This window comes from Phycodurus eques, chromosome 13 (genome assembly GCF_024500275.1).
Source record: "Phycodurus eques isolate BA_2022a chromosome 13, UOR_Pequ_1.1, whole genome shotgun sequence".
NCBI classification, from domain to species: domain Eukaryota; kingdom Metazoa; phylum Chordata; class Actinopteri; order Syngnathiformes; family Syngnathidae; genus Phycodurus; species Phycodurus eques.
Window position 1 is genome coordinate 1,882,928 of NC_084537.1, and position 132,744 is coordinate 2,015,671.

A 132,744-nucleotide genomic window follows, 5' to 3' on the forward strand; every position below is an offset into this window, starting at 1 on the left:
TCACATTTTACTATAACTCCAGCAGCAATCAAATCTTCAATTACTGGTTTGATGCCTTCATATGCATCCTGTTTCAATGGATATTGTCTCACACATAACCTGTATTCAGTTTTTTACCTAATTTGTACTGGTAAGGTTCCTTTTATGAACCCAACATCCGTAGATTCTTGAGACCATAACTTCTCTGAAACTTCCTTCAACAAATCTTCCTCATCCTCAGTGAACATTAAGTCTCATTTTTGCTGAGAATGTAGGTGTATCCCTTCTTGTGCCTGAATTGTCCAAAATAGTACCTTTCTTTCTATTCCTGTTGAGGCACTTATTTCTGTATTGGTTGAAAAGGTAACCCAATCAGTTGCTTTCTCACCTTGTTCAACTATTCTCCCCAAGTCTTTCCATTTTGTATGTCTATTTTTTGTACCAAAAGATGTGGGGTGGAGTCCACATTCTAAACAGTGCTTCCATCTTTTCATTTAATGTTACTCCTGCAACTGCTGTACTTTCTGTATCAGTGTATAAATAAGTCACAGTGACTCTGGCTGGTGTTATTTTTGCCAATTTTCTCTCATATTCCACATCTGGACCAGGTGTCCCTTTGTACCAGAGTGTAATATGCAAATCATTCTCTGACATTTTGTCTTGTAATTTGGAGATCACCTTTCTCCCTTCAGTCATTAATGCTGTTACTGTTTCTTTTATCTTTTATTATTTATTTATTTTCCAGCATGGAGGGCGTGATTTCCATACTCCTCCAAGGTGCCTGTAGGCAGGCCAATATAATGTTTGTTAACCCAGCTGCGAATTGCGTCTTTTAAACCTGCATGCAGAGCATTCTTCAACTGCTGTTGAAATGGCTCATTGACATCTCCATCCTCCTGCAGGCCACTGTGAGTCTTGAATACAGTTGTCATTCTTACTCTGTATTCCTCAAAAAGGCTCATCATCCTTTTGTTTGACTCTTGCTATTTCAGTGTAATTTGCTCTCTGTCTGAATTGCTGGGTTGCTCTGTTAATTAATCCTGTCCCAATTTGCGACTATCATGGGCTAAAATCCCATTTTCATCTCTTGGATTCCATGGTCCTCTAATATTATGCCAATCTGGACCCATGGATCCACATTTGTTGGACTTCTGCATCATTTAAATTATATGATCGCCTTAAATTTTCCATTTCCTCAACAAACTGGTTTATGTCTGCTTTATGTGGTGTCAGTCCTTCTAATGTGGAGGCGGTGGTAAATTAGGATAAAGGGGGGGGGGCAGTTACACCTCCCCCGTTGTTTTCACTTACTTTCCAACTCTCTCTTCTCCTCGACACTGACCCTGTTTGATCATCCTCCTTTCGATGGAACATTAATTGTTCTGTCTTTCTTTTCACATTCCTTTTCCTTTCTTATTTTGTCTACATTTTCTTTCCGTTCTCTGTCTCCCTCTTAAATTCTCTTTCAGTATTCTGTTTCCTCAAAATAATTTTCCTTCATTTTTTTTAAGGTTTTTCTTTTTTTTTCTTTTTTTTTATATAATTGATTCCTGCAACGCGGCTATTTTTTGTGTATTTAACCAACCATTAAAGCCGTGTTCAGTTATCCATATGTCTAAATATTAAATTTTATCAGGATCCTGTTTTTTCTTTTTCTTTTTAAATTTAATTTAATGACCTTCCAATCTTTACACTGCAGTGTATCCCTGAGTTTTATTTTACTACTTCCTTTCCCCATTTTAAAGAATTGGGTCCAGTTTGTCAATACCGAGGATGTTCTAAAAACTGGTTTCTTATCAGTAGGACATCAACTAAAATTTTCTGTTGTGGTAATTTTCACTTCAACCTTTTCAGGTGGATAATTCTTGCCCTTGCATCCACACCAGTCTGCTTTTTACAATCCCACTGTTTTATATGAGATAAATACCTAGTGGTATTTTATCTCCATTCATTCACTTCTCAGTCACACAAGCGCTTTATTACTGCGATTTTCACAGAATTTAAGTGTACACAGGACTCCGCCGTCCCTTTGCTACAGAATTTATCGGACTCCGCCGTCCCTCATTTACTAGTATTCACAGGGTTTTCCAACACACAATGACCTCCAGTCATTAACGCACAATGACATCCAGTCATTCACTTCCCCCCTTTAAGGAAGTTTAACTCACCACTTTGTCTTCCCTCCATCGGAATGCCGTCAACCGTCAGATCCCAGCTGGTGGGTCGAGCTCCAGTCCTGGAAAAGGATCTCAGACTCTCTCTAGGGAGCCTGCCGTGGCCATGGTCTTTCTGGAGTCCACCACACCCGCTGGAATCCTTAGGTATTTTGTCATCCGGCTCGAAGGACCAAGTTAATGTCCGGTTCAAACAACCTAGAACATTTAATAAACAATAAACAAGGAAGGAAGACAAGAGATGGTTTTTTATACTCGCGAGGAGAGCGATTAAGAGTTGTTCGCAGTTTACAAACTCCTACCACTCCGAACAAACTCTGTCGCTGCCTCTCTTTTTATTTTCTTAGGGCGGTTCCTAGTTACACAGCTGTTGCTGCTATAAAGTTGGGGGAGCACATAGCAGCAACGTGTGAACAGACTCACATGCAACTTCAATACACATAATACAATCAACATACTGCTAAATGCATGCTTTGGAAATACTATAAGAATAAATATGGGATAACAAATGTACTTTTATTGTAACAGATCCCCCTACCAAGAATAAAGAATTCTGGCTCCCACCGACTAGTCCTCTGGCTTTAAGAAAGACACCTGTCTCAACTTGTTACCTGTATAAAGACACCTGCCCACAGAATCAATCAGTCGGACACCAACCTCTCCATCATGGGCAAGACCAAAGAACTTTCCAAGGACATCAGGGAAAAGATTGTAGACCTGCAAAATAATTGAATGGGATACAAGACCATTGGCAAGAGGCTGAGAGAGGAGACAACTGTTGGTGCAAGAATTAGAAAACGGAAGAAAATAACCGTCAATCTCTCTCGGTCTGGGGATCCTCGCAAGATTTCACCTCGTAGTGTATCAATGATCATGAGAAAGGTTAAGCATCAGCCCAGAACTACATGGGAGGAGTTTGTTAATGATCTCAAGGATTTGATCATCACGGTTCACGTAGTCACACGTAAAGCAATACTGTACCCTCAGACTATAATCTCCGCGGTACGAGGCATCCTTTTCCGACCGTGAGTAGTTGCACGGATGCTCATGACAGACTGCGACCGCGGCAGATGAATTGGATAAAGTTATTCAAGATTCAGTCAACACATCGTGGCAGATGATTAACAAGAGCTAGCCAGCTACCGCTAACTAGCAGCTAAAATAACTAGCTGGCTTAGTCGAAGCAGATGTTGCCAGCCAATCTGGATTTACTTAAGCATTTTACGGCACAGAGTCCAGTGCAAAAACAACCACGATGCAGTGAGGGACCTTGGTTAAAGTAAGCCATTTTAAACTAAAAATTAAATTAAATTAAAACTGTAACCTTAAGACTTTGAGCTAATTAGATATAACCCACTAAAATAAGATGGAACAGCAAGTATTCCTGGGATAGTCCCACATCATAGGGTGTCAATGGTTTAGATTGCAGCAAAGTGTTCAAATTGTAGCGAAGTTCAAATCTTCCTCCCACATTCCAAAAACATGCATGCTAGGTTGATGGAAGACTCTAAATTGCCTGTAGGTGTGAATGTGAGTGCAGATGGCTCTCTCTTTATATGTGTCCTGGCGACCAGTTGAGGGTGTACCCCGCCTCTCGCCCAAAGACAGCTGCGAGAGGCTCCAGCACGGCCGCGACCCTAGTGAGGATAAGCGTTTCAGAAAATGGATGGATAAGTTTAAGTTTTATAAATATGTTTTCAGTTTACTACTTTATAAATTGTAATAACCTATCCCTCTGCGTAGCAATTAAGGAGAAAGAGAAGATAGACACATACTCCATAACACACATAATGGGCACCTTGCCACAATAATTCGAGATGCCATCCATCTATCCATCTTCTACCGCTTATCCGAGGTCGGGTCGCGGGTGCAGTAGCTTTAGCAGGGACGCCCAGACTTCCCATTCCCCAGCCACTTCATCCATCTCTACCGGGGGGATCCTGAGGCGTTCCCAGGCCAGTCTCTCCAGCGTGTCCTGGGTCGTCCCCGGGGTCTCCTCCCGGTGGGACGTGCCCGGAACACCTCACCAGGGAGGCGTCCGGGAGGCATCCGAATCAGATGCCCCAGCCACCTCATCTGGCTCCTCTCTATGTGAAGGAGCAACGGCTCTACTCTAAGATCATCCCGGATGACCGGGCTTCTCACCCTATCGCTAAGGGAGAGCCCGGACACCCTGAGGAGGAAACTCATTTCGGCCGCTTGTATCCGGGATCTCGTTCTTTCAGTCACGACCCACAGCTCATGACCATAGGTGAGGGTAGGAACGTAGATCGACCGGTAAATCGAGAGCTTCGCCTTTCCACCGAGGAGCCTTTTAACCACCTCGGTGACCTCAACCCCAGAGATAGGAGAGCCCGCCTCAGAGAACCCAGACTCTGCTCCCTCATGGGAAGGCGTGTCGGTGGAATTGAGGATGTCTTCGAAGTATTCTCCCCACCGGCTCACAACGTCCCGAGTCGAGGTCAGCAGTGCCCCATCCCCACTATACACAGTGTTGATGGTGCACTGCTTTCCCCTACTGAGACGTCGGATGGTGGACCAGAATTTTCTCGAAGCCGTCCGGAAGTCTTTCTCCATGGCCTCACCGAACTCCTCCCATGCCCGAGTTTTTGCTTCAGCGACCACCAAAGTTGCATTCCGCTTGGCCAGCCGGTACCCATCAGCTGCTTCAGGAGTCCCACAGGCCAAAAAGGCCCGATAAGACTCCTTCAGCTTGACGCCATCCCTCACCATTGGTGTCCACCAACGGGTTCGGGGATTGCCGCCACGACAGGCACCGACCACCTTACGGCCACAGCTCCGGTCGGCCGCCTCAGCAATGGAGGCGCGGAACATGGTCCACTCGGACTCGATGTCCCCCGCCTCCCCCGAAACATGAGCAAAGTTCTGTCAGAGGTGGGAGTTGAAACTCCTTCTGACAGGGGATTCCGCCAGTCGTTCCCAGCAGACCCTCACAATACGTTTGGGCCTGCCACGTCGGACCGGCATCTTCCCCCACCATCGGAGCCAACTCACCACCAGGTGGTGATCAGTTGACAGCTCCGCCCCTCTCTTTACCCGAGTGTCCAAGACATGCGGCCGCAAGTCCGATGACACGATCACAAAGTCGATCATTGAACTGCGACCGAGGGTGTCCTGGTGCCAAGTGCACATGTGGACACCCTTACCCCCTCCAAGGACTCCAAAAAGGGTGGGTACTCTGAACTGGTGTTTGGTGCATTGGCACAAACAACAGTCAGGACCCGTCCCCCCACCCGAAGGCGGAGGGAGGCTACCCTCTCGTCCACCGGGGTGAACCCCAACGTACAGGCGCTGAGCCGGGGAGCAAGAAGTATACCCACACCTGCTCGGCGCCTCTCACCATGGGCAACTCTAGAGTGGAAGAGAGTCCAACCCCTCTCGAGAGGACTGGTACCAGAGCCCAAGCTGTGCGTGGAGGCGAGTCTAGTCTAGTATCTAGTCGGAACTTCTCGACCTCCCACACCAGCTCGGGCTCCTTCCCTGCCAGAGAGGTAACATTCTCTAAAACATTCTAATATCCCTAGAGCCAGCTTCTGTAGCCGGGGATCGGATCGCCACGGTCCCCGCCTTCGGCCACCGCCGAGCTCGCACTGCACCAGACCCCTATGGCCCCTGCCACAGGTGGTGAGCCCATGGGAAGGGTGACCCACGTTACCCTTTCGGGCTGTGCCCGGCTGGGCCACCAGGTGCTCTCCTTCGAGCCCCAACTCCAGGCCTGGCTCCAGATGGTGGCCCCGGTGACCCGCGTCCGGGCAAGGGAAACCTGAGTCCATAATTTGTCTTCTTCATCAGGGGTCTTTGAGCCGTGCTTTGTCTGGTCTCTCACCTAGGACCTGTTTGCCATGGGTGACCCTGCCAGGGGCATAAAGCCCCCAGACAACTTAGCTCCTAGGATCCTTGGGACACACAAACCCCTCCACCACGATAAGGTGAAGGCTCAGGGAGGGTTTGGAATAATTGCAAAATACATTCCTTCAGGGAACACATAGATGAATTACTAGTCTGTTGTGCTCCGCTAATTATGAGGGGCCAGTCTAAAACAAATGTTTTTGTCCAGCTAGTACCACCCCTGGCCAGTTAAGAAGAATACATTCTATATAAACACATTAATATTTTTAACCATACAAAAGTAGTTAGTTATGAAACAACTGACAGTAGAAAGTGTACAAACCTGCTCTGTGTAACGCAACGCGTCCAGTCGTTGACGACGATGTCGCTCGCTCTCCTCATTCGTTCCGGGAAATTTCTCCAGGTACTCTGCTGTCGTTCTCGCACACATTTTCACACAATGATCCCAACACGTTCAAACTTAATCTCTGGTTAGCGATGTGTCGAGCACAAACGAGTCCCTTTGTTAGCGGCTGGGGAGCTAAACTAAGATAAGCTAACTAGGCCGGGAAGCGTTGACGCGCACCAAGACGAATTTATCCTGATACGAAGATTCAATAAATTATGTTTCTACTCCTTTAAAGTCTGTCAATCTGTCCGTTCAGAACTAAATCAATGTTATTGAGCAGAGCGCGTTTGTCTAAGCAAAAAAAAAAAAAAAAAAAAAAAAAAGGTGAATGGAAGTAGATTCGCCGTAACCGGAAGTTGTTGGCAACTTTTTAAATTCTAGCTCTTCATTGATAAATTGGTCATATACAGTAAACAGACAACAGTAAGTGTACAAAGAACAATATACAACACAATTAATAATAAGCAACAAAGGGGGGGAAAGTTAAATAATACATTATACAGTAAAAAACATGTATATTCAAGTAGTTACACACTCTAATTTACCTCAAGTATAAGTGTAGTATCATTCCAAGAACAATAAAAAGTTTTTTTTTTCCTTTGTTTTAATTGCTGAACTTATTTTTTAACGTATTTGTCATGAACGGAACAGAGGATAGGACCCAAACATGCACGACTCCAAAACAAATGGACAGTATCAAAAAAGAGGTTTAATATACGGGCATAGGTCGGTATACAGGCAGGCAATCCAAACAAGGGAACAATATCCAAAAACATGAGGCAAAAAGGCGAGGTCGATAATCGGAACAGGGTCTAGTCTTACTGTGAGTCTGTGACGTGGAAACAAGGAATATTGGAACGCGACGACAAGGTACAACGAACTGGCGACAAGAGAGAATGAGACACAAGGTTAAATGCAAGGGGTAATTAGGGTGAACGAGGCACAGGTGGTGAAGATGCTCTGAGGAGCAGGTTTGTGTGAAACAGGGGGAAGACAAAAACCGGAACACACACCCATGACAGTACCCCCCCCCCCCCCCCCTTAACGGCCGGCCCCAGATGCCCCTGGATGCGCAACGTGGAAGTCCCGAATGAGCGAGTCATCCATGATAAACACAGACGGCAACCCATGAACGTTCCTCAGGCCCGTAGCCCTCCCAGTCCACCAAATATTGAAACCCCCTCCCCCTACGACGAGACGACAACAGCCGCTTCACAGAGAAGACAGGGCCCCCATCCACAAACCGGGGGGGGGAGTAGGGGGCGAAATGCAAAATTGCGAAATGAATTGGCGACCCTATCAGACACCACATTCTTGGGGAAACCATGGAACTTGAATACTTAATTAATCCTCAACTCTGCAGTGTCTTTAGCTGAGGGGAGTTTTGGAAAGTGCAATGATGTGTGCCATCTTAGAGAACCTGTCAACAACTGTGCGAATGGTGGTATTGCCTTTAGAGGCCGGTAATCCTGTCACAAAGTCTACGGAAATGTCTGACCAAGGACGTTGTGGTATTGGCAGGGGTCGCAACTCCCCAGAAGGACGTTGACGAGAGGGCTTGTTAGCACCACATACCTGGCAAGCATTGACGTAATCGATAACATCCCTCTTAACATTAGGCCACCAAAAGCGCTGTTCGACCACTGATTGCGTTTTGGCAATGCCTGGGTGACATACAGTATGTTTGGTGTGAGCCCGGTGGATGACTCTTCCCCTTAAGGTCGGAACTACATAAAGCCTGTTTTCAGGGCAATCTTTCGGGCTAAGAGTGTCTTTCAGAGCCTCTTTAACCGCAGTTTCAACGTCCCAAACAAAACAGAAATGAAACATGACTTGGGCAAAATAGTCTTAGGGTCGGACAAAGAATTATCTTCGCAGAAAATACGTGACGAAGCATCTGCCTTACCATTTTTAGAACCAGCTTGGTAGGATAACATGAAATTAAATCTAGTGAAGAACAGAGCCCATCTAGCCTGCCTCGCATTTAATCTTTTAGCAGATTTAATATACTCAAGGTTCTTGTGATCTGTCCATACTAAAAACGGAGTCTGTGTACATCTTTGCGTGACGTGGGAGTAGGCCAATTAATAATGGCATCGACTTTGCAAGGGTCCATTTTGACTTCACCTTGAGCCAGGACAAAACCCAGAAAAGAAATGGATGCCTTGTGGAACTCACATTTCTCACCCTTGACATATAGTTGATTCTGCAGTAACTGCTGCAATACAGAGCGGACATGAATAATGTGAGTCTCCTCATCGGGGAGAAAATCAATATGTTGCAAATAGACAAAAACATACACATTCAACATGTCACGCAGGACATCATTGACAAGGTTTTGGAAAACAGCTGGAGCGTTAGTAAGTCCAAAAGGCATTACCAAATACTCATAATGTCCCGTTGGTGTGTTGAATGCTGTTTTCCATTCATCACCCTCCCTTATCCTGACTAGATGATACGCATTTCTTAAGTCTAGTTTGGTGAAAATCTTGGCTCCCTCCAGGAACTCAAAGGCGGTGGAGATGAGAGGAAGAGGGTACCTGTTTTTTACAGTTATCTCGTTGAGACCCCGGTAATCGATCCAGGGTCGCAGGGTCCTGTCCTTTTTGTCCACAAAGAAAAATCATGCTCCCGCAGGGGATGAAGATGGGCGAATGATCCCGGCTGCCAGTGATTCTTCCACGTACTCCTTTATGGCCTTGTATTCCGGCCCTGAAAGAGAGAACATCCTCCCCAGTGGAGGTGTGGTTCCAGGCAGCAAGTCAACTGCACAGTCATAAGGTCTGTGGGGTAGAAGGGATTTAGCTTTGGATTTGGAAAAAAGTTCTTTGATGTCATGGTAACAGGTGGGCACTTGAGACAAGTCAGGTTCAGAGTCAATAAATACAGATGTATGAATCTCTTGATCTGGTGAGCATAGTGTCACATTAGGAAGAACCTGGGTAGGGTCTTCCTTAATGAAATTTAGACTCACCGCTCCCGTACCCACCGGCAACTTTGACGTGACAGTTGCTCACGGAATGACCCAACTGCCCGCAGTAGAAGCACCGCCCTTCCATCAGCCGGCGTTGACGTTCCTCAGGGGAGAGACGGAACCTGCCCAGTTGCATGGTGATGCTCGCCAGTGGATTGAGATGGGCAGCAGGGGATCTGCCTTGGTTTGGCTGGTCATCAAGGCTAGTCCTCCAAGTGCGCGGTGACGCAGCCGTCCGCCGATCTCCATCCAGCTTGTGATCCAAAAGCCTCGTCGATTTTTACGGTGAGAGCGATGAGAGTCTCCAAGTCGGTCGGCAGGTCTAGCGGAACTAAATGATCCTTGACGGCGGGGGATAGTCCTTGAAAAAAGGCATCGAGTAGCACCCGATTATTCCACTAACTCTCAGCTGCTAGAATGCGAAACTCAATCGCGTAATCTGATACCCTCTGCTTGCCTTGTTGTAAGGTGACAATGGAGCTGCCTCACGATCTGTCTTTACGGAAAAAAAAACCACGAATGACACGCGGCGGAATTGCGGCTCCATTCAGCAGTAGCCCACGCCTCCGCACGACCAGTCAGGTGGGAAATGACGAAAGCAATTTTTGCCCGCACGGTGGGGAAGGCAGCTGCCTGCAGCTCAAAGTGGAGTTCGCACTGAGTGATGAACGGCTTAATCTCCAGAGAACCTCTCCGGTCGAGAGAGCTGTGGGCAGACAGCAGCGGAGGTGGCAGGTGGCTGCATGGTGACTGCTTCACATGGAAATGTTGGTACCGTGGCGGTATCAGGTGTTGTGCCAACTGGTTCCTTCTCTTGAATCATTTTCAGAGGAGTATCTGTAACATTTGCACAACCAACAATTGTCCCAGATGATCGCACTACTCGTCACTTTAAACCGCATACACTCCTTGAAGTCTCAGCGCCCTTTGCACAATGGTCAGTGCACCGGACTATTGCAATATTAGTCGTTCGAACTGCTCTAAGTGCTAGAGGACTCTGCATCTTTTTGCACAATTGTTTTTTGTCAATGTCTTCATGTCCCCAAAGTGTTCTGTAAATTGACTGTCTGTTGTACTAGAGCGGCTCCAACTACCGGAGACAAATTCCTTGTGTGTTTTGGACATACTTGGCAAATAAAGATGATTCTGATTCTGATAAGAAGTTCAAACTGCGAGGCCACCTGTCTCATCATATTGTCCTGATGCCTTGACAGTCCCTCTAGATGAAGGTGGAGGGCAGCAAGCTGCTCATCCTGCTTCGAGAGGCATTGACCCTGCGCTTGAAGGGCTTTGCGCACCGGGTCTGAGTCTGCTGGGTCCATGTTATGGCCAGTTCGTTCTGCCATGAATGGAACAGAGGATAGGACCCAAAAATGCACGACTCCAAAACAAATGGACAGTATAAAAAAAGAGAGGTTTAATATACGGGCATAGGTCGGTACACATGCAGGCAATCCAAACAAGGCAACAGTATCCAAAAACATGAGGCCAAAAGGTGAGGTCGATAATCGGAACAGGGTCTAGTCTTACTGTGAGTCTGTGACGTGGAAACAAGGAATGCTGGAACGCAACGACAAGGTACAACGAACTGGCGACGAGAGAGAATGAGACACGAGGTTAAATGCAAGGGGTAATTAGGGTGAACGAGGCACAGGTGGTGAAGATGCTCTCAGGAGCGGGTGTGTGTGAAACAGGGGGAAGACAAAAATCGGAACACACACCAATGACAGTATTTTGCCAAAAGAATGAGCAGGAGCATGTTTATTGTTATTTTATTGTACATTTTCTCTCAATCTTTGGATAATTGTGGGAGCTCAACAATGCACTTTCCCAACACAAACAGAAATCTTTACAAACATGATCTAGTTGATAAGGTATTTATTTACTTTTTTAAAACCTTTACTTAACCAGGTAAGGCAATTGAGAACAGTTTCTCATTTACAACACCAACAGTAAGGCAAAACAAGGTAAAATAAAAGCAAGTACAAAAAAAGTACAAATAAAACAAACTGTACTACGTGATGTACACAACATGTACACAAAACATAAAAACATGAAACATATAGTACGATAAAAAATAATCAGACATACTCTTCCTCTCCAATCAAAATACACCAGAGCTCCCTTCACATTGACACTTTGATTAGACTTGGATAGTTTCTCACCAGTCTGAGTTAAAATATTTTTTTTAACACAAACTGAGAAGGTAAAAGGTTTTGCATGAGCATAATTTGTCTTGTTAATTGTGTCTTTTCAGAGAATATTTGCACCCAAGCTGAACAAGCAAAATGTTTCTCCCCAGTGTGTATTTTTGTGTTGTTAAATGTGACTTTAGACAAATTCCTTGATCACAGTAGCAGACAAAAGGTTTCTCTCCCGTGTGTATTATTGTCTTGTTAAATCTGCCTTTTGAGATAATTTTATTTTATTTATTTTTTTTAACCACAAACTGAGCAGGCCTATGGCCCAGTACACACATAAAGATAATTGGGCTGTTTGGCCCCTGGCTGTTTTAAGCAAAGCAAAGCAAATTTATTTATATAGCACATATCATACACAAGGTAACGTAATGTGCTTTACATTTTTAAAAGCATTTAAACACAAAGGGGAAAAAAGCTTATCAACATTTAAAACAAAGAGAGAAAAAATAAAACTACAGTGCAAGAAATATTTAAAAGTGGAAATGGTCTCAAAAGCATGAGAAAAAAGAAGGGTTTTTAACCTGGACTTAAAAACATTCACATTGGGGCTGACGTCACTTCTGTTGGTAACTTATTCCATTTGTGTAATAGATAAATGCTGCTTCACCATGTTTCTTTGGACTCTGTGCTCCACTATTTGACCTGAGTCTGTCGATCTCAGAGTCCTACTGGGTGTATATAGTCCATTAGCATTTCTTTCATGTAGTAAGGACTTAAACTGTTTAGTGATTTATAGACCAGTAGCAGAATTTTAAAATCTATTCTAAAGCTGACTGGAAGTCAGTGTCAAGACTTTAGAATTGGAGTAATATGCTCTGACCTCTTTGTTCTGGTCAGAAACCGAGCTGCAGCATTCTGAATGAGCTGCAGCTGTTTAATGCTCTTTTTGGGGAGTCCAGTCAGAAGACCATTACAATACTTAAGTCTACTTGAGATAAAAGCATGGATGAGCTTCTCCTGGTCTGCTTGACACATGCAAGCCTTCACTCTGGATATGTTCTTCAGATGGTAGAAGGCAGTTTTTAGTAATTGATTTGATATGACTGTTGAAAGTCAGGTCGGAATCTATCAGAATGCCAAGGTTTCGGACTTGGTCTTTGGTTTTTAAAGAGAGTGACTCCAGGTATTTACTAACAGCAATCCTCTTTTCTTTATATCCCAAAAAATCTCAGTTTTATTGTGATTTAATTGAAGAAAAGTTTGGCTCTGTTTTAGACACCACCAACACCTCAATTGAACTGTAGTCACCTGGAGACACTGCTAGATATAACTGTGTGTCATCTGGATAGCTATGATAGTCAAAATTAAAGTTCTGAAGAATTTGAAGAAGACCCGTGGGTCAAATCCCACGGGTAGCATATGCAGGCTGAACAGGAGTGGGCCAAGAACTGACCCTTGAGGGACCCCATTGGTCATTGCCATTTGAAGAAATTGAACATTTCCAATGATTACAAAATAACTCCTTTCCTCTAGTTAGCACCTGAACCATTTAAGGACTATTCCATTTAGTCCTACCCACATTTCCAACCTGTTCAGCAGTATATTATGATCTACCGTATCAAAAGCCGCACTGAGGTACAACAAGACAACAACTGACACCTTTCCCGAGTCAGTATTCAACCTTATATCATTTAGCACTTTGATAAGAGCAGACTTTGTACTGTGATAAGTTCGGAAACCTGATTGAAATTTGTCATTAAGTCCATTTAAGTTCAAGAAATTGCTGAGTTGATTAAAAATAACTTTCTCAACAATCCTGGCTATGAAAGGCAGATTTGAGATGGGTCTATAGCTTGCCAACATGGAAGCTTCTTAAGAGATTTAGGAAATTCGCCTGACTGAGGTGAGGCAATTGATTATTTGCTGCAAATCAGCTAGCACAGACTTCGAAATAGCTTTGAAAAAGTCAGATGGTATTGAGTCAAGACAGCTCGTTGATGTTTTCACCTGCTGAACAGTTTTCGCTACAGTTTTTGGTCCACTGTATCAAATTCTGACATGGTAATAGAGTTTTTCCTGGGTGGCTTCAGATGTAGTATCATTTTATTATTTTGCCTATTTGTACTGATATTATAACCTGATGGATATTATTTTTTCACTAAAATAACAAGCAAATTCATTGCATTTATCTGCTGTTAGTAGTTCTGGAGCGATCTGATTCGGGGGGGAGGGAGGGGGGGGGGTTGTTAGCTTCTCAACCACAGCAAACAGAGTGCGAGTATTGTTGAAGTTCTTTCTGATGATTTCAGAAAAGTGTTGCTGTCTAGCCCTGACTAACTATTGGTTAAAATTACAAAGACTTTGTCTGTAGAGATCATACTCAATTTGGCGTTTAGTTTTTCTCCACTTACGTTCTGCTTTCCTACACTTTGATCTAGAGGTCTTTACCATCATTGTGCCCCTCCACGGTGTTCGAGGTCGCCTCAAGAATGTCTTAAGTTTTAATAGGAGCGACAGCATTTATTACATTTGAGATTTTCCAGGTGAAATTATCCACAAGTTCATCAACTGTCTCTTCATTCAAAGTTTGTGACAAAGCTATGGTCTCCATAAAGTTAGTGGCGGTACTCTCATTTATGTACCTTTTCTTAATAGACATCGAGGTTGTTTGAACTTTTGGAAGAATCTGTAATTCAAAGAATACACAAAAATAGTCAGAAAGAGCCATATCCTTCATGTGAATTAATAGAATTCCAACATCCTTAGAGATGACCAGGTCTAAGATGTGACCTTGAGTGTGGGTTGGACTCTTAATATGTTGAGAGAGGTCAAATGCGTTTTACCCCTTCCTGACCAAGGACGACAAATGCCAGACTAGTTTGTTTAATAGGAGTATCCTGTAAGATTATCCTGTGGTCTGGGTTGTGTTAAGAGTGAATTTGTTGCGATAGTTGGGTCCAAAACAGGTCGGGACGACGACCTCAAATAATGAACGTGTTTTAATATTGAAAACCAAAATTCTAACTTGAGCAAGACTTGAACAATTCCTGTGTGTACAAGGCCCAAGGCTTTTCTCCAGTGTGATTCTGGTGCGCCTTGTTTCAGAGAATATTTACCCCTAAACTAAGCAGGCAAAAGGTTTGTCTCCTGTGTGTTCAATTGTGTCGCTTGTTGAACTTATAAGAGAATCTTTTGCCACAAACTGGGCAGGTAAAAGACTTCTCTCCTGTCTGTGTATTCTTATGTGTTTTGTCAAAGTGCCTTTTTCAGTGAATCTTTTACCACAAACTGAACAGGCAAAAGGTTTCTCTCCAGTGTGTATTCTTTCATGTCTTAATAAACACATCTTTTGAGAGAATTCTTTACCACAAACTAAGCAGACAAAAGGTTTTACCCCAGTGTGTGTCTTTTTGTGCCTTGTTAAACTTGCTTTTACAGTGAAGCTTTTACCACAAATTGAGCAGACAAAAGGTTTCTCTCCAGTGTGTTTTCTTGTGTGATCTGTTAAACTTTTCTTTTCAGAGAAGCTTTCGCCACAAACTGAACAGGTAAAAGGTTTCTCCCCAGTGTGTGTTCTTGTGTGCACTGTCAATGCGCTTTTTTGTGTAAATCTTTTACTACAAACTAAGCAAGCAAAATGTTTCTCTCCGGTGTGCGTTTTTATGTGTGCTGTTAAATGTGTCTTAACAGTAAATCTTTTATCACAAATTAAGCAGGTAAAAGGTTTTTCTCCAGTGTGTGTTCTTGTGTGTACTGTCAAAGCACATTTTTCAGTGAATCTTTTGCCACAAACTGAGCAAGTAAAAGGCTTCTCCCCAGTGTGTGTTCTTGTGTGTACTGTCAAAGCACATTTTTGACTAAATCTCTTACCGCAAACTGAGCAGGCATAAGGTTTCTCACCAGTGTGTTCTGTTGTGTGCCTTATTAAAATTAACTTTTCAGAGAAACATTTACCACAAACTGAGCATGCAAAAGGCGTCTCACCAGTGTGTTTTCTAGTGTGGCTTGTTAAACTTATCTTATGTGAGAATCTTTTGCCACAAAATGCGCAGGCAAATGGTTTTTCTCCTGTGTGTGTTCTTGTGTGCTTTGTCAAAGTGCCTTTTTCAGTAAATCTTTTACCACAAACTGAGCAGGCAAAACGTTTCTCTCCAGTGTGTATTCTAATGTGAGCGTTCAGATTCCCCTTTAAACTAAATGTTTTCCCACACTGGGAACATTCCCAGGATTTGTTGTCAGTGTAAAATGTCATGTTGTCGTCGTCGTCATCATCGTCATCATCATCATCACTGTCAGGAGAGTGTGACGTTGTGTCGTCACTCTCTGATAGTGGAGCTAAGAGGCCGTTTGCTTGTGATCCTCCACAGTGGTCTCCAACTTCTGTTGTCATGTGTTGACTTGAGCTGTTGCTTGGAGTCGCCGCACCTCTGTTCTCCTCATGTTGACTTTTATCTTCTTCCTCTTCACCCTTCAAAAGAACAAAATCCGATGGAAACTTGGTGATATCCTCCTCCTCTTCCACTTTGATGTGGGGGGGTTGTGGCTCATCATCCTCTTCAATGTAGGGAGGCTCTGGCTCCTCTTCCTCTTTAATGCGAGGGGGCTCTTCCTCCTCCTCCTCCTCCTTGATGTGGGGGGACTCTGTCTCCTGTTGTCCAGGACACAGATATTTTGTCCTGAAGTCTGCAGGGCACAAGAAAGCAAAGACACTTAGTTTGGTAAAGTCAAATCTAATGGTGTGACTTTGATGTTGTGTATCGTTTCTGCAGTGGGGCCTGACTTACAAGTTTAATTCCATCTGTGACCAAGCCCATCAATCAAATTACTCATACAGTGGATACCCACTTGCAGGAGAGGGAGCGAGCCAGGCTATGATTAGCGAATTTCTGCAAAGTATTGACACCCCTCTAAAAGTGATATAATTTGTGATGACATTATAGTAACCTGTATTAATAGGGGGGCGCTGGCGAGTTGCACAAGGTAAATGGAGGCTGTTTTGGCTTGGAGAAGCTTTATTGACCAATCAAGGGAAAACACGTTAGGATGTTATTCAGCCAGATAACTCCAAGAAATACAGCCAACATAACCATAAGGTCATTGTTCATCATAAGGTCAGGGTTTCAGAAAATAAATATGCCCATATACAGTGGGTACGGGAAGTATTCTGACCCCCTTAAATTTTTCACTCTTTGTAGCCACTTGCTAAAATAATTGAAGTTCATTGTTTTCCTCAATGTACACATAGCACCACATATTGACTGAAAAAAAATTGAATTGGTGATTTTTTTTGCAGATTTATTAAAAAGAAAAACTGAAATATCACACAGCCATAAGTATTCAGACCCTTTGCTCAGTATTTAGTAGAAGTACCCTTTTGAGCTAATACAGCCATGAGTCTTTTTGGGAATGATGCAACAAGTTTTTCACACCTGGATTTGGGGATCCTCTGCCATTCCTCCTTGCAGATCCTCTCCAGTTCTGTCAGGTTTGATGGTGAACATTGGTGGACAGCATTTTTCAGATCTCTCCAGAGATGCTCAATTGGTTTAAATCAGTGCTCTGGCTGGGCCATTCAAGAGCAGTCACAGAGTTGTTCTGAAGCCACTCTTTTGTTATTTTAGCTGTGTGCTTTAGTTGATTGTCTTGTTGGAAGGTGAACCTTCAGCCCAGTCTGAGGTCCTGATCACTCTGGAGAAGGGTTTCTTCCAAGATATCCCTGGACTTGGCCGCATTCATCTTTCCTTCGAATGCAACCAGTCATCCTGTCCATGCAGCTGAAAAACACCCACACAGGATGATCCTGCAACCACCATGCTTCACTGTTGGTGAGTGCCTGGTTTTCTCCACACATACCACTTAGATTTAAGGCCAACTATTTATATCTTGGTCTCATCAGACCAGAAAATCTTATTTCTCACCATCTTGGAGTCCTTCAGGTGTTTTTTGTTTTAGCAAACTACTTCTCCTGGTGGAGGGCTGCAGTGATGGTTGACTTTCTAGAACTTTCTCTCATCTCCTGACTGCATCTCTGGAGCTCAGCCACAGTGCTCTCTGGGTTCTTCTTGACCTCTCTCACCAAGGGTCTTCTCATCCAGATTGCTCAGTTTGGCTGGACGGCCAGCTCTAGGAAGGGTTCTGGTCATCCCAAACGTCTTCCATTTAAGGATTAGTGAGGCCCCTGTGCTCTTAGGAACCTTAAGTGCAGCAGAATTGTTTTTGTAACCTTGGCCAGATCTGTGCCTTGCCACAATACTGTCTCTGAGCTCTTCAGGCAGTTCCTTTTGACCTCATTATTCTCATTTGCTCTGACATGCACTGTGAGCTGTAAGGTCTTATATAGACAGGTGTGTGGCTTTCCTTATTAAGTCCAATCAGTATAATCAAACACAGCTTGACTCCAATGAAGTTGTAGAACCATCTCAAGGATGATCAGAAGAAACACAACCCCTATTCCAATAAAATTGGGATGTTGTGTTAAACAAATAAAAACAGAATACAATGATTTGCAAATCATGTTCAACCTATATTTAATTGAATACACTACAAAGACAAGATATTTAATGTTCAAACTGATCAACTTTATTGTTTTTAGCAAATAATCATTAACTTAGAATTTTATGGCTGCAACAGTTCCAAAAAAGCTGGGTCAGGGTTATGTTTACCACTGTGTTACATCACCTTTTCTTTTAACAACATTCAATAAACATTTGGGAACTGAGGACACTAATTGTTGAAGCTTTGTAGGTGGAATTCTTTCCCTTTCTTGCTTGATGTACAGCTTCAGCTGTTCAACAGTACGGAGTCTCCATATTTTACGTTTCATAATCCGCCACACATTTTCAATGGGAATTTTCAATGTTCAACAGGTCTGGACTGCAGGGAGGCCAGTCTAGTACCCGCACTCTTTTATTACGAAGCCACGCTGTTGTAACACGTGCAAAAAAGCCCTTCCTGATGTTAAAATGTTAAAGTGAGCGTGCTCATACTATCGCGAATGAACGGTGTTAATGGTTTAGTTCCCCCACCCGCTTCGTAAATTCCTTCAATTTATCGTCCAGCCGCCGCTCTCTATAAGCAGTCAGGCTCACAGGCTTTTCCGGCTGCGGAGAGCAGCGCCATCGGGGAAGACGAGACCCAATGCTGCTTGGTGCGGAATTGAAGCATGCATATTTATTACCATGCCGTGCGTTTGAAGTGTTCATGGTCAATGTGTCATGAAATTCACATTAGTTCTCGCAGCTAGCTAGCTACCTTCTTCATCAATGCATGAGCCGCTAATCCCACTTTGGTTGTCATTCCGAGCAGTGGCACGGGCTCAAACCAGGGTTTAACTAGCTCGTCATTTGGGGGACCAGGGCACGGCTCCCCCATGTAATTTATGGGTGGAGTAGCCAAATATTGTACTCAAGTAAGAGTAGTGTTACTTTAGAATATTATGACAAGTAAAAAGTAGTCATCCAAATATTTACTTGAGTAAGACTAACCCTAACCACTAAAAGTAACTTCACACAACATCAGTGAATTTTGAGAACGAACGTAAGGGAACCAAACGCTATAAAATGTTGATTCCTTTACCTACCCACCTATGGACACAAGGTTAGCGTTTGTGACACTGTGACATTTTTGTGAATTTTGTCCCAATTCATTGTGATGTATAGTTGTTAGTTTGACCTTTGGTGAAGTTTTAGCTCAATGTTAAGCTTGTAATGTGACTGTTTGTACTTTTTTTCCAGTATGGTAATTATTTAATTTGTGTGTCTGTCGTTAGCTCTTACGTTGGTTTGAAGACTAAAATAAACACTAAAAAACATCAGTGCAAGAGTGCAACGCAGCGTTTAACTTGTTAGCTGCCTCAATGTTGGCATAGACGTATTTTATTGATTCACTCACCCAACTGACTTGACTGAAGTTCCGCGTGGTGTAGGCTGAGGCTTGGAGAGGGAGGGCGCACGTCAGACTTCAACACATTGTGAAAGCCTCCTTTGTACAGTGTAATCTTAATCCAAGTGTTGCACTGAAGTGACTGGTCATTTATTTTAACATGGTTAACACTTTAGTTCGCTGAATGCCGTTGGGCACAAGAACGCCTTCGTGGGCGTTCTTCTTTGTTGGTTTTCGCCACTTTCGGCAGACTGTAGGCATCAAAACTGGGAACCGAATTGTTTTAATTTGAACGATCCAGAATGTTAGTCACGGTTCCAATCGTTTCTCGGTTCTGTTTCATTAACTGCCAGCCGTTTCCTGAGCAGGGAATCCCTAGACTGCCAGGCATTTTAGAGCAATTTCACAAATTTTTCAAGCCCCACGGAATATTGTGTATGTATAAACACCAAAACGACCAAAAAAAAGCGGTCGAGAGCATCTTGCTATATGGCCCAGCATTTTCGCCGATAGCTTTGCAGGAAAGGTATCGCTCGGAGCGTCATCCTTTATTCCCCCGCATGATTAAGGCATCTTTCCTGTCGGTCGCAACAATATTTTTCTTGCCTTGGTGCAAAACATTTCCAGTACTGAAAGGTTTTTTTAATAGATTTGTTGTCTTCTTGCTTTTCCGCCATTATGCTTGCATCCTCTCATTGTCTTCTCAAGACGCCCCCTCCTCCTCCTTCCTCTTCTTCTATCTGAGGGAGGGATATTCACTACAAGGCATTGTTGCCCTCTACAGGGTGCCATTCCTCATTGCAGTTATCCACAGGCTTGACAATCACACAAACTGCACAAGACCCTCCCCCACCCATCCCTGTTAAAAAACGCCACTGAAGTCTTTAGACGGCATTGGCAGGGAATAGCTCAATTCTGAATGACGTCTTTGGACAGCATTGGCAGGGAATGAGTTAAACCGCTGTGGCCGACCTGTTCGATGTCTGTTGCTCAGTACACCAGTACTTTCTTTCTTTTTTTAGGACATTTCAAATTGTTGTATTGCCTATGCCCAATGTTTGTGCAATAGCTCTGATCTTCTCTCAGCTTCAAAATGGTTTGCTTTTCTCCTATAGACAGCTCTCTGGTCTTCATGTTTGCTTAACAGCAAATGCAGTTTTCAAAGGTGAAACCCAAAGCCCAAAACACGCATGATCTAATGTTAAAGCAATCAATCTAAAAGGCAACACCCGCGCAACTAGAAACATCCGTCACATGTTCGAATAATTTTGCTCACTTGAAAAGTGGGTGGGTTCAAACAAAAGGTACTCTGTCCTGAGTTGTTTAATCAGAATCAGAATCATCTTTATTTGCCAAGTATGTCCAAAACACACAAGGAATTTGTCTCCGGTAGTTGGAGCCGCTCTAGTACAACAGACATTCAATTTACAGAACACTTTGGAGACATAAAGACATTGACAAAAAACAATTGTGCAAAAAGATGCAGAATCCTCTAGCACTTAGAGCAGTTCGAATGACTAATATTGCAATAGTCCGGTGCAATGACCATTGTGCAAAGGGCGCTGAGACTTCAAGGAGTGTATGCGGTTTAAAATGACGTGTAGTGCGATAATCTGGGACATTGTTGGTTGTGCAAATGTTACAGATACTCCTCAATCAGTGTGCAAATGGCGCAGATGCTACTCTGGCATGAGTGGCCAGTATATGCAAATAGTGCAGCATGGAGAAACAACTACAGTGAGTGCACGAGTAATACATAATTGGCCCCACAGAAATGTGACAACGAACTCAAGTCAAAAAATTGCGATCTTATTGTAATGGAATTATAGGTTAGGTGTTTAAGAAGTTGATCGCAAGAGGGAAGAAGCTGTTGGAATGTCTAGTAGTTCTAGTTTGCATTGATCGGTAGCGCCTACCTGAGGGAAGGAGCTGGAAGAGCTGGTGACCGGGGTGCGGAGGGTCCGAGAGGATTTTGCACGCCCTTGTCTTAGTTCTGGCAGCGTGCAAGTCCTCAATGGTGGGTAGGGGGGTACCGACAATCCTTTCAGCAGTTTTGATTGTCCGTTGCAGTCGGAGTTTGTCCTTTTTTGTAGCAGCACCAAACCAGACTGTGATGGAAGAACACAGGACCGATTCGATGACCGCTGTGTAGAACTGTCTCAGCAGCTCCGGTGGCAGGCCGTGCTTTCTCAGAAGCCGCAGGAAGTACATCCTCTGCTGGGCCTTTTTGAGGACGGAGTTGATGTTGGTCGCCCACTTCAGGTCCTGAGAGATTGTAATTCCCAGGAACTTGAAGGTCTCGACGGTTGACACAAGGCAGATGGACAACGTGAGGGGCAGCTGTGGCGAAGGATGCCTCCTAAAGTCCACGATCATCTCTACAGTCTTGAGCGTGTTCAGCTCCAGGTTGTGTCGGCCGCACCACAACTCCAGCCGCTCCTCTTCCTGTCGATATGCAGACTCGTCACCGTCCTTGATGAGGCCGAAGACAGTGGTGTCATCTGCAAACTTCAGGAGTTTGACAGTCGGGTTTGCTGAGGTGCAGTTGTTCGTGTAGAGAGAGAAGACCAGCAGAGAGAGAACACAACCTTGGGGTGCCCCAGTGCTGATGCTGCGTGTGGATGAGGTGGCCTCCCCCAGCCTGACCTGCTGTGTCCTGCCCATCAGAAAGCTGTAAATCCACTGGCAGATGACAGGTGAGACGCTGAGCTGGAGAAGCTTGGTTGAAAGGAGTTCAGGGATGATGGTGTTTAACGCTGATCTGAAGTGCACGAACAGGATCCTCGCGTAGGTCCCTGCACTGTCGAGGTGTTCTAGGATGAAGTGCAGTCCCATGTTGACTGCATCATCCGCAGACCTGTTCGCTTGGTAGGCAAACTGCAGGGGGTCCAGCAGGGGACCTGTGACACTCTTGAGGTGGTCCAGCACGAGACGTTCAAAGGACTTCATGACCACAGATGTCAAAGCGACAGGCCTGTAGTCATTCAGACCAGAGATTGCAGGTTTCTTGGGGACTGGAATGATGGTGGAGCGTTTGAAACAGGATGGAACTTCACACATTTCCAAAGATCTGTTGAAGATCTGAGTGAAGACTGGAGCGAGCTGGTCCGCGCAGACTTTGAGGCAGGATGGGGACACATGGTCCGGGCCTGCCGCTTTGTTAATCTTCTGTTGTTTGAAGATGCGTCTCACATCCTGTTCATGGATGGTTAACGCAGAAGTCAGAGGTGTGGTTGTGGTCGCGGGTGCGGCCGGGTGGGTGTGTGGTGTGAAACTGTCCTTTTCAAATCTGCAGTAGAAGGTATTCAAGTCGTTGGCTAGTGTGCTATTGTTCTCAGCTTGGGGGGATCGTCGCATGTAATTAGTCAGCGATTGGAATGCATGCCAGACTGATTTAGAGTCGTTTGCGCTAAACTGTTTTTCCAACTTTGCTGCATAGATCCTCTTTGCAATGTTAATTTCTTTGGTAAGCTGGTTTCGAGTTCGATTATACAGGGCCCTGTCCCCGCTCTGATATGCGTTCTCCTTAGCTTGGCGAAGCTGCTTAAGTTTAGCAGTGAACCACGGCTTGTTGTTGTTGAATGTGCGAAATGATTTTGTTGGTAGACAAACCTCTTCACAGAAACTGATATAGGATGTGACAGTGTCCGTATATTCATCCAGGCTGCCAGCTGAATTTTCAAAGACACTCCAGTCTCTGCAGTCTAAACAGCTTTGAAGTTCCATCTTGGCTTCATTGGTCCACTTTTTGACTGTTTTCACTGTAGGCTTTGCACACACAGTTCTTGCCTGTACGTCGGTATTAAGTGAATTAAGCAGTGATCAGACGAGCCCAGGGCTACACGAGGTATAGCACGGTATGCGTTTTTTACCGTAGTGTAGCAGTGGTCTAAAGTATTATTTTCCCTGGTAGGACAGTCGATGTGCTGCTTGTATTTAGGGAGTTCGTGGTTGAGTTTAGCTTTGTTAAAGTCCCCGAGAATAATGAGGGGTGAGTCCGGGTGTTTTTTTTCAATTTCGTTGACTTGTTCGGCGAGCGTTAGCAATGCGGCGTTCGTGTTAGCTTGAGGCGTAATATAGACTCCAGCCAGTATGAACGATGCAAACTCACATGGCTAGTAGAATGGTTTACAGTTTAAGAATAGTGACTCCAAATGCGGGCTGCAGTGTGTGCTGAGCACCGTGACGTCCGTACACCATTTTTAGTTGATATGGAGGCATATCCCGCCACCCTTTGTTTTGATGTAAATACCATGAAATAAAAACTGGAATTCTGAACTTTTGTCTTATATTCATCTTTTGATCTGAAACCCAAATGTCTTCAGTATACAACAAAAACAAAAGAATTGACCTTGCCGTTCCAATACCTCTGGAGGGGACTGTAGCGGAGGTCCACCAAAATTGCGTTTTCTCATTGTTTTGCACAAGGTAATCCTTGTTCTTATCCGATTACTGTTGGGAAATCCCTTTACCATCTTGCTTCTGTAATTTTTTAATTCAAATGAGATTTTCTGTAGTTCTGAATTTTTTTTTTTTTAAATGTTCATTGATTTTGGCGCCCAAAATCACTCATTCATAGGATTCGGACACTATTGAAAACTATATGAACTATTATTATTCTTGTTTACTGTGAAGTTTAGAGTAAACCTGATGATGTGCTTGCTCTCGGTGTGCCTCGAATGGGATGGCTCAAGCGAACGCCGCCACTGAAAAATCTTAAAATGGCCTGTTTAAACATCAACAACAACATTTTCAACTAATAAGACTAACATACGGGCATTTAGCTAGCAAAGAGTCAGGGTTTTGGTCACAAATTTCCGAATGATTTAGACTGATTTCTGGACAAGTAAATTTGGGCCGATTAGCGACATAAAATGGCATAAAATCCTAAATCCTGATACAATTCTTAAAAACTAGCGCTCATTTTATTCATGTTTCAAACCACTTCTTCTTCTTTTCCTTTCGCCTTGTCCCATCAGGGGTCGCCACAGCGCGTCATCCTTTTCCATGTAAGCCTATCTCCTGCATCCTCCTCTCAAACACCAACTGCCATCATGTCTTTCCTCACGACATCCATCAACCTTCTCTTTGGTATTCCTGTAGCTCTCTTGCCCGGCAGCTCCATCTTCATCATCCTACTACCAATATACTCACTATTTCTCCTCTGGACGTGTCCAAACCATCGAAGTCTTTTCTCTCTAACTTTGTCTCCAAAACATCGAACCTTGGCTGTCCCTCTGATGAGCTCATTTCTAATTTTATCCAACCTGGTCACTCCAAGAGCGAACCTCAACATCTTCATTTCCGGCACCTCCAACTCTGCTTCTCTCTCTTCAGTGCCACTGTCTCTAATCTGTACATCATGGCTGGCCTCACCACTGTTTTATAACCTTTGCCCTTCATCCTAGCAGAGACTCTTCTGTCACATAACACACCTGACACATAACACACCTGACACCTTCTTCACTTCCTGACCACACTCACCATTGCTCTGGACGGTTGGCCCCAAGTATTTAAAGTCCTCCACCCTTGCTATCTCTTCTCCCTGTAGCCTCACTCTTCCCCCACCACCCCTCTCATTCATGCACATATATTCTGTTTTACTCCGGCTAATCTTCATTCCTCTTCTTTCCAGCGCATGCCTCCATCTTTCTAACTGTTCCTCCAGCTGCTCCCTGCTTTCACTGCAGATCACAATGTCATCTGCAAACATCATGGTCCACGGGGATCCAGTCTAACCTCATCTGTCAGCCTATCCATCACCACTGCAAAAAGGAAGGGGCTCAGGGCTGATCCCTGATGCAGTCCCACCTCCACCTTAAATTCGTCTGACACATCTACAGCACACCTCACTGCTGTTCTGCTGCCCTCGTACATGTCCTGTATTATTCTAACATACTTCTCTGCCACGCCAGACTTCCGCATGCAGTACCACAGTTCCTCTCTGGGTACTCTGTCATATTCTCTAGATCTACAAAGACACAATGTAGCTCCTTCTGACCTTCTCTGTACTTTTCCATCAACATCCTCAAGGCAAATAATGCATCTGTGGTACTCTTTCTAGGCATGAAACCATACTGTTGCTCGCAATTACTCACTTCTGTCCTCAGGCTAGCCTCCACTACTCTTTCCCATAACTTAATTGTGTGGCTCATCAACTTTATTCCTCTATAGTTCCCACAGCTCTGCACATCACCTTTGTTCTTAAAAATGGGTACCAGTACACTTTTCCTCCATTCCTCAGGCATCTTCTCACGCACTAGAATTCTATTGAACAAGCTGGTCAAAAACTCCAGCCACCTCTCCTAAATGCTTCCATACCTCCACAGGAATGTCATCAGGACCAACTGCCTTTGCATTTTTCATCTTCTTTAATGCCTTTCTAACTTCCCCCTTACTAATCATTGCCACTTCCTGGTCCACCACACTTGCCTCTTCTACGCTCCCTTCTCTCTCATTTTCCTCGTTCATCAACTCCTCGAAGTACTCTTTCCATCTAGCTACCACACTGCTCAACATATTTCCATCTCTATCCTTAATCACCCTAACCTGCTGCACATCCTTCCCATCTCTATCCCTCTGTCTGGCCACCCTGTATAGATCCTTTTCTCCTTCTTTAGTGTCCAACCTGCCATACATGTCATCACCTCTTGTTTGGCCTTTGCCACCTCTACCTTTGCCCTGTGTCGCATCTCAATGTATTCCTTTCGCCTCTCCTCGGTCCTCTCAGTATCCCACTTCTTCTTAGCTAACCTTTTTCCTTGTATGATTTCCTGTACTGTGGGGTTCCACCACCAAGTCTCCTTCTCTCCTTTCCTGCCAGAAGATACACCAAGTACTCTCCTGCCTGCCTCTCTGATCACCTTGGCTGCAGTGGTCCAGTCTTCTGGAAGTTCCTCCCATCCACTGAGAGCCTGTCTCACCTCTTCCCGAAAAGCTGCACAACACTCGTCCTGTCTCAGCTTCCACCACATGGTTCTCTTCTCTGCCTTTGTCTTCCTAATCTTCTACCACCAGAGTCATTTTACACACCACCATCCTATGCTGTCTAGCCACACACTCCCCTACCACTGCCTTACAGTTGGTAACCTCCTTCAGATTATATCGTCTGCACAAGATGTAATCCACCTGTGTGCTTCTACCGCCGCTCTTGAAGGTCACCTTATGTTCGTGCCTCTTCTGGAAAAAAGTCTTCACTACAGACATTTGCATCCTTGTTGCAAAGTCTACCATCATCAGTCCCTCCAAGTTCCTTTCCTGGATCCCTTACTTACCCATCACTTCTTCATCACCCCTATTACCTTCACCAACATGTCCATTACAATCTGCACCAATTACGACTCTCTCTCTGTCTGGGATGCTCAGAACTACTTCGTCTAGCTCCTTCCAGAATTTCTCTTTCACCTCTAGGTCACATCCTACCTGTGGGGCATAGCCACTAATCACATTCCACATAACACCCTCAATTTCAAGTTTCAGCCTCATCACTCGATCTGATAGTCTTTTCACCTCCAAGACATTCTGAGCCAACTCTTCTTTTCAAATAACCCCAACTCCATTTCTCTTCCCATCTACACCATGGTAAAATAATTTAAACCCTGCCCCTAAACTTCTAGTCTTACTGCCCTTCCACCTGGTCTCCTGGACACGCAATATATCAACCTTTTTCCTAATCATCATGTCAACCAACTCCCGAGATTTTCCTGTCATCGTCCTAATATTTAAAGTCCCCACATTCAGTTCTAGGCTCTGTGCTTTCCTCTTCTCTTTCTGCCGAAGAACCAGCTTTCCACCTCTTCTTCTTCTTTGACTTCGACCTGCAGTAGCTGAATTTCCAACGGCGCCCTGCAGGTTGACGGCGCCGGTGGCGGACGTTGTTAACCCGGGCCACGACCGATCCGGTATGGAATTCTTTGGATGAATGCTCATATTTGTTTGGCAAAGTTTTAAGCCGGATGACCTTCCTGACGCAACCCTCTGCATTTATCCGGGCTTGGGACCGGCCTACAGTTTGCACTGACTTGTGCCCCCCATAGGGCTGCATTATTCATGTTTCAAACTTCTATCCAATAATATCCTCGATTTTGATATGGAGGTGGTTCGAAATATTTAGCAACATACCTACACTATGCACACACTGTACGTAATACAATAGAACAACAATGTGGAGATCGCTGGCAAGATGCTTTACCTTCTCTATTTTCACTATTTTGTACCTTGTTTTGCGGCACGGTGAACGACTGGTTATAGCGTCTGCCTCACAGTTCTGAGGTCCGGGGTTCATCAATCCCCGACCCCGTCTGTGTGGAGTTTGCATGTTCTCCCCGTGCCTGCGTGGATTTTCACCGGGCACTCCGGTTTCTTCCCACATCCCAAAAACATGCATGGTAGGTTAATTGAAGACTCTAAATTGCCCGTAGGTGTGAATGTGAGTGCGAATGGTTGTTTGTTTATATGTGCCCTGCAATTGGCAGGCAACCAGTTCAGGGAGTACCTCGCCTCCTGCCCGATGATAGCTGGGATTGGCTCCAGCACTCCCGCGACCCTTGTGAGGATAAACGGCTCAGAAAATGGATGGATGGATGTACCTTCTTTTATCGATTTACTAAAGATTGTCGCATATGAATTCTGGACTTTAAACCCATTTGGTAGACTCAGCTGGCTAACACTCCTCGACCCCGAAAGAGTAGTTTAATAGCCTTTAGCTTTCTGCTGCTTACTGCATTGCCACTCGTTAGCCAAAAGCTAGCTACGCCAGTGGAGCTCACTTGTGTGGGATGCTTGTGTGGTTACCCTCCACGCTGTGTGGCTTTTCAGCCTTCTGGTGTATCCCACAAACCGCTTTGACCCCAGTTTGCTGCCTCCCTGCTAGCTCTCTGTGCCTGACGACATACCAACCAGCCACCTGCTTATGGATTGCGCTACATGTTTAACTCACGAGCGTAACTCCGCCGCTTCGTTACTCAGTCGCGGAGATATTATGTTTCCGGACCTTTTCAAGCAGAACCCCTCCACTTTTCCACCATACTTTGAGCATGTTCGTTCCACATGGTTGGTTGTTGTGAGTGACACCATTATGCTTTTGTGCGGCACTGATGTGTTCAAGAGCGTCATGGAAATTGGCCAACTCTTTCATTTCCGCTGCAACGGGCGGACTTTGGTACCGAATTATGGTACGGATCGATTTTAAGTGAATCAGTACTAAATATTACCCCCCCCCCCAAAAAAAAAAAACAAGTACCGCTTTGGTATCCATCCCGACCTGGAGGCAATGTTTAGTAATTTCTTATGTGTTGACATCGGATGCGGCGGCACGGTGAACGACTGGTTATAGCGTCTGCCTCACAGTTCTGAGGTCCGGGGTTCATCAATCCCCGACCCCGTCTGTGTGGAGTTTGCATGTTCTCCCCGTGCCTGCGTGGATTTTCACCGGGCACTCCGGTTTCTTCCCACATCCCAAAAACATGCATGCTAGGTTAATTGACGACTCTAAATTGCCTGTAGGTGTGAATGTGAGTGCGAATGGTTGTTTGTGTTTGTATGTGCCCTGCGATTGGCTGGCAACCACTTCAGGGTGTTCCCCGCCTCCTGCCCGATGATAGCTGGGATAGGCTCCAGCACTCCCGCGACCCTAGTGAGGAGAAGCGGCTCAGAAAATGGATGGATGGACATCGGATGCAACGCAAACATTGGCCTCTATGGCTCAGTAGCTGAGGGGCATAAAATAGCAGATATTCCCCAATAGTACCCGAACAGCGGAAAGCAGGGAGGTTGGGCGACTGTTTAATCTGGACACATAGTTTTGTTTTTTACTACATTAGAGTGTTGATAATGTTAACTGAAAATGTAATTAAATACATAGTTGCCTGAAGTTTACGCAGATTAAGCAGATTTACCGCATTATCACGACCATAAGGCGCACTGTATTAAAAGGCGCAGTCTCAGCTACGGGGTCTATTTCTGTATTTAACACACATATATAAGTGCACCATATTATTGGGCGCAGGCATGGTAAAACATACGCTAGCTTAAAACATACGGTAGCATGTATGCACGCTAAAACAATGTTTTTAAAAAGGCAGCGGGAGCAAAACTGAGTTCGGTTGTACTTTATTGAAGTATTTAACAATGTCCTCACGTTATTATTTGATCAATCCTCATCCACAAATCCATCAAAGTCCTCATCTTCTGTATCCGAAATGAACAGCTGGGCAAGTTCTCCATCAAACACACGAGGTTCCCTTCATTGTCGGAGTCAGTCTCGTTGCCTTGCGGCTCCTCAGAAATGATGCTGGCTTTTATGAAAGCTCGAACAACAGTGCAAGCAGACACGTTACCCCAAGCTTCCACAATCCATTCACAAATTGTGGCGTAACTCGCCCGGCGCTGCCTCCTAGTCTTAGAAAGCTGTGTTCGCCATCTGTCATCCATCGCTCCCACGCCGCTCGCAACTTCACTTTGAACGCCCTATTTACACCGATGTCCAGCGGTTGGACTTTGTGAAAGAATTCATTACTATTATAGTTATCATGTTTAAAGCATATTCACATTTTGTAGAAATTCGCCCACGCAGATTTGTGGACGAGACAAGGAAGCTGTCTGTTTCACACTTAACTCAAGCTGTTAGTTTCACAGTTGCTCAAGCAGGGGTATAACTATGCTGTCAGTTAGAAACTGTTAGAATAACAGGAAACTATCTAAACATTTTTCCGGAGCACCTGTGCATGTCGGTAAAGTTCCACTGTGTTGCATCCTGCTTTGCTTCAAATAAATAGCGGACGAGGGCAGCAATTCTTTGACAGACTTGGTGAGCACTCTCTCAGTGAGTTGCTCTGCTGTCCCTCGCGAGCAGAAAAGGACAATCTTGGTTGGTGTGAGTTCACTTCGATACAGTCCTAAGGGCTTGTCTCAGTTGTTTTGAAGAAACTTCTCTGACAGAGTTCCTTCGTCGTTCCTGCTTCCTCCACTTGCGAACCATGAATTCGTTGATCTTAAATTCTCTCGCGACTGCTGCATTCCCAGGTCCCTCCGAGTAACTGATAGCTTGCAGTTTAAACTGTGCTTCGTCAGCGTGTCTCTTCGTAGGTGCCATTTTCGGGGGTTCTTAGCCAAACCGATGTTGTTTTGCACAATGCACACCCCGGCGCTTTATACCTATTGGGGGGTGCCTTTAGCGTCCTCTGTCACGCCAACCCTTCCCCTTTAACGTCCGCATGCTGTCCTCAGTCATGTCCGCCTTTCCTCTATATAAGCAGCGTGTCGGCAGGAAATGATCCGAGTCAGTCAACTGAGCGCTCATCACACAACAACATTTACAGATTTTGGAACTCGGTGCACACATAAGGCGCGATATGAGTCAAAATGGCGAATATTGCCGCCGTCCATCCCTAATTTTAATACCAGCCTCCAATTTTTATAAACAAGCATTACAGTTCATCTAACATGACTATGAAAGGAGGGGAGCAACAACTGAGTCATGAGGCTGAAAAAAAGTAAGCACAACACAGGAGATGGTAGAGAACAGCGTGTGGAGAAATGGCAACGAAAAGGCAAGTAAAGCCAATGTGTCTAATCACTCCAAAGTTCTTTACTCCTTGCACAAGAGTTAAAGGATTTGAAAGATGACTTGAAGCGACAGACACCTCAGCGACTTTAAAGTCGATGTCAGGATTTAGATTTGAGTTTCTTGAGCTCAATCAATCAAGACCTCAACTGACAGTGACTTGACCTCTCCACATTTACTTTTTTAATTTTTTTTAAACATTGTGTTGTCATACACGGATGTTGAAAAAAAAGTAACAAGCCTCTTTTAACAAAGTAAAGAGGCGGGGTACACCCTGAACTGGTTGCCAGCCAATCGCTGGGCACATACAAACAAACAACCATTCGCACGCGCAGTCACACTTGCAGGCAATTTAGAGTCTTCAATCAACCTCGCACGCATGCGTTGGGGATGTGGGAGGAAAGCGGAGTGCCCGGAGAAAAGCCACGCAGGCACGGGGAGAACATGCAAACTCCACACAGGCGGGACCGGGGATTGAACCCTGGTCCTCAGAACTGTGAGGCTGACACTCTAACCAGTCGTCCACCGTGCCGCCAAGAAAGTACATATAACTGAAAAATCTACTTCAGTACAGTTAATAATTATTGGCACTTTGTTTTTCTGTCTGAAGACTGACGTTAAAAAAATTATTGTGGCCCTCTTGAAATGTGTATTTGATACCCTCTGTTTTTTTCACTTGGCATGAACAAATTATGTTCAGTAAAAAAGCCTTCAAGAGGAAAAAAAAAATTCACATTTACAATGTGATAATATGATGCATTGTTCGCAACCCTTTTAGAACAAAATTTTTCAAAAATGTAAAAAAAAAGAAAAAATAAACATAAGTGGACCCCATAATATCCACATAGTACACATTATTGGATGTTGATGAGCTGTAGTACATTTAACGTCACAAAGTTGCCTTAAATATACACGGGAATATTGTTTTGAATAACAAGTATGAAGTGAACAAACCTGCCGTGCTTAACCCAACTCGAGGGTTCTTGAAAACAGCGTCCAGTAGTTGCCGTTTTTGCACGTTCTCCGCTTTAGTTCCACGAAGTTCCCTTTCGTACTCCGCTGTCCCTTTTGCACACATTTTCACACGAAAAGCACAACACTTAACGCTCACACTGGAATCATTGTTTTGCGACGTGTCGATCACAAACGCGTCTCTTTGTTAGCAAACTAAGCTAGGCTAAGCTAACTAGGCCGCCAAGCTTCAAAGATCACCGAGACGAGGTCAACCGGATACAAAGAGTTAACGAATGTTTTTTTTTGTTTTCTTTTTTTTTAGTCCAGTCCACGATGAACGTAGTGGAGGCTTCAGTACTTTCAAAGCGCGTTTGGTTCGGAAAAAAGTAAGGCTGCAAAAAAATGTACGGCAATTCCACTTGGTCAAAATCTGTCACGGACGCGCGATTCGATTAAGTTTTTTTAAAAGATATTTTTTTATTATTAAATACCGAAATTGTACGTACTTTATAGCGAAAACATATCTCCCGTGACTGAGCAATAATATCCCACAAACAAGTAATATTGCTTGTGTGTTGTACTGTTTACGTCTATTTGTCCTTATGCGTTGTATGTCGGTTCGCGTGACAGGTTTGTCCAAGTGGAGCTGCCGTACACTGTCCGCATACATTGTTGTTGTTATTATTATTATTTTTTATTATTTTACGAAATTATTACTATTTATTTTACGAAATTATTATTATTTATTTTACGAAACGACCACACGCGCTTCACTAAATATTTATTCTCGAATTAGTATTGAATGTATTGAACGTAGTACGTTCATCATTACTTTACTGAACTAAAAAAAAAAAAGAAAAAAAAGAGGTGCTTAGCTCATTTGGTACGGAGCCCCCCTGGTACCAAGGTATGAGAAAAAATAAAATATTGGTAATCTGTTCCCTCAATTTAGTAAACTGTACCCTCAATTTAGTAATCTGTACCCTCAATTTAGTAATCCGTACCCTCAGTTTAGTAATCCGTGCCCTCAATTTAGTAATCCGTTCCCTCAATTTAGCAAATGGCTGGGGCTCTTTATACCTACGTATATCTGTCAAGTGAAGTCAATTCTATTTGTATGTTATATTCTTACTGGTGTGAATTCTGTGTATAAATTGTCATGTCGTGATATAGCCTACATCCCATTTTTTCAACTGAAAGGCAATATTGCTGTAGTCGAGGGGGTTGATCATTATATAGCAGTACTAGCAGGACCGGCTACAATTAGCCTGCGTGTTTCCTTTCACTTTTCGTGCTTTTAAGCATACGCTCGCTGCAATCACGCTATCATGACAACCTTCGTATCCCCGATGTGTTGACGTGAGTGTGTTTTTTTTTCTGGCACATAGCGGCCACCAAAGGGGTCCTAGTTGAGTTGAGTTCTCGCCAGAGAAGTGGAAGTTCGCAGACAGACAAATGCGTCTGTGATGGATCAAGCAATGCAAGTATCTTGTCTGCAGTTATTCACCTTTTTGTTTCATGATAACAATTTGTTGGGGTTATTTACTGCCGTACTGAGCTACTGGGTTCTGCTCCAGTATATGCTAAAACATATGGCTAATACACACCCACAGAATCACATTCAGATTCAAACATTCATTTGATTGATTGAGGAATGTTGTTACCAGAATCATATTGCCAAGTTCAAGTACTTTTCATCTTGCTGTGTCTTCAAAGTTTGCTATGGTAATTCAATGAATGAAATATGTGTGGTCATTCACTGAATTTATAGAAAAGACACAAAGTTACATGAATTGTGAAACCAATGCTATGTGTGATAGACTAAACTGCAAACTACACAACAAATATGGAATGCAGAGATCAGAATAAGAATCAGAATCATCTTTATTTGCCAAGTATGTCCAAAACACACAAGGAATTTGTCTCCGGTCGTTGGAGCCGCTCTAGTACAACAGACAGTCAATTTACAGAACACTTTGGAGACATTGACAAAAAACAATTGTGCAAAAAGATGCAGAGTCCTCGAGCATTTAGAGCAGTTCAAATGACTAATATTGCAATAGTCCGGTGCAATGACCATTGTGCAAAGGGCGCCGAGACTTCAAGGAGTGTATGCGGTTTAAAGTGACGAGTAGTGCGATAATCTGGGACAATGTTGGTTGTGCAAATGTCACAGATACTCCTCAATCAGTGTGCAAATGGAGCAGATGCTATTCTGGCATGAGTGGCCAGTGTATGCAAATAGTGCAGCATGGCGAGACAACTACAGTGAGTGCACGAGAAATACATAATTGGCCCCACAGAAATGTGACAACGAACTCAAGTCAAAAAATTGCCAGCTTGTTGTAATGGAATTATAGGTTAGGTGTTTAAGAAGTTGTTCGCAAGAGGGAAGAAGCTGTTGGAATGTGCAAACTAGTTCTAGTTTGCATTGTAGCGCCTACCTGAGGGAAGGAGCTGGAAGAGCTGGTGACCGGGGTGCGGAGGGTCCGAGAGGATTTTGCACGCCCTTGTCTTAGTTCTGGCAGCATGCAAGTCCTCAATGGTGGGTAGGGGGGTACCGACAATCCTTTCAGCAGTTTTGATGTCCGTTGCAGTCGGAGTTTGTCCTTTTTTGTAGCAGCACCAAACCAGACTGTGATGGAAGAACACAGGACTGATTCGATGACCGCTGTGTAGAACTGTCTCAGCAGCTCCGGTGGCAGGCCGTGCTTTCTCAGAAGCCGCAGGAAGTACATCCTGTGCTGGGCCTTTTTGAGGACGGAGTTGATGTTGGTCGGCCACTTCAGGTCCTGAGAGATTGTAATTCCCAGGAACTTGAAGGTCTCGACGGTTGACACAAGGCAGCTGGACAACGTGAGGGGCAGCTGTGGCGAAGGATGCCTCCTGAAGTCCACGATCATCTCTACAGTCTTGAGCGTGTTCAGCTCCAGGTTGTGTCGGCCGCACCACAGCTCCAGCCGCTCCGCTTCCTGTTGATATGCAGACTCGTCACCGTCCTTGATGAGGCCGATGACAGTGGTGTCATCTGCAAACTTCAGGAGTTTGACAGTCGGGTTCGCTGAGGTGCAGTCGTTCGTGTAGAGAGAGAAGAGCAGCGGAGAGAGGACACAACCTTGGGGCGCCCCAGTGCTGATGCTGCGTGTGGATGAGGTGGCCTCCCCCAGCCTGACCTGCTGTGTCCTGCCCATCAGAAAGCTGTAAATCCACTGGCAGATGACAGGTGAGACGCTGAGCTGGAGAAGCTTGGTTGAAAGGAGTTCAGGGATGATGGTGTTGAATGCTGAGCTCAAGTCCACGAAGAGGATCCTCGCGTAGGTCCCTGCACTGTCGGGGTGTTCTAGGATGAAGTGCAGTCCCATGTTGACTGCATCATCCGCAGACCTGTTTGCTTGGTAGGCAAACTGCAGGGGGTCCAGCAGGGGACCTGTGACACTCTTGAGGTGGTCCAGCACAAGACGTTCAAAGGACTTCATGACCACAGATGTCAAACCGACAGGCCTGTCGTCATTCAGACCCGAGATTGCAGGTTTCTTGGGGACTGGAATGATGGTGGAGCGTTTGAAACAGGATGGAACTTCGCACATTTCCAAAGATCTATTGTAGATCTGAGTGAAGACTGGAGCGAGCTGGTCCGCGCAGACTTTGAGGCAGGATGGGGACACATGGTCCGGGCCTGCCGCATTGTTAATCTTCTGTTGTTTTAAGATGCGTCTCACATCCTGTTCATGGATGGTTAACGCAGAAGTCAGAGGTGTGGTTGTGGTCGCGGTTGCGGCCGGGTGGGTGTGTGGAGTGAAACTGTCCTTTTCAAATCTGCAGTAGAAGGTATTCAAATTGTTGGCTAGTGTGCTATTGTTCTCAGCTTGGGGGGATCGTCGCTTGTAATTAGTCAGCGATTGGAATGCGAGCCAGACTGATTTAGAGTCGTTTGCGCTAAACTGTTTTTCCAACTTTGCTGCTTGGTTCCTCTTTGCAATGTTAATTTCTTTAGTCAGCTGGTTTCTAGCTCGATTATACAGGGCCCTGTCCCCGCTCTGATATGCGTCCTCCTTAGCTTGGCGAAGCTGCTTAAGTTTTGCAGTGAACCACGGCTTGTTGTTGTTGAATGTGCGAAATGATTTTGTTGGTAGACAAACCTCTTCACAGAAACTGATATAGGATGTGACAGTGTCCGTATATTCATCCAGGCTGCCAGCTGAATCTTCAAAGACACTCCAGTCTGAACAGTTTTGAAGTTCCATCTTGGCTTCATTGGTCCACTTTTTGACTGTTTTCACTGTAGGCTTCGCACATTTAAGTTCTTGCCTGTACGTCGGTATTAAGTGAATTTGAACTACAGACGTGCTAATATAAACACAGGGCAGATTCAGTCATTTTGCACATTGTTGAGGCTGACAGGAACCTTATTTTTGTTTCACAGGATGGATTAAAATTTTAGAAAATTCCTTCAAGAGCAAAGAAGGTCAAATGATAATGTCATTGCCACCTTTATTGAAGAGAAGGTATGTACCCCCTTGTAAATATTTTTCATTTCATTGAGATGTATATTCAAGGCAATGTTTTTGCTTCATAAACATGTAGTGTGATATAGTTTTTTTGGGGGGAGTTTGTAAATGTGCAATATCAGTCTCAGTAATCAGGATTTATGTGGCGAAGAACTACATAAACTATTTTACATTAAATAAATAACCTAACTGTAGTAATTGCACCAATGACCTTGTTTGTGAATATTTCTGTAATCAATGTAAGTGTGTGACAAGGCAGTCATGTGAACTACAAATCTACATTAGGCATGGGTTATATACAGTTGTGCTATAAGGCAATGCAATCTTGCAATGTGAACAGTGGGAAATGTTGATCAGCTGTTTCGTACAGTAGCTGCTGGCAGAGAGATCAGAAAAAAGAGCTCTGTTATTGTCAATCATTTATCTGCCTGGCTGTAACAAACATGTTTTACTCTCTAGGCTTTTAACTCATTATGTTTCAGAATTATTGACATGCTATTTAGGTATTGCTACATCTTCTTGTTGAATTACCAATGTTCTTCTTTTTTCCTCAGATTGATTGCTACACTGTCCATGCAATGACAGACCAGCAGCTAACAGAATATGTTCCCAAAATTAGAGAATGAATTGCAATATGTCAGTACTGCAGAAGAGAAGTGGCTGTGTTTGAAGGAACCATCCATCCATCCATCCATTTTCTGAGCCGCTTCTCCTCACTAGGGTCGCGGGCGTGCTGGAGCCTATCCCAGCTGTCATCGGGCAGGAGGCGAGGTACACCCTGAACTGGTTGCCAGCCAATCGCAGGGCACATACAAACAAACAACCATTCACACTCACATTCACACCTACAGGCAATTTAGAGTTGTCAATTAAGCTACTATGCATGTTTTTGGGATGTGGGTGGAAACCGGAGTGCCCGGAGAAAACCCACGCAGGCACAGGGAGAACATGCAAACTCCACACAGGCGGGGCCGGGGAGTGAACCCCGGTCCTCAGAACTGTGAGGCAGACGCTCTAACCAGTCGTCCAGTGTGCCGCATTATTATTATTATTATTATTATTATCATCCATCCATTTTATACACTGCTTATCCTCACTAGGGTCTGGAGCCCATCCCAGCTATCTTCGGGTGAGAGGCGCGGGGTACACCCTGAACTGGTCGCAGGGCACATACAAACAAACAACCAGTCGCACTCACATTCACACCTACGGGCAATTTAGAGTTTTAAATTAACCTACCATGCATGTTTTTGGAACGTGGAAGGAAACTGGAGTACCTGGTGAAAACCCACATAAGCAAGGGGAGAACTTGCCAACTCCACACAGGCAAGGCCGGATTTGAACCTGGGTCCTCAGAACTGTGAGGCAGATGTGCTAACCAGTCATTCACCGTTCCGCCATTATTATCCATCGATCCATCCGTTTTTTCTGAGCCGCTTCTCCTCACTAGGGTCGAGGGCATGCTGGAGCCTATCCCAGCTATCATCGGGCAGGAGGCGGGGTACACCCTGAACTGGTTGCCAGCCAATCACAGGGCACATACAAACAAACAACGATTCACACTTACATTCACACCTATGGGCAATTTGGAGTTGTCAATTAACCTACCACGCGTGTTTTTGGGATGTGGGGAAGCCGGAGTGCCCAGAGAAAACTCACGCAGGCACGGGGAGAACATGCAAACTCCACACAGGCGTTTGCGGGGATTGAACTCAGAACTGTGAGGCAGATGCTCTAACCAGTCAGTCACCGTGCCGCCCATTATTATTATTATTATTATTATTATAAAAGCACAGACCTTTTGTAACAGTATGAATACAATATGAGTATTTCACCTCAGAAGAAAGGAATGTTTAAAACATTTTGGCTAGTCTCTAGCTCTATTAAAGAAGAAATAATGTGTTTATAAGGTCACCTTTTGATTTGACTAATGTAGTACAGTATACCCATGATTTTTATTTTGGCCGGTCCGGGTGCCTCATGTACAAAGAGTTGTGGATTTCCGACTAAAACATGGCGTACGCTCAAATGCAGAAAACGTCGTACGCACAAAAATATTCAGATGTATGAAACACGTGTACTCATGAATCCAAGCATATTTCATTCGTACATTCCAATCAACGTGGAAAAGAGCGCACATGTTGGAGTAGCCGACTCCTCCCTGTCCACGCCCATATTTGAATATGCAAATCACATTTAAATGAACCCTGCACCTGAATTGCCGATCTCTGCATGATCAGAAAAAAAGGAAAATTAGCAAGGTAATGAAGAAGAATTATTTTTCTGAATGTGAAGTTGCTCAATGAAGTGGAGGCACGCAAGAAAAGCCTCTTTGGCACGCTGTCCTCCGGCGTTAACAACACGCGAAAGAGGAGTGAATGGGACAGCACGCGTGCAGCTGTCAATGCTGTGGAGACAGAACAGCGCGCACACTGAACTAAAAAAGAAGTGGTCAGACATTAGTGATGTGAAGCGGAGGAAAGCTGCCCACCGCCAAAGTGTGGCCAAAAAAAGGCGGAAGAACTGGCGCAGAGGGCCTCACCCCGTTCGAGGTGGCAATCAACTTCTTAAACACCTAACCTGCAATTGCATTGCAACATGCTGGCAATTTTTTTTCTTTTTGTCTTGAGTTTGTTGTCTCATTTCTGTCGGGCCAATTATAAATTACTCGTGCACTCACTGTAGTAGTATCACCACGCTGCACTATTTGCATATCTGTTGTTGACCAATACTGGCCACTCATGCCAGAGTAGCATCTGCTCCATTTGCACACTGACTGAGGAGTATCTGCAACATTTGCACAATCAACATTGTCCCAGACTATCGTACGACTCGGCGCCCTTTGCACAATGCTCATTGCACCGGACTATTGTAATATTCGTTATTCGAACTGCTCTAAGTGCTAGAGGACTCTGCATCTTTTTGCACAATTGTCAAAAAAATAAAAATGTACCAGCATTACCAGATAACTAGCAACCCTTTATTGCTCAGTGACTGTTTTTCTCAATGTCTTTATGTCTCAAAAGTGTTCTCTGTCAATTGACTGTCTGTTGTCGTACTAGAGCGGCTCCAATTACCGGAGACAAATTCCTTGTGTGTTTTTTGGTCAGAATTCTAGAATTCTAGCGCGTGAGAAGATGCCTGAGGAATGGAGGAAATATGTGCTGGTGCTCATTTTTAAGAACAAGGGTGATGTGCAGAGCTGTGGGAGCTATAGAGGAATAAAGTTGATGAGCCACACAATGAAGTTCTCGGAAAGAGTAGTGGAGGCTTGACTCAGGACAGAAGTGAGTATTTGCGAGCAACAGGTTTCATGCCTAGAAAGAGTACCACAGATGCATTATTTGCATTGAGGATGTTGATGGAAAATTACAGAGGTCAGAAGGAGCTTCATTGTGTCTTTGTAGATCTAGAGAAAGCCTATGACAAAGTACCCAGAGAGGAACTGTGGTACTGCATGCGAAAGTCTGGGGTGGCAGAGAAGTATGTTAGAATAATACAGGACATGTACGAGGGCAGCAGAACAGCGGTGAGGTGTGCTGTAGGTGTGACAGACGAATGTAAGGTGGAGGTGGGACTGCATCAGGGATCAGCCCTGAGCCCCTTCCTGTTTGCAGTGGTGATGCATAGGCTGACAGATGAGGTTAGACTGGAATCCCCGTGGACCATGATGTTTGCAGATGACATTGTGATTTGCAGTGAAAGCAGGGAGAGGAACAGTTAGAAAGATGGAGGCATGCACTGGAAAGCAGAGGAATGAAGATTAGCCGAAGTAAGACGATATATATAGAATATATGTGCATGAATGAGAGGGGTGGTGGGGGAAGAGTGAGGCTACAGGGAGAAGAGATAGCAAGGGTGGAGGACTTTAGATACTTGGGGTCAACCGTCCATAGCAATGGTGAGTGTGGTCAGGAAGTGAAGAAATGGGTCCAAGCCGGTTGGAACGGGTGGAGGAAGGTGTCAGGTGTGTTATGTGAAAGAAGAGTGTCTGCTAGGATGAAGGGCAAAGTTTATAAAACAGTGGTGAGGCCAGCCATGATGTACGGATTAGAGACAGTGGCACTGAAGAGACAACAGGAAGCAGAGCTGGAGGTGGCGGAAATGAAGACGTTGAGGTTCGCTCTCGGAGTGACCAGGTTGGATAAAATTAGAAATGTGCTCATCAGAGGGACAGCCGAGGATCGATGTTTTGGAGACAAAGTTAGAGAGAGCAGACTTCGATGGTTTGGACACGTCCAGAGGAGAAATAGTGAGTATATTGTTAGTAGGATGATGAGGTTGGAGCTGCCAGGCAAGAGAGCTCGAGGAAGCCCAAAGAGAAGGTTGATGGATGTCGTGAGGGAAGACATGAGGGCAGTTGGTGTTCAAGAGGAGGATGCAGGAGATAGGCTTAAATGGAAAAGGATGATGCGCTGTGGCGACCCCTAAAGGGTCAAACCGAAAGGAAAAGAAGAAGAAGTTAATTTATTTATTTGATTTATTTATATTCATTTATTTCATGTATTCAGGACTTGATCCATTTAATCAGTTTCTGAATTAGCTGCAGCTGTTTAATGCTCTTTTGTGGGAGTTCAGTCAGAATACCATTACAATAGTCAAATCTAGTTGAGATAAAAACCATGGATGAGCTTCTCCCGGTCTGCTTGGCACATGCAAGCCTTTACTCTGAATATGTTCTTCAGCTGGTAGAAGGCAGTTTTATTAATTGATTTGATATGACTGTTGAAAGTCAGGTCGGAATCTATCAGTACACCAAGGGTTTGGACTTGGTATTTGTTTTTTAAAGAGTGACTCCAGGTATTTACTAACGGTAATCCTCTTTTCTTTACTGATAAAAACTATTATCTCAGTTTTGTTGTAGTTTAATTGAATAAAGTTTTGGCTTATCCAGTTATTTATGTTTTAGACAGTGATACAACACCTCAATTGAACTGTAGTCACCTGGAGACACTGCTAGATATAACTGTGTGTCATCTGCATAGCTATGATAGTCAAAATTAAAGTTCTGAAGAATTTGACCCAAGGGTAGCATATACAGGCAGAACAGGAGGGGTCCAAGAACTGACCCTTGAGGGACCCCATAGGTCATTGCCATTTGATGAGCTTGAACACTTCCTATGGTTACCAAATAACTCCTTTCCTCCATGTAGGACCTGAACCATTTAAGGACTGTTCCATTTAGTCCTACCCACATTTCCAACCTGTTCAGCAGTATGTTATGAGCTACCGTATCAAAAGCCACGCTAAGATCCAACAAGAGCAGAATTGACACCGTTCCCAAGTCAGTATTCAGCCTTATATCATTTAGCACTTTGATAAGAACTGATTCTGTACTGTGAAGAGTTTGGAAACCTGATTGAAATTTGTCAAAAAGTCCATTTAAGTTCAAGAAATTGCAGAGTTGATTAAAAATAACTCTCAACCATCTTGGGAGATGATAGGGAGATTTGAGATGGGTGTGTAGCTTGCTAACATGGAAGCGTCCAGCGTTCTATATATTTTTTTTTGTTAGAAGAGGCAGCTACTTTAAGAGCTTTAGGAAACTCGCCTGACTGAATTGAGCAATTTATTATTTGCTGCAAATCAGCTAGCACAGACTTCGCAATAGCTTTGAAAAAGTCAGATGGTATTGAGTCAAGACAGCTCGTTGATTGTTTCAGTTGCTGTCGAGTTTCTTTTTTTGGTCAACTACATCAAATTCTGACATGGTAAGTTATAGTTTTTCCTGGGTGGCCTCAGATGTAGCATCATTTTATCATTTTGCTCATATTTAACCTGATGGATTGTATCTTTTCACTAAAATAACAGGCAAATGAATTGCATTTATCTGCTGTTCGGAGTTCTGAAGCTATCTGATTGGTGGGTGGGGGGGGGGGGGGTATTGTCAACCACAGCAAACTGGTAGACGGCAGCTATTGTTGAGGTTCTTACTCATGATTTTAGAAAAGTGTCTAGCCCAAAGACTTTGTCTGTAGAGGTCATAGTCAATTTGGAGTTTAGTGTTTCTCCACTTACGTTCTACTTTCCTACACTTTGATTTTGAGGTCTTTACCATCATTGTGCTCCTCTACGGTCTTCTCAGTCACCTGAAGATAGTCTTAGTTTTAATAGGACAGCATTCATGACATTTGAGATTTTCCAGGTGAATTTATCCCAAAGTTAATCAACTCTCAGCATTCAGTTTGTAACACTGCTATGATCTCCATAAACATACTCTCATTTATGTACCTTTTGTTAAGTTAGAGGTTGCAGCCTGCAAATATCTTAACTGAAGCAGCAGTGTCACATGTGTAATATATATATATATGTGTGTGTGTGTGTGTGTCTGTGAAATGCAACTTTTGTGACACCACTCCTGTCCTTTTCTGACACACCTTGTAGATTATTGCAGTGTTGGATCTATCTCGCCCAACACCTATAAAAATAGACACAAAAGGAATGAAGACGCTGGTTTCTTTTGCTCATGAGGAGGACGTATGGGAGATTGTTCAGATTACAGCCTCCCATCACGCTCTAAACAATCTCTCCCGTCGCTCCTGTATTTATTTGCATGAGGAGGACGTATCTAAGTTACAAGACATAACATTCTAAGCGACAAGACACAACACACTAAGGGGAGGGTTTCAAGGTGAAGACATGAGACCAACACCCGGCCACGTCCTTGGTCAAGGCGCCCTTCTCTCTGATGATTCCTGCTGAGTCATCTTCTTGAAGGCGAGACATCTTCCTTTCTCTCACAGTCAGCAAGCAACCATCAAAATCGTCCATAATACTAATGCAAGCTTAGCAAATAAATGATAACTTCTACAATTTATTTAACATTTCCCTCCTGTTTATCATGTATTTGCACAAATTCTCATATCATTTTACAGTCACTTCATTTAGAATTTTAACTGTATAATAATTTTTATGAAACAAATACATTTACACTCTGAGTAAACTTGTCATACATGAATGTTGTAGTTTAAACATCGTCATCACCTGGATCAGGAAACAAATCAGGTAGAACAACATCATCATCATCATCATCATCATCATCATTATCAACAACCAGTAAAGGATACATCTGCTCCATACGGTTATCCATGGGGGTAATTGCTGTGGTGATTAATCTACTGATTAAAGCCTGAATGCATCGGATACAACAACATCCACACAATGTCAGAATGGCTGCAAAAACAGCAATTGATATCAATATTGATGAAATTAGGGTTTTGTATTTCCCAAAAACGTCCATCCAGCTGTCCCACAAGGAGGTGTCTACACCAGAGTGTTCCTTCATAGGGTCCGTAGACCATCGATGGCTCTGGTCAAGCTGCCATCTGAAGCAGTATTGTTTGGAATGTATGTACAACATTGTTCTCCAAACATACCACAAACACCTCCCTCTCTTGCGAGGAGCATGTCGACAGCTATGCGGTTTTGGAACATCATTAAAGAGGTAGCCTTGAGCTGCTCATGCACAACTTCCAATCCACTCTGAGTCCAATTTCCTAATCTCTATACATTGAAGTGGATAGAGTTTATCCCATCAAGATTTGTATTAATCGTACACCACCAGCAAATTAGGTACTCAAATCCTCCTGCAACTTGGTCAGATAATTTGTATTGATTAGGAACCCCAAGAGGAACACCTATAGCGTCGATGTATGTTTTATGTTGGATAATTTTGCCCCTGCCAGGATAAATCTCTTTTTTGTCTATGTTCTAGATTTGACAACAACATTGGTGCTTTTTCCATTAAATCTTGAACAGGCATAGGGTATACAGTGGTCCTAATTTCTTGCCTTTACTAATCATGTTTATACAAGTAAAATTACTCGGTGCTACTAAAGTAGAAAACATTGGCTTGTGTTTGTCTGCTTTTGTTACGGGATATATAGGATCCCATGATTTACACCTCTCAGTTGGTATCGTTCAGGGTGTGACGTCCCATATACCACATAAACAAAACCAACACCATAGTAGCCAAAGTTGCTACGTAACAACCTATCGAATCTCGTAACCAACGCGGGTGTGCCTTTCTGCTGATTTTTTACTAAACGGGTTGGTGTCTTTTTTCTTGAATGCTGCGTGCCTTCATCGGGTAAGGGTATTAGTGTGGCTGGATTTAAGGTTGTGCATCGCTCAACAGTCAAATGTGGTTGTGACAGCAAGATGGCCATGCAAGATAAATGTCTTGCAGGTGATAAAAACGCCATATTCGTTTGCAATAGGAGAGCAGACACTGTATGTGGGACCTTAAGAATTAATGGATGAAATAACACAATTGTGGAACTGCTCTCTACTGCCATCGAGGCTGCCACAACTGCTCTGACACAATGCGGTAATGCACACGTCACGCTGTCCAATTTAGTCAAAAAATAAGCTATTGGTCTTCGCTTATCACCGTATTGTTGTGTAAGTACGGAGGTCATGTAATAGTTTTTACAATCTACCATTTGAATGAATGGTTTATCATAATTTGGAAGGGCCAGCGCAGTACTGGACACCAAATGTTGTTTAATGTCACAGAAGGCCTTTTCTGCCTCTGTATTCCATTGAACAGGTGATGTCATTTTAAGGTTGTCTTCATACATTAATTTTGACAATGGTCAATTTCTGCATAGTTTGGAATCCATGCTCTACAATAATTAGTCAGACCTAAAAATGAGATCATATGTTTCTTCGTCTGTGGTTTAGGGTTTTTTTTTAAGACTATAGCTTTCCTGTCTTCTTATATAGTCCTTCCTCCTACACTTAAATTATGGCCTAGATATTTGACTTGCCTTTTACACAATTGTAATTTATTTTTGCTAACTTAATGTCCCTCTTCTGCTAAATGATGCAGTAAGGCCAATAAATCTTTGATGCATGTCTCTCCATCTGGAGAATCTTTGCACAATGAAATGTGTGGGACACTTGTATTTTTATACAGTTCCTTTAATTTGTCTGGTAAAATGATTCCTGTCATGACTTTTGCTTCATTGTCTGAGTACAGATAATCTACAGTAATTTTAGCAGGTGTCGCATGTCGTAACATTTTCTCATATCAATGTCTACTTTGTAGGGTGTGATGCCAGCTACGGCCTTTTTCACATCCTCATTAGTCCAGGTCCTATAGACCAAAATAGTATCTTTTTTGTCCTCTTGGACGTTTGGATTTCCCACCTCAATCATTGGATATAATTCCATGTCTCCCTCATCTGTGGTTATATTTGTTATTTTGGGAATGGGAGACAATGTTCCTCCCATAGTTTTAGACCAATTCATTTTTTACCCTCCTGATCGTAAAACTCGTTGAGGTTCTGACTCATGAGTTGGAGGAAGTTCATGAGGTGGCAAAAACGTGTACAAGGGTGCTGATGCCTTTGTTTCCTCATTCTTTTCACACTTTTTTTCAACCATCTTTTTCCCGCTTACTCTTACTACTTACTGGTCCTGTCTCGTCATCTTCCTGTCTTTGAAACAACATATCTTTATCCCTACCTGCCTGCCTTTTCTGTTCACTTTCTAAGTCCTTCTTTTTCTTACTTCCTTTTTCTCTTTTAGACGCCATGTTTAGCCAGAAGAAGAAGTCGTCATATCCCTCTTTTTATATTTTTGATATTTTTGTGTCGACATTTTATTTCGTCTCAAAGTTGAACCAATTTTTGCGAATTTAGCTGGCCAGCGAAACCGTATTTGGTTATCCACGTGTTTAAATGTTTTATTTTGGAAGGGTTTTGGAGTTGAACATATTTCCAGTCTTTACACGTTAAGCGTTCTTTTGGATCCGTTTTACTGTTATTTTTTCCCATTTTGTGAATTTGGAAGTCAGTTTATTTGCACCTAGAGTGACCTAAATACTGACTTTATTCAAAATGACAGGGTGACAATGAACGTCTGAGTTTTGGTAATCCTCAAACTTCTACCCACACGGGGCAGAGGATTCTTGCATCTGCTTCCAAACCCAGTTGTCACTTACAATTCCATCTTATACATTCATACTTTTACACATTCATACGATACTAGTAACGTTTTTACAAACACACGGAAACACGGAATTTAAGTACGTACAGGACTCCGCCGTCCTTGCGGAATTTCTCGGACTTCGCCGTCTCTCTTTTACGTGCCCGTGACTAGTATTACACAAGGTTTATTCTGCCGCAGACTTCTTTGTCGCGCAATTCACTCACTCTTTAATCCCTTTTTTTATTTTTTTTTATTTTAACTCACCAAAATCGTCTTCAATCCTGTGGATTGTCGTCAACCTTCAGATCCCAGTTGAGGAGAACTAATACCAGTCCCGTAAAGGGTCTTACTTGCCGTGGCCACGGTCTCTTAACTGGAAGTCGGCTCCACGACTGGAATCCTCAGGTGTGTTGACATCCGGCTCGAAGGACCAATTTAATGTTGGATCTATCTCGCCCAACACCTATAAAAATAGACGCTGGTTTCTTTTGCTCATGAGGACGTATGGGAGATTGTTCAGATTACAGCCTCCTATCACGCTCTAAAACAATCTCTCCCGTCGCTCCTGTATTTATTTGCATGAGGAGAACGTATCTAAGTTACAAGACATAACATACTAAGCTACAAGACACAACACTCTAAGGGGAGGGTTTCAAGGTGAAGACATGAGACCAACACCCGGCCATGTCCTTGGTCAAGGCGCCCTTCTCTCTGATGATTCCTGCTGAGTCATCTTCTTCAAGGTGAGACATCTTCCTTTCTCTCACGGTCAGCAAGCAACCATCAAAATCGTCCATAATACTAATGCAAGCTAAGCAAATAAATGATAACTTCTACAATTTATTTAACATGCAGCCAGGAAAAAGACCGGTCCAAATAAATCCCCAAAAGGCCAACATTAATGCCATTCATGCACATGTTGAGTGTATGTGTGCATTGAGCATAACTTCTGACCGCAAGTGAAATAACTCAAGCAAAACAGGTCTTTGGAAAACACATCACTTCACATTCTCTACTCCTTATAAGAGTTATGGGCCAACAACTGCTGGACTTCAATAAAAACTACATATTTTGCATGAAAAAAGGATATTCAATAGAGTTTGCTATAGGGATCTGCACGTGTATTCTGTTCATCGTCAAGGATATTCAAACTTGGATCAAATACAACATCAAACGGCAAAAATCACATTCAGAGCAAACCACTTAACTGCCTGGTAATATTCAGAACATGTTGAGGCAGAGGGAGCAAAAGTATCATTTAAGCTTATTGTATGACTTAAAAATATAAAAGGCTAAAGTGAAAACAACAAATTTAATTGACTGTGCTTCAAACATGAAGCAGTTCAAGATTAAGTATAAAAACTGGATCTCTTAAGAGATCACGGGAGTACTTGCTTTTCTCTTTTTTTTGTTTCAGTTTTAATTTACCTATTTTTGTTGTTCTTTTAAATTTTTCACACAGCGTAATGGAGGGCAATTGAACAAGTGATTTTATTTAAAATCATTTTATAAACACAGCTTCTTACTCCTTATCAAATTTACATTTTGTTTGATTCACATTGGAAATAAACACTTAAACAAGGATAGAGTAGTCAACACAATGGTTCTTCTGTCACCGATACAATTATTGGCTTAACGTCTTTATGTCATCAATCCATTTTCTGTGCAGCTTATCCTCACTAGTGTTGCAGGTGTGCTGGCGCCTAGCTCAGCTGACTTCGGGCGAGAAACAGGGTATACTCTGAACTGATTGCAAGCCATTTGCAGGGTACATTTTGACAAACAACCATTCACACTCACATTCACACCTGTCTTCATGTCGTCATAAAATTGCCAGTCATATTTTATTCAATATCACATATACACAGTTACTCATTGTTTTATTCAGTGTTTTTAAAAAGCTTCAACAATCTTTATTCTCACCAGCACACTTCTGTCTCTTGACAAAACCATTAAAATCTTTTAGCACAAACACTCCGACTGTTTTTTTCCTCAGTGTGTGTTTTTGTGTTTTCTTAATTGACCCTTTTGAGAGAATCTTTGACCACAAACTGAGCAGACAAAAGGTTTCTCTTTCGTGTGTGTTCTTGTGTGAGATATTAAACTTGACTTTACAGTGAAACTTTCACCACAAACTGAGCAGGTAAAAGGTTTCTCTCCAGTGTGCGTTCTTGTGTGTATTTTTAAGTTTCCCTTCTGAGTGAATCCTTTACCACAAACTGAGCATGGAAAGGGTTTTTCTCCAGTGTGTGTTCTTTTGTGTCTTTTAAAAAGTTCCTTACGAGAGAATCTTCGACCACAAAGTGAGCAGGCAAAGGGTTTCTCTCCTGTGTGTGTTTTTGTATGCTTTGTAAAAGTTGACTTGTCATAGAAGCTTTTGCCACAAACTGAGCAGATAAAAGGTTTTTCCCCAGTGTGTGTTCTTGTGTGCGTTGTTAAACTTGCCTTTACAGAATAGCTTTTGCCACAAACTGAACAGACAAAAGGTTTCTCTCCAGTGTGTGTTCTTGTGTGGGATGTTAAACTTGACTTGCCAAAGAAGCTTTTGCCACAAACTGAGCAGACAAAAGGTTTCTCTCCAGTGTGTGTTCTTGCATGTGATGTTAAACCTGACTTCTCATAAAAGCCTTTGCCACAAACTGAGCAGTTAAAATGTTTCTTTCCAGTGTGTCGTCTCATATGAACTTTCAAATGCGCCTTTGATCTACCTGTTTTCCCACACAGAGAACATTTCCAGCCTTTGTTGTCAAATGCCATATCATCTTCAGAGAGTTCATCATCATCATCGTCATAATTATAATCCTCATCATCAACATCATCATAATCCTCATCATCATCGTCATCATGGTCATCATCAATGTCAGGAGATTGTGACATTATGTTGTCACTATCTGCCTGGGATCCTCCACAGTGGTCTCCAGCACCTTCAATTGCTGTGGGTTGACCTGAGCTCCTGCTTGGAGGCTCCGTCCCTCTGTTCGCCTCACTCAGACCCTTGTCTTCATCTTCACTCTTCAAAGGGTCAAAGTACGATGGTAACTCTGTGAGATCCTCCTCCTCTTTCATAAGGGGGGGTTTTGGATCCTTTTTAATGTGATGGTGCTCCTCTGCTTCCTCTTTAATGAAAGGGTGCTCTTCTTCCTCCTCCTTTTTAACGTGAGGGGACTCTGGCTCCTGCTGCCAAGGACGAAGATATTTTTCACTGACGTCTGCAGGACAGAAGAAGACAAACACAATTGGTTTGGTAAAGTAAAATCTCAAGCCGTGACTTTGATGTTGTGCATTGTTGTTTCTACACTGGAACTTGACTAACGAGTTTAATTCGCTACATGACCAAACGCGTAACTACTCGTATATGAAATCAAGTTTCCTCATTGAAATTTATTGAAATGCCAATGTTTCTCATGAATAAAAATAGCACTATGTTGTAAAATATAAATATTAAAACAAGAGAATGTAAAGAAATAAACTAGTTTCATGATGTGTAATGATGCTGAAAGTCACGCATGCACACAGACACTGTATGTATTTTACCAAGTATTGTATCTTTGTTAAATCTGTCCAAAAACATTGAAAAGGAATTTCTCAGTCTTTAATAGCCATTTTTGAAATGTTGTGCTCGTGCTCTAAGTTCGCTCACATCCTCTCCTGGTGGCTAAGCCCCCCTGTAGTGTTACACCAAGTACAGATACCACTACTGGACCGGGATATTTTGATGTGAAAAATAGCACAGTACCATTTTTTTTGTTCTACTGGCATTAAAAATAAAAAATACACAACAGCAAGCACTCCTACAAAAAACAACAACAAAAAAGACACGCGACAACAGCAATCATACAGTGTCTTAAACGCCAGTAAACAAAACATTAGAAATGCCTTTAGAGCGAAGGCTTCTGTGTGTGCGACTGTGCAGGGGCCGGGAGGAGGAAATGGCTACAAACTGCTGAGCTCCTGCAGACTGTCCACAAGGGATGCACGAAAACTATCGATATTGGGGGGGAAAAACGACGTCACACACCGAAACAGAAAAACTGGACTAATAACAAGAGCTGTATCATTCAGCGGTGCGCTGGTCGTCAGCAGCTGTTGTTTTTGCATTGGCTTGGGACAGTCATGGAAATTGTCACAAAAATTCTTTGCTCATAACATCAAAAATAGTCAATATCCACAGTAAATTAGCATATGATCGGCAGCAATGAATTTACGAGCATCTGGTGACTTTGAGGTTGTATATTCAACGCTCGCGTTCATCGGAGAGCAGTTCTCGGCAAGACCTGGCGGCCTACGAAGCAGCAGACTCGCATAGAAGCTCAAGCCAACACAGGAGCGAGCGTGGGAGATTTGGCCACATGCAAAAGCACGGTTTTGTCGTGGTGGGCTAATAGCTAAGGTAAACGGAGAACACTGCTCATTACACATCTTCCTTATGCAACGTTTGCTCACTGAATAATAAATTAGATCATCGACAAATACAACTAACATCAAAACACACAACGGGCCTCTTGCTTTCGACTGGGCCAGCGCAAGTCTGTGTCCACGAATGATGCGTGCTGCCACAAATTCAAATGTTTTAAAATAAACATGATCGTCCGTTTCTTATACTGTTTAAAAAAAACAAACATGAAGATTTGAAGTTTGAGAAGGAAAAAAGTGATTGAGAAGTTCATTGACTTAGCAATACTATAGTTGTGCTGTCCTCTCAACACGTAACTATGCGAAGCTAGACAGCAAGTGAACTAATTAAGAAAGCTCCGTACACAAGGCGTTCTTTTGTTGCTCGTGTTGATACAAATGTCAGATAGATATAGTAAAGAGACAAAAGTTTCCCAAGACTGAAGCGTTTTGACCATAATTCAACGTGTTATGAGCCATTTTCAGAGTTCACTTTTACTGTGACAAGCTTGACTTCTACCGAAGAATATGTCAAAGATAGTTTATGAGCAGGAAGATGCTCTTACATCCATCCATCCATCCATTTTCTGAGCCGCTTCTCCTCACTAGGGCTTGCTGGAGCCTATCCCAGCTGTCATCGGGCAGGAGGCGGGGTACACCCTGAACTGGTTGCCAGCCAATTGCAGGGCACATAGAAACAAACAACCATTCTCACCCACAGTCATGCCTACGTGCAATTTAGAGTCTCCAATTAATGCATGTTTTTGGGATGTGGGAGGAAACCGGAGTTCCCGGAGAAAACCCACGCAGGCACGGGGAGAACATGCAAACTCCACACAGGCGGGGCCGGGGATTGAACCCGGGTCCTCAGAACTGTGAGGCTGACGCTCTAACCAGTCGGCTACCGTGCCGCCATGCTCTTTACATTCCTGGCAAAATAAACAATCCTTCAAGTGAAAATGTCTCACTTTGACAATTCTACCCCAAACGTTTTAACTAATATAATTTAATATCTTAACACCAGGAGATCGATACAACTAAAGGTACGGTACATTTATTTGGACAAATATGACAACTGAAATAGCTCATAAGATTTTAATTCAAGAGCTGATATCGAGTTATTTTCCATGGTTTACTTTATAACAACCAAAATCATATTTCATAAAAGTGATGTTTAGGCCGAAGGTGGCCGAAAGATTCATTTCCAGTTTTGGTTTGGTTGAAAGACTTTAATGACTGAAATAAAACAGTCGAAACAGAATGTTGTTCTGATGCAAGCAAAAACCCTGGCCAGCGTGCAGTCGTGTTTGTAAAAAATAAAAACAAAAAAATGGCACATCCACATTTTCACGCTAAAAACAAAAGCATGGTATTCAAATTATGTGTAGCTGTTAAAAGAAACCTCATTTGGGTTAAGTGTTTCCTTGATGAGTGATGCAGTACCGCCTCCTATACTAACCACCCTTGTAGAGAATACAAATTTTAAATTTGGTGGGCAGGCCTCGGTGAGAACAATTGATGCATTAGTGCCAAGCCATGTCTCTGTTAAAGGTCAGAGGACAAACACTTTAAGATTTTTCTTGATAACTCTAGAACCCCTTTAACAAAACACATCTGCCATTTCAAAGTGATTATATAGCAGATATACAGCAGTTCAATTGATAAATGTGATGCAGAATGCGCCTTCTGCTTTTTGCAGAAGGCGCATCCAGCCACAGGCCAAACAGCCTGTTCATTCGCCGTTGTGTGCTATTGTTCCATGCTGTTGTTGTTCATATTTGTCGTAGTGATTTAACGATGTCACAATGGTTTATTGTGTGGCATTTGGTTGTATAAAAGGTTCAGGCAGTGGCAAGAGTTTTTTTGGCTTTCCAAGTGAAAAAGGAACACGTGACCAGTTGGAGAAGGAAAGTCAATCGACAGGGGAAGAAACTATGGTGCCTAGCAAGCATTCCAAACTCTGTGCTGATCACTTCGAACCGTCGTGTTTTGAGAAAGACTTAGCAGAAAGCATTGGATACAGCGGTAGAGGCTGAAACCAGCTGCGGTGCCAACTATTTTTCCTACGGCCATCGGGACCTCAACCGCCAGCAACAGAACTAAATCTTGCAGACGAGAGGTGAGCATTTCCTTGTATATACCTACGACTATTATGGTTACTATGCACTGGGGAGAAGGAAAAGAAGACCCATGCAGTACTTTTCAGTACTGTCGTCTGTACTTTTGCCTATATGACAAGCCAACAGACACATGGCAAAGACTTTGTGTGCGGTGTGTTATAACGCTACTCGAGCGAGGGGCAAACAATATATAGGAATACTGCATACCATGTAAAAGCTTGTGCCATGTCACTGAAACATATATGAATATATAATACATATAGTCGTACTCAAAAATATTGGCACCCCTGGGGTGGCATTATTTTATACATGACTGTATAAAAAGACATGCTTTTTGACATACCGTCACATTGAGTCAGTGACCACTCTCTTTTTCTGTTGTACAGCTGCTACTTGGCTGCTCGTTGTCGTCACTGTCAGTTTCCGACCTCCTGATCGGCTCAAACGTGTACGGTTTGATGGTGCCAAGTTCAATTCGGTGCTACTGTATGTCGGAATCCTCCTCATATTCAAACACGTTGCTCGCCATTGCGTATAGCATGTAGCGCGTTGTGTTTGTCCATTGCAAAATCACTTCTGGTAGCCCTTGTGGTGGCTAGAGTAACAACACCCTGGTGCTTGAGCTTCGGGTAGGTTCGGGGAGGACTCAATATGCGTCATAAAAACTTAATAAACTATGGTTGAAAACTTGCTGGAAGTTACGTCCATGTATTACATAACATATAAACAATGCAAACATGAATTTTAACTGACCCCATAACATATTTTTCATCTAACTCATTCCCTGCCAATGCTGTCTAATAACATCATTCAGAATCCATCTATTCCCTGCCAATCCCATCTAAAGACATCAATGGCGTTTGATGGGTGGGGGAGGGTCTTGTGCATTTGATGTGTGATCGTCAAGCCTCCGGATAACTGCAATGAGGAATGGTACCCTGTAGAAGGCAACAATGCTTTGAGGTGAATGTTCCTCCCTCAGACGAAGAAGAAGGTGGAGGCGGGGTGCAATAGACAATGAGAGAAGGCAAGCATAATGGCAGAAAAGAATGCCGGGCCATATGGCGAGATCCTCTCGGCCGCTTGCCAGCTGATCATCTGCCGACCAGGATTTGAGTAAATGGGATCCAGAATCGTCAGATGAGTGAACTCCCTCTGGATCACCAGCCGAGCTTCATCCCGAGATCCTCCAGAATGGAGACGAAGTTAACTAGTTTGCACCTCGCGTTAGCTACATTTAGCGAGCAAACATGCTCCTTCAATCCTTGTTACATAAAATCATAATTTAGTCCCACTAGTTCACATTACAATGTAACATCTGTTGCCAGTACTGATTTTAATTTTCCATTTCGTCGATCTTGCAGGAATTCAATACCCGCAAGTCAAACATCTTTTAGGATTGTGACGAAGAAAAGTAATGTTTATTTTTTACCCTTGCAAAAACAGTCATCAATAAAAAAGTATTCTCTAGTAATGGTACATATTCTTTTAAATTTAAAGGTTACGCATCCAGCAGACATTCCACCCCCATTCCAGTAAGTGCGCAGACAAAAAAGGTAATTGAAAGCTTTTTTTTCTACCACGTCCCACGGCAGCAATTTCAACAATGTATTTTTTAGTAATAGTTATGTTTATAAACAGCACAGGTTGTGCTTCGAGCAGAAGTAGGGACTGGTTTCAAGGACAATAACAACCACACAAGATCTCATTGACCACCACAAAAGAATAAAATCCACGTGGATAAAACTTTGCTCGATTTTATGCGCAAGGTAAAAAAGAAAAAAAAACTGGACTATTGAACAAACGGTAGAGGAGGAGAATTTGGAGGAAAAAAGTGCAAGTGTGGGAGCCTCATTTGTTCATGCATTTCTGTCTAGTGTAAATTCTGTACAGTTATACTTGTAGATAAATTATTTTTCTTCAAAAGTACTTTATCAGTGTTGTTTTAGCTTCAGATGTTTGAGATATTCACTAAAGAAGAAAAATATTGGTGTCAAAGTCATTGTTCTGCTTGACCTGTCTGCTTTCACAAAAAGCTGTTTTCTCAGTTTTTCCCCCCTCCAGAAACAGATTTGGGTGAATGTAGCCTATACTTGATTGCTGATTACTAAAGAATGCTATAAGATGGAGACAAATGTTTTTTTCTGATGAAAGAAGAGAGTCTGATCTTTCTTTTGGTGGTTTTGGTGTTGACATAGTCATAGCACACAATGTTCTGTGGGGCTTGAAAAATGGGTGAAATTGCTCGAAAATGCACAGAAGTCTAGGGCTGGCAGTGAATGAGTTAATAATAAAATGACCAGTTTATTGTCAATGACCAGGTCATTTATGATGAATGTTGAATGCTTTACTTTTGGGAGAGCACACATTCAGCACAGCCAAATTGATGCTTGTGCCAGATGTGTGCTCATCAGGGCCAGTTGTGATGGGAACGTGTACCAAGCAAGTCTCCCTCTCATTGGAGCTTGAATTGATGTTGTGTAAAGGCCTATTGGAGGTTATGAATGGGATGGATAAAGGTGGACAGTAGTTGGGGCAAGCGGTGGACGAGAATGACACTGAAGTGCTATCATGCTGTAAATTTACTGATCGTCAATGTAAAAATGCGCTGCAGGAGCGGAGAGTGAGTTCGATGCTCAGCGGTAAAAGACGGGATCCTGTGAGATTTAGGTTTAGAGGGTCTGGTTTGAAAAGGTCTGGGCTGTTGAGGAAAGTGGTGAAATTGTCCAGAGAGGGGATGTCTCTGTTGCAGCAATAACATTTGAGCCAGATGTGGAGTTGTCTGATGTGGCCAAATTTTTCAACCCCAACGCAAGGGGATGAACCATGTACAACCATGGAGGTCCCGACGGCAAGCACGGAGATGTCGTTGCCAGGTGTTTCCATGGGAGGTCATTTGTGCCCCACCAACACCGCGATGTTCCTGTCGAGATGCCGCATGGCCGATGACACGCGAGGGAGCATTCCCACAGCCGCCCGTTCGTGCCTCCCCAGCGCTGCGATTTTGTGTTGCCGATGACATATGCATTATGGGTGGAATAATGTATTATGGGTGTGTGTTTAAGTGTGTGGGAAGGGTAAAATTGTTTACGCGTCGTTTTTACTCCTCTTTACACAATCGTAATAATGATAAAGACGTAATAGTTCTGACATATTCGCAAACTCTTTCATATTCATTCATATCTCAGAAATAATGACATTTATTTTGATGTCTGCTATTGTGTGAACGCAAAATGCCTGCCTCATGCTAGCACTTGAGCTCACAGATCCCTCTGGTGTATTGCAACAACGTAATGAGGCTCTCTCTACTGGCTTTAACGGTAAAAAAAAAAAAAAAAAAGCTTGAGTGACAAAGAAGGACCGTTTGTAAAAGAACCAAAATAAGGCACTCTAAAGACACTAAGAGCCATCTGTGTTAGTGTTCAGTGAAAAAGCATGTTAAGCAATAGGACAAAAATGCTAGATTGTAGATACAAAAATGTAATTAACATCTACAGAAGACATGTTGTAAATCATGACACTTAATTTCGGGCACTGAAAAGGAAAGACATTTTGGCAACACAAGGTTGAAAATATTACTGTAGAACCATTTATTTATTTATTTATTGCAACAATTATGACCGTTTGGTGGATAGCAACGCCAATAATTCTGGACTGATTTAATCTGGAATGCGAAAATGTTCTGCACACCAGCCCGCAAAAGGCAAAAACAAAACAAATAAAAGAGGCTCAAACCTTTACCACTTTTTTCCCCAAACATTTCGCTGTCACCACCATACAATAATTTGGATTCCACGAAAATATGAACAGGAATACTTTCAAAGATTAAAAAAAAAGTATTTCTTTACTAGGTAAATGAGTCCAAACCTGCTGTGTGTAACACAACTCGTGGCTGCTTGCAAACAGCGTCCAGCAGTTGACGTTCGTTCTCCTCTTTTATTCCACTAAATTCCTTCACGTACTTTGCTGTTGGTCTTGCACACATTTTCACACGATAATCCTGAAGTCCAGAAGATTGGACTCACAGATCACACTTGAACTGTGTTTAGCGATGTGTTGCTAAAAACTTACTGAACAAATGTATGTTTTTGTTCGCTTTGTTAGTGGCTAGCGAGCTAAGCTAAACCAAGCTAACTCGGCCGAAAAGCTTCAACGTGCACCGAGTCGAGTTTATCCGGACACAAAGATTTAATAAATGATGTTTCAGTGCAGTAAAGTAACGGTCGAGGTTTCAGTACATTCGATACTAATTCAAGAAGAGTTATTTAGCGTAGCGCGTGTGGTTACACAAAGAAAAACAACTCGTGAATAAAGCTTCTTCTTCTTCTGCTTCTTTTTCTTTTTCTTCTTAATGGTACACCACTGCCTCCTTCTGTTCCAACTTTGAAACAGACGTATTTTTACTCCATACATTAAATATACTGTACATATATATTTGTTTTTAACAAAATGGGCATATCCAAATGGAAAGAAGGCGTATGAAGTATAGTATACAAAGAGCAGTATACAAACAGGCGAAGGAAAGCAAAACAAAACAGCTAGGGGTACGTTATGCTAAACTTGCATATTAAAATAATTACATATATTAATTGTTGTTACAGCCTTTGTGCTATTAGAGTCTGTAATTTACATAAAGTATTCCTCAACATCATGCCAAAAAAACAACAAAATACGTTTTTTTTAAACTTGGTTTTGTTATTAAAGTATTTTGCCAAAACTATAAGAGAAGTTTTATTAGAAAATGACATTTTCTTTCTTTGTGGGGATTAACATTGGAAACCAAATAATAAATTTTCCCAAATACAAACAAAACTGTTTACGAAGATGATCAATGATAAATCTGCTGAAATCAGCTTTTTTTAGTATGCGTGCAATACCAGAAAATATGTAAAACTGTTTCTGGTTAAGGGCACGGTGCTCAACTGGCTAGCACATCTGCCTCAAAGTTCTGAGAACTCGGGGTCAAATCCGGCCTCGCCTCTGTGGAGTATGCATGTTCTCCCCATGCCAGCACGGGTTTTCCTCCCCCATCCCAAAAACATGCATGGTAGGTTATTTAAAGAAACTCAATTGGTCATAGGTGTGAATGTGAGTGCAAATCGTTATTTGTTTATGTGTGCCCTGCGATTGGCTGGCGACCAGACCAATACCTTTGATAAATGTGTCAGAGCAAACTGTATCCCTCAAAAAAATTTTGAGGGATACAGTTTGCTGTAGAATTTGAGAAATTCAGAGGAGATTATTTTTTTTCATCTGTGATTTCAATATTATCAATAAATAGCACACTGTTTCCTCCCTATCTTCTTGTTTCAAGGTCACAAAAATAGGATGACCTTTTTTTTTTTTTTACAGTTTTTTTTTCATGTAGATTAATAATCTCTTTAATTATCCTTCCATCCATTTTCTGAGCCGCTTCTTCTCATTCGGGTCGCGGGCGTGCTGGAGCCTATCCCAGCTGTCATCGGGCAGGAGGCGGGGTACACCCTGAACTGGTTGCCAGCCAATCGCAGGGCACATAGAAACAAACAAACATTCGCACTCACAGTCATGCCTACGGGCAATTTATAGTCTCCAAATAATGCATGTTTTTGGGATGTGGGAGGAAACCGGAGTGCCCGGAGAAAACCCACGCAGGCACGTGGAGAAAATGCAAACTCCACACAGGCGGGGCCGGGGTGGGATTTGCATGTTCTTTAATTATGTTCATAATATTTATATTTTTTAAGCAGACTGGAGTTAAACTTCCAGTATTTATTTGTGGGAATTTTTTTGTTGTTTTGGTTTAATGTAGAGGTGAATAGGACAATGATCAGTAAGTGCTGCAGCAGAAATATCAGAGCTGTTCAGTGGTCAATCCTACATTTCAAATTTTAGTTGTGCTGAACCTCGAGCATCTAATTATTCTGTGATTTATGTGTCTCCAAACATCAAAAAGGCCTTGTTCATTACAAAAGTTAGTAAAAATTGAATTAGGATGAATGGTAGAGAATGTATTGGGAAATCTATCCAAAAAGTCATTATGTGTTAAGCTCACCTCCAATTACAATATCTGTTGGATTTGTAATAATTGTATACGTTGACTTGGATGAACCTCAAGTGATCAATAATTTCTGTTAGGATTAACCAGTGCCCCTTGACATCAGCCGTGTGAGCCACAACCTCATCTGAGAAGTTATTTTGTAGGATAGTGCACCCTGTTGACCGAGACGTGCCATGACTGAAATAATGTTGATCTCCCTTAATGTGTAGAGTAGACAACAGGTGTCAAACACAAGGCCAGGGGTCAGATCTGGCTCGCCACATCATTTTATGTGTCCCTCAAAAGCAAATCATGTGCATCATCTTACATGATTATTGCTAGAATCTCTACCAAAATTTTAAATTGTCATATGTAATCAATAATGTTTAAATATTGCACGCATATTTTTGTTACTGTTAGATATATTGTAGAAGTTATCATTTATTTGCTTAGCTTGCATTAGTATTATGGACAATGTTTAGAAAGAAAGATGTCTCGCCTTCAAGAAGATGACTCAGCAGGAATCATCTGAGAGAAGGACGTGGCCGGGACGTGGCAGGTGCCATGTTTTCACCTTGAAACCCTACCCTTAGTGTGTTGTGTCTTGTAGCTTAGTACGTTATGTCTTGTAAACTTAGAAACCTCCCTATTTTCAAATAAATGCAGGAGCGACGGGAGAGATTGTTCAGAGCGTGTTGAGAGGCTGTAATCTGAACAATCTCCCATGCGCCCTCCTCATGAGAAAAAGAAACCAGCGTCTTCATTCCTTTTGTGTCTATTTTTTATAATGTTGGGCAAGATAAATCCAACAGTTACCCATCCATCCATCCATTTTCTGACCCGCTAATCCTTACAAGGGTCGCAGGAGTGCTGGAGCCTATCCCAGCTATCATCGGGCAGGAGGCAGGGGACACCCTGAACTGGTTGCTAGCCAATCGCAGGGCACATATAAACAAACAACCATTCGCACTCACATTCACACCTACGGGCAATTTAAAGTCGTCAATTAACCTACCATGCATGTCTTTCGGATGTGGGAGGAAACCGGAGTGCCCGGAGAAAACCCACGCAGGCAAGGGGAGAACATGGAAACTCCACACAGGCGGGGCCGGGGATTGAACCCCGGACCTCAGAACTGTGAGGCAGATGCTCTAACCAGTCGTTCACCGTGCCGCCTATTTTTGTTACCAATCCCGCCCCCCCCTTTTTTTTTTTTTTTACAGTACCTGCACAACCTATTATACTTCTAATTTCACAAATGTTTATCCATCAATTTATTGTCTATATGCAATAATATGAGACAATTGGCAATTTATATGGTTTCACAGTCGTAATGCCCCTTTGAGGGAAACCGTAACTTGGCCCGCAACAAAAATTAGTTTGACACACCTGGTGGTTTACACCAAAATTTGACATCTTCTTGTTTAGAATGTGTTTCTTGTAAGAAAATAATGCTTACTTTTTTCCCTGTACAGAACAGAAAAAAACTCTTCCTTTGTCATCTCTTAAACCCCTTGCATTGATAGATATTAGTAAAACGTTTGTTTTTAGCTCAAACGTACAAATACAGCCAATAATACCACTTTAAAAGTGTGTAACTGTATCAAATATCAGAATATATTTCATATTGGTAGTGAAACCCTGAACATTTGTGTCAAAACTCCATACTCACTTTCTTGTTGGAATTTGTCACTTCTTAATTGTGATTCTGGCATGACTCTCTTTCCATTGATGAAGGCGTACGGACCTTTGAACACTGCATTCAGTCCTTCCTTTATTCTTCTTTCAACTACACCCCTCTGCAGTTTGTGATCTTCTCTGTACACCAGCTACTATGGTGGACTTATCCTTCTCACCAACAGGTTTAATTTTATTTTATTTTATTTTTTTAAAGGGAATCAGAAAAAAAAAAACCTTAACCTTTTGGTGTGTAACACATCTTTTTGTCATTATTTTTAGCGCTCCCCCCACCACGATTCCATCTCCTCTATCTCCCAAACGAATGTTGTGACAGGCCATCAGGGACATACCGTAATTCCTGATTTCCTCTCAGACTCACTACTGAAACACTCTCATATGCCTGTCCTTTCTGACACACCTTGTTCGACTATTCCACGCAGTAAAAAAGAGCGGTCCAAATAAATCCCTAAAAGGCCATCATTAATTTGACATTCATGCTCACGTTGAGTGTGTGTGTGTGTTGAGCATAACCACTGACTGCAAGTGTAATAAATCAAACAATACAGGTCTTAGGATAACACATCACTTTACATTCCCTTCTGCTAATAAGATAAATGGGCCAACAATTACTGGACTTCAATAAAAACTACATATTTTACAGGAAAGACAACTATCAGGATAATCAAGAGAGTTTGATATAGGATATTAAAACTCTTTGCTCAAATACAATACGAAACAGCACAAATCATGTTCAAAGAAAAACACATAAATTACCAGGTAATAGCATGTTGCGTCAAAGGGAGAATAAATATAATTTAAGGGTATTGTATGACTTCAAGCTCTTGAGACATCCTGGGAGGACTTGCTTTTCTCTTTTATGTTCGTTATAATTGACCTATTTTTGTTGTTCTTTTAATTTTTTTTACAATGTAATGAAGGGCAGTTATACAAGTGCAACAAGTAATTTTATTTCAGGTCATTTAATAAGCACAGCTTCTTCTCCTTCCTTTTCAAATTGACATCTTTTTTATTTACATGTTCGTGCATTTATTTACAATTAAACAAGGACAGAGTACTTGACAATGGTTCTGTCACAGAACCAATTATTGGCTTAAAGTCTTTACATCATTGTCAAAAAAATTTACTTTTGTATTTTATTCAAAATCACAAACACGTTTACAGATTAAAACAGAGTAATTTTCTTCAGTGTTTTTAAAAAGATTCAACAATTGCTATTCTCAGCAGCACGTGTCTCTTAAAACCATTACCTTAAAATATTTTAGTACACACACGGCGACTGAATGTTTTTTCCTCAGTGTGTTTTTTTGTGTTTCCCTAATTGACCCTTTTGAGAGAATCTTAGACCACAAACTGAGCAGACAAAAGGTTTCTCTTTAGTGTGTGTTCTTGTGTGAGATATTAAACTCGACTTTACAGAGAAACTTTCACCACAAACTGAGCAGGTAAAAGGTTTCTCTCCTGTGTGTGTTCTTGTGTGTATTTTTAAGTTTCCCTTCTGAGTGAATCTTTTACCACAAACTGAGCAAGGAAAGGGTTTTTCTCCAGTGTGTGTTTTTTTGTGTCTTCTAAAAGGTGCCTTATGAGAGAATCTTAGACCGCAAAGTGAGCAGGCAAAAGGTTTCTCTCCAGTGTGTGTTCTTGTGTGCGATGTTAAAGATGACTTGTCATAGAAGCTTTTGCCACAAACTGAGCAGATAAATGGTTTCTCTCCAGTGTGTGTTCTTGTGTGCATTGTTAAACTTGCCTTTGCGGAATAGCTTTTGCCACAAACTGAACAGACAAAGGGTTTCTCTCCAGTGTGTATTCTCGTGTGTGTGGTTAAACTTGACTTGTCATAGAAGCTTTTGCCACAAACTGAGCAGACATAATGCTTCTCTCCAGTGTGTCGTCTCATATGAACGTTCAAATGCCCTTTTGATCTACCTGTTTTCCCACACTGAGAACATTTCCAGCCTTTGTTGTCACGTGCCATATCATCTTCAGAGTGTTCATCGCCATCACCATCATCATCATCATCATTATTATAATCCTCATCATCATAATCCTCATCATGGTCATCATCAATGTCAGGAGATTGGCACGTTATGTTGTCACTATCGGCGTGGGATCCTCCACAGTGCTCTCCATCACCTTCTGTTGTTGTGGGTTGACCTGAGCTGCTGCTTGGAGGGTCCGCTTCTCTCTTCTCTTCACTCTGACCGTTGTCTTCATCTTCACTCTTCAAAGGAACAAAGTACAATGGTAACGCGGTGAGATCATCCTCCTCTTCCTCTTTAATCAGGGTGGTTACTGGCTCCTTTTTAATGTAATGGGGGTCCTCAGCTTCCTCTTTAATGAGAGGGTGCTCTTCTTCCTCCTCCTTTTTTACATGGAGGGAATCTGGCTCCTGCTGCCAAGGACGGAGATATTTTTCACTGACGTCTGCAGAACAGAAGAAGACAAACACATTTGGTTAGGTAAATTCAAATCTCAAGCTATGAATAATGTAGTGCATTGTTGTTTCTACACTGGAACTTGAGTAATGAGTTTAATTCGTTCCATAACCAAACGCATAACTCGAATTACTCGTATATGAAATCAAGTTTCCCCACTGAAATGAATTGAAATGCTAATGAGTTGCAGTCAGTGTTTTTAATAAATAAAAATAGCACCATTGTAAAGTATAAATATTAAAACAGTAAAAGAGAATGTAAAGAAATAAACTGGTTTCATGATGTGTAATTAAACTGAAAGCCATGTGCGTGCACACAGAAACTGTGTATATTTTACCAAGTATTGTATCTTTGTTAATCCATCCATCTATCTATCCGTTTTCTGAGCTGCTTTTCCTCACTGGGTTCGTGGTTGTGCTGGCGCCTATCTCAGCTGACTTCGGGCGAGAGGTGGTGTACACCCTGAACTGGTTGACAGGCATTCGCAGGGCACACATAAACAAACAGCCATTTGCACTCACAATCACACCTACGGAAAATTTTGTCTTCAATTAACCTACCATGCATGTTTTTGGGATGTGGGAGGAAACCGGATTACCAGGAGAAAACCGCATGGGGAGAACTTGCAAACTCCACACAGGCGAGGTTGGATTTGAAGCCGGTCCTCAGAACTGTGAGGCAGATGTGTTAACTTGTCGTACACCGTCCCGCCTATCTTTGTTAACTGCTTTGTTCAATCTGTCCAAAAACATAGAACAGTAACTTCTCAGTCTTTGTTAGCCATTTTTGAAATGTGCTCGTGGTCTACGTTCGCTCACATCCTGTGCATCTCCTGGGGGCTAAGACCCTCCTTGTAGTGTTACACCAAGTACCAATACAATTACCGGACCGGGGTATTTTGACGTTAAAAGTAGTAAAGTACAATTTTTTTGGTACTGGTATTTAAAAAAGACACATACACGACAGCAGCACTCTTACTCTGTCTTAAAGGCCAGTAAACTAAAAAACAAACAGTTTGCCGATGACCGCCTGTCTGTCGACAAGTTAGAGATGCCTTGAAGTGTGAAGGCCTCTGTGTGTGCAACTGTGCATGTGTCATGGGTGTGTGTTCCGGTTGTTCTTCCCCGTCTCATACACACCTGCTCCTGAGAGCATATTCACCACCTGTGCATTGTTCACCCTAATTACCCCTTGCATTTAACCTCGTGTCTCATTCTTTCTAGTCGCCAATTCATTGTACCTTGTCGTCGCGTTTCAGCATTCCTTGTTTCCACGTCACAGACTCACAGTAAGACTAGACCCTGTTCCGATTATCGACCTCGCCTTTTTGCCTCACGGTTTTGGATACTGTTGCTTTTTTTGGATTGCCTGCCTGTGTACCGACCTCTGCCCGTATATTAAACCTCTCTTTTTGAAACTGTCAATTTGTTTTGGAGTCATGCATTTTTGGGTCCTATCCTCTGTTCCGTTCATGACAGCATGGGCCGGGAGGGGGAAATGGCTACAAACTGCTACGATCCTGTGGACTCTCCACTCCTCACATGGAAAGAAGATGCACAAAGCATAATTTGGAACTACTAGCTCTTTGTGGTGTGCTAACCAGTTAGCTCCAAGCGTGGGCACGCATTAGCACACATTGGCGTTAGCCACAGGAAAAGGGCGGGATGTAAGCTGAGTTCGCAGCTCACGAGGCTATGGATGTGTGAGCAAAGTCAGCTATATACATGTATGTAGTAGATTTTCCTCTGCTGATAGGGAAACTGCGTTCGATGCACACAAGAGTCAGGGTTACCACCAGGGGATCGATGGCATTGATAGCATGGCACAAACTAGCACGGGTGAGTACTGTCCGGAAGCCCATCTTGGAGCCCTCAAGCCTGTGTACAGGCTTTACTCGTTGTCAGGGACCCCTCCGGAAATCGGGAAGTTTGAGAAAAATAAAAATGAAGAGAACCATTTAATATCCAGGTGGAGCAAAAAGGTCAACAGTTTGAGAGTTGTGGCTCTGTACACAATGAAAAACAGCAGCGAGTGACGGCCACTGAGTTAGTACACATGTATTGTTTACAATGGAAGAAATCAAATACAAGAATACTGCATACTAAAAGCTTATATTACATTGAAGTCAATTATGTATAAATATATACATATGGACGGCACGGTGAATGTCTGGTTAGCACATCTGCCTCACATTTCTGAGGACCAGGGTTCAAATCCCGGCTCCGCCTGTTTGGAGTTTGCATGTTCTCCCCGTGCTTGAGTGGGTTTTCTCCGGTTTCCTCCCACATCCCAAAAATATGCGTGGTAGGTTGATTGAAGACTCTAAATTTCCCGTAGGTGTGAATGTAAGTGAACGGTTGTCTGTTTATATGTGCCCTGCGATTGGCTGGCAACCAGTTCAGGGTGTACCCCGCCTATCCCCCGAAGATAGCTGTGACAGGCACCAGCACGCCCGCGACCCTAGTGAGAATAAGCAGTACAGAAAATAGATGGAGGGATGGATATATACATATGGGGAAAAAACATTCTTCTGATTCTTTTACATTTTTAATGCCTGGTACTACTAAAAGGTACATTTGTTGGAAAAATATGATGACAAAAACAAATATATGATGACAAAGAAAATAGCTCATAAGAGTTTAATTCAAGAGCTGACATCCGGCCATTTTCCATGGTTTACATGATAATAACCAAATTTAAATGTCATAATAGTGATGCACTGAAATTTTGGCCACCGAAATGTTGCAGCCGAAAATGGTGAAAAGTGTATTTTCAGTTTTGTTTCGGTCCAAACAGGATGTTTTTCTGATGCAAGCAAAAACCGCGGCCAGCGCGCAGTCGCGTCAAACATATAGCCCGCGGGCCAGAATCGGCCTGTCAGAGAAATTTTAGTTCATTTATACATACACACTCTTATTTTGAAACACTTATTCTGACACAAGCACCGTAGAACCTGAAGTGTTGTGAGTTGCGTGATGTAACATGCACGAAGCTGAGAGAAAGAAAAAAGATCAGAAATCCATATGCAGTTCGAGAGTGACACTTTGTGTGAAGCAATGCCAATATGTATCATATGATATATTGTTTGATAAGTAATTTTATGTGCAGTTAAAAAACTAGTTTGTGACGTTAATTGGGACATGGGTTTATTAAAGCATGGATAAAACTGGTTGGGTTACGCCAGACAAACAAATCATGCGAGTGACTCGCTGACTCCTGACAGGGAAAAGGTGAAATTCCCTTCTTAGTTAGATGTAAGTTACAAGCTAATGCGATGCATGCTAATAGTTGGAGAGGCCTTATTAGGATTCCCACATAGTTTCCATCGTTTATTTGGCTCCTGCATCACGGAAAGGGCAGGCTACGCAGATGTAACAAGATGACTATCCCAAACATGAATCACATTTGTATGAAATAAAAACAAAGAAGTTTGTTATGGTTAGGTTTATGGTTAGGGCCTAATGTGGTTTAGGATGGGTTAAGGGTGGGTTAGTGTTAGATATATTGTAGAAGTTATCATTTATTTGCTTAGCTTGCATTAGTATTATGGACAATGTTTAGAAAGAAAGATGTCTCGCCTTCAAGAAGATGACTCAGCAGGAATCATCTGAGAGAAGGACGTGGCCGGGACGTGGCAGGTGCCATGTTTTCACCTTGAAACCCTACCCTTAGTGTGTTGTGTCTTGTAGCTTAGTACGTTATGTCTTGTAAACTTAGAAACCTCCCTATTTTCAAATAAATGCAGGAGCGACGGGAGAGATTGTTTACAGCGTGTTGAGAGGCTGTAACCTGAACAATCTCCCATGCGTAAAATGAGTAAAATGACCAACGTCTTCATTCCTTTTGTGTTTATTCATTATAATGTTTGGTGAGATAAATCCAACAGTTAGTGTTAGTGCGAAACATGTTAACGCTGCCACACTTCTTTTCCCACCTGGCAGCAGTATGGTCTGTTCCTCCGGGATAGAGCAGCATCGCGTGTCCTCGAGCCAGTTGGAAGAGGGTGTGTCCTGCCTGGAAACTATGTGGGAATCCAAATAATGTGTTGGTGAGGGGTTGCTAATTGTTTGTGCTGACTAACGCTCACCTCATATAGAGTCATTGTTTGTGTTTTCAGCTTTTTATTCAATTTATTTTTATTAAAATTTAAAAAAATCTCTAAATAAGTTGTTTTACAAATGGTACATACAGTTTACAGATCTACTGTGATCTGTAAGTTGCAACTGTAATTTTTCTGTAAGTTGCAACTGTAATTTTTGAGATTGCTCATATGAATTGAAACAAGATTTGCAAACAAGATACTTATCAATAAATGTGGACATTTTCCCAAATGTAGTTGTTATTATGCGCACCAATAAAATGGTAAAAAAATTAATTGTCGATGTTTAGAGGTTATAAGGCCACGGATATATCAAATTAATGAGAAAAATATATCCATCCATCCATTCATTTTCTGTACCGCTTATCCTCACAAGGGTCGTGCAAGAGGGCAGGTACACCCTGAACTGGTCGCCAGCCAATCGCAGGGCACACATAAACAAACAACCATTCACACTCACATTCACACCTACGGGCAAATTAGAGTCTTCAATCAACCTAGCATTCGTGTTTTTGGGATGTGGGATGAAACCAGAGTACCCGGAGAAAACCCACGCAGGTATGGGGAGAACATGCATATTCCACACAGGCGGGGCCGGGATTTGAACCCCGGTCCTCAGTACGTTTCATTTTTTTTTTTTTTAAGAAATAAAAATGCACACGTTTTGAAATTAACAAAAAAAAAAAACCTCATGTAAATAAATTGAGAAATGAGCAGGTTATGACTTAATTTTAATCTCCATCCATTACATTTGAAGGCAGTGACCTTCCCAACATGGCCGCCACATAGGCACGTTGGTCAGCCTAGCTGCTATAGAGTGCTGGCGTATAGTCTTCATATCTATGGTCAAAATTGCTACACACATTATGTTAACCAGGTAATGCTTGATTTACAACCCTGACACAATCTATGAAATGACAGTTGACCACACAGTGATGCTTCAATGCCTCCTCTTGAATTGCTATACGTGTCGGCACTGACTCGGCAGGGGCTTGTAATGGTGCGTACTGCGTAGCTATTAACAAATAACCTAATTAGGCACTCGGAGCTATCATTAGCTAATTGAGTAGCAAATACTTTTCCCCCAGTGTATCTGATCCGATTTGAAATGTCTACGTGAAGTATCTTCTGCCAAGATAGGGCATGTTCATACGTTGTGGTTACCACCCCAGAGTATGGGGCAGAAAAAGTTAACATGCCTGCAAAAACTCGAAAGCTTACCAAGACTATTTTATTTCTAGTCAAAAATAATTAAAATTTGACACCTCAATGTATAGTTTACATTGAAAATCCATGTACAGTAACTGTGTAAATACAAAACAGGGTAAAATACAACACGGTCATTGTTTGAGTGATAATGACCCAATAAATATTTATATTTCTCAAATTTGTCATTACAGTTAATTTCCATTTAATAATTCCTACTTCCAAACAGTCTTGTTTCCTTTCGTCACTTTAGTGGCTTCACACTTGGCTGCGAACTGCTCCAATGAGAGTTGGAGGTCACGGCTTGATGAAGCCAACAGAACCACATCCTCTGCAAAAAGCAGAGATGCAATACTGAGGCCACCAAACCGGACCCCTGTCCACTGTCCCCGATGTCCACGCGATGTTGCAGAGGCGTGTCAACCTGGACAGCCCCACAACATCCAGAGCCTTGAGGAACTCCGGGCGAATCTCATCCACCCCTGGGGCCTTGCCACCGAGGAGCTTTTTAACCACCTCGGTGACCTCAACCCCAGAGATAGGAGAGCCCACCTCAGAGAACCCAGACTCTGCTCCCTCATGGGAAGGCGTGTCGGTGGAATTGAGGAGGTCTTCGAAGTATTCTCCCCACCGGCTCACAAAGTCCTGAGTCGAGGTCAGCAGCGCCCCATCCTCATTATACACAGTGTTGTTGGTGCACTGCTTTCCCCTCCTGAGACGTCGGATGGTGGACAAGAATTTCCTCGAAGCCGTCCGGACGTCTTTCTCCATGGCCACACCAAACCCCTCCCATGCCCGAGTTTTTGCTTCAGCGACCACCAAAGCTGCATTCCGCTTGGCCAGCCGGTACCCATCAGCTGCCTCAGGAGTCCCACAGGCCAAAAAGGCCCGATAGGCCACCAACGGGTATATACGTTTGGGCCTGCCACGTCGGACTGGCATCATCCCCCACCATCGGAGCCAACTCACCACCAGGTGGTGATCAGTTGACAGCTCCGCCCCTCTCTTTACTAGAGTGTCCAAGACATGCGGCCGCAAGTCCGATGACACGACCACAAAGTCGATCAACGAACTGCGACCTAGGGTGTCCTGGTGCCAAGTGCACGTGTGGACACCCTTATGCTTGAACATGGTGTTCGTTATGGACAATCCGTGATGAGCACAGAAGTCCAATAACAGAACACCGCTCGGGTTTTGATCGGGGTTCCGTTCCTCCCAATCACCCCCTTCCAGGTCTCAGTGTCATTGCCCACATGAGCATTGAATTCCCCCAGCAGAACGATGGAGTCCCCAGCGGGAGCGCTCTCTAGCACCCCCTCCAAGGACTGCAAAAAGGGTGGGTACTCTCAATTGGTGTTTGGTGCATAGGCACAAACAACAGTCAGGACCCATCACCCCACCCGAAGGCGGAGGGAGGCTACCCTCTCGTCCACCAGGGGCTCTGGTACCAGAGCCCAAGCTGGTACCAGAACCCAAGCTGTGGTACCAGAGCCCAAGCTGTGCGTGGAGGCGAGTCCGACTATATCTAGTCGGAACTTCTCGACCTCACGCACCAGCTTCTTCCTTCCCTGCCAGAGAGGTAACATTCACGTCCCTAGAGCCAGCTTCTGTAGCCGGGGATCGGATCGCCAAGGTCCCCGCCTTTGGCCACCGCCCAGCTCGCTCTGCACCCGACCCCTATGGCCCCTCCCACAGGTGGTGAGCCCATGGGAAGGGGGACCCACGTTACCCTTTTGGGCTGTGCCCGGCCGGGCCCCATGGGTGCAGGCCCGGCCACCAGGCGCTCTCCTTCGAGCCCCAACTCCAGGCCTGGCTTCAGAGGTGGGCCCCGGTGACCCACATCCGGGCAAGGGAACACCTGAGTCCATAATTTGCCTTCTTCATCATGGGTCTTTGAGCCGTACTTTGTCTGGTCCCTCACATAGACCAAATCGTGAATTGTCAAGGACCGTCCGTCTCCGTTGTTCTGTTTGACAAGTGGTCAGTCATACACGGTCACAAACTGAAAACAACTCGACAGTTGCAATTTCGCTCTCGATTTACTCCCCTCCCCCCAAAAAAAACAACAACCATGCATGGTAGGTTGATTGAAGATTCTAAATTGCCCATAGGTGTGCGTGTGAATGGTTTGTTTGATTATATGTGCCCTGCGACTGGCTGCCGACCAGTTCAAGGTCTACCCCCCCTCCTGCCTGTAGTTAGCTGCGATAGGCTCCAGCATACCCATCACCCTAGTGAGGATAAGCGGTGTTGAAAATGGATGGATGGATGGATGTGCAAGGGAGGCTTTCACGATGTGTAGAAGTCTGACGCGTTCCTTCCCGCTCCGAGCCTCAGCCGACACCGCGCAGAATCAATTGGGTGAGTGAAACAATGAAATACATCTATGCCAACATTGAGGCAGCTAACAAATTCAACGGTGGATTGCACTCTTGGACTGATGGCTTTTAGGGCTGATGTCAGACACAAAAATAAAATACTTTTTTTTACTTTACCATACAGGAAAACAATTACCATACAGGAAAACATTACAAGCTGAAGGGAATATAGAATACTTTATATTCTAATATGTAATTCTAACTAGTTTGGAAGAGAATGTGTATTGGAGTATAGGAGTATATTGCAGGAAGGCCCCCAGCGGGGGTATGTGGCCCTCATCAGGGGGTATTTGGAGACAGATGGCAAAGAAGAAAGGAACTGCGGGGAGCCACTATAAACATTGAATGCAGGAGACATCGGCAGGCGACGTCTGGACCCAGATCAAATAGTCATCATTTGGCCGAACAACGATGACGTCAGATTACGGACCAATCGGACGACAGCGATTCCACACCGGCCTGTTTGAAACATTGTATAAGTCTGGGGGAGAGTCAGATAGTTTTGTTCTACTACTGTATCTGCTAAGAATAAGTTAGGGTAGTTACGAACCCAGAGCTCTGCAAAATGTATAGACTCCTCTGTCAGGAATAAATTGGTTGCTTTTTATACATTGTTGTGAACGACGTTCTTTCACGAAAACGAACACGCTTGGAACCACGGAAGTTAGGAGATTTTAAAACACAGGTTCCTTCAAATGGTGACCGCGACGTGATCCTGAAGGAACAATAGATAAAAAGACAGAGGAGCGGACAGGAATTCAGTTGGACTGCAAATCTCCCCGGTGCACCGAAATAAAAAAGGTGAGCGGAAGCCTGTTTGAGTATATCACGAATTCTGCGCATTGGAAATTACGAAATTTGGGAGACTTGTGGTACAGTTGTTTTGTTGTCTATAGTTAATAAGACGTTGTGTTGTTAAAATTGCATAATTAAAGTCAGGGTAACGGAGGACCTGACGTCAGGGTAACAAGGGACCTGACAGACCAGGATCAGAGAAAATCCTGGAAGTAGGGTAACAAGGTACCTACTTGTCCCGTCGTAGACTGACTTGAAATCGGACGCGGTTTCAAATTGTAACGTTTCGGTAGACGTTGGGGATTTTGGGACCCCCAAAAACCGATTTAGAATAAGATGAGTGTGCCACCAAAACTCGGGGTTGTGAATTGGACAGTCGAGTGTCGAGGTAATGAATGTGATATGTGTCGGATTTGTGGATTGAAAGAGAAAGGCAGAACAAGAAACAAACAGGATTAAGAAGTGTGTGGAAAAGAAAAAGGAATGTAAGTTGTTTCACGTAACAGAGAGGTTATTCTGAAAGGAAAAGATGAAGGAAAAGTTGGATGCTGCAGGGTGGAGAGAGAATTGAAGGTTGAATAAGAAAAAAGAAGAGTGAAAAATTGAGAAGATTGTCTGGTGTGCCCTGCCATGGCAGCTGTTACAGCTGTTCAGAAAAAAAGAGCGACAAATTCCCCCGCTAAATACAATTTACGGACCTTTCCGAAAACGGCCCCAGTAACGTCACCGCATTCAAAGAGGTGGGTAAATATACAAATTGTCTTTAAAAAATGTTGAGTTTTTACAGAAGCGGCTTCCCGGACTGGCTGCTGTTGGTGTAATTTGGATCCAGGGGCTGAAAAGTTTGACGGACGACATGAGACTGGCGTGTGGTGACATAGTGAGACTGATACGCGCCTGTTGCATTTCGGTTCACCAATCGGATGATATTTTGACACGGTCGGGTCTGAATAATGTCGAACCTGAAATTTTATTTGCCCCTTTTGCTCCTATAGTGTTTGCAGTCATCCGCGACATGTTCCCGTCCTCTTCCCCAACGGTGCCGAAGCTTCTGGACGTCAAACCTCTCATGGATCCCAGTTCTCACTTCGAAAATTGTATAACTATTTGGACAGATGAGACCGGGTCACATCCCTCCCGTTTAAGGGAGGCAAATGTTATTTATTGAATAGCTTTACTTGACACCTTGCCGGTGGAAGTTAGGACTGAACTTATTAAAGATCCTGACCTTATGGAAGGGGAAGATAGTTATTTTAATCGTCATGTGTCACACCATTTGAAACTTTTTGTCGACAGACAACACAAAGCATCAGACGAGGTAAAAGATATGCAGGAACAACTTTTGAAGTTGCAATTAGCCCAAGCCCGTAAATTGGCCACTGACAACAAACAAGAAGAAAAAAAGGACAGAAAAATGGAAGCAGAGAAACAGATGTGGATGGCGCAGGGGTCCACGAGGAGACGAGGCGAAAGTCGTGACAGGGGATTCACCAAAGGGGGCAGGGGAAGCCCTTGCCGACCTCCAACGGACCAAGCGTGCTTCAATTGAGTGGAACCCGGAGAGGCCACACCTCAAAGAGGAGGCTACAAAGCTTCACGAGGGAGAGTTGGGCGCGGCCCGGCAACAGCGTCCGCAGCAGGCTCCACAGCAACAAGAGCCATCTCGCCAGTACTACTGCGATGAGGACTGGTCTGAATGCCCAATGAGCCTGGAGCCAGGGGACGGAGGAATGACGGAGCCTCTGAACCCGTTAAGGGAAGACAACCACCTGAATGAGCTGTGCAGGGGTGCCCATGAGTCTGCCGATTACGACACCATTAAAGACTGAAATTGCTGGACAGACACATGAACATCAGTTTGTCCTCATGAAAAAAGGGCTCCAGTGAACCTGATGGGCAGAGATCTGCTTTATCAAGACCAGGGCTACCATCCTTTGTAGCCCGGATGGACTGACGATACGGTTCCCCGATGGGACCATGATGAACTGTGGACAGAAGTTGTCCTCCGGATGGAACATGATACAACATGAACTTCCGGAAGCAACTGCTGACATATATTGCGCCCGACTAAAACCTGAAACAAAGGAGGGAGGCGGAGTTTACTCGGCCTTCCTGCGGTGGAAGCCCTGAATCGACTCTCTTGCCCCCTATCGTCCTCCAAGTGACCCACTCCATCTCACACGGTTTTATGATAAAAATGACGATTTTGTTTATAGGGAAGCTTTTGAGTCGATACAGGAAGGAAATTGGAGGCTCAATAGTACAGGAATTTACATAGGGAAACACGGTGTGGTGGCTGCGTCCACCTTGGCACCAGAGCAGAGTGAGTGGTTTATGATAAACTTGACATCTTTTCCACACATCACTTGCACTAGCATTAGGTCATAAAGCCAGAGAACTGGGACCCATGGTGAGAAAATGCCATTTGGCAAATGATTGGCAACAAGATCAAATACCCAATGTGTTGTACTCTCCTAGTACTGAATGTTTTTGCATTCAAGGTACCATGGTGGACGGAGGGGTGTTGGAGCATGTGACTTTAGCGCGATTCCATGGCAGAGAACTCTCGGACCATGAGGACGCCGCACAGCTGTGGAGCTCGCTGCCGGACTCACTGTGGTCCGAGGGGTCTGTGTACATCCGTGACTCCGGTAACATTCGAGGTAAACCCAACTGCTTTTGTTAACGTGCCGTAGTATCTTTGTAAGCAAGAGGCCATAGAAGATATCACTGAAACCCAAATTCTGAAATCCCAACGCTTTGGTCCATAAATGATGTTATGAAACCCTCCGCTCAAGCTGCGGAACTGCTGGCCATGTGCAGGGCACTAGAGTTATCTGAAGGTCAGTGTGTTACAATTTATTCTGATTCGGCGTATGTGGTAGGATGTTTGTTTGTTGATCTGGCTGCATGGAGGCGACAGGGTTTTGTTACGACCACTGGTGACCCAGTGGCCCACGCAGAGCTGATTCAACGACTGAGTGAGGCTATTGATAGGCCGGTGGAGGTGGCTGTGGTCAAGTGTCCAGGACAGGCGAAAGCGGGCACTCTGGTAGCCCGGGGGAATGGCGCAGCGGATGCGGCGGCGAAAGAAATAGCAGGCTATCGAAAGGATGATGAAGGAGGAGGCGCCAAAGGAAGACAAGCGTAAGTGGCAAGAGACAGGTGCTGAGTATGATGACAAGGAGAAGCTGTGGTTTGTATGATGACAAGGAGAACCTAGGAGACTGATGTTACCTACAGGAAAGTTATGTGTCAATGCTGAACAAGCTGCGCTTTTGGTGGCACCCTGATCTTCTGTGTAAGGTAAAAGATTTTTGTGTTTTTTTTGTGATATATGTCAAGATTTCAGTGTTTGCCCTACAACGAAGAGGGAATTGACACACTGAGATGGGCCAAGGCCCGAATTTATGTGGTGGTAATGGACCGAACCGACAATGGTGGTCCCAGTCCAAAGCATAAGGTACTTATTAATAATTGTCGGCACTTTTTCCGGATGGCCCAAAGGCTATCCTTGTGCAAAAGAAAACGTGCCGTCTGTCGACAAAGCGCTGGTTAACCATTATATTTCGACGTATGAGTTTCCACTAGTCATCAGATCGGACAAGTGATTCTACTTGTCCCAAACATGTCCTGCGCAGGCCTCTATTGTAAAAAAAAACGTGGACTAAGTGTGAATGGTATAAATATTCGGTGCGATACGTTTTATAAATTGTGTACACAATATAAAGTAAACCTTAGAACTTTGATGAATGAAATTATATGACTATATATGTAAAATGTTATAAAGTGCTTCAAAGGGTACCCATTATATTTATTAACTAAATAAATAAGGCATACATATTGTATGTATAAATAGGTATGCATATGATATTCTGGAAGATAAATTAAATAATAGATAAATTCAGGCGTGTACCCGGCGGATGGGATCAAGCCAGAGTAGCATCGTGACTTTCTTTTCCCGGGTCAGCAGAGCGGACCAGAGCGGCTCTGCGTGCCTGGGATAAAAGCCTGAAAACAGTACGGGAGGTTTTTGGTGTAAGAAAACGCTTCGGAGTTTGAATAAATGACGTCCAAGTTGCTATCTGAGCTGGTGAATGGGATTTGATATATTGCTTAGAGAGTGGCGGCACGGTGTACGACTGGTTAGAGGGTCAGCCTCACAGTTCTGAGGACTGAGGTTCAATCAGCGGCCCCGCCTGTGTGGAGTTTGCATGTTCTCCCAGTGCCTGCGTGGCTTTTCTCCGGTTTCCTCCCACATCCCAATAACATGCATGGTAGATTAATTGGAGACTCTACATTGCACGTAAGTGTGAATGTGAGTGCGAATGGTTGTTTGTTTGTAGGTGTCCTATTGGCTAGCAACCAGTTCAGGGTGTACCCCGCCTCCTGCCCGATGACAGCTGGGATAGGCTCCAGCACGCCCGCGACCCTACGTGAGGAGAAGCGGCTCAGAAAATGGATGAGTGCTTAAGAGAGCACTTGAAGTGAGGGTGCACCAAATGGTTTATGACAGGACACAGGCGTCCTCAGCTGGGGGATGGGGGCAGCTTTATGACAGGCGTGTGTGAGTTTTACGAGTTTATGGTATTGCAAAGGCCAAGGAGATTTACAATAGGATCGTTTAATTAATGATATGGATAGAAGCCTGGTCTGTAGTGGTTTAGGTGTTATGGTTCAACCAATAAGTGTGCTGTGTTCAGTTTTGTCTGTGTGGTGTATGTGAGAGGACATTCACTCCTGGGTCCAGGTTAATGTTATTGTCTGTGAAGTCTCGCTTGTCATGTCATGTTAATTGTTTATGTTTTGTGTTTGTGTCGTCTTAATTAAAAGCAGAAATGGAGCACTACTGAGCTGGCTGACAGGAGTAGTGAAGGATGTGATCACGTGAAAGAGACTATAGACCTTTAGTTACCAAGGACCGTGTGACTGACTAGAGAATACGGTCTACAGACTGTTGAATGACTGATTTGTTGAAATAACATTATTTTACAGGACGCCCAGGAGGATGGAGCTTGATAGTGTTATTGTTGTATTGCAGGATGTTGGTGTGCTGACTTAACGCTGATTTTATGTGATTCTTGGTTTAATGACATTTACACTTTTGTGAGACAAATTAACAATTGGTTGGGGAATAATATCAATGTTGGGTGACAATTGCCGACTTGTCCCTTCTCTGGAGTATGTATACAGGAATTATGTAGTCAATTGGCACGGTTATCGTTTGCAGAGTAGTGATTAATTTAATGTTTGCAGGTCTGGTCAGGGGCCTCTCCGACGGAAGGAGACGACCTGCTGATTTGTGTATGGGGTTGTGTGTGGATACTGTGTTTTGGTGTTAAATTAGTCATTTAACATAGGGGGAAATATGTACATCCTGTATGTCTGGTCAAAGGTTATAATAATGACTCTGATGATCTCCCTGATTATAGTTACAGGAATCTATTTTGGAATGCCTTCAATACAAGGAGAACGACTAACAAAGAGGGCCGTGAAGCCAACAGGGGCCCTAGAATTACACATTGGGGGAAAAGACGGTATACCAATTTGAATTGTATAAGGTGGTAAATTGTGCACGCTGGGGCGACCCGGCGGGATACGATATTTACTCGTGCGCTTTGAGCACAGGACATGCAGGAGCTGGCCGGTATCCGGTGAACCTTAGGTTCAAAGCGAACCAGCAGGTGGATTTGTGTTACAGTTGCAAGCAGGTGATTACCCACTCGAAACCGGGATACTGGGAGCCGACGAAGAATAGAAATTGGCGGTGGAAGGACAGGATCAAATTGGAAAGGGGTGGTATGCACTCGGTTACCCCGGGGGACAGACATCCCGTACTGTTGACCTTGGGTATAGATGTCTCGGGGGCCGATCCCCTAGGACAGATTATTATTAATTGGCTACGTCCGACACAAAGTTCATCTTGTCCGATAATGAGAAAATTTGCGAAAGTACCAGTATAAAAAAAAAATGCAGATCCAGTGGTTTTTCGAACCTCCAAAGTTACGAGATATGACCTGAATAATGAATTAATCTAGGTAATTATTGGTTTAAGGAAATTACTATGGAAGGTAGGGACGTAGTCAAAATCTATCAAAAAGACTGTCTTGTTTGTGCTACGATGAATAACCTCAATTGGATTGTAAACCCTGTGGTCCAGGAGAATTATACTGCTGCAACTAAGTTCAAATTGACCTGTGCCTACCAGCTGATGACTAATGACAACCTGGAGGGTGAGTGCCAGCACTGGGATCAGGTTTATCCTCTGACGAAGGTGTAAGGTGCTCCCCTCTATGATGTCAATATGGTCCCTTCCCTTCCCTGTATCACACAAAATAAGAGTAAGGTAACTTTGGGCCCAAATAACAAACTTTCCCGATCAATGGGCCACCTAGATCCACAGTTTTGTAATTTCACGCTTTTCATTGAATATTATGATGCGGCCCGATTAAGTAAGATGTGGTCTGATTTGTGGTGGATGTGTGGAGGTGGTTTGTTGCGGGACTTCCTACCCGGGGAATGGACAGGCACTTGTGCGTTGGTCTCTATGATAGCTCCCACAGTGATTAAGCCCCTCTCTGAGCAGGAACTCACTCAAATGGCGGATTTCACATGGGAGCGTGACTGATGTGGGGCAGCTTGAACCGTTTCCGCCGTATGGTCAGTGGCTTTAATGTGGGCGGAAATGCTTGGGAAGAAGGTGAATACCCCACCTACCTGGATGCCATTGGAATTCCCAGAGGTGTCCCGGATGAGTATAAAGCTCGCTGCCAAATTTCCGCAGGACTTGAGTGTATTTTTTTTATATGGGTAACTCCGAATAAAAATGTTGATTTCATAAATTACCACCATTACCAAATTCAAAGATTGGTGAATTTCACCTCCCAACTAGCGGAGGGCATCCATGAGCAACTATCAGCTACATCTCTCATGGCATTCCAAAATAGGTGGGTCCTGGATAGTATGTTAGTGGAATAGGGGGTGCCTGCTCTCGAATTAAAGGACATTGCTGTACAATTATCCCCAATAACACGGCGCCGAACGGAAAGATCACCAGAGCCATGAAAGGTTTCCAAGCCATGTCTGTTAAACTTAAATCAATGTCTGGAGTGGAGGACAACCCCTTCTACAGCCTGCTTAATAGGATGTTTGGTAAATGGAGAGGTCTCATACTGACGTTGGCAACAACAACCATAATTGTCATGGCTGTGCTTGCTATTTGTGGATGTTGTATTACCCCTTGTCTCAGGAACCTGGTTCTCAGAATTGTCCTCAAGACCTTTGTGGGTAAGGATCCCTACGGCCAATATCAGCTGCTGTGCCTGGACGAGGACAGGGTGGCCATGGAATCGCTCGCTCCATTGAACGATACCGGTATATCCTCTGAATTGTTTAGTTTTGATGTGCTTAGAATAGAATAATGAGTATTGTAGTGAAATAGTTAGTAGGTATAGGGGTTGTTGATCTTCTGATTATCAGAAGATCAACTTGGGGGATTGAAGGGAATATAGAATACTTTATATTCTAATATGTAATTCTAACTAGTTTGGAAGAGAATGTGTATTGGAGTATAGGAGTATATTGCAGGAAGGCCCCCAGCGGGGGGTATGTGGCCCTCATCAGGGGGTATTTGGAGACAGATGGCAAAGAAGAAAGGAACTGTGGGGAGCCACTATAAACATTGAATGCAGGAGACATCGGCAGGCGACGTCTGGACCCAGATCAAATAGTCATCATTTGGCCGAACAACGATGACGTCAGATTACGGACCAATCGGACGACAGCGATTCCACACCGGCCTGTTTGAAACATTGTATAAGTCTGGGGGAGAGTCAGATAGTTTTGTTCTACTACTGTATCTGCTAAGAATAAGTTAGGGTAGTTACGAACCCAGAGCTCTGCAAAATGTATAGACTCCTCTGTCAGGAATAAATTGGTTGCTTTTTATACATTGTTGTGAACGACGTTCTTTCACGAAAACGAACACGCTTGGAACCACGGAAGTTAGGAGATTTTAAAACGCAGGTTCCTTCAAAGCTTAACACTGAGTTAAAACTTCACCAAAGATAAAACTAGCAACTTTACATCACAATGAATTGAGACAAAATTCACAAAAACGTTGTCTCACAGTATCACAAACACTAACCTTGTGTCTCATCGGTGGGTAGGTAAAGGAATCAACGTTTTACAGAGCATTGGGTTCCATTCATTACTCTTTTCCTTGCACCTTGTTTTACTTTCATTTTAACCGGTGTCGTGTGAAGTTATTTTACATGCCAAAATGCTGAGCCAAAATAAAAGGCTACATGCTTAAAACAAGAAGTCAAGTTAAAACTTGCACATATAAACCATTTGACATGATAAAACAGTCGCAAATAACTATTTTAACAATGCTATATTTAACTTTAAGCTGAAACATTAATTAATGAATATTAAGTCAACTGGGTAAGTTCCACACACATTGCCTTTTAGTCCATAGGTTTGATATTGATATGGGTTATAAAGAAGCCTGCGTCAAATGTTAATTTAAGTCTATGCTGCAGGTTGCTCAAAAAACGGACGTTCAGAATTTGAACACCCTTTATTTAAACCATGCAAACATTTTTGCAGCCCCCTAAAAGAATTGGAATCAAGAATCTTTTGGAACCGGAATCAAAATGAGGAACCAGAATCAAGACCGGAATCGCTCAAATTCAAATGATGCCCAAGCCTACTCATATGGTACAGTACATGTTTGCTCAATGACTCGGCAAAGGTTTACAGAGTCCGTTGTGCAGATTTATCTTTTCTTTCGCGTGCTTGTGGAATCAACATCAACAAAGTTTTTCGTATTCCTCATACTCAGGGTTGGGAGGGTTATTTTAAAAATGTATTACAATACAGTTACCGATGACAATATGACCGTGAAACCTTTTTTTATTCCCGGTGATAAGTTTAACAGCTGGTATTGGTAATAGAGTTTTAATAATTAAAACAGGGGGTGATTGGTGACAGGACAGTGAGATATTTACTCATGGTCCGGCTGTAGGTCTATGCTAGCTCGCTCCTCCATTTGCCTCTCCAGCAGTCGAGATGACTTTGACGGTGCACCGTTTTTTTTGTAAATCCATCCATCCATCCATTTTCTGAGCCGCTTCTCCTCACTAGGGTCGCGGGTGTGCTGGAGCCTATCCCAGCTATCATCGGGCAGGAGGCGGGGTACACCCTGAACTGGTTGCCAGCCAATCGCTGGGCACAAACTAACAAACAAACAACCATTCACACTCAAATTCGAACCTACGGGCAATTTAGAGTTTTCAATCAACCTACCATGCATGTTTTTGGGATGTGGGAGGAAACCGGAGTGCCCGGAGAAAACCCATGCAGGCACGGAGAGAACATGCAAACTCCACACAGGCGGGGCCGGGGATTGAACCCCGGTCCTCAGAACTGGAGGCTGACGCTCTAACCAGTCGACAACCGTGCCGCTTTCTTTGTAAATGTTATTCCGAATGAATACATTCTCCAGTGAATATACGATAAAAACAGGACTGTTCATTCTCTTCGTTTCACTTTTAAACTGGCCTCGTTTGGGAAGCCCGCACATAAATCGAGTGGCCTGTGCCATTTTCCTATTGGCCAACAAAAAAAATAAAAAAACATGCCTTCCACAAAGCTACCAATCACCCACTGGTAAGCTGCTAAATTCGTGAGAAGGTTGCTCAGAGTTGGCCCACTAGAGTGAGAGCAAGCGTTTGTTTTGCTTGCCACTGAGTCACATGACTGAATCATGTCCGCTGATTCGGTTAATGAGGACTTTCATGCCTCCTGTCTCTCTTCCTCCGATGCCATCCATGCACCCATTTTGTTGTTATCTTGTCGAGACGGTATGAATACTCGATAATGGATAATGGAAAATTGCGCATCGTTAAAGCAACGTTCACGATTATATCGAAGGTGTGTGTGTGTGTGTATATATATATATATATATATATATCGTCATGTTGGCCTTCAAACTCTGCGGATACAAGTGCATAACTGATCCTAACACATGTAAAGATATGCAATCGTTCAGACACTTTCACAAATTCATACATATTCACTCGTATCTCAGAAATAACACCATTTATGTTACTTATTTATGTTAATATCTGAATGCAAAATGACTGCCTCATCGTGACATTTCAGATCCCAGATCTTCTGGTGTATTGCAACAACCATAATGAGGCTCTCTCCTGTGGCTTTAACGGTAAAGACAACAAAAGTTTAAATAGTAATTAGAATATTTTTTTTTACATAGAAACAATTATGACCGTTTGGTGGATAACGTCAATAATTCAAATGCTCATATTTTCTTGACTTATTTCATTTGGGATGACCAAATGTTCTTAAAACCAGCCAGCAAAAAAAAAAAAGGGGGGGGGGGCAAACAAAGGAAAAAAAAACTTGAACGTTGTTTTACGCACAACATCTGGACATTAATACCATGCATTCCATTGAAATATCAACACAGGAATATTGTTAACGATTAAAAAGTGAGCGTGAGAATCGTACAAACCTGCTGTGTTTAACACAACTCGAGGCTGCTTGCAAACAGCGTCCAGGAGTTGACGTTCGTTCTCCTCTTTTATTCCACTAAATTCCTTCACGTACTTTGCTGCTGGTCTTGCACACATTTTCACACGATAATCCCGACACGTTCGCACTTGACCTGTGTTTAGCGATGTGTCACTAAAACCTTACTGACCAACGTGGCTCTTTGTTCTCTTTGTTAGCGGCTAGCGAGCTAAGCTAAACCAAGCTAACAAGCCCTAAAAGCTTCAACGTACACCGAGACATGAATACTGAACCACTAAAGTAGTGATTGCTGTACTCGGTCAGGGCTTGCGTACGTTCGGTACAAATTCAAGAAGAATTATTGATGTTACGCAAAGTAAAGCGCCGTCTCCTTCTTCTTTTCCTTTTTTACGGCGGTTGGCAACCAGCTTAATGGTACATTACTGCCTCCTTCTGTTCCAATTTTGGAACAGACGTGTCTTTTCTCCTTATGTTACAGATTTTATTATTATTATTATTATTATTGACAAAATGGACATATACAAATAGTAAGAACGCGTATGAAGTATAGTATACAATTGTATACTATAGTATACAAACAGACAAAGGAAAATGAACAAAGTATTGTCCAACATCATTAAGAAAAAAAAAATAAAGGTTTTATTTTATTTGTAGTTAAAGTATATTGCCAAAACTGTGAGCAGCTTTATGAGAAAATAACATTTTCTATGTGGGGATAAACATGGAAGCCAAATAATAAATTTTTCCAAATACAAAAAGAACTGTTTACAAACAGGATCAATCTGCAGAAATCCTTCGATCAATCTGTCTATCGGATCTCATTTGATGTGCGTCCTGTGTCTGAGGTGCACAAAAATTAGCAGGGACACATAAAGCATATTCATTTTGCCTCTGTAGACGCATGGTTTAAAACCCGCCCTACATACATTGTGTGTGTGTGTGTGTGTATGTATATATATATATATATATATATATATATATATATATATATATATATATATATATATATATATATATATATATACAGACCCTTTAAAAAAATTAATATCATGGAAAGGTTTATTTCCATAATTCCATTCAAAAAGTTAAACAGTAATAGATTATAGATTCAGGGCCCACACTTTAAACAATTTCAGGTATTTGTTTATTTTTACATAATTTGGGTTTCCAGCTCATAAAATCCACAAAATCAGGGATAAAAAAAAATTTAATACTGTGAAGAAATCAGCCCAAATTGTTGGGGCCACAGTTATAAACTGAGTGTCACACACTAATCATCTACTCAACTCAAAGCACCTGCACGGTTTCCCCAGGTGTCAAGAAATTGCTTCAGTTTGGTTCAATTGTCTGTTGGGTTCAATATGGGGAAGACGGCAGGCTTGACAACTGGCGACAAGGTCATCATTGATGCCCTCCATAGGATGGGTAAAACGCAGAAGTTCATAGCTAAGGAGGGTGGCTGTTCACAGAGTGTCCAAGCATATCAATGGAAAGTCTACTGAAAGGACAAAATGTGGCAGGAGAAAATTATCAAAAACCACCACATTCAGACGCATCCGGGAGATGGGCTACAACTGTCGGTTCCTCGGGTTAAGCCACTTCTGAGCCTGAGCCAATGTAGGAAGCATCTCAACTGGGCCAAGGAGAAGGACTGGACTGTTGGCCAGTGGTCCAAGGTCCTCTTTTCCGATGAAAGTAAAGTGTGCCTTTCATTCAGGAATCAATGTCCAAAGGCTTGGAGGAAGATGCGCCACACATTTTCAATGGGAATTTTCAATTTTCAACAGGTCTGGACTGCAGGCAGGCCAGTCTAGTACCCGCACTCTTTTACTGCGAAGCCACGCTCTTTTACTGCGAAGCCACGCTGTTGTAACACGTGCAGAATGTGGTTTGGCATTGTCTTGCTGAAATAAGCAGGGGCGTCCATGAAAAACACGTTGCTTGGATGGCAGCATATGTTTCTCCAAAACCTGTATGTACCTTTCACCATTAAAGGTGCCTTCACAGATGTGTAAGTTAAACACAGCCCCATACCATCACAGATGCTGGCTTTTGAACTTTGCATCCATAACAGTCCGGATGGTTCTTTTCCTCTTTGGCCCGGAGGACACGACGTCCACAATTTCTGAAAACAATTTGAAATGTGGACTCGTCGGACCACAGAACACTTTTCCACTTTGCATCAGTCCATCTTAGATGAGCTCGGGCCCAGAGAAGCCGGCAGAGTTTCTGGGTGTTGTGGATAAATGGCTTTTGCTTTGTATAGTAGAGTTTCAAGTTCCTGAGCACATGTGGTGATATCCTTTACACATTGATGTCAGTTTTTGATGCAGTGCCGCCTGAGGGATCGAAGGTCACGGGCATTCAATGTTGGTTTTCTGCCTTGCCGCTGACATGCAGTGATTTCTCCAGATTCTCTGAACCTTTTGATGATATTATGGACCATAGATGATGAAATCCCTAAATTCCTTGCAATTGTACGTTGAGGAACATTGTCCTTAAACTGTTCGACTATTTTCTCACGCACTTGTTCACAAAGAGGTGAACCTCGCCTCATCTTTGCTTGTGAATGACTGAACAATTCAGGGAAGCTCCTTTTATACACAATCATGGCACCCACCTGTTCCCAATTAGCCTGTTCACCTGTGGGATGTTCCAAAGAGGTGTTTGATGAGCATTCCTCAACTTTCTGTCTTTTTTGCCACCTGTCCCAGCTTTTTTTGGAATGTGTTGCAGCCATAAAATTCTAAGTTAATGATTATCTGCTAAAAACAATCAAGTTGATCAGTTTGAACATTAAATATCTTGTCTTTGTAGTGTATTCAAATAAATATAGGTCAAATATGATTTGCAAATCATAGTATTCTGTTTTTATTTATGTTTAACACAACGTCCCAACTTCATTGGAATTGGGTTGTAAATGGTGATTTCTTTGCAGTATTCACATTTTTTTAAATTCCTGATTTCGTGGTTTTTATGAGCTGGAAGCCCAAATTATATAAATACAAATAAATACGACTTGAAATTGTTTAAATTGTGTTGCCCTGAATCTATAATCTATGAAAGTTAAACTTTTTTAATGGAATTATGGAAATAAACTTTTCCATGATATTAAAATTTTTGGGAAAGGGTCTGTATGTATGTCAGAATCAGAATCAGAATCAGAATCAGAATCAGAATCATCTTTATTTGCCAAGTATGTCCAAAACACACAAGGAATTTGTCTCCGGTAGTTGGAGCCGCTCTAGTACAACAAACAGTCAATTTACAGAACACTTTGGGGACATAAAGACATTGACAAAAAACAATTGTGCAAAAAGATGCAGAGTCCTCTAGCACTTAGAGCAGTTCGAACGACTAATATTGCAATAGTCCGGTGCAATGACCATTGTGCAAAGGGCGCTGAGACTTCAAGGAGTGTATGCGGTTTAAAGTGACGAGTAGTGCGATCATCTGGGACAATGTCGGTTGTGCAAATGTTACAGATACTCCTCAATCAGTGTGCAAATGGAGCAGATGCTACTCTGGCATGAGTGGCCAGTATATGCAAATAGTGCAGCATGGCGAGACAACTACAGTGAGTGCACAAGTAATACATAATTGGCCCCACAGAAATGTGACAACGAACTCAAGTCAAAAAATTGCCAGCTTGTTGTAATGGAATTATAGGTTAGGTGTTTAAGAAGTTGATCGCAAGAGGGAAGAAGCTGTTGGAATGTCTACTAGTTCTAGTTTGCGTTGATCGGTAGCGCCTACCTGAGGGAAGGAGCTGGAAGAGCTGGTGACCGGGGTGCAGACGGTCCGAGAGGATTTTGCACGCCCTTGTCTTAGTTCTGGCAGCGTGCAAGTCCTCAATGGTGGGTAGGGGGGTACCGACAATCCTTTCAGCAGTTTTGATTGTCCGTTGCAGTCGGAGTTTGTCCTTTTTTGTAGCAGCACCAAACCAGACTGTGATGGAAGAACACAGGACCGATTCGATGACCGCTGTGTAGAACTGTCTCAGCAGCTCCGGTGGCAGGCCGTGCTTTCTCAGAAGCCGCAGGAAGTACATCCTCTGCTGGGCCTTTTTGAGGACGGAGTTGATGTTGTTCGCCCACTTCAGGTCCTGAGAGATTGTAATTCCCAGGAACTTGAAGGTCTCGACGGTTGACACAAGGCAGCTGGACAACGTGAGGGGCAGCTGTGGCGAAGGATGCCTCCTGAAGTCCACGATCATCTCTACCGTCTTGAGCGTGTTCAGCTCCAGGTTGTGTCGCCCGCACCACAGCTCCAGCCGCTCCGCTTCCTGTCGATATGCAGACTCGTCACCGTCCTTGATGAGGCCGATGACAGTGGTGTCATCTGCAAACTTCAGGAGCTTGACAGTCGGGTTCGCTGAGGTGCAGTCGTTCGTGTAGAGAGAGAAGAGCAGCGGAGAGAGGACACAACCTTGGGGCGCCCCAGTGCTGATGCTGCGTGTGGATGAGGTGGCCTCCCCCAGCCTGACCTGCTGTGTCCTGCCCGTCAGAAAGCTGTAAATCCACTGGCAGATGGCAGGTGATACGCTGAGCTGGAGAAGCTTGGTTGAAAGGAGTTCAGGGATGATGGTGTTGAACGCTGAGCTGAAGTCCACGAACAGGATCCTCGCGTAGGTCCCTGCACTGTCGAGGTGTTCTAGGATGAAGTGCAGTCCCATGTTGACTGCATGATCCGCAGACCTGTTCGCTTGGTAGGCAAACTGCAGGGGGTCCAGCAGGGGACCTGTGACACTCTTGAGGTGGTCCAGCACGAGACGTTCAAAGGACTTCATGACCACAGATGTCAAAGCGACAGGCCTGTAGTCATTCAGACTAGAGATTGCAGGTTTCTTGGGGACTGGAATGATGGTGGAGCGTTTGAAGCAGGATGGAACTTCGCACATTTCCAAAGATCTGTTAAAGATCTGAGTGAAGACTGGAGCGAGCTGGTCCGCGCAGACTTTGAGGCAGGATGGGGACACATGGTCCGGTCCTGTTGCTTTGTTAATCTTCTGTTGTTTGAAGATGCGTCTCACATCCTGTTCATGGATGGTTAACGCAGAAGTCAGAGGTGTGGTTGTGGTCGCGGGTGCGGCCGGGTGGGTGTGTGGAGTGAAACTGCCCTTTTCAAATCTGCAATAGAAGGTATTCAAGTCGTTGGCTAGTGTGCTATTGTTCTCAGCTTGGGGGGATCGTCGCTTGTAATTAGTCAGCGATTGGAATGTACGCCAGACTGATTTCGAGTCGTTCGCGCTAAACTGTTTTTCCAACTTTGCTGCATAGATCCTCTTTGCAATGTTGTGTGTGTGTATGTGTATATATATATATATATATATATATATATATATATATATATATATATATATATATATATATATGTATTTATATATGTATTTATATATGTATATACATATATATGTATTTATGTATATATGTATTTATATGTGTATATATATATATATGTAGGTATCTTCTTCTTCTTCTTTTCCTTTCGGCTTGTCCCGTTAGGGGTCGCCACAGCGCGTCATCCTTTTCCATGTAAGCCTATCTCCTGCATCCTCCTCTCGAACACCAACTGCCATCATGTCTTCCCTCACGACATCCATCAACCTTCTCTTTGGTCTTCCTCTAGCTCTCTTGCCTGGCAGCTCCATCTTCATCATCCTTCTACCAATACACTCACTATTTCTCCTCTGGACGTGTCCAAACCATCGAAGTCTGCTCTCCTTAACTTTGTCTTCAAAACATCGAACCTTGGCTGTCCCTCTGATGAGCTCATTTCTAATTTTTTCCAACCTGGTCACTCCGAGAGCGAACTTCAACATCTTCATTTCCGCCACCTCCAGCACAGATTCCTGTTGTCTCTTCAGTGCCACTGTCTCTAATCCGTACATCATGGCTGGCCTCACCACTGTTTTATAAACTTTGCCCTTCATCCTAGCAGAGACTCTTCTGTCACATAACACACCTGACACCTTCCTCCACCCGTTCCAACCTGCTTGGACTGGTTTCTTCACTTCCTGACCACACTCACCATTGCTCTGGACGGTTGACCCCAAGTATTTAAAGTCCTCCACCCTTGCTATCTCTTCTCCCTGTAGCCTCACTCTTCCCCCACCACTCCTCTCATTCATGCACATATATTCTGTCTTACTTCGGCTAATCTTCATTCCTCTTCTTTCCAGTTCATGCCTCCATCTTTCTAACTGTTCCTCCAGCTGCTCCCTGCTTTCACTGCAGATCACAATGTCCTCTGCAAACATCATGGTCCACTGGGATTCCAGTCTAACCTCATCTGTCAGCCTATCCATCACCACTGCAAAAAGGAAAGGGCTCAGGGCTGATCCCTGATGCAGTCCCACCTCCACCTTAAATTCGTCTGCCACACCTACAGCACACCTCACCGCTGTTCTGCTGCCCTCGTACATGTCCTGTATTATTCTAACATACTTCTCTGCCACTCCAGACTTCCGCATGCAGTACCACAGTTCCTCTCTGGGTACTCTGTCATAGGATTTCTCTAGATCTACAAAGACACAATGTAGCTCCTTCTGACTTCCTCTGTACTTTTCCATCAACATCCTCAAGGCAAATAATGCATCTGTGGTACTCTTTCTAGGCATAAAACCAAACTGTTGATCGCAAATACTCACTTCTGTCCTGAGTCTAGCCTCCACAACTCTTTCCCACTTCATTGTGTGGCTCATCAACTTTATTCCTCTATAGTTCCCACAGCTCTGCACATCACCTTTGTTCTTAAAAATGGGCACCAGTACACTTTTCCTCCATTCCTCAGGAATCTTCTCATGCACTAGAATTCTATTGAACAAGCTGTATATAATATATATATATATACATATACATACACACACACACACACACACATACTGCATCTTTTGGGTTGTAGGGCTTGTGGCCCTAGAGCCGTCTGGCGTCCTTTGTGCTGAAGACGACGATGTACTTGGTGCCGGAGATGGTGCGGCAATTGTTGTAGGCTCATGCAAAAATGAAACTTGTATTGTGGAGATGCACTACACACACTCAGTGAAATATTTCATGATTTTTAAAAATACATATACTGTATGTCGAATTTTGATGATTAGATCTTACAGCAAATGAAAACCCCAACGTCACAATTTCTGTAAACTAGAATATTATGTAAGAAACACCTGTTTTTAATGTGTTAAAGTGTTAATGTATATAAAGTATAGATTACTTAAAAAAATAATTTTCTACCATATCGTTTTTCATTGAAATGTACCTGTTTGTTTTGCCATGTGGCCATGTCTGAAGTGATGTCTACATGTTTACAAATTGTATTAGGGTACCAGAAACTCCTGACCATAGCTACTGTTTGATGAATACAATTAACATATTTCACCATACTTGTTGATGGAACCGCCTGAAAAGATACCACCAAGACTGGGGGCTCGATCGATGGCCTGGCATCCCACGCCTCATGTACTGTATGTCTTCAAAATATTGCCAGGTGGCCACTGTGTCCTCACATGCATCTGTTCCTGTGCCTGTTTTTGGCATTTGTAATTTCAAGAAGAGACAGACAAATTAGTTGAATTCATAATAACATTTTTAAAAATTCATTTGCTATAGCATTTTAGGGATAGAAACTACCTGGTCTTTTTCCATTCATCAATTTTCCTCCGCTACCCTGTGTTTTTGTTTGAGATTTTGCCCTTTTTATTATTATCCATCCATCCATTTTCTGAGCCGCTTCTGCTCACTAGGGTCGCGGGCGTGTTATAATTGGCCCGACAGAAATGTGACAACAAACTCAAGACAAAAAAATTGGCAGCATGTTGCAATGGAATTGTAGGTTAGCTGTTTAAGTTGATTGCAAGAGGGAAGAAGCTGCTGGAATGTCTGCTAGTTCTAGTTTGCATTGATCGGTAGTGCCTACCTGAGTGAAGGAGCTGGAAGAGCCGGTGACCGGGATGTGGAGGGTCCAAGAGGATTTTGCACGCTCTTGTCGTGGTTTTTGTCTTGTCTTGTCTTGTTCTGGCAGCGTGCAAGTCCTCAAGGGTGGGTAGGGGGGTACCGACAATCCTTTCAGCAGTTTTGATTGTCCGTTGCAGTCGGAGTTTGTCCTTTTTTGTAGCAGCACCAAACCAGACTGTGATGGAAGAACACAGGACTGATTCGATGACCGCTGTGTAGAACTGCCTCAGCAGCTCCTGTGGCAGGCCGTGCTTACTCAGAAGCCACAGGAAGTACGTCCTCTGGTGAGCCTTTTTGAGGACGGGGTTAATGTTGATCGCTCACTTCAGGTCCTGAGAGACTGTAATTCCCAGGAACTTGAAGGTCTCGACGGTGGACACAAGGCAGCTGGACAGTGTGAGGGGCAGCTGTGGCAAAGGATGCCTCCTGAAGTCCATGATCATCTCTACAGTCTTGCGCGTGTTCAGCTCCAGGTTGTGTCGGCCGCACCACAGCTCCAGCCGCTCCACTTCCTGTCGATATGCAGACTCGTCACCGTCCTTGATGAGGCTGATGACAGTGCTGTCATCTGCAAACTTCAGGAGTTTGACAGCCTGGTGCGTTCAGGTGCATTCGTTCGTGTTGAGAGAGAAGAGCAGCGGTGAGAGGACACAAACTTGGGGCGCCCCAGTGTTGATGCTGCGTGTGGATGAGGTATTCTCCCCCAGCCTCGCCTGCTGTGTCCGCCCGTCAGGAAGCTGTAAATCCACTGGCAGATGGCAGGCGAGACACTGAGCTGGAGAAGCTTGGAGGAAAGGAGTTCAGGGATGATGGTGTTGAACGCTGTGCTGAAGTCCACGAACAGGATCCTCGCGTAGGTCCCTTCACTGTCGAGGTGTTCTAGGATAAAGTGCAGTCCCATGTTGACTGCATCATCCGCAGACCTGTTTGCTCGGTAGGCAAACTGCAGGGGGTCCAGCAGGGGACTTGTGACGCTCTTGGGGTGGTCCAGCACGAGACGTTCAAAGGACTTCATGACCACAGATGTCAAGGTGACAGGCCTGTAGTCATTTAGACCTAAGATTGTAGGTTTCTTGGGGACTGGAATGATGGTGGAGCGTTTGAAACAGGATGGTACTTCGCACAGTTCCAGAGATCTATTGAAGATCTGTGTGAAGAATGGAGCGAGCAGGTCCGTGCAGACTTTGGGGCAGGATGGGGACACATGGTCTGGGTCTGCCGCTTTGTTAATCTTTTGTTGTTTGAAGACAACATCCTGTTATGGATGGTTAACCCAGAAGTCAGAGGTGTGATTGTGGTCGGTGGTACGGCTAGGTGGGTGTGGGGTTTGAAAGTGTCCTTTTCAAATCTGCAGTAGAAGGTATTCAAGTCGTTGGCTAGTGTGCTATTGTTCTCAGCTTGGGGGGGATAATCACTTGGAATTGGTCAGCGATTGGAATGCATATCAGACTGATTTAGTGTCGTTAGCGTTAAACTGTTTTTCCAACTTTGCTGCATAGTTCCTCTTTGCAATGTTAAATTTTGTTAGTCAGCTGGTTTCTCGCTCGATTATACAGGGCCCATGTCCATGTGTCCTCCTTAGATTGGCAAAGTTGCTTAAGTTTGGCAGTGAACCACGACTTGTTATTGAATGTGCAAAATGACTTTGTTGGGACACACACCTCTTCACAGAAACTGATATAGGATGTGACAGTGTCCATATATTCATCCAGGCTGCCAGCTGAATTTTCAAAGACACGCCAGTCTGTGCAGTCTAAACAGCTTTGAAGTTCTAGCTTTGCTTCATTGGTCCACTTTTTCACTGTTTTCACTGTAGGCTTCACGCATTTAAGTTCTTGCCTGTATGTCGGTATTCAGTGAATTAAGTGAATTGCACTCACTCCCACAGTTTTAATTTTTTTTTGCACAGTACTATGATTTTAAGAAGTCTTGTTCATGCTCTATCCTGAATCTGATCAGGGTTTTTGTTTCTTCTGGCGTCCCTGTGGAGAGAAAAAAATACGTGTTCGATGGTCTTTAGTTATTATGTTACGTTATTATGTTGGCCTCGGATGTGTTTCACTCGTGTGAAAAATTCATAGCAAGCAAACTGAATTTAAAATGTACTACATTACATGATTGATTAGGCAGCTAAAGTATGAAAAGCGGACATCAAATTCATTAGCGACAGCTTCTAGCATCGGTGTGCCATTTTGGTGTGGCAGCATGTTGTTCCGCGAACGCCAGATCGATAGCAAGCGATTTACCAACAACTCCAAACATTAACGTTGGGTAACAAAGGATATAATGCAGTATGTAATAAAACCAAGAGCTACTAGTTAGAATGCAAATCAAAAAATATATAATAATAAATATAATAAAATATAATATAATATAATATAATAATATAAATAATAAAAGATTACATAGAAGGAGAAAAGAGGGACTCGCACTGGGGGTGTCGTCGATTGCCCTTGGTTTCAAGGTTTATATACGACTTGCATTCACCTAACCAATATGGAGACTGTCTTCAAAGGCGGAAGTTGTATGACGTCACATTAGTGTCATATCAGGGAGGGCAGAAGAACATGCGTCACATGCTTGCGACAAGCAACACAGGGTACGTTTACAACGCAGGAACTTGTAGACACAACTCGAGCCGCGGCATAGTAATAATTTTTCTTCGATTATACATTTTTTTATGATCGTGAGAAGCCAGACTCGAAATCAAGATTACATTTTGATTAATATCCCAGCCCTACCATATTGAGTGTATGTAAACTTCTGACCACAAGTGGAATAATTCAACCAAAATAGGTCTCGGATAATACATCACATGCTCTGCTGCTAATTAGAGATATGGTCCAACGATGACTAAACTGCAATAAAAAATAAATAAAAAAACAGAAACAAAGAACTATCAGGATAATCAACAGAGTTTGCTATAGGGACCTTCACCTGAATTGTTTCACAGTCAAGGATATTAAAACCCATGGCTCAAATAGAGTGGAGAAAACCAGGCACTGCTCATCACCTGTCCAATACAGTTCCAACAGTGAAGCATGGTGGTGGCAGCATCATGTTGTGGGGGTCTTTTTCAGCTGCAGGGACAGGACGACTGTTTGTATTTGAAGGAAAGATTAATGCGGCCAAGTATAGGGATATCCTGGACGAAAACCTTCTCCAAAGTGCTCAGGAAGTCAGACTGGGCCGAAGGTTCACCTTCAAGCAAGACAATGACTCTAAGCACACAGCTAAAATAACAAAGGAGTGGCTTCAAAACAACTCCGTGACTGTTCTTGAATGGCCCTGACTTAAACCCAATTGAGCCTCTCTGGAGAGACCTGAAAATGGCTGTCCACCAACGTTCACCATCCAACCTGACAGAACTGGAGAGGATCTGCAAGGAGCAATAGCAGATGATCCCCAAATCCAAGTGTGAAAAACTTGTTGCATCATTCCCAAAAAGACTCATGGCTGTATTAGCTCAAAAGGGTGCTTCTACTAAATACTGAGCAAAGGGTCTGAATACTTATGGCTGTGTGATATTTAAGTTTTTCTTTTTTAATAAATCTGCAAAAATTTCAAAATTGTTTTCCTGTCAATTGTGTGTATGTATGTGTGTATATATAGGGTTAGGGTTTTATATATATATATATATATATATATATATATATATATATATATATGGCGGCACGGTGGCCGACTGGTTAGAGCGTCAGCCTCACAGTTCTGAGGACCTGGGTTCAATCCCCAGCCCCGACTGTGTGGCGTTTGCATGTTCTCCCCGTGCCTGCGTGGGTTTTCTCCGGGCACTCCGGTTTCCTCCCACATCCCAATAACATGCATAAATTGGAGACTCAAAATTGCCCGTAGGTGTGACTGTGAGTGCGAATGGTTGTCTGTTTGTATGTGCCCTGCGATTGGCTGGCAACTAGTTCAGGGTGTACCCTGCTTCCTGCCCGATGATAGCTGGGATAGGCTCCAGCACGCCCGCGACCCTAGTGAGGATAAGCGGCTCAGAAAATGGATGGATATATATATATATATATATATATATATATATATATATATATATATATATATATATATATAATATATATATATATATAACATATATATATATATAGAACATATATATATATATCCATCCATATATATATATATATATATATGTGTGTGTGTATATATATATAAACCCTAACCCTATATATACACTTACATACACACACACCCCCACACCCCCATTATCTACACTGCTTAGGCGGCCAGCCAATTGCAGGGCACATATAAACAAACACGCATTCGCATCTACGGACAATTTAGAGTCTTCAATCAACCTACCATGCATGTTTTTGGGATGTGGGAGGAAACTGTAGTACCCAGAGAAAACCCACGCAGGCACGGGGAGAACATGCAAACTCGACACAAGCGGGGCTGGGATTTGAACCCCGGTCCTCAGAACTGTGAGGCTGATATTCTACCCAGTCAACCACCTATATATACACACGCACACATATAGTGTTTAGCGTGATTTTAAGTTTACGCGTTAAAAAAATTATTATCTCAAAAAGGGGCACCACGTCTCTTTTTAGATGTGTAAAACTTCAGGACAAAGTGGGGAAAAACCTCTATGTCTTGTAATCTGAAGGTTGCTACAGGAATTAGATAAGAGTTCTCGATAACCAGAGGTCTTTTGTCGAATCCAAACACACATACGATACAGGTAGTGGATTTTTATAGAAAATGTAATGAGATCTAACAGGTGAATCTACAGGGGAACAATGCATAGAAAAAGCAAAACAAAGGACAGACAAACATTGGTAGAAGGGAGGCTGAACTTGTGATGTGAGGGTGGAATGAGCATGCACGGTGACAATGCATAGATTTGGGGGTTCCTATTCCCATTAATTTAAACCCAAATATGCACCAATCTGTACTTTAGTCGACCGCAAATTGGACTTACGTTGCGTGGAACACAATTTAGGCAGGCTGGTCCATCTTCCGAATGTTTGGCCGGTCCGGTCGATACGGGGAACAGGTGAATTTGACGAAAAAAGGAGGAAGGAAAAAAACAAAAAGGAAAAGCAAGAAAAAGAGTACCAAGCGCAGGGGGCCGAAGCCCGTGGGTGTTGCTAGTCGCAAGACGCTCGGAGCAGACGTGCGGCGCCAGTTTTCCTCCCAACAGAGCATTGTCCGTAAGATGCCCAGGCAAACGAAAGGGTAGCTCAGTGTGCTGGCAGGGTGCCCTGCTGCGGGGAAAAGGCTGATGTGTCCTCGCCACCTCATGGTAAGAGGTGGGGCTACCTGGCTGAGCCAGTCTTCGGCAAGGTGGTCGTGCGAGCGAGAGCCGTCAACTTTCCCCTTTATCATTATAAATCTGTCGTCTTCTACTCGTATGGATATGTTCAAATATTATCCTTCCCCAAATTAATATTACAACCCGTCTCATATGCCATTTAAATCCCCGTCTTTTAGGTTTTTCATAATATTTTCTTGCTATATGAGTTTCTTGCAAAAATGCAATGTCGATATTTTCTCTTTTTAAGGTTAGTAAGGAGTTTGGACTGTTGGGTTAAGAAGTCCGTTGACAGTCAATGAAATTAGCTTAACCAAATATGAGTAACTAGGTGATTTGATTCAAGCATGTTATCTACCCTTTGAAAATGGTTTCCTCAATTGCTGACCCCTTGTAGTAGAGATAGAAAAAAAATATCCCCTGCTTGAAACAGAGAAAAATAACTTAAGTTCAAAACAATTAGAACATAACATAATTTCTTGTGTATAGTGCACATCCCCCCCCACCCCCAAAAAAAATTGTCAAGTCAATAGTGGGCATTATAGATAGGTATGGGGGGAAAACGGAAAAAACGTTCACATTTTATAAATGTATGCCACCATCTAGAGGTTATGAAAAAGCTGTACACTTTAATTCTAATGCCACCGCCACCTAATGGTTATGAAAGAAGTGTAGCCTACACTTTCATTCCAATATGATTGGGGTACGTATGACTGCATATATGTACAGTTGTGCTCATAAGTTTACAGACCCTGGCAATTTGTGAAATATTGTTTTTTTAAAATATGAATGAATGAACAACCATCATTAATTTATTTATGGTTATGTTTTGTTTCATGATAATGCTTTTTTGAAATGCTTGACTGTTTAATTTGAATCCCATTAAAATAAAACAACATCTTTTTTGCCTGGGCCTTCATGTTTTATTCCAAGAATTGTACCCATCTTACAAATTATGCCTGGGTAATTAAACATATGAGCACAACTGTGTTTTTTTCTCATTTACTAAATAAAAGTAGGGCTGTGACTTTCACAATAAGATCAATGAAATTTAAAAAAAGGTATTACGTGTTCAAATAAAGTGCTTAACTTCAGAATAATTCTTTGAAAAAAACTAACAAAATACTGATACTTCTTTTTGATCATATGGGTAGAAGCAAACTCATGCATTGTAAAAATGCATTAAACATAGGTAGAAGGGGTTTTTCCATAATTTTGAGGTCAACCTTGGGGTGCGTATTATACATGGGTCCGCATTATACATGCGAAATTACAGTAAATGTTGACTTCCTGAATTTGAGAGGCCTTTCTAAGGTCCTTGTTGGTGGGTGGAGGGTTTGCCTCCTGAGTGGATTCAAGCCGATTGAGTCGGAGCAAAAAGCTATGCCTCTACCTTCCACATGGGTCCACTGTAACCTCTAGGTTGTGTTTTTAATGTTGTTTACAAATGTTATTACAGGCAAAGAGATACAATAATTTACATCATATTTCATTCACCTCTGAAATAAACAAAGAATTGAATCACTAACTCCTGGGGATTGACCACACAACCAAACGTTTTTTCTGTCAGATAAAATTATTGGCTTAGCATCTTTACGTCATCATTATTAAATCCACTGTCATATTTTATTCGAAATCACATATCGCTGTTGTCGGGTGGAAACATCACATCTCCAAAACAATCACCTTTCACACAACATTGCATCTTTAAAGAGACCAAGCGATTTTCAACACCTAAAACTAGTCAACAATTTGTAAAAACAACACACCCACGTGGGGACTGACCAATAGTATAGATTTAGTGTAAAAATGTGAAAAAGGAGTAAATTGGCATAATTACTAATATCTGTTTTAAGTTTAATATAACCTTTGCATGCTTTTATTGCTCAATAACGCTGGGCTAAATTAGTTTATACGCAATCCTATGTAACCATGTCTAAACAGCAATTCAGCTTTGTTTCTCAGCCTCCGGATATCCCATAAAATAAGGCTACAGCTCGCTGGGATGGGAAAGTACTGTCTAGCTAATGCAGTGTTTCTCAAATAGTGGGGGGCGATGCCAGGGTGTGTGAGACCCTGAAGAACATGATTTGCCGTACTCGAATAAAGTGTAATTGCACATCCACTGCAGTAGATGGCAGTCTCTTTCTTTTGTACTTTCTTCAATGTTTATCAGGATTAGATTAGATTATTCTTTATATACAATGTTATATAGAGGTGTACTCGCAGGGGCTGCGGGTGGGGGGGGGTCACAATCTTTTTTCTTCTTACTGGGGGGGTCGTAACAGAAAACAACAGAAGCATTGAGCTAATGTGTGAACCTCATCTCATGGAAATTTACTGGGTACTATCTGATTTAAGGAACTTCCTGTATAATCTTTGTTTTCACCTCTTGGGTGGCAGAATGTGTGGGAGAACAGCAATAAGCAGCAGCCTCTCCCTCTTACTCACTCTCTCTCATTCTCATCTCTCTTGATCCCTGTAAATATTTCCTTGTAGTAAAAAAATAAATAAAAATAAATCAGAAATACAAGATTGTTTTCTTAATTATTCTCCCAGAAGAATAATTTCCAACACAGGTTTCAGCCCGATGCCAGCGATGCACAATTTTACAGTTTACCACAATGAGTCAGTATCTTCAGTTTTTTTTTCTTTAAGATTTAATGATCACTGCTATTCTCACCAGCACACTTTAAAAAAAATACTTACGAGAACACTTCAAGCAGAAACACTGCAACTAAGTAGTTTCTCCCCAGTGTGTTCTTTTGTGTTTTTTTAAGGTTCCACTTAAGGAGAATGTTCGACCACAAACTGAGCAGGTATAAGGTTTTTCTCCTGTGTGTGTTCTTGTGTGCGTTGTTAAAGATGACTTTGCAATGAAACTTTTACCGCAAAATGAGCAGGCAAAAGGTTTCTCTCCAGTGTGTGTTCTCGTGTGTATTGTCAATGTGCCTTTTTCAGCGAATCTTTCACCGCAAACTGAGCAGTTGTAAGGTTTCTCACCAGTGTGTGTTCTTGTGTGAATTGTTAAACTGGATTTTGCAGAGAAGCTTTTATCACAAACGGAGCAGGCAAAATGTTTTTCTCCAGTGTGTGTTCTTGTGTGTGTCCTTAAAGTTCCACTATCAGACAATTTTTTACCACAAACCGAGCATGCAAAAGGTTTTTCTCCAGTGTGAGTTCTTGTGTGTATTGTTAAACAGTCCTTATAAGAGAATCTTTTACCACAAACTGAGCAGACAAAAGGTTTCTCTCCAGTGTGTATTCTCATGTGAACATTCAAATTCCCCTTTGAACTAAATGTTTTCCCACACTGAGAACATTTCCTGCAATTGTTGTCAGTGTGACATGTCATATCAGCTTTCGAGTGTTCATTATTATCAGTGTCAGGAGAGTGTGACGTTATGTCGTCACTATCTGATAGTGGAGCGATGAGGCCGTCGACTTGGGATCCACCACAGTGGTCTCCATCACCTCCTGGTGTCATGTATTGACTTGAGCTGCTGCTTGGAGGCTCCACTCCTCTGTTCTCCTCACGTTGACCTATGTCTTCATCAACTTCCCTCTTCAAAAGGACAAAGGTCAATGGCAACTTGATATTTTCCTCCTCTTCGTCTTTGATGTGGGGAGTTTCTGACTTGGCTTCCTTTTTAATATGAGGAGGGTCTTCCTCCTCCATATAAGCACCCACCCTACATTCCTCCTCCTCTTTATTGTGAGGGAACACTGGTTCCCCTTCTTTAATGTCGCAGTGCTCCTCCTCCTCCTCTTTAATGTGAGGGGGCTCTTGCTCCTCCTCTTTAATGTGAAGCGACTCTGCCTCCTGTTGCTCAGGATGATGATATTTTTCACTACTGTCTGCAGGACACAAGAAGACAAACACATTTGGTTTGGGAAAGTCACATCTCATGCTGTTATAACTGCTTTCAAATGTTTTCTTGTAGTTCAGAAAGACTTGATCTTTTATTCTCCACGCATCCATCATTGGTGAACACCATTTTGCAATGAAAAACTATCAAAGAGATACAATTACACACTGTACAATAATTACGTGCACCACAGGATGCTATTTCCGCTAACATTTTCAACTGGCCATGAACCAGAATTGTTAGCTCTCAACATCATATCATTAATATGATATAATATAGCTCAATAACATAAAATATACATTAAACATGGTCATGTATGCAGTTTCACCTTCTGAACTGGAATTTAGGAGGAGTAAAGAGAAAGATCTTGCTGCATGCAACTCAAGCCCTTGTCTTTCTGTTGAAAGAATGAATGAATTAATTTAATTTCAGACAACATTATGATAATACGCGAAATACCACTTTCATAAGATTCAGAGAGACAATTTTTTTCATATGGCTGGCCAAAAAGCTCAGGGCTGAAGCTATAACCTTATAAATTACCTAACCGCCTTCATCATCTTAAAAACAAGGAAAAAAATAAAATGTTTTAGTTGCGCCTGTTTGACAAAAAATAAATAAATAAATAAAGATGACCCAAATAAACAATGATCAGCCCTCATCGACAGCCTAAAATGAAATCTAATCAACAATAATAGATTAAAAAACAATATCCACTAACAACAGCATCTATCAATTAATAAATCCCTCAAACTCAATATATTCAGTGTTTCACTAGGTTGAGAAATTACTTGTGGTGGTTGGCAAAGCAGTACAGATTGGTGTTTGATAAGTACATTCAAAATAATCCAGTCAAACAACAGCTGATGAACTATGCCTATTTATTACACATACAGTATGCAACAATATCATTTCCAGTTAGCTTTTGACAAAGTTGACAACATTTTATTCTGAATGGGTTTTTAAATGTGAAATGTAAATATTTCCTGTTAAAGGTGACAGAAAGTATGCGATATATGCTCTCTGCTTCTTTTCATTCAAATTTTGCATTTTCATGTAAATCTCATCTTTTTCTTTTATGTACTATTTTTAACAAACAAACAAAAAACACTGTACGTTAGCAAAGTTAAATTGATTAAAACAAACAACGATATGTAATTTTGAGAACTATCATTGTGTAGATCTCAAAACCCATAAAACTCAGCACTCTATAAACTATAAAATAGTACAAATGAATGCAAATAACATTACTGATATAAATATTTTGTATACTAATATAGTTTTGCATTTATAAGTTTCTCCTCATGGTTGACACTGTAACCGATTCATTTCAGATTTATGAGCGCGTGCTTCCTGTGTCGCTGTTGTTTTTAGGGTTGCCACCTTTCAGAAATGAAAATAAGGGACACCCACCACGGCATCTCGGGACCCCTGTGGGATTGGGAGCCCATAGCAGTGTTATGAATGACTGTGTTTGGATGTTTGTTGGTGGTCAGCGGGGCCATAGACGCTTCACACAAGTAGCTTAACACCACTAGGGTGTGACTGTGGAGTGAATGAATAATTTGTGCAACTGTAAAGTGTCCTTGAGTGCCTTGAAAACTGTAATACATTATTATTATTATATTTTTGTCAATGTTTTCAATAAAGGGGTGAATGAAGCAAATTAACATTCCTATTTACGTACAATGAGGAAAGTGTAAAAAAAAAAAAAAAAAAAAAAAAAAAAAAATGCCACATGCTCACAACTCAGTAATTGCACAATCAGTTAATATAATCAATGAGATACAGTTCAGTCTACCACAGAGCAGTTGCACGATACTACTGCTTTTGGAGCAAGGGTATCTTTAATCACTGCCACTGCCGAGAGTTGATTTTTAAAGAGTATTTGAATGTGGTAGAATCTTTTGATTATGTTTATGTGCACAGTTAACACTGTTGTAGCTGAGGTTACGTTTGACTGTGTGGTAAACTTGTGCCACTTATAATGGTAACCAAGAGGGAGGGTCCTACCGTTGAATTAATTGTTTATTAAATTGAACAGAATTTGTCTGCTGCCTCTCATGACTTAAAAGTCAAGAATTTATGTCTAATGGTCACTGCCACCTCCAAAATATTTACTTACTTTTTGACATACAATACAGACAGACATTTTTAATCTAGGGAATGTGTTTAAGCTATATATAAAAATACCACTCTTCACATTACGTATTTATATATTAGCTGTTAATCCATGAGTCTAACTTGTACCCAAATGGCCATAAAGTACATAAAATGTATATTTGCTAATACTACTGTATATTAAATAGATGATCATTATATTTTAAAACCTCTTCCTATACAATCAATCAAATGACAATTGTCTGACACATTGACGGCAAAAAGGACAACCAGATAGGAATTGAAATCAATCATTACATATTGTGTCATACCGTCTGAGCATCAGGAGATGATTGAAAAAAGAAAAACTGACACTGAGGCCTGTGATTGGCTGGCGACCAGTTCAGGGTGTACCCTGCCTTTCGCCCAAAGATAGCTGGGATAGCCTCCAGATAGCTTTGCGCACTGCTGTGCAGTGCGCAAAGCTTCCACTTCCACTTTTCTGAGCAGCTGGGAATGTGACAATGTGCCGTTCTTTTTTTTTTTTTAACCAGCTCGAAGCTGATTGGTTTGCGTGACCTGTCCACAAGTAGCGTGGCACTTCTGATTGGTGACCTTAGCAAAATACTCTATGTATTTGATGGACAGAATCTGTCAGTCGGGAGCGCTGCAAAACCACAACAACAAAAAAAGACAGCTTTGGAGATCTCATGATCGAGTTGTTTGTTTTTCGTTTTTTTCCATTTCATCTTGGGCAGCTGTCCATGTACTTGGACAGCCCACCCAAGTAAAGCCATAAGGGCTTTTCCACCAACCAGTCCAGGAAGTTTGAGTTCCTGGTATAAAAAAGTTCCTGTGACCCATGTGGTTTGTGTTTCCATCACACTAGTTCAGGGTAGCTTAAGCAAAAGAGGCTAATGTTGCTCATTACTGACATCTCCTGGATCTAAACAAATGCTGGTGTTTCAATCTTTCAATGTCTTATTTTATATCTTAATCTCAATTTCAAATATTTGTGATACCTTTAAAACCTAACCCTTTATCCAGGTGAGGCAATTGAGAACTGATTCACATTTGCAATGCCAACCTGGCTGCAGACAGTCTTTGAGGTAGGGAGTTTTATTATATACAGGTACATTTTAAGAAATGTGAATATTTATTAATTTATTCTATTTTATTGCGATGACATACATAATCGGTACAATCAAACATAGCAGAATGTAGCTTGTTACATCCTGTTAATACATTTTTTTATCCAGTAGTTTTATTTTTCATGTACAATACATTTGAACTTTTCAAGTACAATACATTTATAGTTACAGTTCAGTTGTATTTAACTTTTAAGTTCAGTACAGTACAAAATTGTTTGTTTTAAACATTTATTGAACTTAATAATAAATATGAATTGATTCATTATTCAAGTATACTTTTTTTGTCTCCCTATATTTAAACCGCTCTGATAATGTTCAAACTGTTCAGAATGTTACAGTAGCTTATCGGTACGAAGTGGTGAAATCTGCCAATCAAAAAATATTAAAATGTTCTTTTAGGGAGAAAACAGTATTTTTTTTCAAAATGCTATTTGACAAGGTGAAATCCGCCAATCATTTATTTTGTTGACAAGGGGGAAAAAAAATTGTTCTTGCAACATGTTCCTTGTCAAGGTGAAATCCGCCAATAAGAAAACCCTAGGAATATGTTTTGCTTTTCGACCATTACTACACTTTTTCGAAGTAAAGCCGGTGCCTTTTTATTTTTTTTTTATTTTTATTTTTTTTTTAATGAACACTTAGGCCTACTACGTTACTGTACTTTAATGTTGGCAGTTATGGTGATACTTGGAGAGTAACTACCATTCGCACTCACATTCACGCCTATGGGCAATTTAGAGTCTTCAGTCAACCTACCGTGCATGTTTTTGGGATGTGGGAGGAAACCAGAGTGCCCGGAGAAAACCCACACAGGCACGGGGAGAACATACAAACTCCACACAGGCGGGGACGGGGATTGAACCCTAGTCCTCAGAACTGTGAGGCAGACGCTCTAACCAGTCGTCCACCGTGCCGCTTGGGTGAAGTAATTTAATTAAAAATAAAGTCATTTAATTACAGTAAGTTAGCACCCATTATTTCTGTGATGTAATGTTGGTTTGACCTGACTGATTAGAATACACGATCTGACTCGAGTACTGATTTCCTACCTTTATGGAGCCAAGGAACATATTTTACAATTGAAAAATCTCACGGCACACAAACAAACAAAAATGTCACAAAAAGTGGATACATTAATTACTATATTTACTTCCTGCCATCTAATAGAAGACCATTCATTTGTTCTGTCTGTCACTATGCCTCACTGTCATAAATAGAGGAACGAAGATACATTATTTATTGTAAATATAATTTTTTGTGCAAATTAAGTACACAAGTACAAACAGTAAATGAACAGGTCATTTAAATAGACACATTTTAATGGTCTATGGTAATCTATATTCTTAGAGTTATAGCTAAAAAAAAAAAACTAAAAAAAACAGAAAAAAATATTTACCCATGATTTATTTTCTGGCAGCACGGTGGCCGACTGGTTACAGCGTCAGCCTCACAGTTCTGAGGACCCGGGTTCAATCCCCGTCCCCGCCTGTGTGGAGTTTGCATGTTCTCCCCGTGCCTGCATGGGTTTTCTCCGGGCACTCCGGTTTCCTCCCACATCCCAAAAACATGCATAAATTGGAGACTCTAAATTGCCCGTAGGTGTGCATGTGAGTGTGAATGGTTGTTTGTTTGTATGTGCCCTGCGATTGGTTGGCAACCAGTTCAGGGTGTATCCCGCCTCCTGCCCGATGACAGCTGGGATAGGCTCCAGCATGCCGGCGACCCTAGTGAGGATAAGCGGCTCAGAAAATGGATGGATGGATGGATTTATTTTCTATTTTCCACTGGGAGCCGCAGCAGAGGGATTAAAGAGCCGCATGTGGCCCCGGAGCCACGGATTACTGACCGCACTTTGAGAATCACTGATTTAGACACATTGTATATTATTATATCATTGTTCCATGTGCTGTGTCAAATGCTTTTTATTTTGCCTATACAGAACTAAGGCCAAAAAGCCTTAACTATTGAAGCGGTATTGAATAAACTTACATATTATAAAAGTGCACGGCCGCTACAATGTGAACAGTATTTTCCATCCATTATATGTTAGCAATTGTTCTTTGTGTTAATAAATATTTTCCAAAGTGTACTCAATGCATTTAGGAGTGGAAGGGATCAGACTTGTATCACAGATTTTGCGGACAGATTTCATTCGGCACCATTAAATGTTCAACAGACCAGCCTGCATCAGGCTAGCACTACCTTACAGTAATTAGGATTCCATTGAAATATAAAGATATTTTTAACAGAAAGTAGTTAGTTAAGGGGGTGAAGTCAAGTCAAGTCAAGATGAAGTCTAGAAACCTGTTCTGTGTCGAGGCTGCTTGAAAACAGTGTCACGCAGCAGATGATGTTCGTTTTCCTCTTTTATTCCAGAAAGTTCCTCCGCGTACTGTGATGTCGGTCTTGCACACATTTTCACATGATAACCCCAACACGTTCACACTTGATCTCTTCTCAGCGATGGGCTCGAACAAACCCGTCTCTTTGTTAGCGGCTCGCGAGCTAAGATAAGATAAGCTAACTAGGCCACGAAGAAGCCTAAACGGGAACAGAGACGAGTTTAAACCGACACGAAGATTTATAATGAAGGCTGTTTTAGTCATTTAAAGTAGTGATGGACGTATTGCGTCGAGGATTCAGTCCGTTCATTTCTAATTCGAGGAGAATTAGCGAGGGGCGCTTGTGGTTATGGGGAGAGAGAGAAAAAAAAGCACAAAAGCAAACCCGCAGCAGCGGAAGTTGGTGCAATTGGGGATGGGCACATCGAGACTGGTAATAATATTAGATACTCACACGCCACTCATGTAGCATGTATTTTCTTGAACAAATGTCAATATTAAGTAACAAATAAGAACCGGGGATGCATGCATTTCGATAACTTATTTTTCCTTTCCCCCCCCCTCCCCCGCTTCGTGTCACGTGACAAAGTTCTTCTTTTTCTTTTTTTTGCAAACTGTGACAGTGCATGACCGCCACAAATGACCTGGAAATGAGGACTGCTTTGTCTTACAGTCTAAAGTGTTCGTTTCCATCAAAGAAAATATAGAAAACTGCTTAAAAAAAAATGAAAGGGAATACTTAACAAATCCTAGAGCTCAGTGAATGAGACATTCTGGTTGAAAATCTTTATTCAATACATAGTGGCATGTCTTGAGAACAAAATAAAATAAGAATGACGAATGGAAATCAAAATCCACATTCTATGGAGGTCTGGATTCAGAATTAGACTCAAAATCTAAGCGAAAACAGGATGATGGCCTGACTCACTTCTTCTTTTCCTTTCGGCTTGTCCCGTTAGGGGTCGCCACAGCGTGTCATCCTTTTCCATGTAAGCCTATCTCCTGCATCCTCCTCTCGAACACCAACTGCCCTCATGTCTTCCCTCACGACATCCATCAACCTTCTCTTTGGTCTTCCTCTAGCTCTCTTGCCTGGCAGCTCCAATCTCATCATCCTTCTACCAATATACTCACTATTTCTCCTCTGGATGTGTCCAAACCATCGAAGTCTGCTCTCTCTAACTTTGTCTCCAAAACATCGAACCTTGGCTGTCCCTCTGATGAGCTCATTTCTAATTTTATCCAACCTGGTCACTCCGAGAGCGAACCTCAACATCTTCATTTCCACCACCTCCAACTCTGCTTCCTGTTGTCTCTTCAGTGCCACTGTCTCTAATCCGTACATCATGGCTGGGCTCACCACTGTTTTATAAACTTTGCCCTTCATCCTAGCGGACACTCTTCTGTCACATAACACACCTGAGACCTTCCTCCACCCGTTCCAACCTGCTTGGACCCGTTTCTTCACTTCCTGACCACACTCACCATTGCACTAGACGGTTGACCCCAAGTATTTAAAGTCCTCGACCCTTGCTATCTCTTCTCCCTGAAGCCTCACTCTTCCCCCACCACCCCTCTCATTCATGCACATATATTCTGTTTTACTTTGGCTAATCTTCATTCCTCTTCTTTCCAGTGCATGCCTCCATCTTTCTAACTGTTCCTCCAGCTGCTCCCTGCTTTCACTGCAGATCACAATGTCATCTGCAAACATCATGGTCCATGGGGATTCCAGTCTAACCTCACCTGTTAGCCTATCCATCACCACTGCAAAAAGGAAGGGGCTCAGCGCTGATCCCTGATGCAGTCCCACCTCCACCTTAAATTCGTCTGTCACACCTACAGCACACCTCACCGCTGCTCTGTTGCCCTCGTACATGTCCTGTATTATTCTAACATACTTCTCTGCCACGCCAGACTTCCGCATGCAGTACCACAGTTCCTCTCTGGGTACGCTGTCATAGGCTTTCTCTAGATCTACAAAGACACAATGTAGCTCCTTCTGACCTTCTCTGTACTTTTCCATCAACATCCTCAACGCAAATAATGCATCTGTGGTACTCTTTCTAGGCATGAAACCATACTGTTGATCACAAATACTCACTTCTCTCCTGAGTCTAGCCTCCACTACTCTTTCCCATAACTTCATTGTGTGGCTCATCAACTTTATTCCTCTATAGTTCCCACAGCTCTGCACATCACCTTTGTTCTTAAAAATGGGCACCAGCACACTTTATGTGTTGTAAAGAGTATACATTAGAGCAGGGATGGGCAACCTAAATGATGGAGGGGGCAACAATTTCTTGTCAGCCACGACCAGGGAGCCACATTGGTGTGTTTATGTTGCCCGCAGTTTGTTGAATGGGTGTCTGAATTAACTGTCGGCTTACATTCATGTTGCACTTTGTTTGCATGAAATCCTGACTGGTTTCATGCAAACAAAGTGCTGATGGAGAAGATGTGATGGAAGTGCTACCAAGCGATGTTTGCAATCTAGTGGTGATTAAAATGGTGCCATTATAAGTTTAAACTGATCAGGTTTGGTAGAATAAACATGTTTATAAGTCCATCCATCCATCCATCCATTTTCTACCGCTTATCTGAGGTCGGGTCGCGGGGGCAGTAGCTTTAGCAGGGACGTCCAGACTTCTCTCTCCCCAGCCACTTCATCCATCTCTTCCGGGGGGATCCCGAGGCGTTCCCAGGCCAGCCGAAGGATGCAGTCTCTCCAGCGTGAGGTGGGTCGTCCCCGGGGTCTCCTCCCGGTGGGACGTGCCCGGAACACCTCACCAGGGAGACGTCCGGGAGGCATCCGAATCAGATGCCCCAGCCACCTCATCTGGCTCCTCTCGATGTGAAGGACCAGCCGCTCTACTCTGAGATCCTCCCGGATGACCGAGCTTCTCACCTTATCTCTAAGGGAGAGCCCAGACACCCTGCGGAGGAAACTAATTTCGGCCGCTTGTTTCCGGGATCGTGTTCTTTCGGTCACGACCCACAGCTCGTGACCATAGGTGAAGGTAAGAACGTAGATTGACCGGTAGATCGAGAGCTTCGCCTTTCGGCTTAGCTCCTTCTTTACCACAACGGATCGATACAAAGTCCGCATCACTGCAGACGCTGCCCCCGATCCGCCTGTCTATCTCCTGTTTCATTCTTTCCTCACAGCCCGTATTAGGGGGTTCGGTACCCCATACTCCCGAAGCACCCCCCACAGGACCCCCCCGAGGGACATGGTCGAACACCTTCTCAAAGTCCACAAAACACATGTAGACTGGTTGGCCGAACTCCCATGCACCCTCGAGGACCCTGCCGAGGGTGTAGAGCTGGTCCAGTGTTCCACGGCCAGGACGAAAACCACACTGCGCCTCCTGAATCTGAGATTCAACTTCCCGACGGACCATCCTCTCCAGCACCCCTGAATAGACCTTATTAGGGAGGCTGAGGAGTGTGATCCCCCTGTAGTTGGAACACACCAGAGGCACTGTCCCCGATGTCCACGCGATGTTGCAGAGGCGTGTCAACCAGGACAGCCCTACAACATCCAGAGCCTTGAGGAACTCCGGGCGAATCACATCCACCCCTGGGGCCTTGCCACCGAGGAGCTTTTTAACCACCTCGGTGACCTCAACCCCAGAGATAGGAGAGCCCGTCTCAGAGAACCCAGACTCTGCTCCTTCGTGGGAAGGCATGTCGGTGGAATTGAGGAGGTCTTCGAAGTATTCTCCCCACCTGTCGGAGGTGGGAGTTGAAACTCCTTCTGACAGGGGATTCCGCCAGACGTTCCCAGCAGACCCTCACAATACGTTTGGGCCTGCCACGTCGGACCGGCATCTTCCCCCACCATCGGAGCCAACTCACCACCAGGTGGTGATCAGTTGGCAGCTCCGCCCCTCTCTTCACCCGAGTGTCCAAGACATGCGGCCGCAAGTCCGATGACACGACCACAAAGTCGATCATTGAACTGCGACCTAGGGTGTCCTGGTGCCAAGTGCACGTGTGGACACCCTTATGCTTGAACATGGTGTTCGTTATGGACAATCCGTGATGAGCACAGAAGTCCAATAACAGAACACCGCTCGGGTTCTGATCGGGGGGGCCGTTCCTCCCAATCACGCCCTTCCAGGTCTCACTGTCATTGCCCACGTGAGCATTGAAGTCCCCCAGCAGAACGATGGAGTCCCCAGCAGGAGCGCTCTCCAGCACCCCCTCCAAGGACTCCAAAAAGGGTGGGTACTCTGAACTGCTGTTTGGTGCATAGGCACAAACAACAGTCAGGACCCGTCCCCCCCATCCGAATGCGGAGGGAGGCTACCCTCTCGTCCACTGGGGTGAACCCCAATGTACAGGCGCCGAGCTGGGGAGCAATAAGTATACCCACACCTGCTCGGCGCCTCTCACCGTGGGCAACTCCAGAGTGGAAGAGAGTCCAACCTCTCTCGAGAGAACTGGTACCAGAGCCCAAGCTGTGCGTGGAGGCGATTCCGACTATATCTAGTCGGAACTTTTCGACCTCACACACCAGCTCGGGCTCCTTCCCTGCCAGAGAGGTGACATTCCACATCCCTAGAGCCAGCTTCTGTAGCCGGGGATCGGATCGCCAAGGTCCCAGACTTCGGCCACCGCTCAGCTCGCACTGCACCCGACCCCTATGGCCCCTCCTACAGGTGGTGACCCCATGGGAATTAGACAGGGTTTATAAGTCCCCCTCTCAAAAAAAAAAAAGGAAAAATAATTTAATTTTTTATTATTATTATTTTTTAAATCAATTTAGGGGCCACTCCAAGTGTGGGCGCAGGCAACATGCACCCCGTGGGCCGCCAGTTGCCTATCCCTGGACTAGAGCATACTGTAAGTAGAGAATGCATTGTCTATAGAGTTTATTTTAATGGGGGTACCGTACATATATACTGTATGGTACTGTATGTGAAGTGTGTACATATAGCAGAGTACATGCAGAGTGTATGTTGTCTGTTGAGTAGACATGTCGTGTACAGTATACTGTATGTTATCATCATACATATCACAGTATACGGGGGATATACAGTACATGTAGAGTGTGAGTAGAGTATATATTGTCATGTTTAGTATACATATAGAATATAAAAAGAGATTATAGATGCAGATTGTCTAAGGAGCGAGCATGTGCATATAGAGTATATGTTGTATATTCGGAAGAGTGTTTATATTGTAATAAGAAGTATATAGTCTGTATCGAGTATAAGAAAACAATATATAATACCGGTATATCGTCACTGAGATTTTTGGTAGGTTCAGTGGATCTAAAAAGTCTACACACCACTCCCTTTTCAAATGCCATTTTTTTGGTGATGTCAAAAAAATAACACCAAGATAAATCTTTCATTATTTTTTCTTTTTTTCCACCTATTCCCCAAAACTCCTTCCAAAATCTTGAAATTAATTGGGGGGCTGTTGGATCTATCTCGCCCAACACCTATAAGAATAGACACAAAGGAATGAAGACGCTTGTTTCTTTTTGCTCATGAGGAGGACGTGTGGGAGATTGTTCAGTTACAGTCTCCGATCACGCTCTAAACAATCTCCCCCGTTGCTCCTGTATTTATTTGAAATAGGGAGGTACCTAAGACATAACATACTAAGGGGAGGGTTTCAAGGTGAAGATATGAGATTAACACCTGGTTATGTGTCCTTGGTCAAGGTGCCCTTTTCTGATGATTCCTGCTGAGTCATTTTCTTGAAGGCGAGACATCTTCCTCTCCCCCACGGTCAGCAAGCAACCATCAAAATCATCCACAATACCAATGCAAGCCAGCAAATAAATGATAACTTTGTACAGTTTATTTAACATTTCCCTCCTGTTTATCATGCATTTGCACAAATTCTCATATCATCTTACAGTCACTTCATTTCGATTTTTAACTGTAGAATCATTTTTATGAAACAAATACATTTACACTCAGAGTAAACATACAGGAATGTTGTAGTTTAAACATCATAATCACCTGGATCAGGAAACAAATCAGGTAAAGCAACATCATCATCATCATCATCGTCATTATCAACAACCAGTAAAGGATACATCTGCTCCATACGGTTCTCCATGGGGGTAATTGCTGTGGTGATTAATCTACTGATTAAAGCCCGAATGCATGGGATACAACAACATCCACACAATGTCAGAATGGCTGCAAAAACAGCAATTGATATCAATATTGATGAAATTAGGATTTTGTATTTACCAAAAACGTCCATCCAGCTGTCCCACAAGGAGGTGTCCACACCAGTGTGTTCCTTCATAGGGTCCGTAGACCATCGATGGCTCTGGTCAAGCTGCCATCTGAAGCAGTATTGTTTGGAATGTATGTACATTGTTCTCCAAACATACCGCAAACACCTCCCTCTCTTGCGAGGAGCATGTCGACAGCTATGCAGTTTTGGAACGTCATTAAAGAGGTAGCCTTGAGCTGCTCATGCACAGCTTCCAACCCACTCTGAGTCCAATTTCCTAATCTCTGTACATTGAAGTGGATATAGTTTATCCTATCAACATTTTTATTAATCGTACACCACCAGCATATGAGGGACTCAAATCCTCCTGCAACTTGGTCAGCTAATTTGTATTGACAAGGAACCTCACGAGGAACACCTATGGTGTCGATGTATGTTGGATCATTTTGCCCCTGCCAGGATATATCTCTTTTTTGTCTATGTTCTAGATTTGACAACAACATTTGTGCTTTTTCCATTAAATCTTGAACAGGCATAGGGTATACAATATCAAAGTGACAATAGCGCACAATCCAGATACATCTTTAGGTAATCTATCAAACAGTCTATCATCTCCACACCACCACCAGATGTCGCTCTGTGATACTGGCATAAACTTTGATCCGACTTTTAAGGTTACTTTACACTGTGTGTCGTTCAGTGGTCCTAATTTCTTGCCTTTACTAATCATGTTTATCCAAGTAAAATTACTCGGTGCTACTAAAATAGAAAACATTGGTTTGTGTTTGTCTGCTTTTGTTACGGGATATATAGGATCCCATGATTTACACCTCTCAGTTGGTATCATTCAGGGTGGGACGTCCCATATACCACATAAACAAAACCAACACCATAGTAGCCAAAGCTGCTACGTAACAACCTATTGAATCTCGTAACCAACACGGGTGTGCCATTCTGCTGAGTTCTCACTAAACGGGTTGGTGTCTTTTTTCTTCACTGACCAGCAAGCGTTTTCAGAATCTACACATCTGCTCCCGCTCCGTTATCAGACTTTTGCTCACCTTCCCTATTTGAGTACTCAGCTGAAATGACTCTTTTACAGTGTGTTAAATGAACCCACGTGTTTCTTTCTGGTATTTTTTAGGGCTGTAAAGTGTCGATGTATCTGTGGCACCATCCCTCCGGTTGAGACATGTGACACACCATGGCTCAATATAGCAGCCCATTTGAATAGTTTTTTTTTTTTGGAAGTATTTGTTTCCCTTCTGTGCTAATGTAAATTTCATTTTGTAGTTTTGCACTTTGTTTTTCCCAATAATTGCGTTCCTGTTGTGGAATACGCATATTTGCTATCAGTATAGATTGTAACATCTTTATTTATCATAGGTTTGCATGCCTCGGTTAATGCTACTAAATCAGCAGCTTGTTCAGCCAATTCCTGACAATCATGCTGCGGGCCTTCATCAGGTAAGGGTATTAGTGTGGCTGGAGGTTGTGCATCGCTCAACAGTCAAATGTGGTTGTGACAGCAAGATGGCCATGCAAGATAAATGTCTTGCAGGTGATAAAAACGCCATATTCGTTTGCAATAAGAGAGCAGGCACTGTATGTGGGACCTTAAGAGTTAATGGATGAAATAACACAATTGTGGAACTGCTCTCCACTGCCATTGAGGCTGCCACAACTGCTCTGACACAATGCGGTAATGCACACGTCACGCTGTCTAATTTAGTCAAAAAATAAGCTATTGGTCTTAGCTAATCACCGTATTGTTGTGTAAGTACAGAGGTCATGTAATAGCTTTTACAATCTACCATTTGAATAATTTTTTTTTCATTAAATTTGGAAGGGCCAGCGCAGCACTGGACACCAAATGTTTAATGTCACAGAAGGCCTTTTCTGCCTCTGTAATCCATTGAACAGGTGATGTCATTTTAAGGTTGTCTTCATACATTAATTTTGAGAATGGTGCAACAATTTCTGCATAGTTTGGAATCCATGCTCTACAATAATTTGTCAGACCTAAAAATGACATCATCTGTTTCTTCGTCTGTGGTTTAGGGGCTTTTAAGACTATAGCGTTCCTGTCTTCTTATATAGTCCTTCCTCCTACACTTAAATTATGGCCGAGATATTTGACTTACCTTTTACACAATTGTAATTTATTTTTGATAACTTTATGTCCCTCTTCTGCTAGGTGATGCAGTAAGGCCAATGAATCTTTGATGCATGTCTCTCCATCTGGAGACGCCAGGAGAACATCATCTACATACAGTAAAATTTGGCTCCCTCCTGTCTTGGTAGTATATTTCTGTTTCTTCATTGAGGAACACATCTATCTTCTTCTTTTTGAGTCCTAACACTCTCTCTGCGTGAAGGGCATGATTAAGATATTCCTCCAGAGAGCCAGTTGCTTGGTTTATTCAATGTTTATCTACCCATCTTTTAATGTGTTCTTTCGAATTCGCATGTAAAGCATTTTTTAACTGTTGTTGATAAGGGCCCTGAGGATTTGCATCCTCATTCAAGCCGCTGTTTGCTTTAAAACAAGCGGTCATTCTAACCCTGTACTCTTCAAAAGGTTCTTCGTCTTTTTGTTTCACTCTACTGATTTCTGTGTAATTTGCCCTTTTGCGGAACCTGGCTGTGGTTCTTTCTATTAAAGCCCTAACTCGATGTTGTAATTCTCTGTCATTATGTGGCATTACAACACCATGGTGTTCTAAGTCCTTCTTTTTCTCTTTTAGACGCCATGTTTAGCCAGAAGAATAAGTCGTCATATCCCTCTTTTTCTATTTTTGATGTATTATTTTTGTGTCGACATTTTATTTCGTCTCGAAGTTGAACCAATTTTTGCAAATTTAGCTGGCCAGCGAAACCGTATTTGGTTATCCACGTGTTTAAATGTTTTATTTTGGAAGGGTTTTGGAGTTGAACATATTTCCAGTCTTTACACGTTAACCGTTCTTTTGGATCCGTTTTACTGTTATTTTTTCCCATTTTGTGAATTTGGAAGTCAGTTTATTTGCACCTAGAGTGACTTTATTTGAAATGACAGGGTGACAATGAAAGTCTGGGTTTTGGTAATCCTCAAACGTCTTCCCACACGGGGCGGAGGATTCTTGCATCTGCTTCCAAACCCAGTTGTCACTTACAATCCTGTCTTATACATTCATACCTTTACACAGTCACACGATACTAGTAACGTTTTTACAAACACGGAATTTAAGTACGTACAGGACTCCGCCGTCCTCGCGAAATTTCTCGGACTCCGCCGTCCTTCTTTTACTTGCCAATGACTAGTATTACACAAGGTTTATTCTGCCACAGACTTATTTGTCGCGCAATTCACTCACTCTTTAATCCTTTTAAAAAAAACATTTAACTCACCAAAGTCGTCTTCAATCCTGTGGATTGTCGTCAACCTTCAGATCCCAGTTAAGGAGAACAAAGACCAGTCCCGTAAAGGGTCTTACTTGCCATGGCCACGGTTTCTTAACTGGAAGTCGGCTCCACAACTGGAATCCTCAGGTGTGTTGACATCCGTCGCGAAGGACCAATTTAATGTTGGATCTATCTCGCCCAACACCTATAAGAATAGACACAAAGGAATGAAGACGCTTGTTTCTTTTTGCTCATGAGGAGGACGTGTGGGAGATTGTTCAGTTACAGTCTCGTATCACGCTCTAAACAATCTCCCCCGTTGCTCCTGTATTTATTTGTAGTGTACTGACTAAAATGTGTTGAACTGTATTTGTTTGAATTGCTGTTGTGAAAATTAGTTAAAAGTTTGTTTGGTTCTTTGTGTGGATGGATACTGGGGTGTTCTGCGTTCCGAGGGGTCTGTGAACATTTCAGGGTTTTTGTTTTTTTTAATGATTGATTGAATGGGTGTTGCGTCCAATGGGATTGGGGGGAAGGAGGTGGGTCGTGTGAAAGAGGGCGGGAGATGTGGCGGGAGAGAAGAGTTGTTGTTTTTTAGGGTTCTAGGCCTGGTTTTTCCACACGAACGGATTTACTGTTTCAACGCGAACGGATTTACTGTTTCAATGCGAACGGATTTACTGTTTCAAGGCCACGGGTCCTGCCTGCTCAACGCCACGGGTCCTGCCTGCTGAACGCCACCGGGCTGCCGCTTCGACGCTACGGGATCCAGTCGCTGTGCCTACTGAAGCGTTTTGAGGGCGCGTTCCTACGCCAATCGGTTTCGGTTTTCTTTTCCCCAGTGAACTGAGGGTTCAACGGTTTTGTGAGTACTGCCAGTGAGGGCTACATATTTGAAATAGGGAGGTATCTAAGTTACAAGACATAACATACTAAGGGGAGGGTTTCAAGGTGAAGATATGAGATTAACACCTGGCTATGCTATGTGTCCTTGGTCAAGGTGCCCTTTTCTGATGATTCCTGCTGAGTCATTTTCTTGGAGGCGAGACATCTTCCTCTCCCCCACGGTCAGCAAGCAACCATCAAAATCGTCCACAATACCAATGCAAGCCAGCAAATAAATTATAACTTTGTACAATTTATTTAACAGGGCCCCTATCAGATACCGCATTCTTGGGAAAACCATGAAACTTGAATACCTTGTTAATCATCAACTCGGCAGTGTCTTTAGCTGAGGGGAGTTTCGGAAGTGCAATGAAGTGTGCCATCTTTGAGAACCTGTCAACAACTGTGAGAATGGTGGTATTGCCTTTAGAGGCCGGTAATCCTGTCACAAAGTCTACGGAAATGTCTGACCAAGGACGTTGTGGTATTGGCAGGGGTTGCCACTCCCCAGAAGGACGTTGACGAGAAGGCTTGTTAGCAGCACATACCTGGCAAGCGTTGACGTAATCGATAACATCCCTCCTAACATTAGGCCACCAAAATCGCTGTTCGACCACTGATTGAGTCTTGGCAATGTCTGGGTGACATACCATTCGGTTCATGTGAGCCCAGTGGATGACTCTTCCCCTTAAGGTCGGAACCACATAAAGCCTGTTTTCAGGGCAATCTTCAGGACTAAGAGTGTTCTTGAAAGCCTCTTTAACCGCAGTTTACACGTCCAAAACAAAAGAATAAATTAAACATGACTTGGGCAAAATAGTCTTAGGGTCAGACATTGAATTCTCTTTGCAGAAAATAGTTGATAAAGCATCTGGCTTACCATTTTTAGAACCAGGTCGGTAGGATAACATGAGATCAAATCTAGTGAAGAACAGAGCCCATCTAGCCTGCCTCGCATTTAATCTTTCAGCAGATTTAATATACTCAAGGTTCTTGTGATCTGTCCATACTAAAAACGGATTCTGTGCCCCCTCTCGCCAGTGCCTCCACTCCAGCAAAGCCACCTTGACCGCCAGCAGTTCACGGTCACCTATGTCATAATTTATCTCGGCTGGAGTCAGTTTTTTAGAGAGATAAGCACAAGGATATAATTTACCATCCTTGAGATATTTCTGGGAGAGCACTGCTCCTATACCAGCATCAGATGCATCAACCTCTACCACAAACTGCTGTTTGAGATCTGGCAAAGTGAGGATGGGAGCGGAGGTAAAGCTCGATTTTAATTTCTGTAAAGCTGATTGACAATCACGTGACCGGATCGGGACATCCCTAATTATTTGTAGGTTTTACACGATCAGAATTTTTCGGGCCAATCAGCGAGATTAAAAAAACGATAACCAATCACAAGATGGAGCAAGGAGGGTGTTTTGCAGTCTAATAGGTGCTACCGTCAGTCTGTCATCTGGGTTTCATCCTGAAACCAACGGACAAACCGAGAGGCTGAACCTGGACCTGGAGACTGGGCTCCGATGTTTCTCTTCACAGGAGCCACAATCCTGGTCTCAGAAGCTCGTTTGGGTTGAGTTCTCCAAGTGCGCGGTGATGCATCCCTCCGCCGATCTCTATCCTGCTCGAGTTCCAAAAGCCTTTTGTCGATCTTGAGGGCGAGAGCGATGAGAGTGTCCAAGTCAGTCGGCAGGTCTAGCGGGACTAAATGATCCTTGACGGTGGGGGATAGTCCTTGAAAAAAGGCATAGAGCAGTGCCCTATTATTCCACTGACTCTCAGCTGCTAGAATGCGAAACTCAATCGAGTAATCTGACACCCTGCGCTTGCCTTGTTGTAAGGTGACAAGGGAGCGAGCTGCCTCACGATCTGGTGTGGAAAATTGAAAAATTTGCTCCGTAGTCTTTATGAAAAAAGTCCACAAATGACACGGGGCGGAATTGCGGCTCCATTCAGCAGTAGCCTACGCCTCCGCATGACCAGTCAGGTGGGAAATAACGAAAGCGATTTTTGCCCGCTCGGTGGGGAAGGCAGCTGCCTGCAGCTCAAAGTGTAGTTCACACTGAGTGATGAACGGCTTAATGTTCCCAGAATCTCCAGAGAACCCAATCCGGTCGAGAGAGCTGTGGGTAGACAGCAGCGGAGGTGGCAGGTGGCTGCATGGTGACAGCTTCACATGGAAATGTTGGTACCGTGGCGGCATCGGGTGCTGTGCCAACTGGTTCCTTCTTTTAATCGTTTTCATAAGAACTTCAAACTGTGAGGCCACCTGTCTCATCATATTGTCCTAATGTTCTGATAGTCCCTCTCGATGAAGGTGGAGGGCAGCAAGATGATAGGCGTTGACCCTGCACTTGAAGAGCTTTGCGCACCGGGTCTGAGTCTGCTGGGTCCATGTTATGGCCAGTTCGTTGTGTCATGAACGGAACAAAGGATAGGACCCGAAAATGCACGACTCCAAAACAAATGGACAGTTTAAAAAAAGAGAGGTTTAATATACGGGCAGAGGTCGGTACACAGGCAGGCAATCCAAAAAAGGCAACAGTATCCAAAAACAATTCGGCAAAAAGGCGAGGTCGATAATCGGAACAGGGTCGAGTCTTACTTTGAGTCTTTGACGTGGAAACAAGGAATGCTGGAACGTGACGACAAGGTACGACGAACTGGCGACGAGAACGAATGAGACACGAGGTTAAATGCCAGGGGTAATTAGGGTGAACAAGGCACAGGTGGTGAAGATGCTCTCAGGAGCAGGTGTGTGTGAAACAGGGGGAAGACAAAAAACGGAACACACACCCATGACAGGAGTGCCCGGAGAAAACCCACCCAGAACATGTACGGAACACGGATTTGAACCCCGGTCCCCATAACTGTGATGCAGACGTGCTAACCATTCGTTCACCGTGCCCGCATATTTTTATTCATTTTATTAATTTAAAACATTAAATAATTAGATTTATTTTTCTTAAAATTATAAAACAAAAGTAACTGTAAAATAAACATGTTTACATACATGTTTAATATATATTTTTTAATTAACAAACAACGGGTTTATTAATTATAATTATATTTATAATAAATAATACAATTAAAAAAAGGAAAGTTATTTTATGAATAAAACTATTTTACATTCATATTTGAACTAAAACAATTGGTTAATTGATTTATTGCAAATATAAATAAGTACGTGATGAATTTTACATATGCAGTGGATTTAACATTTTAAAAATATGTTATGAAATAATTTGTGAATTAATCATACATAATTGAAGGTCATAATGAGATTAATTCATTTTATTTCTTAAAAGTTTTTATACATAAAATAAAGACAATATATAAAATTAATTCAATACAAAATATGAATATGTATGTACATAATGCCACAATCATAAACAAATAATAGATATTTTAAGTCTTTTTTTTTAACCCCTGACCAAGGATGTTAAGACCTCTCATGGGAATAAAAATGCGGTAACATGCTTAAAATGTCACATTTCCATTTGATATGGTTTGATATTCCAGCTTGAAACCCCATTGTGTGTTTTAACAGAGTTGGACATGATGTTGAGTCCGGCAGGTCATCCACAGAGCAGCACAATAACCAAGATGGCGCCTACCAGTGTGGTCGCCTCGGTAACGCGCTCTCGAGTATTGTTTTTGTTTTTGTGTTTTTCGTTCGTCTTTGGAGACATTACACGACTCACTTACACAAGGGGAGACTTGCTAACCATCAAGGAGGCTACTCCGGACCATCAAGGAGGCTCCTCCGGACTTTCTTTCACCAACTTTCGCAAATCCGCTCAGTTTTTTTTTTTTTTTTTTCCGCCCGAGTTACTTACCGGGGTGGCGTCCGCGGTTTTCGGCACATGGAGACGGAAATGGCGCCACAGAAGCGAGCCGGCATTCAGGTGAAACTCCGCAAGAGAGGACACAGATTGCCGTTCTCGTCGATCTACCTCGCGAATGTACGCTCTCTACCCAACAAAATGGATGAGCTTCATCTTCTGTTAAAGACCAGTAAAGACTTCGGATGTTCCACCGCCATGTGCTTCACGAAGACCTGGCTTTGCGACGCTGTACCCGATGGCGCCGTCATGCTTCCCGGCTTCAACATTCATCGAGCGGAACGCGACATGGAATCATCGGGGAAAACGAAGGGCTCCATATCAACGAAAAATGGTGTACGGACGTCACGGTGCTCAGCACACACTGCAGCCCGCATTTGGAGTCGCTGTTTCTGAACTGTAAGCCATTCTACTCGCCGCGTGATTTCACATCATTCATTGTCGCTGGTGCCTATATTCCGCCTCAATCTAACACGAACACCGCACTGCTAACGGTCGCCGAACAAGTCAACGAAATTGAAAAAAAAACACCCGGACTCACTCACCCCTCATTATTCTCGGGGACTTTAACAAAGCTAAACTCAACCACGAACTCCCTAAATACAAGCAGCACATTGACTGTCCTACCAGGGAAAATAAAATTTTAGACCACTGCTACACTACGCTAAAAAATGCATACTGTGCTATACCTCGTGCAGCCTTGGGCTTGTCTGATCACTGCTTAATTCACTTAATACCGACGTACAGGCAAGAACTTAAATGCGCGAAGCCTACAGTGAAAACAGTGAAAAAGTAGACCAATGAAGCAAAGATGGAACTTCAAAGCTGCTTAGACTTCACAGACTGGAGTGTCTTTGAAAATTCAGCTGGCAGCCTGGATGAATATACGGACACTGTTAATCCTATATCACTTTCTGTGAAGATGTGTGTGTACCAACAAAATAATTTCGCACATTCAACAACAACTAGCCGTGGTTCACTGCTAAACTTAAGCAGCTTCGCCAAGCTAAGGAGGATGCATATCAGAGCGGGGACAGGGCCCTGTATAATCGAGCTAGAAACCAGCTGACTAAAGAAATTAACATTGCAAAGAGGATCTATGCAGCAAAGTTGGAAGAACAGTTTATGCATTCCAAAAGCTGACTAATTACAAGCGACGATCCCCCCAAGCTGAGAACAATAGCACACTAGCCAACGACTTGAATACCTTCTACTGCAGATTTGAAAAGGACACTTTCACAGCCCACACCCACCCGGCCGCACCCTGAACACAATCACACCTCTGACTTCTGCGTTAACCATCCATGAACAGGATGTGAGACGCAGCTTCAAACAACAAAAGATTAACAAATCGGCAGGCCCAGACCATGTGTCCCCATCCTGCCTCAAAGTATGCGCGGACCAGCTCGCTCCAGTCTTCACACAGATCTTCAACAGATCTCTGGAACTGTGCGAAGTACCATCCTGTTTCATACGCTCCACCATCATTCCAGTCCCCAAGGAACCTGCAATCTCGGGTATAAATGACTACAGACCTGTCGCTTTGACATCTGTGGTCATGAAGTCCTTTGAACGTCTCGTGCTGGACCACCTCAAGAGTGTCACAGGTCCCCTGCTGGACCCCCTGCAGTTTGCCTACCAAGCGAACAGGTCTGCGGATGATGCAGTCAGCATGGGACTGCACTTCATCCTAGAACACCTCGACAGTGCAGGGACCTATGCGAGGATCCTGTTCGTGGACTTCAGCTCAGCGTTCAACACCATCATCCCTGAACTCCTTTCATCCAAGCTTCTCCATCTCAGCGTCTCACCTGCCATCTGCCAGTGGATTTAGAGCTTTCTGACGGCCAGGACACAGCAGGTCAGGCTGGGGGAGGCCACCTCATCCACACGCAGCATCAGCACTGCGGCGCCCCAAGGTTGTGCCTCTCTCCGCTGCTCTTGTCTCTCTACACGAACGACTGCACCTCAGCGCACCCGACTGTCAAACTCCTGAAGTTTCCAGATGACACCACTGTCATCGGCCTCATCAAGGACGGTGATGAGTCTGCATATCGACAGGAAGCGGAGCGGCTGGAGCTGTGGTGCGGCCGACACAACCTGGAGATGAACACGCTCAAGACTGTAAAGATGATCGTGGACTTCAGGAGGCATCCTTCGCCACAGCTGCCCATCACGTTGTCCAGCTGCCTTTGTCAACCGTCGAGACCTTCAAGTTCCTGGGAATTACAGTCTCTCAGGAACTGAAGTGGGCGACTAACATCAACTCCGTCCTCAAAAAGGCCCAGCAGAGGATGTACTTCCTGCGGCTTCTGAGAAAGCACGGCCTGCCACCGGAGCTGCTGAGGCAATTCTACACAGCGGTCATCGAATCAGTCCTGTGTTCTTCCATCACAGTCTGGTTTGGTGCTGCTACAAAAAAGGACAAACTCCGACTGCAACGGACAATCAAAACTGCTGAAAGGATTGTCGGTACCCCCCTACCAACCCTTGAGGACTTGCACGCTGCCAGAACTAAGATAAAAAAATCCGTGCAAAATCCTCTCGGACCCTGCGTATCCCGGTCACCAGCTCTTCCAGCTCCTTCCCTCAGGTAGGCGCTACCGATCAATGCAAATTAGAACTATCAGACATTCCAACAGCTTCTTCCCTCTTGCGATCAACTTCTTAAACACCTACCCTACAATTCCATTACAACATGGTGGCAATTTTGTTACTTGAGTTTGTTGTCACATTTCTGTGGGGCCAATCATACATTACTCGTGCACTCACTGTAGTTGTCTCGCCATGGTGCACTATTTGTATATACTGGCCACTCATGCCAGAGTAGCATCTGCTCCATTTGCACACTGATTGAGGAGTATCTGCAACATTTGCACAACCAACATTGTCCCAGATTATCACACTACTCGTCACTTTAAACCGCATACACTCCTTGAAGTCTCGGCGCCCTTTGCACAATGTTTCATTGCACCGGACTATTGCAATATTAGTCATTCGAACTGCTCAAAGTGCTAGAGGACAATTGTAAAAAAAAAATAATTAATAAATAATAATAATAATAATGTACCGGCATTACCAGATAACTAGCAACCCTTTACTGCTCAGTGACTGTTTTTTTTTGTCAATGTCTTTTTGTCTCCAAAGTGTTCTCTGTCAATTGACTGTCTGTTGTCGTACTAGAGCGGCTCCAACTACCGGAGACAAATTCATTGTGTATTTTTGGACATACTTGGCAAATAAAGATGATTCTGATTCTGATTCTGACAATGTTCCTCACCAAACCCATGAATGACGGTGAGGTCATTTGTTTTTAAAAAGAAAAAAAAGCATATAAATTTTTACTATTACAAGTTAATAAACATTGGCAATAGATTTGGAACTAGGAAGCGCACTAATTCCTTGCGGCTCACAAAAACGACTCACCTATGATGAGTACTGTACATCAACAATGTCACCATGACCAAGAACACCGGCATGGTAACTGAATAAAATGTGAAACTTTCAAACATTTTCAAGCTTTTTTAAAAATATTTATTTACAATAACCTCTTACTGCACTGGGTGTTTTAGGCCATGAAAAAACAACTACAAAATAATAATTTTGGACTGTACAGTAATATGGGTGCATACGCCCTAAAAAAAAAGTGCTTCAATGTAATGGACAATCTGCTATATCGGATGACCCCCTGCCTCTATTAGTCTGTTCTATCGAGGTTCCACTGTATAACAGAACAATGTAACCTATTGTCATGTGCAACAAAACACAGCAGATTTTACACAGAAAACCTGGTTTATCATTACCCCTTACATAACATCCATCCAACATCCATCCATTTTCTGTACCGCCTATCCTCACAGGTGTGCTGAGCCTATCTCAGATGAGTCTGGGCGAGAGGCGGGGTACACCCTGAACTGGTCGCCAGCCAGTCGCAGGGCATATTCTGTATAAACAAACAACTATTCACGCTCACATTCACACCTACGAGCAATTTAGAGTCTTCAATCAACCTACCATGCATGTTTTTTGGACTGTGGGAGGAAACTGGAGTACCCGGAGAAAATCCATGCAGGTACTGGGAAAACATGCAAACTCCACATGGGCGAAGCTTAATTTCAACCCGGGTCCTCAGAACTGTGAGGCAGATGTGCTAACCAGTCGTCCACCGTACCGCCCCCATTGCATTACATAGGTCAAAGAAAATTTAACACACCAAGACATAACATACTGACATGTAACAAAACGTAACGCGCCATTGTGTTATGGTCAGCAGCATTTATCAGCAGCATAAGATTCCGCAGCATGTACTGCAACATAATATCATGCAATGTACTGTAACTTGTACCGCAATGTAATGTTACATAACACAACATACCGTAACATACTTTAATGTAACGTATCACAATGTAACATTTCATAACACAACATAAAATTTTGTAACGTAATGCAACGGAACATAACTCCAACAGTGTAGCACAGTGTAGCACAATGTAACGTACCGCAACATAATGTACCGCAATGTAATGCACCAGATTATGTACCGTGATGTAATGTAATGTCAAATTTTGTAATGTAACATACTGCAATCCCCTCCTTGAGCCGTCACCTTGTCGTGGTGGAGGGGTGTGTGTGTCCCAGTGATCCTAGGAGCTAAGTTGTCTGGGGCTTTATGCCCCTGGCAGGGTCACCCATGACAAACAGTTCCTAGGTGAGGGACCAGACAAAGCACGGCTCAAAGACCCCTAATGATGACGACAAACAATGGACTTCGTTTTCCCTTGCCCGGACGCGGGTCACCGGGGGCCCCCACTGGAGCCAGGCCTGGTGGTGGGGCTCGAAGGCGAGCGCCTGGTGGTCGGGCCTGCACCCATGGGGCCCGGCCGGGCACAGCCCGAAAGGGTAACGTGGCTCCTCCTTCCCATGGGCTCACCACCTGTGGGAGGGGCCATAGGGGTCGGGTGCAGTGTGAGCTGGGCGGTGGCCGAAGGCGGGGACCTTGGCGATCCGATCCCCGGCAACAGAAGCTGGCTCTAGGGACGTGGAATGTCACCTCTCTGGCAGGGAAGGAGCCCGAGCTGGTGTGTGAGGTCGGGAAGTTCCGACTTGATATAGTCGGACTCGCCTCCACACACAGCTTGGGCTCTGGTACCAGTCCTCTCGAGAGGGGTTGGATTCTCTTCCACTCTGGAGTTGCCCAGGGTGAGAGGCGCCGAGCAGGTGTGGGTATACTTATTGCCCCCCGGCTCGGCACCTGTACGTTGGGGTTCACCCCGGTGGACGAGAGGGTAGCCTCCCTCCGCCTTCGGGTGGGGGGACGGGTCCTGACTGTTGTTTGTGCCTAGGCACCAAACAGCAGTTCAGAGTACCCACCCTTTTTGGAGTCCTTGGAGGGGGTGCTGGAGAGCGCTCCCGCTGGGGACTCCATTGTTCTGTTGGGGGACTTCAATGCTCACGTGGGCAATGACAGTGAGACCTGGAAGGGCGTGATTGGGAGGAACGGCCCCCCCGATCAGAACCCGAGCGGTGTTCTGTTATTGGACTTCTGTGCTCGTCATGGATTGTCCATAACGAACACCATGTTCAAGCATAAGGGTGTCCACATGTGCACTTGGCACCAGGACACCCTAGGTCGCAGTTCGATGATCGACTTTGTGGTCGTGTCATCGGACTTGCGGCCACATGTCTTGGACACTCGGGTGAAGAGAGGGGCAGAGCTGTCCACTGATCACCACCTGGTGGTGAGTTGGCTCCGATGGTGGGGGAAGATGCCGGTCCGACGTGGCAGGCCCAAACGTATTGTGAGGGTCTGCTGGGAACGTCTGGCAGAATCCCCTGTTAGAAGGAGTTTCAACTCCCACCTCCGACAGAACTTTGCTCATGTTCCGGGGGAGGCTGGGGACATCGAGTCCGAGTGGACCATGTTCCACGCCTCCATTGCTGAGACGGCCGACCGGAGCTGTGGCCGTAAGGTGGTCGGTGCCTGTCGTGGCGGAAATCCCTGAACCCGTTGGTGGACACCAACGGTGAGGGATGCCGTCAAGCTGAAGAAGGAGTCCTATTGGGCCTTTTTGGCCTGTGGGACTCTTGAGGCAGCTGATGGGTACCGGCTGGCCAAGCGGAATGCAGCTCTGGTGGTCGCTGAAGCAAAAACTCGGGTATGGGAGGAGTTTGGTGAGGCCCTGGAGAAAGACTTCCGGACGGCTTCGAGGAAATTCTGGTCCACCATCCGACGTCTCAGGAGAGGAAAGCAAGTGCACCACCAACACTGTGTATAGTGGGGATAGGGCGCTGCTCACCTCGACTCGGGACGTTGTGAGTCGGAGTCACTCCTCAGCCTCCCTGGTAAGGTTTATTCAGGGGTGCTGGAGAGGAGGGTCCGTCGGGAAGTTGAATCCCAGATTCAGGAGGAGCAGTGTGGTTTTCGTCCTGGCCGTGGAACAGTGGACCAGCTCTCCACCCTTGGCAGGGTCCTCGAGGGTGCATGGGAGTTCGCCCAACCAGTCTACATGTGTTTTGTGGACTTGGAGAAGGCATTCGACCATGTCCCTCGGGGAGTCCTGTGGAGGGTGCTTCAGGAGTATGGGGTACTGAACCCCCTGATACGGGCTGTTCGGTCCCTGTACGACCGGAGTCAGAGTTTGGTCCGCATATCCGGCAGTAAGTCGGACTCGTTCCCGGTGAGGGTTGGACTCCGCCAAGGCTGCCCTTTGTCGCCGATTCTGTTCATAACTTTTATGGACAGAATTTCTAGGCGCAGCCAAGGTGTAGAGGGGGTCCGGTTTGGTGGCCTCAGTATTGCATCTCTGCTTTTTGCTGATGATGTGGTTCTGTTGGCTTCATCCAGCCGTGAGCTCCAACTCTCACTGGAGCAGTTCGCAGCCGAGTGTGAAGCTGCTGGGATGAGAATCAGCACCTCCAAATCTGAGACCATGGTCCTCAGTCGGAAAAGGGTGGCATGCCCTCTCCAGGTCGGGGATGAGATCCTGCCCCAAGTGGAGGAGTTCAAGTATCTTGGGGTCTTGTTCACGATTGAGGGAAGAATGGAACGGGAGATCGACAGACGAATTGGTGCAGCGTCTGCAGTGATGCGGACTTTGTATCGGTCCGTTGTGGTAAAGAAGGAGCTAAGCCGAAAGGCGAAGCTCTCAATTTACTGGTCGATCTTTGTTCCTACCCTCACCTATGGTCATGAGCTGTGGGTCGTGACCGAAAGAACGAGATCCCGGATACAAGCGGCCGAAATGAGTTTCCTCCGCAGGGTGTCCGGGCTCTCCCTTAGAGATAGGTTGAGAAGCTCGGTCATCCGGGAGGATCTCAGAGTAGAGCCGCTGCTCCTCCGCATTGAGAGGAGCCAGATGAGGTGGCTGGGGCATCTGATTCGGATGCCTCCCGGACGTCTCCCTGGTGAGATGTTCCGGGCACGTCCCACCGGGAGGAGACCCCGGGGACGACCCATGACACGCTGGAGAGACTACGTCCTTCGGCTGGCCTGGGAACGCCTCGGGATCCCTCCGGAAGAGCTGGATGAAGTGGCTGGGGAGAGGGAAGTCTGGGCGTCCCTGCTAAAGCTACTGCCCCCGCGACCCGACCCGGATAAGTGGTAGAAAATGGATGGATGGATGGACACACTGCAATGTAATGTACCACATTGTAATACAGTGTTCCCTAGCCACTTGGCGCTTCACGTTTTGCGGTTCAGTGCTTCGCGGGTTTTTCCAAAATATTCATTTAAAAAAATAAATGAATAAAATACAGCCATATCGCCAGCCATATTGCGGATAGACGCGTTGTTTCATGTTGATGCGCGTGAGAGAAGGTTTCCCTGCATGCCAAACAAAGAGATGAGTTGACTCAGAGTCTTTGTTCATGCCTGTACTGTTCGGGCTCTCATACAAGGCGCGTGATTGGTTCCTGGCGCGACATCGACCAATTAGAGCACGAGTGGATTTATCCCGTGAGCTGATTGGCTGTGCATCATCGCAGCCTCACCAAGCATCTTCCCTTGTTGTGTCTCGCTAGTCTCGTCCACGCTGTTGTGTTCGCAATAATTATTTTTTTTAAGTGATAATTTAGTTAAGCAAGCCCTTACAATGCCGCCGAACCGCTGTGCCCCTGCGAAAGCTTCCTCCGGGGCGCCCAAGAGGGAGAAGAAGATGATGACCATCAGCGAAAAAGTGAAACTTTTAGATTTGATCAAAGAGGGCAGAAGTTATGCATCTGTGGCACGCCATTATGGCGTGAATGAATCTACAGTGCGGTACATCAAGAAAGAGGAAGCAAACATCCGCAAAACTGCGTCAATAACCTTCAATAAGGAAGTGAAACGTGTGGTAACTCCGTGTAATAAGAGAATTGTGAAAATGGAAGCTGCATTGGCATTGTGGATTGCTGATTGCAGGGAAAAGACAGTGAGTTTGGACACTAATATGATCAGGACAAAGGCCAAACCTCCGCCACCAACACAAGCCTCTTCGCCTCTCTCAGAAGGCAATGTTGATGAATGTTAATGTTAAATAAATGTTAATAACTGTATAAGGTTTTATAATTAAAGATTTAAGTAAATACGTGCACTGTTCTGCGATTGGCTGGCAACCAGTTCAGGGTGTACCCCGCCTCCTGCCCGATGATAGCTGGGATAGGCTCCAGCACGCCAGCGACCCTGGTGAGGAGAAGCGGCTCAGAAAATGGATGGATGGATGGATGGACGTGCACTCTTGTAATCTTTGTCTCAAATATGTAAAGTATAAATACTGTTTACATATTTTAAACATTCTGGTACCTACATACACATACACGAAAAATCCAAATCTTAGTTTGCGGTTTTTCACCTTTCACGGGGGGTTCTGGTCCCCATTAACCGCACAAAAATGAGGGAATACCTCGTTTTTTTGTATACCACATTGTAACATTTCATAATGCAACGTAATCTTCAGTAACGTAATGCACCGCAATGAAACATAACATACTTTACCATAACGTACTGTACCATAATGTATTGTACCTTAACGTATCATACCGCAATGTATTGTACCGCAATGCATCGTACCGCAACGTATCGTATGGCAACACGTTGTACCGCAACGTATTCTACCGCAATGCACACACTCATGGCGGACAACGAGGCACTTTAAAGCGGTCATGCCAACGGACCATCTAAAGGGAAGATGTATTTCTGGAGAATAGGCATAGCTATGTGCACTTTGCAATTATGCCGGATAACCGCTGATGTGAACAAAAGTGTTTCATATAATGGGGGAGGGGCAAGTCATGCTGGACACCAAAGTGCATTCTGTGGTGCCGTTTTAGCCACACCCAAAAAAATCAAGCAAACTCAAATGGTGAAAAACAGTTTAATGCTATAGATACATAAATAAGTACTATATTGTCCTGAGTCTTTGCACGTTTTGAGCATTCATTCATTCATTCGTTCATCTTCCTTTCCGCTTATCCTCACTAGGGTCGCGGGTCCGCTGGAGCCTATCCCAGCTATCTTCGGGCGAGAGGCGGGGTACACCCTGAACTGGTCGCCAGCCAATCGCAAGGCACATAGAAACAAACAACCAATTGCACTCACAGTCACACCTACGGGCAATTTAGAGTCTTCAATCAACCTACCCTGCATGTTTTTGGGATGTGGGCGGAAACCGGAGTACCCGGAGAAAACCCACGCAGGCACGGGGAGAACATGCAAACTCCGCACAGGCGGGACTGGGTGGGATTTGGACTCCGGTCCTCAGTAGTGAGGCAAAATAGCACTGCTTTGCAACTGTGTGCATGCACGCTTCACTTGTAGTACTACTGTAGTAGCACGGTACATAGATGTCAACTAGTGCAGTTTTTTCTCATTTGTAAAATATACCAGTTGTCCTTCAAATGTGCAGAAATGTCATACTTTACTAGTGCGCTGTATTGTCATAATAGTGACGACAAAGAGCGTACAATTATCTTTAATTATAAACTAATTTTCTTTCGTTTTTACAGTGCGAGAAAGTCAGAGGATCCATTTTATCCGCTACGTGAGTTATCGCTATCGTCTCCAGCAGCTGTCTATCACTTTTGTCAGCCCTTTAATGACAGTCCGTGTGTGTGTGTGTGTGTGTGTGTGTGTGTGTGTGTGGTGTGTGTGGTGTGTGTGGTGTGTGTGTGTGTGTGTTTGTGTGTTTGTGGGTGTGCGTGTTAGCGTGGTCCGACCAGCAGGTGGAAGTACAGCTCCTGCTCCACCATCTTTCTTGATGAGTACACAGTCAGCAGGCTTCACCTCAAATACACAATCAAATGGTATGATCATAAAATAAAATCTAACCTTTAGATTTTAGGAGAATGTTCAATTTGTGTAGAAACTGCATGTGAATGCCAAAAAGCTGACACAGCATTGAAATACTGGTGAATTAATTAAAATGGAAGAAATGTGAGAACCTGCGATTGGCTGGCGACCAGTTCAGGATGTACCCCGCCTCTCGCCCGAACAAAGCTGGGATGGGCTCCAGCATGCCCGCGACCCCAGTGAGGAGAAGCGGCTACGAAAATAGATGGATCGATAGAAGAAATGTAAGAACCTGCGATTGGCTGGCGACCAGTCCAGGGTGTACCCCACCTCTCGCCCGAACATAGCTGGGATGGGCTCCAGCACGCCCGCGACCCTTGTGAGGATAAAATGGTACAGAAAATGGATGGATGGAAATATGATAATTTTAACAAAGATCAATTTGTAAAATGTCTCCATTAATTTATTTAGTATTGGAAAATATGGAATACTGAAAAATGTGGAAATTTTGTGTCCTGATCAATACTTCCCAAGCTGGACAATTTAAATTTGAAATAATTTGAAACAATTGAAAAATGTGGGAGGACTGGAAAGACAAAAAAGTAAATTTCTTAAAAATAAAGAACTGTAAGGCACGGTGGACGACTGGTTAGAGCGTCAGCCTCACAGTTCTGAGGACCCGGGTTCAATCCCCGGCGCCGACTGTGTGGAGTTTGCATGTTCTCCCTGTGCCTGCGTGGGTTTTCTCCGGGCACTCCGGTTTCCTCCCACATCCCAAAAACATGCATTAATTGGAGACTCTAAATTTCCCGTAGGCATGACTGTGAGTGCGAATGGTTGTCTGTTTGTATGTGCCCTGCGATTGGCTGGCAACCAGTTCAGGGTGTACCCTGGCTCCTGCCCGATGACAGCTGGGATAGGCTCCAGCACGCCCGCGACCCTAGTGAGGAGAAGCGGCTCAGAAAATGGATGGATGGATAAAGAACTGTGGTGCAGAATAATGTGTTCAGGTAAAATATTTTTTGTAATTTCTAGTGGAGCACTGGCGATTTGCTACCACATAAAAAACAGGTGAGGTTGAATGTTGTCTTAGATGTCATTGATTGATTGATTGATTAATTACTTGAAGGTCTCCTTTCAGAGACGACAACGGAATGCCGCTCCTCGACATTTTTGACAAGAGGCTTCACCCTCTCTTGGTGTTTGCCTATTTTTTGTTTTCTTACATTTAGTTTCAATTCTCCTTTTGGCCCGCAGAGATCACAGCAGGTGCCTGCCGACTATGACCGTCAAGCAGAAGCAGGTTTACCGCTTTGTCCGCACGCTCATCTGTGCCCTGCAGCTTAGGTCCGAGTGCACCATTGTCATGCTGGTGAGGAGCCATTCTGTGTCCATATAGCTCACTGTTCCACCTTAGATTTATTCACATTTCATTTTACCACAACAAAAATAAAAATGTTATGTTCTGGGGCTGCAAGATATTGGAAAAACATGTACTATGCAATGTGGGTGTTGAACATTGCCATATTGATATTATTGCGATATTTAACATGCTCGGAAAGAAATTGTATTTTTATTATCAAATGAAATAAATATTTTTTTAATGTGGCATCTGCCATTCTTCCGATGCCTCGCTGCTGCTGAGATTCTCATTGTACGCCAATGAGTCCGCTCTAGCCAATAAGAGACCAGTATCTCAGGGGGTGAATGGCAATGTGCATTTAAGATCGCATCTGATTGGTAAAACTCAGATAAACACCACACACATGCAACAAAGCATACAATACCATATACGTATTAATATATTGCACGTCTTTGACACATTTTGCACGTGCCATGACCGTGAAGATGACATTTCTTTAAATATATTGTGCAGGCCTAATATGTTCCAGGACAAATTAGCCGTCAAACATTCACAAATTTGCCTATTTATGGATTTAACCTTTACTGTGGTGGCACGGTGGCCGACTGGTTAGAGCGTCAGCCTCACAGTTCTGAGGACTGGGGTTCTATCCCCGCCCCCGGCTGTTTGGAGTTTGCATGTTCTCCCTGTGCCTGCGTGGGTTTTCTCCGGGCACTCTGGTTTCCTCCCACATCCCAAAAACATGCATGAATTGGAGACTCTAAATTGCCCGTAGGTGTGACTGTGAGTGCGAATGGTTGTTTGTTTGTATGTGCCCTGCGATTGGCTGGCAACCAGTTCAGGGTGGACCCCACCTCCTCCCCGATGATAGCTGGGATAGGCTCCAGCACGCCCACGACCCAAGTGAGGAGAAGCGGCTCAGAAAATGGATGGATGGATGGAACCTTTCCTGTGTTATTCACTGTTTTTGTGCACAGACCACAGCTACAGTATGTCAAATATAAAAGCAACGCAAAGAAAATTTATTTATATAGCGCATTTCATACACAAGGCGGCACGGTGGAGGACTGGTTAGAGCTTCTGCCTCACAGTTCTGAGGAGCGGGGTTCAATCCCCGCCCCCGCCAGTGTTGAAAAACTCCAACCAAAGCTTTTGGATGCAAAAAACTGCCTGTAACTAGTATAAAGGGCAGAGTTCTACTCTAAATAGCCAGAGATTTTACTGGGAAAGCATCCTTTTTGAAGTTATGAGTCAAAATAGAAAACGTGTACAGCAGGCGCCGGGAAGCGTTTTTAAACAATAAAAAACTGCAAATGTGTGTAAAACTCCAACCAAAGCTTTTGGATGCAAAAAACTGCCTGTAACTAGTATAAAGGGCAGAGTTCTACTCTAAATAGCCAGAGATTTTAGTGGGAAAGCATCCTTTTTGAAGTTATGAGTCAAAATAGAAAACGTGTACAGCAGGCGCTGGGAAGCGTTTTTAAGCAATACAAAACTGCAAATGTGTGTAAAACTCCAACCAAAGCTTTTGGATGCAAAAAACTGACTGTAACTAGTGTAAAGGGCAGAGTTCTACTCTAAATAGCCAGAGATTTTACTGGGAAATTATCCTTTGTGAAGTTATGAGTCAAAATAAAAAAAGTGTACAGCCAAGGCGCTGGGAAGTGTTTTTAAGCTATAAAAAACTGCAAATGTGTGTAAAACTCCAACCAAAGCTTTTGGATGCAAAAAAACTGCCTGTAACTAGTATAAAGGGCAGAGTTCTACTCTAAATAGCCAGAGATTTTAGTGGGAAAGCATCCTTTTTGAAGTTATGGGTCAAAATTGAAAACGTGTACAGCAGGCGCTGGGAAGCGTTTTTAAGCAATAAAAAACTGCAAATGTGTGTAAAACTCCAACCAAAGCTTTTGGATGAAAAAAACTGCCTGTAACTAGTATAAAGGGCAGAGTTCTACTCTAAATAGCCAGAGATTTTAGTGGGAAAGCATCCTTTTTGAAGTTATGAGTCAAAATAGAAAACTTGTACAG

At 43.4% G+C, this 132,744-nt stretch overlaps 3 protein-coding genes and 1 pseudogene across 7 annotated transcripts; all 4 read right to left on the reverse strand.

Moving 5' to 3' along the window:
• Window positions 1-11,145: 11,145 nt before the first annotated feature.
• On the reverse strand, window positions 11,146-32,322 carry LOC133411794 (gastrula zinc finger protein XlCGF57.1-like; annotated as a pseudogene).
• A 15,832-nt stretch (window positions 32,323-48,154) lies between these two features.
• Window positions 48,155-57,189, reverse strand: LOC133411795 (gastrula zinc finger protein XlCGF57.1-like). Its single transcript, XM_061694482.1, has 2 exons — window positions 56,748-57,189; window positions 48,155-49,577 (listed from the first exon to the last, which is right to left on the reverse strand). The coding sequence occupies exons 1-2, from the start codon at window positions 56,863-56,865 to the stop codon at window positions 48,361-48,363; spliced, it is 1,335 nt and encodes a 444-aa protein (XP_061550466.1). The 5' UTR covers window positions 56,866-57,189; the 3' UTR covers window positions 48,155-48,360.
• Window positions 57,190-61,543: 4,354 nt separating this feature from the next.
• LOC133411796 (gastrula zinc finger protein XlCGF17.1-like) lies at window positions 61,544-82,444 on the reverse strand. Of its 3 annotated transcripts, none has more exons than XM_061694483.1 (3): window positions 82,048-82,444; window positions 66,967-67,053; window positions 61,544-63,021 (listed from the first exon to the last, which is right to left on the reverse strand). In XM_061694483.1, the coding sequence occupies exons 1-3, from the start codon at window positions 82,163-82,165 to the stop codon at window positions 61,892-61,894; spliced, it is 1,335 nt and encodes a 444-aa protein (XP_061550467.1). In that variant the 5' UTR covers window positions 82,166-82,444; the 3' UTR covers window positions 61,544-61,891. The 3 variants fall into 3 exon arrangements, with proteins under 3 accessions (XP_061550467.1, XP_061550469.1, XP_061550468.1); XM_061694485.1 differs by lacking the exon at window positions 66,967-67,053 and adding an exon at window positions 63,593-63,770 and having other exon boundaries at window positions 61,545-63,021; window positions 82,048-82,120; XM_061694484.1 differs by lacking the exon at window positions 66,967-67,053 and having other exon boundaries at window positions 61,545-63,021.
• Window positions 82,445-96,712: 14,268 nt separating this feature from the next.
• Window positions 96,713-105,315, reverse strand: LOC133411798 (zinc finger protein 664-like). 3 transcript variants are annotated; one of them, XM_061694486.1, is made up of 3 exons: window positions 104,722-105,315; window positions 99,495-99,563; window positions 96,713-99,155 (listed from the first exon to the last, which is right to left on the reverse strand). In XM_061694486.1, the coding sequence occupies exons 1-3, from the start codon at window positions 104,831-104,833 to the stop codon at window positions 98,035-98,037; spliced, it is 1,302 nt and encodes a 433-aa protein (XP_061550470.1). In that variant the 5' UTR covers window positions 104,834-105,315; the 3' UTR covers window positions 96,713-98,034. The 3 variants fall into 3 exon arrangements, with proteins under 3 accessions (XP_061550470.1, XP_061550472.1, XP_061550471.1); XM_061694488.1 differs by lacking the exon at window positions 104,722-105,315 and adding an exon at window positions 103,814-103,907; XM_061694487.1 differs by lacking the exon at window positions 99,495-99,563.
• Window positions 105,316-132,744: the final 27,429 nt, after the last annotated feature.

Excerpts from the sequence above, each read along its gene's own strand:
- LOC133411795 (XM_061694482.1), bottom strand. The coding sequence starts at position 56,865 with ATGTGTGCAAGACCAACAGCAAAGTACGTGAAGGAATTTAGTGGAATA. Across the intron at positions 49,578-56,747 it reads AGTTGTGTTACACACAGCAG|ACGTCAGTGAAAAATATCTT; the intron begins GTTTGGACTCAT and ends TCTGTCCTGCAG.
- LOC133411796 (XM_061694483.1), bottom strand. The coding sequence starts at position 82,165 with ATGTGTGCAAGACCAGCAGCAAAGTACGTGAAGGAATTTAGTGGAATA. Across the intron at positions 67,054-82,047 it reads AGTTGTGTTAAACACAGCAG|TTTCCAGGCAGGACACACCC; the intron begins GTTTGTACGATT and ends ATTCCCACATAG. Across the intron at positions 63,022-66,966 it reads ACAGACCATACTGCTGCCAG|ACGTCAGTGAAAAATATCTC; the intron begins GTGGGAAAAGAA and ends TCTGTTCTGCAG.
- LOC133411798 (XM_061694486.1), bottom strand. The coding sequence starts at position 104,833 with ATGTGTGCAAGACCGACATCACAGTACGCGGAGGAACTTTCTGGAATA. Across the intron at positions 99,564-104,721 it reads GCAGCCTCGACACAGAACAG|AAAGACAAGGGCTTGAGTTG; the intron begins GTTTCTAGACTT and ends TTCTTTCAACAG. Across the intron at positions 99,156-99,494 it reads CCTAAATTCCAGTTCAGAAG|ACAGTAGTGAAAAATATCAT; the intron begins GTGAAACTGCAT and ends TGTGTCCTGCAG.